Source organism: Protomyctophum parallelum, assembly GCF_964188405.1.
Source record: "Protomyctophum parallelum genome assembly, chromosome: 21".
Lineage (NCBI taxonomy): Eukaryota > Metazoa > Chordata > Actinopteri > Myctophiformes > Myctophidae > Protomyctophum > Protomyctophum parallelum.
The window spans coordinates 28,470,407-28,614,585 of record NC_139713.1 but is presented as its reverse complement, the minus strand read 5'-3'; the positions used below and the strand labels follow the sequence as shown (position 1 = coordinate 28,614,585).

The following is a 144,179-nucleotide window of genomic DNA, read 5'->3' as shown; positions in this document are numbered from 1 at the left end:
AACAGTTGAATCTAGATAAGTGCCCCTCGGGGCACAGGTCTCCACCACGGCAGGTCAGGTTGTGGCCTCCTGGTGGAGCTATAACAGGCCAATGTGAAAACGGTGCCATTACTTCTTACGCCTTGGATGGCAATTATATGATTTGAGGCATTTACTTCCAAAAATGTGTTTTGCAAAAATCCACCTCACACGGACGGAGTGCAAAACATACTCTCTCCCCATGCTTTTGGCCTGGTGGAGACAATAAAATTGTATAGTGTATTAGCCGGCAAAGGCTGTGATGATTCAGGAATATTTCCTTATGTATGAATACTTGAATATATGCATGGGCACTAGCCGGTCATAACCCAACCATAGACCAATTATGGTCAAATCATTTTCAAAAATGTATAGCAAGCCTTGGCATTTTATTAGTGAAAAACGTCTTCATTGTAGGCTGACCTTTAATTCTATTCACTCTTAATCAGTTTATCGTCCTTACTTACTTTTACCCCTCTTCACATGGTTTATTGGCTTTTCATCACAATTAACAATTTACGCTCTTAATCCAGAAAAGCATGGCAATACAGGCTATACATAAACAAGTAGTTATCATGAATCATACGTAAACTAAGAACGTAATAGTGGAATATCACTTGAAAGTTAACTATAAGCCAGAATGGAGAAGAGTTTGGGACGTGTGGAGCGTTGTCCCGGCGTTTATAGTGAAGGTACTTCCAGCTGCCACTGCGTTGGCTGATCTGAGTGCGTGGGAGGGTTTGTAGGGTTCAACCTTTGGATGCCTTGAATGCCAGCATCAGAGTTTTGTATTCTGTGCGGGCAGCGACCGGGAGCCAATGGAGGGAGCGGAGAAGGGGGGAGACATGTGAGAATTTTGGGTGGTTGAAGACCAAGCGAGCTGCGGCATTTTGGATCAGTTGGCTTACTGTAAGTGCACATGCCGGTAGGCCGGTATTGGAGGGAGTTATAAGTTAGGGGTTCCCAAACCCTTCCATCCATAGCCTCTAGCTGCAGCACACCTATTGTGAAATGGGTTTAAATTAAAACACGTAATTAACAACATTATAACGTGTCACATTGCGATGCAAATAACAAGCTTGTACATCTGCCATTTACCTATTTACCTTTTTTCCTCCGAATTGGCCAACGTGGGGGCTGTGAGGGAGCTGTGGCCCCCACTTTGAAAACCTGTGTCTTATGTCTGTCAGATAAACTCAGATCTCACTGTATGTGTTCTGCCTCTCAGGTGAAACAGATTATGGAGGAAGCTGTGACAAGGAAATTTGTACATGCAGACAGCAGTCATATCATATCCTTCTGTGGTGAGTATTTGTGCTCCTTTCTGAAATGGGCACATTATCACATTGAAAATATGAAATTCAATTTCTAATCATCTAATTGGCACCACACTGCATTGCTTAATTTAAAGCGGCAATCTGTAACTTTCATTTCCTTCCTGGGATTCGACCCCCCAGGAACCCCCCCCCCACACACACACACACACACATACACACAAACCAACACACCAACACAGCTTTAGAATTATACAATAATAAATCAGTGCCAGATGTTAATGTGACGTTGATTAGATGATTGAAGTACATAAAGTTAACTTAAGTAAATCAACAAAATAGTCAATCTATAAGCTTTGAGACTTTAGATTTTAGATGAGCTTTTTTATGAACATTTTGGAACATTTAGCGTGTTGTCGTGAGCTTGTAGATCTGCTATTTTCGACTAATGTTGTCCTCAGAATATAATTAAATAAAAAGTTCCCGTCACATAAAGATTTGGCGACACCCCAGTTATATTACATTTGCAGTTCAAAGTGACGTCTGACAACGTGATATCTCATCCTGCAGAGTTGTCAAATGTCAAGTCCCATCACCTCCATATACTGAGTGTGCAAATAAACGGTGCGTGTGTGTGTGTGTGTGTGTGTGTGTGTGCGCGCGTGTGCGTGTGCGTGTGCGTGCAGCGGTAGTGGAGGCCTGTGTGTTGCATGGACTGAAGCGGCGTGCTGCAGGACTGCTGTGCAGTAATAAGGTTGCAGCTCTCTTCATGAAGGTGGGGAAAAGCTTTCCGCCCGCCGAGGAGCTTTGCCACAAGGTCCAGGAGGTGGAGCAGCTTATTGAAAACAAGTGAGATATTAAATGTCCATAAAAATTAGGCTACGTATTTCGGCATATATCTATATAAATTTATTATTATACCATCTTGTCTCCACTGTTTTTGTATTTTATGCATTCATGAAATACACACGTGTCTGACTTCTCAGTGTGGTCACCTCATGGTACATTCCATAATATGCTACAAGCATAAATAAATAAATGTCAAGGAATTTTGAAAACCAGAGTACCGGTACTAATCTCTGAATCTACCTTTGTAGTCGGGGTGACACATTGGCTACAAAGGCTGATTAAAGGCAACCCAATTCACCCTTTGTCAAGTCCCGCCCGTGGTTGTGCCCATCCCCGCGCCCATTGGTTGCCGTTTCGTGGTTGGACAAAAATCCTTTCACTCCATCCACTACCATTGAAATATTGCACTTCAGTTGCTTCGTATTGATATTCTGTGTATTCAATTCTTATTTTAAACTTGGTGTCAGTAAAAAGGAATCTCACAGGTGCAGCATGTTGACTGGGCATATCATGTTTGTTTTTAGTTTCAATTTCTTTCTTAAATTTTTATCCCACGATTTTGCAACCCATTTTTTCACCCAGTGTCAATTATCTAATGTAATCCTGGGCACTACACTTCCTCTGCCAACCTGGGCGGGCAGCGGACTGACCTCATGCTTCCTTCTATGCATGAGGAGTCCAAGCTGCTTCTTTTCACCTGACAGGGGGGAGTTTCCCTGGCCGGACGTAGCATGTCAAAGGAACACGTTATTTCTGACCAGTTCCTTTCCTCTCCATCAGGCGCCCCGGCTGGCCAGGGGGAGGTAGTTTAGAGACCAGGATTACTGCATGTTTTTTTGAGGGTACCTACCCTAGAGGACACGGGGAGAACATGCAAACTACACACAGAAAGGCCCTTTCGCCAATCCCGCCTCGGGTATGGGCAGTTTGGGCACTGATGATGTGATGTTTTTAGTTTTTTAGTTTTTAGAACCAAGGCAACCAAGGAAGAAAGAGCCTGCTGGTTAGTCAGTCAGGGACCAATCAGAAGGCTGACAAATGGTGAATTGAATAATTCATCAATCAATCCATCTGAGCCCAGTCCAGATTAGTCCTGATCTGCCCTGTCCAATTCAATCAATTGGATCACATGGGATGCACACGCAGATTAGACACACCAACGGACCGACATGCGGAAACAACGGTCGGACATGCGGTCGGACATGTGCTGCTCCGTGCTTGCGGTTAGGCTTAGGTTAGGGTTTGAGGTAGGTTGTCGGTCTAATGACAGTCGGACCAATAGTATGTCTAAACTAAAGCCTGTAACCGATCACATGCCTTGTTTGTTTCTTCAGCAGGCAAAACAATTCTCCTATTAGTAACGACCACGGCCGGCAGTCCAAGTTTGGCAACCTCCCACGCCAGGCTTTGAGACATGTGTGGATCCGTACCGCTCTAATGGAGAAGCTTCTGGACAAGATTGTTGTGTACTTGGTGGAGAACTGTTGGTGAGACATATACAGTGATTCTCAACCTTTTATTTTAAGGACCCCCAGTTTAATATGCATTAGGCCACACACCCTTTTGATAACTATGCTGTAAAATCATCAATAATTTAGTGTACAAATGAGTTCCAGACCCATTTGGTACCTGACTATCAATTATTTAACTTAGACTGACTTGAACCCCATCAAGGATCCCTGACAGTCCACAAAACACCATGTTCATAATTAACCAGTGTTGTACTTAAAGTAACTAAATAACTATCTCTTCTTATTACTATACGTATCATTGGGAGACGGCCTCCTCCATTAGAAATCATGTCGTTTTTATTATTTTATGCCTGCAGTACATTCTATGAGAAGGAGGCCATGCTGATGGATCCTACGGATGGGCCGATCCTTGCATCTCTTTTAGGTACATATTGATTTGCCTCAGTAATGTATCTGTTTAACACTGTGTGACCACAATGATGCTGGACAAGAAAGCTAGATGTTGCATTAATCAGTGTCAGTGAATATGAGTGCATCTTATTCATAGCTGAAAACAGCTGATCTACAAGCTACTCTGCTACATCTTCTGAATGTTAGCCCCAGAATATGGATGCTAGGAATCTAGGATTAATTTCCAGTGACCATGTTTTGTTGAATTGTCATTATTCTACAGTTGGTCCTTGTGCTTTGGAGTACACTAAGGTTAAGACAGCAGACCATTTCTGGACAGACCCCTCTGCTGATGAGCTGGTTCAGCGACATCGCATCCACAGTGGCCACTGTCGCCAGGAATCCCCCTCAAGGCGGCCTGCCCTGGTTAGACCAGTGCTTCACAAACATTTTCATGTCAAGGACCCCCACATTGATATGTGTATTTGGCTGCGGATCCCCATTTGAAAAGATGTTGTTTCCGACCCACAAGGACGGTGTGCCTATTACAGAGTCATAGATGCAATGACAAATTCACTTTCATGTCATCCCGACTTGTTTCAGATCCAAAAGAGACAGTCCAGCGGCAGTATGGATGATCGGCCTGTGATGTGGGCAAGGGATTACGTTGAGTCCCTCCATCAAAACTCAAGAGCCACGCTGCTATTTGGCAAGAACAATGTCCTGGTACAGCCGGTATGTATGTGTTTTATTTATTATAGATTATTTGATTCCATTATGAAAATTATCTGTCTGTCTCAAGTGTGTTTGCATGATTCATAAACTGTTATTCTGAAGAGTACTGCAACAGGAAGCAGCATTAATGGAAAGCATTAATGGTAAGCTTTGTGTTTTGTCTTCAGAGAGATGACATAGAGGCTATGCCAGGCTACCTTTCTCTGCATCAAACTGCAGATCTCATGACTTTGAAATGGACACCAAATCAGCTGATGAATGGCAATGTAGGAGAGCTAGACTCAGAGAAAAGGTAACTAAAATAAAATTAGTTATACATAAAATAATTACCTCCATATTTGACATGTTCTTGAATCTTTACATAATTCACAGGAATAATTCAGATGATTTCTTTCGCAGTGTTTATTGGGACTTTGCCATGACTATTCGTCTCGAGGAGATCGTCTATCTTCACTGTCATCAGCAAGGTGAAGTAATCTGTTCTTTGGGCTGTTTTATTGGTACCTCTTGATTACAGAAATACACTGCAATCGTGAGAGAGAGAGAGAGAGAGAGAGAGAGAGAGAGAGAGAGAGAGAGATTCACTTCACCTCTTCTGGTGGTCTTTTAAGATTTTTTTATTTTACTTTTAAATAAACAAAAAACGACAAAACAAATGGAGGGGTTAAAAATACAAAAACCTCCATTGCATCCCAAGAAAGGTTCACTTCAATCAATAAATCAATCAATCACAACACGTGTTATTGTATGAATCTATGTGAGACCAGACCACAGTTAGAAGTTAATTATCTGTGTGTTGCTTCTGTACTAGTGGGCAGTGGTGGAACAGTTGTTCTGGTGAGCCAAGATGGGATCCAGAGGCCGCCTCTGCGTTTCCCCAAAGGAGGCCACTTGCTCCAGTTTCTCACCTGTCTTGAGACGGGGCTGCTGCCGCATGGGCAGTTGGACCCTCCGCTCTGGAGTCAGAGAGGAAAGGTCAGTGTTGGACACAAATTAATTTACTGACATTTATACTAGTGGTTCTGAAATTGGTGGTCCTTAAATGGTTTCCAGGGGGTGCCCACTGCCTAGCAAAATGAGGAGCTGTGAACTGCTTTATACTTTGGCTATTCGAAAATAGCCGATCCACGAGGTCACAACGCGCCACAGTGTGAGGTTGTCGATAGTTAGCTATAGTTTCTAAACATTTGGAATTGTTACATTTGGAATAATTTTCAACAATTTTGGAATATTGGGGTGGGGGTCTGCTGCCAAAGGTAATAGAGCATGCACCTCCACTCTGGCCCAGGTGCTGGACAAAGGGCAGTACAAGAGGAAGAAATAGAGTCCGCAACACTGGTATGAAAAACTCAGCTCCACTGGTTTATTGATTCAACGTTTCGGTTTTGAAGGGTGGATAATTGATTGCTGATTATCTTGTCTCACAGAACAATGAAACGATTGTGACCTGAGGGCTTAGGTGATATATGCAGCTCTTTGTGTGTAATAATTACTTCTATATATATTATATATATATATATATATATATATATAATATATATACACACACATGCCTTTTCTCTCAATTTACAGGGGAAGGTTTTTCCTAAACTTCGGAATAGGAGTCCACAGGGATCATGTGATTCTGTATCGTCAGATAAGGAGGACGACGAGGCCACAGATTATGTCTTTCGTATCCTCTTTCCGGGCAATCCGACAGAGTTTGGTATGTACTTTGAACTCCCAGCTGTTTTATCTGTGCCATTCTAATGAGTCAATTATTGATTCTCCTGAAACTCATTTCAGTAAAATGAGATTAATTGCGAGGTACAGATGTCGTTGTTGTTGTGTGACTTTAATGTTAAATTGTCACGATTCCTCATCCTTCTCTTGTCTATCCAGTCCCTGTGTGTCCATTTCACAATATACACCTGTCGACAATAAGGAGACCTTGCATGGATTTATTAAGTTGTCTACCACATCTCCATCCTCTGGCTTGGTTTGTTGTTTTCCATGTTTGTTTTATTTGGTGTTGATTTTGTACAAATGACACGTGCTCATCATTTACACACAGACTCCTTCTACTGTGTTGGGTCTTGTTTTTAGTTATGAATGATGATACTACTAGTGACAATGAAAGGTGACTAATGAAGGGTTGTCATGGCATGCAGTGGCTCCTGAACTGATGGACCAGGGAGTAAACATGTGGCACCCCACCCCTAGGAAGTCCTCCTGTTCTTCCTGCTCACAAAATGGATCATCTGATGGCTCTCTGCCTAATGGATGTAACCAAGACAGGCAAGTAATCCATATGGATATCTAGGTAATAGGTATATACCCAGTTGTTTCTAGTAGCTGAATGAACGTGTCTTTGTTTTGTCAAGCAGGGCTCCCTTGAAGCTCCTTTGTGACACCATGAAATACCAGATAATTTCCCGCGCTTTCTATGGATGTGAGTTAAAACAACGTTTGAATTATCTCTGATTTAATGAAAATTGAAAATGAATTAAATTAAATTGAAAAGTACCATGGATTTGAGATCAGGGGGTTCGAATCCTCTGTGGTGCTTTGCCAGGCTCTGTAACAAACACAATTGGCCGCGTTCATGGGTGTCACTGCACTAGCGACTCCTACAGGTTTAGCCAGGGCACCTGTTCAGCAGGGAGAAGAACTGCATGGTCCCATGTAAGGTTCCTCCGTACACATCACACAATGGTGAAGCTCCTCATGTGAAAAAACAAAGGCAGCTGTCAACTTCATGTGTACCGGTTCATGTGTACCAACTGTAGAGGTTAGCACTGCAGTGATGGCCTACACATGAGTGTGGGGAAACTACTAAATTGGGAGAAAAGGGGAAACGGTTTGAGGAACAAAAATGTGATTCATGAATGCAACCTGTAGTATGAAAACCCCTTTTTAATGCGTTCTCTAGGGCTTGCATACTGCCGTCATCTGTCCACAGTTCGTACTCACCTCTCAGCTCTGGTCAACCCAAGTATAGTTGATGCTGATGTCCCATGTGATGCCCGGGGAGGGCTCACTGTAGAGGTCTGGAGCACTTTCCTCCAGGACTGCTCTGTAAGTACATACAACAGCACTGGCAAGCTAAAACTGTACTATATTAGATTACACAGTCGATCTATCCCAGTATATATTTGTGACAGAGCTTATATTTTGTCACACAAAATATATACTTATTATAGATCATATAGCCTACTGTACTTATTGTCTCCACCAGCCGAAGGCATGGGGAGAGTATGTTTTGCACTCCGTCCGTCCGTCCGTCCGTGTGTCCGTGTGTCCGTGTGTCCGTGTGTCCGTCCGTGACCAGCTAATCTCAGCCACCGTTAACCCGGTCGATGCCAAATTTTGCACACACACTCCCTGGATGCCAGCCATGAACCTCTGCCCCAAACTTTCCAGAACGGCCTGTTATAGCGCCACCAGGAGGCCGCTTTGTGCAAAACAAGTTTTTGCACAGTACACCTACAGATTTTGTCCAAACATCACGCAAATTGGTACACAGTCTCTCTAGAGCCATTCAACCAAACCGCTCTTTCAGATTTCTCAGACTCCATCCTGATTGGTTAAGATTGGCTTCCAAAGTTCACAGGAGTGCTCAGTTTCAAACAAAATGCTGCAAATCATGAACACATCGCGTGATTTCCGTGAAATTGTGCACCCACATTCCCACTAGGCCGAGGACAAAATGCCACATGAACAATTTCAACTCAGCCTCAAGGTGGCGCTATAACTGGCCGAAAAGTGTTTTTACCTCTAACTGCACGGATCTGTGGATAACTTTCTATGCCAACTCCCTAGAGGCCAAGGAAAAACCTTTGCCTGGAATTCTTCACATCTGCTCATCCTGGTGGAGACCTGTGCCCAGTAGGGCACTTTTTCTAGTTGTAATTGTATTTATTGTAAAATACTTCAAATTTGTTTAATTCGTAACACTTTTTTTCTCATAAAAATGTCACATTGAGTAAACCATGTACGGTAATAAAGTGATGGGTCGCACACACCAAGATGGAATTTAATTTGTAATTTTTTACCACATCGAATGACAGTCGTTTCAGCTATCCAGCCTTCATCAGTGTGAGTGTAGCTGAAACGTCTGTCATTCAATGTGGTAAAAAATAAAAGCTATAATGCAGTTTTGGTGTGTGCGACCCATCCCCTTTTTACAATGTTGATTTTAACGGGTAACGCACCATAAATCAGAGCGAGATGGTCACAAGAACAATTACACATTGAATAAACCAACCTTTGGTACAAATGAGTACTTTAGTAATTTAGTAGATTAAGAACCATCAATGAAGAAGGCTGGGTTGTAATAAATAATACCTTTGGAAACATAAAACAAACCTTTAATTCAGAAGCTGAGCAGAAGAAATGTCACATGCCTTTCAGAACTATGAAGAACATGAACTACTGCGGCTGGTGTATTTTGGTGGCGTGGCTCCCTCACTACGCAAGGAAGTGTGGCCTTTCCTGCTAGGACACTACCACTTCTCTATGACCGAGAAATGCAGGATGGAGGTAGCGCATACTGATTCATCATTTTAATTCGTAGTTTTTGTAACTCTGAGAGTGTACAAAGGTAACCTAATGGGTCCACCGATGCCAAATTTTAGGGTTAGACAAATAAATGTCTAATCAATTTGATTAAAATTGAGAACATTTCACTTCACAAAATATATAAATATTTAGAAATGCTTCATTTAATCAATTAAGCCCTATTCATAAATGTCCTAAAGTGGCACAACTACAAGCTAAAAATGTATTGCAACATGTTGTGAGCTTGTTGAGCTATTTTTTAAAACATTTTCTCCTATAACTGCATGGCCAAAATAGGGATGAAAGTGGTTAAAGAATCTGGACACATAGGCTGAATAATTGCCGATGCCGGTGTCGTCCAGAAAGTGAAAATTATAGTTTGCATGTGATAAGATATGAGGATTGTGTGAATGACCGTAGATGTAAACTTTGTCTTTAGGTTGACAAGCAGGTGCAGACCATCTATAATCAAACTATGAGGGAGTGGCAGGGCTGTGAGGTCATTGTTCGTCAAAGGGAGACAGAGAAGCATGCCGAGGCCCTGGCCAGATGCTCCTCAGGGGCCAGTGTGGAGAAAGCAGTGCAACAAGACTCCACCATCAGCACCGACGTAAGGGAATTAGTCTGATTATCACAATAGCTGACATGGACATTTTTATTTCATTTCATTTCGCACATGTTGGTGTACAGTACAATTTATTTCAGAGGATAATAATTCCTTTACAATTTCATTTTTAATTAATTTATCAAATTTAAAATTAAACATCACTGAGTTAATATAGGTTATATCGTCACTGTTGGGTGGAAATCTTGCATTACCATATTTACTTTATTTATTTTAGATCAACGCTGTTTCATTTGTCATATTTTACATCTCTCTGTGGATATTACAGATATTTAGAAACTGGAGCCATAATATGTTGTACTTACAATAATAAGATGTATATAATAATAATAATAATAGATCCATTGGAAGTTGGAACAGTTTCTTTTATTTTTCTGGTGTTAGCACTATGTTGTGCTTTAGCTATTGAAAAATAGCAGATCTACAAGCTCATAGTGCGCCACCGAGTGGCGCGCTAAGAGCTTGTAGGTCTGCTATTTTTGAAAAATCGAAGAACGACTGACATAGAAACATAGCTTTTTCAGAAAACTGTCATTTTCAAACATACATTTTTAGAATCTGATCTCAGGTCAGAATGGGTTAATGTAAATGAACAGTTTTGGACATACCAGGTTCCCCCGACAGCAATGATAGCCTATCGTAAGTTAATATGGTAGGCCTTAGTTTCATGTCTCTGAATCAGTATCTTTCCTTTTTGTCATGTGACTTTTCCATCTCCAGTCCTCTCAGATCAGCACCTCTGAGCATCAGAACGTTTCCTCACAAAGTGATTCCAGCAGCAGCCCAAAGGTACTCCTCACAACTTTGGGATATTATTATACACGATTGATGTTTAACCAGTTGACCCCTAGAATCACTCTTCTGGTGGCAACATTTGCCAAAAACAGAAGAATTTGGTATAGAGGGGAATAAATACAGACCAATTACAGAGCCTATGTTGGTCAACTATCATTACCGGTAGGCTATACTTAAGTGTATAGAGGGTTTAAGTGGTTCATTCTGTGTCATATCAGTATTAAAGGGAAACTAAAATGTAATGATGTTTGGTTTTTAGGTGTTTGGCTCAGTTGAGGAAGTGGATCAAATTGAGTCAGAGCCCAGGTCTGAGGAAGGCAAGGTATTGCCCTGTAGCCCAGTTAAGGAAAGCCCAAATGGCACTCCACAACCCCCCTCTTGCAACCCATCAAGCCCAGGTCATTCAGACCAGCATCTGTGTACAGAAAACAGCTTTCATTTATCCAATTCAGCCACTGGATCTACAATCACTCAGGAGTCAGAGATCCCTGAACAAAGCTTTAATGAAGAACTTAAGGGGGTGCCACAGCCAGCAAGTGGCCATTTCACTCTCAGTCAATCAGGAAATGAAGATGTAAAACAGAAATTATCCCAGGACAATGTAAAGACAGAGGAGGAAGCCGTGGTCTCAGACAGTGGAATGACTACCAGATCGGAGGTTTCTGAAGTTCAAGAGAGATTGGAATCTGGTAATTCTGACAGAGAGGGTGAAACATCTCTGAGGACAGCTGAATTGGAAGTTTCTACAAAGGAGCCGGCCAGTGTATTAAATGAAGGTGACACAGACCTCCCCATGAAAGCAACACCAGATAACACTAATGTCCTGAGGCTAGAAACAGAGGTTCATAATGAATATTTCCAAGCGCCACTGCTTGGCCAAACATTAACTTTTAAAGCAGATGAGGACACAAATCTGGAATCGGAACCATTAAGTCTGACTACAACAAAGGAAGACAAACACCCTCAAACTGAGAAAGAGCCTCATATGTCAGAAAAAGTAAAGTCTGAAACAATTCCTCCACAAATAACTGATGTCTGTGTTACTGACACAGAAAGTAAGGAATCTGAAGCAAAAGCTTCTGAATTGGTTGAAACCTGGAAAGACAAACCCTCTGAAATTACATACGAGAAACCTGGTTCAAATTCACCTGTCAGACAAGTGCTGAATGCTCTCCAATCAGCATCAAGGGGAAGCATCTCCTTATCATCTCATTCTAAACTGTCCCCAGACACCGCAGACTCAGATGACTCGCCTTCTGCTTTGGAAATGGAGGACATTCCCACAGGCATTATGACCGAAGACAACAGAATGAGGCCTTTGGCAGGCCTCGCTTCCCCTTCTATAACCCTGGCCCTGAGACGGAAGGCTGGATCAGAGGAGTTTATCCTGGATCACCATCTGGACACAGGCTCCAATACCAGCCCTGAGGGTACAGACCTAGGTCTCTCTGAAGAAGAGCCAGAGATGGACAGTCTCCTCCCTCGACCAGAGTCTGTGGAGGTGGGAACAGAAGCTGAACCGGAAGAAGACTCTCATAATTCCTCTGGAGAGAGTACCTACTCTGTAAGCATTAAAAAAGGAATACATTAAACATATATCTGTCGTTCACTTATAAATAGATTGATGATTTGTCTTTTTTTGTGTTTTAAAGCAAGAACAGTTGGACCAATATTTACTCAACTTACATCGGATTGATAAGGATGTCAGACGATGTGACAGAACATATTGCTATTTTACCCCTGCTAACCTGGAGAAGCTGCGTAACATCATGTGCAGGTGAATATGTACCGGTATACGTTTACGATTTCATAGAAGGAAGCAGTTATTTGTGACTCGCCTGTAACACTATGATTCTTCCTTTTGTTTCAAGCCATTAGTGTAAAGAATTATCTTTAATGTCCACAGTTACGTGTGGCAGCATCTGGAAATCGGTTATGTCCAGGGCATGTGTGATCTGCTGGCTCCTCTACTTGTTATTCTGGATGATGGTCAGTGATCAGACTAACATATTTGACTTGTTGCATGGCAATATGTTATTCTGGATGATGGTCAGTGATCAGACTAAGATATTTGACTTGTTGCATGGCAATATGCAAATATTAACCTGGCCTCCTATTTTGGGAATGTCTTTATAGGTGAAGATTTAAAGCGACGCGTCACTACTTTTTTCAATGCTTTACAATTGGTGCAGTTGTATTGGGTCTCCCTGCTCTTCTTTTGAGACAATTGATACCTGTGTCTAGACATAACCTTTGACACCATCCTGTTTCTGGTTTGACAAACCACCATGTCAGCACTTCTGCATAAAATAATAGCCAATTAAAAAAAACAAAATAATCTTTATTAAATCTGCATAATTGCTTGTAGATCGGCTATTTTCTCTATGGCGAAGTATACCAGGATTAATGCTGTCTGTATGTTTTTTGTTGTGTATGTTTTCAGAGGTCATGGCATTTAGCTGTTTCACTGAGCTAATGAAGAGGATGAATCATAATTTTCCTCATGGAGGCGCTATGGACTCACACTTTGCCAATATGCGCTCCCTTATCCAGGTATGACAAACAGCCATGGGCTCCCAGGCATTAGTGGAAGAACATTTTATTACAAATAATGTCTTTGTATTCCTTGACAGATCCTGGATTCCGAGTTATTTGAACTGATGCAACAGAATGGAGACTATACCCACTTTTACTTCTGTTACCGCTGGTTTCTGCTGGATTTTAAAAGAGGTGATCATAAATGCAGAGAATATTTGTTGAATATGAATATTTCATTCAAGTTTATATCCTACCTACAAATTCCAATTCTGGGCATTTTATTGTTTCCCCTTAATTATGTTATCCACTGTAAAGAACACATGCTTGTAGCGTTGTCATAATTTGTGATATTCTTTTCTCTTGTTTTTTCCCAACAGAAATGGTCTATGATGATGTGTTTTCTGTGTGGGAGACCATTTGGGCAGCCAAACATACCTCCTCTGATCACTTTGTGCTCTTCATTGCTCTGGCACTGGTTGAGCTGTACAGAGACATCATCTTAGAGAACAACATGGACTTCACTGACATCATTAAGTTCTTCAATGGTAAGACTGTGGAGTAAGAAACAGCGAGACAGGAGACGTAGGTGCGTCAAGGTAGTTTACTTATTTCAATTATAACATTACAGTGCGATCAGCATCATAACAACAACGAACCACTTAACCCGGAAGCGGAAGTGCTACTCCTCCTATAACCCTCTAAGTCTAACCCTATTCTGCAAGGTGATTTTCATACCACACTGAAAGGAATGGAATCCAATTACTTCCTTGGCAATCAAACTAATGACATTGTGTTTTATAAAATGGTCAGCAGTTATGTCAAGTCTACCGTGAGACATAGTCAATGGACTAAATGTCCATTTATTTCCCAAGTAACATAATAGTGCTAACAAGCTATTTATGAAGTAATTATTTTTTTCCCTCCTCAGAAATGGCAGAACATCACAACGTCCCACAAGTTCTGATGATGGCTCGAGACTTGGTCCTGAAGGTGCAGACACTAATTGAAAACAAGTGATTCAAAATACAGCTTTTGCATTACCATTCATTCTGTATGGTAAAATTGACAAAGATACTGCTGACACAACCACATGATATTAATGTATTCTAGAAGAAACTCAAATGAAGTAACTTTTAAGTACTGAAGACTTTATTGACATTAAAACTAATCAACTTTACATTATACAATATTGTAGAACATTGTGTTTCTAAAAGCTCCCTCCTATTTTCAGGTAATACAATTGTCAGCGGTAAATTTAATTATAAGCATTATTGTTCACATATTGAATGTGCCCCTGTAAAACTGCTTCAGGATGTTATTTGTTTTGCCTTAAAGTTTGCTATTTTTTCAGGGATACAACAATAACCAAATTACTTTGTGTATTGTAGTTAACTGTACAAGCCTATTTTTGTTAGAATTATAAGTATCATGGTTTATGCATATATTATTGATGCCCTCAGACACATTGACAAAAATCTAAACATAAAAATAAATTAGTATGAGAATCACTGTAACACTGTCCTTGGCAGACACCTGGCCAACAAGTCCTCATGCCTGGCTTTTCTGATACTCCTGGAGAAAGGCCAGCTCAAGTATAATCACTGGTGCGATGCTTCAGACTGCAGCAGTCTGGTCACTGCAGCGATATATTGAAAATTCAGCTTCAGCTGTTAGGTTTGCACTTAATTATCCGGGGAGCAAACAGACTATACACTGCAGCAGCATGCAGCAATTGGTTATTGCACAAACATGCACCTCTGAGACACCTTTAGTGCTTTCAGGTAACCAATAGCGGAACGCTAGCCCTGCTTGGTGAGAACAGACTACAACACAATAAGTTAGGAAGTAGTTAGGCAAAAAAAACAGTTTGAAGCAGACTTGAGCCACGAGAGGCACCGCAGTGCCGAACGTGGCGAAGTCAGCTACAGCCGATTTAGCGCCTCTCGAGTCACGCCCCGTAGATCAAATGTTCAAAATATCGCTAGTCTTGCAGACCTTATTTAACCTGTCTGAGCTGAATTATCACTGTAAGAATTCCTTGTCAAATTAGGTAACATTACTGTCATCTTTCTTTGACACTGACCAGGAGATTATCGTGAAAACAGTGAATGCTTTTTTTAGTTATCTTTTTGGGGAATTTAAGCACAGTAGTTGGAGTAATTTTGTGGTCTATTGGTACAAAGGTTTGGGACATTTCTTGTATACTATAGAGCACTGTGGAGTACTTACTGACCGTTTGACAGCTGATGTCTTTTTTGGATTTGTGAGCCCGCCCTAGACCGTGCTTTGTTGTTGCTTCAAAACATCCTGATATATTCTAGTTGGACTGAAGCCTGTCTTTCTTTTTGCTGCACAGTGGCCTCTAAAATGTTATCATTTTGAAGCCAATGCCAAAATGACTTCCATAATCTGGTCACTCGTGGACATATCCCAGGCCTTCTTCAGTGACTCAGCAGGGAAGGCTCTATAGCATCCTATCACTTGCTCCCTCTCCAAGTAGTTTATCATGGTGTGGCTGGAATGGTCTTAAATACTTAATCCATATACTTCTTTGTACAAATCTTTGAAAATTTGGCCAAAATAGAGATGCCATGTTTACTGTAGTTAAATAACTTTTTAATTAAAGTTTTAAATTGTGATGTTATCAAACATATCAGATAGTCTCCATTTTTACTTAATTCAGTCTGACCAGAAGCAGGGATAAAAGGTGAAGGATCAGGGGGGTTTGGGGTGAGGATAGAGGAGCTAATTTAACCATGACATCCATGCAGGTCCTTGTACTCGTCTGCATCCCATTACGAATTACAATTAATTGTTTCCTGCATGGGTTGATTCCCCACACAACCTTGGAATTGTGTTATTGCCAGAAACAGAGCTTATACACCTTGATGGGACGTTTGGTTTATCTATCTGGCCATAGTATTACTCTCTCAAAGCTTTACAGACAGGCCTCTGATGCATGGGGGGCTTATTGGTGTTTTATGACCCAAGTCATTGCAGGCTTTGGGAGGTCAAAGGCTGAAGAGATGATATGGGCATTGCATTGAATCTTGAGGTGGATACTATTACGGCTTGGTCTTTTGAATACATTGTGGTAGAAACACCAGCCACTAGTAATCAGAGGCTTTGCTTTCAAAGCATCAACATTATCAAGTGGGTTCCTATACAGCAAGGTAGTCTTTGTAATATATGGGTAGAGACGAGGCCGGTGTTATGGAATTAGAAGGTCTGAGCAAGACACTTAACCCTAACTGCTCCCTGGGCACAGTAATAATAGTGTCCACTGATCCTAATAGTTCTGTAATTTCTGCAAATGTACAGTGGATACTAAATGATAATTATGTTTCAAAATATACCAAAATGTCCAAAAAAGCATTTAGAGGAACTATGTGTGTGAAGATATTGTCTTGGGTGGTCAGAATATAGCAAATATATATTTGGAAGACTTATATTTTGGTCAGTGGTTGTATATTTTGAAACATACATGTGAAATATATATATTTTAGTATGGGATTTCACAGACTGGGAAGGTCTGTATCAACCCTTCGTTTTGTTTAGATGGGACCATTTTACCGTAACAAAATATCCAGCATACATGTTAAGTTTGGTTCACCGTGGCATAAATTCCCGTGTTTTTGTATCAGTGCCTACATGTGTCTCTCTCCACATTATCTTCTGAAACCTGTTTGTGTATTGCTGATCGTGATGTATTTGTGGTCAACAGACGTAAGTATACACAATGTTAACACAAAAGAAAAACAAATTAATTGTAAAAATGAATAAGTTGTTACATATTTATGAATTGCAATAGGAAATGCACACAGGCTTTATTTGATTATAAGGGACAGAACAGGTGAAAATGAGCCAATTGAAATAAATCTATTTTTATTTTTTCAATGTCTTCTAACTGTTATTAATTTACTGTGTATTAAACAATATATTTTGTAGTCCATGTGTTGTGTGGTTTTATGCATGCATACAGTCACACATGCCGTTTTATCATTGCATTTCGTTTTGTAATGTTAAGGCCAAAAGCTAGAAGAAATGTGGGATTTAACATGGAAGCATTTAACAGCCCAAATAAATTCTACTCATTACCCCAAATAAATGTAATCTGTTTACATGCAGTGCCTACCACCTACCTGTACTGCATGGGAAAACATGCGACGAACAAGGCGGCAACAGCCATATACTGCATCTGCCTGTTCTTCCTTTTAAGAAACATGAGCAAAACAGTCTAAAACGGGGCAGCACACAATGCAGGAATGATGCAGAGAATACAGTGTCTACGCTGTACCTATGCATTACCTGTTTTGTATTATTTTTGGAAAAATATAGATACTCTTATGGAAAGGCTTTATCATTTACTCATATTGATTGACCCTATAAAGAATTTAGTATAATGTAAGGTTTTGCCTACTCAAATGGTACCTCGTCAGATAATCCCCACAGCCTACAACAATTTCCGTGAACTGACTTCACTGTAGTAGCCTTTTCATAAATTATATTTGTACTTAGGCTGTCTGCTGTCGTTAAAGTTTATATAGTTAGAGATATTGTACCTTACCATTGTATGACAGTAGCCTACTGAAGACAATTCTTTTTTTTTCCTATAATTTTTATCCCACGATTTTGCAACCCATTATTTTCACCCAGTGCCAATTAATGTAATCCTGGGTTTAAGGCCAAACCGTGGACAAAACGTTTAAAGTAAACCACACCAATGCAACTCATTGAGTTGCAAGGAGTTGTATTGGTGTGGTACTGTGGTTTACCTTAAAACCGTTTTGTCCCCCCTTTGTTGTAGTTTGGATTAAGATCCCAGGATGACCAGGAGAGGGCAGTATCTGTTAACAACTGAAATCTTCCAAATTTCATGATTTATATTTCCAAGCTAAGCCAGTTTCAGTGTTCACCTTTTAATTACCATGTAGCAGCTAGAAAAAGAAAATCGCAATGTCATGAGTTTTAAACACCAGCAATTAAATGAAATGATCCATGACCAGATCAGAATGTTTGTAAAGATTAGGTATGGCCTATGGGTAGATTAAGGTCTATGGACATTTACACAGTATGAATTAAAATGTCCTGTTCTTCCAGATATAAAGTTAATGAATAATACCGCTCCAGTCCAATGTCTACCCAGAAATACATGTTTTGGTTGTTGTGATGTCATGATAGTTATACACCAACTCATCAAACGCCTCTGTAAAACAGTAAAAGTTCTTAATCATTACTGGATTCTTGACATGGCTGCATGTCTGTAACAGATGATTTCTCTGGTCTGAGGTCTGATTGGATCAACCAGACACCAGAGAGAAAAGGTCCTCTGTGGAACAAGTCACGTCATGTTATGTCAGGAAGGGCAGTTTTCTTTTCCTCCTTTTATTTTATTTTATATATTCTCTTAAGGTCGTTTCTGGCACAAAATCATTTCAATTTGGGGGCCATTGACTTGAAAATAGTTCAGTAGCCATCCTGACATTATGGACAGTTCAATGTAGGTCTGCGCAGTTAGCAGGCTTCCTCTAACAACACTCCATCTTGCTTGGCCAAGTTATTTATATGATATGCAATTATGCATCCTTACTTTGTTCACTTCCTCTTTCAAGAGTTTTTCAGTTTGATAAAGCTCAAAGTGTCTTGAGCAGGTGCTTCCTCCTCACTCCTCGCTCAAGTGTTTCCTCAATTTTCTTCCATAATATAACTCTAATAACTTTAATATATTCTAGATTCATTGCACATAAAGTGAAATATTTAAAACCTCGTTTTAATTTTGACTCTGGACTTGATACAACACCAGCAGATGACATGGCACCCAAAATGTAGATTATATGGATTTGGCACCTGCCCACAGAGCCAAAAGGTGTACCAATTGATGCCTGGTGCTACCTATACGTTGTTCTACCCTTGATGCCGGCGCGCGCTGTCTCATCAGCTATTGCTATACATGTAGCAAAAAAAGAAAAAACTTTTTTTGAAGGTTTTCAGATACCTTAGGTCAGGCCCTAAGGTTTTCAGAAACCTAAGGTCAGCCCCTAAAACGAATCCCAGATTCGGCCTCAGGCATCAATGGGTTAACTGACCAGCCAACTGGCCTGACCTGAAACCCACAGAGAATCTAGGTTGTATTGTCAAGAGGAAGGTGTGAGACATAACTCAACAATACAATATGAGCTTATGGCTGTTAACAGGGAAAACCTGTGCTTCCATAACACCTCAACAGTGCCTAGGTTGATCACCTCCATGCCACACCCCATTGATGAAATAATTTGTTCAACAGTAGTCAAGACCAAGTATGGACTGTATATATTACTTTTCAGATGGCCAGGCCACCATTTCTGGATTCATATTTCTAATTTTGAGATTAGATAGATTTTCACTTTATGCACAATGAATCGAGAATATAATAAAGTTTAACTTTTTTAATTGGATGCCTGAAGGTCAGTAGACCGAAAGCTTGCAAAATAAATACTTTGAGCAGATCTGAGTGTGCGGAGCTTCCCTTTCTTTTTTTTAAATTATAAAGAAAATTAACCTTTGCACGATATTCAAAAATGTTAAGAGCTCTGTACACGCATATAAGAGTATTAAAAACGTATTCTGCAATGTTTACAGACAGTCTGCCACTAAACCACTTTGTGTGATATAGTGGCCACTTATATACTGTATAGAGTAACTGCTGTTAAATGCAAGTGGAATTTTATGTTTTCAATTTTTGCAACAGTCTATTTGCAGTCATTTTATTGTGGCTCTTTTGAGGTTATATTTACAGGTTACAGCCTGCAACGTTGTGCTGTATGTGCAAGACAAAAGCCATGAACCTTGAAAAAAAACATGCACGTCGTAACATTTTCCTGACATCTTTTCTACATAAATTACTGAGATTATTGAGAGCAGAGTGCAAGGCCATAGGGTTAATGAACTTAATTCATAACCACAGCAGCTGCTTTGACTCGACAAGTTGTGAACCACAACTAAGAATGTTTAACCTAAAAACCCAAACCTTGGAGATGTCACACAAAAGCTGGAGGGAAGTAAATAGATTATGCTAATATTTAGTTAACATGCATGATTTGTTCTTTTTCCTGTCTCTCCCTCACACACACGTTTGTTAAAGGTGGAGATTAGGCCGGATTAATCAAATTTCAGGTTGAGGGGAAATGGCCTTCGTTTCCATGGAAACATCACGTGCTTTGCGCATGAGCTGTCGCCATCACAGCGCGCAGCGATGCCATTTCCTCTGACAGCACCTGGTGACAGCAGCAATGTATGGACAGGTCTAAACTTGAGTTCAGCCTTATGACTGAGCCTTGTAGTAGGTCTGCTATTTTCAGCGTGCAACACCATCGTGCGACAGAGCATACATTAGTGCATGCTCAGTTAAAAAGTCTGAAAGACTTGCATCTCCAATTTTAGCACACCTCACTGGCACAAGAAATGGTGCATAATAATGAAACAATACATCAAATGTACATTGTTCCCCAAGAATCCAAATCCTCCCCCCACGAAAAATGTGAGGTTTCCTTATTGGTACTACGGTTTGAGAATTGGAACCAAAAAGTATGTATTAATTCCAGTTGAATAAATCTGAGCTACCTAGTTAAGCCAACATTCCTGACCACCACATTATTGTATTTAAACGTTTACTACAAATTTAACATTTTGCCATAACAGGCATGCAAATCTAAGTTTACACAGGGGATTCATAGGACCACAATGGAATAAAGTCTCCCGTTTTAATGGGTTAAATCAAAACATAACTAGGGCCAGATGAAGTAGAGTAAAATTTCGTTTCATTTATTTCAAAAAAGGCGAAGAAATGAAAAGAAAACATTTAATCATACAGTTTGATGAAATTAACATAAGCCAAATGATGACACTCAGTTATTGTGTCACTATTCTAACAGCAACACAGCCAGACATAAAAAAGGAAGTATTATTGTGTAGCTCCTTCTGGCTCAATTACAAAAAAGGCCTCACCATAATTTAAAATAGCACTTTGACACAAACTGAGGATTCTGTTACGCATTTAACATTTCAAGTTGCAGAATCACAATTACCGGTAGTTCAATGGCTGCAGAAGTGTATATTTTTACTCATTTCATAATAATAGAGGCCAATCGACGAGCAGTTATCATTTCTTTAAAGAAAATGAGAAAATGTTTTGACATTTGTCTTGATAAATGCATAATAGTGCATCTTGAACGTGCATCTTGAACTTACCATGGAAGTGACTCAAAAACCCTAACCTTTAAGGCGTAGAAATGATGGGTGGGAGGAAATCCTAATCATGGAATGTAAATCACAAGCAAAGGGCGGGAATTGGTGTAACATAGGGGAGGCCTGGGATGAAGTCAAATTAAAAAATAAAAGTAGAATATCATTACAAAAATTCAACTCCTTCACTGCCCATATATTGTTTCTACCGGTAGTGGCGTGGGGGTGGGCTATGCTGTCTCCTGGAGGGTGGACTATGGCGGGACATACGTGGTGGTGGTGATTGGTAGCGCTGAGGGGGGGACCCTCTGCTCTGGTAGGGCGGTGGAGATCTTTCATAACGCCCTCTAGATCTGGAACGGGAACGTGAACGATTAAAGCTGGGAGTAACTCTCTCTTCATAGACACGGATGTATGCCGTTTCACCCTGCAAGGAGTTGACAAGAGAAATCATCAATTGTTACTACTAGGACACTACATATTAAATGAATAAGAGTAAGAATGATGTGCAAGACGTGTACTCACTTGATGAGAACGGAACTCAGTCCGGTCCAGTCTACGCAGAGCATACTCCATGTCTTCCCTACGAAGGAATTCCACAACGCCTTCACCATCTCGCTGCACATCCGCAAAGCACACGTCACCAGCTTCACGCATGTGGTCCTTGAGATCTTGCCAGCTCCCAGTTGGAGGTAATCCTGGAAGTTAATGTGACAAGACAAAATGGCAGCCCGGTGAAAAAGACAAAACCTTGCATTGTGTGAAGACACGAATAAGGCTACGACTATAAATACAGCATATGTAAATAACATACTGGTATATAAAGAATCGTAGTACTCAGAGAATAGCCTTCAATAGACTATAAACTTAAAGGAATGGTATAAAGGGTCAAAATACAAAACTTTAATAATTTGCCTTATATAAGCAATGCTATTCTTAAATAAAATTCATAACTATGGGTGATGCAAGTCCTTAAAAACATTGACAAAAAACACACCTACCAGTCACTATGGCCGGTGTTTGATGTTATGAAGCCAACATGACCAGTGAGTTTAGCGATTGTTTTTTTTCTTTCATGACTTAAGCAGCTGACTCGACGTCATCCACTTAGTCCCCTTGACATCCAGTCCGCCATGAGAGAGAAAACAAAAAAAACGGTCTACAACTCATAACGTCCACCTACCAGTCACTATGACTCGGAATTCAGATCTTCGAGTTGGGGGTCCAAACCTTCCCCTAGGCCCTCCAGGCCCCCCTCCTCTTTCTCCTCCTCCTCCTCCTCCTCTTCCCCCTTCCATAGGTCCGCCAAATTTAGCACCAGAGGAGCGAGGGTATTCCACACGTAGCTTGGAATCCCCATATCCATATCCGTTCCTTCCATAGACGGCATCATCAGCATCCCTAAGAGAAGAGAGCACAGAACTCCTTACAGTACTCCTGTCTGACTAACTAAAGGACATACACGTCGAAAATCCTTCTCCATCCAATTCCCCGATGCCAGCTCACGGAGACGTTATTAAAGCCTAAGCGTAATCCCCATATCCATCCCTGTTCCTTCCTTCCATAGAGAGCACCGTCATCATCCCTAGGAGGACAGAACTCCTTACAGTACACCTGTCTGACTAAAGGAAAAGCGTTTTCCATCCAATCCCTGCTGCCAGCTCCTGGAGACGTTATTAAAGCCTAGGAGTTAGATGTATCCAACAAGAGGAATGCGATTTTTTTTAACGTTCCCAAGATTATCCCAGAAACTCACCGTGGGTCTTCAAAGCGGACGAAGGCAAACGGAATAGTGCCTCTATTGTTCTTCAATTCGATGTCCCGTATTTTTCCATATTTGAAGAAGAGGTCTTCTATGTCTCTCTCCGCGACATCCATTGGAAGATTCCCCACATAGATCCGTCCATCCGCCATGGTGGTGAAATAACAGGCTCTGCTAACACAGAATGGAGGTACTGCAGGCTTTAAGCTCACTTCTGGTTCACAAATAGATGTAGTGGTCCTTATCCTAATCCAATATTTTTGTCCATCCGGATCCAACTCCTTAATTTAGACAAAAACAAAAAGTTTTAACCAGGGTTGCAGCCGTAGTAAATTATGAGTTCAGACAATCAGCACAGAACACAGGACCTTGGATCCAAGCCTGAAATCTTTAAAAACACAGGGTAATGAATGCCGGACATCCTTAACAGTAGTTAAAGCATTCTGTTCGCCGAGCTTTAAAAAAAAAAAGGGGGCAAAGGGTGGAAAGGAACAGAGCAATTGTACACAAAATAAGCTTTGTTTTTTTGGAGGATAAGCATTTTTCTCCCACTTTAGACTTTATGCCAATTCTGCATGTATTTTCGTTCCTAGTTCCTGCCTGGGTGGGTATAGTCAAGCGAAGTCAAGCAACACCAAGGCCACTTCTTTTCACCAGATAGTGAGGACTGAAGAGTTTCCTAGTTCCACACCACACTGAATGGATGCCATGACAAAACCTATGAATTGCTGGTGCAGATGACATTTCCCGCTCAGCTTCTGTCCTAGCCTCGTTACCCAGGCTTTTATTTTCATTTGCATTCGTCTCAAAAAGAAAAGCCTGGGGAAACCCACCGGAAAATCTGGCATAGGAAGTGGGAGTCAACTTGTATTTCGCTAACCAATAACAGTGCAGATGGGCGTCGCTCCAAATTTGGTGTTGTGAGGTCAGAGTTTTCCGCTGTTTTCTACCGGGGAGGGGATTTCACTAACCAATAACAGTGCAGAGGGGCGTCGCTCCAAATTTGGTGTTGTGATGTCAGAGTTTTCCGCTGTTTTCTACCGGGGAGGGGATTTCACTAACCAATAACAGTGCAGAGGGGCGTCGCTCCAAATTTGGTGATGTGATGACAGTGTTGTCCGCCGTTTTCTACCGGGGAGGGGAGGGTGAGCACTCATATCGGTGAACCAATAGGATCCACCGGCTGTTTTTCCCAGCATACGCCCCTCTAGATCAGAAATCACACAGGCTGGGGTAGGCTACTTCTGTCCAGAACCCGGCCGAATGTATCCAGAGGCTTAGAACTCCTTAACTCCAGCATTGGGTTAGGAACTTGACCCCTGTGTTACCTGAGCACCCAACATTATTTGTTTTAAAATGACAATGCATGCATGAAATAGGCACACTGCATCATTCACTTGTCCCCTTTAACATATACACAAAGTACAGATTTAAAGCAGCTAAGCTATAAGTAATTCAAAGATTTTCTTAGCTTTGTCCAGCTTTTCTGGCAAATGACTAACCAATCAGGAAGTGGACAGTCAAATTCAATGCATTGTTCCTCATCTTTGAAGGCAGACTGCGGCCCCTAAAGGCTAGGGCAAGGCGAGAGCCTAGTATGGAGATTCAACACACTGCGTTATGTACTACAGCAAACAACCTTTACAATAGTTTCCTTAGGTTCAACATTCATAACTTGTAATATAAGCATTGAAATAGGCTATTGGCTGTTTGTATTCATTTTGGAAAAATATAAAAAGATACTCCTATGGAAAGGCTATCACTCCTATGGAAAGGCTATTTGTACTTGGGCTGTCTGCTGTCGTGAAAGTTTATAGTTAGAGAAATTCATTCGTTTAACCCATTGCTGGCTGTCTGAATACAAAAACACAGCACTAAAATGTTGATATATTACTTATAGCTGCTATAAAACCTGTTGCTATGGAATTGATCATGCCACCCAAGAGGGTGCCGAGAGGGGCTATAACAAGCTAAATGTCAGTAAGGTCGATCGGCAGGTTTGCGTCGTTGGTATCACCACTTCCTTATTGTGCACACTATGCCAACTATTAAGCTATATTAATTACACACCACTTGGTAGCATAATGTAGGAGGCCATGTAAAAAGCCAGACGTGCAAAGATGGCCGTAGTGGACATGCAATGCACCAGGAGACAAGTGTTTAATGAGGAAGTTACTTGATTATAAACAGTCTGGCCCATGCCATGGTACATGTCAAGTCAATGTCTACTTACAGGTTCACATCTCGTCGCAGGCTTGTGGATGTTGTGCAATCGGAATGTAACGTTAGTGTGTACGGGTCAAAGGTTTGAATTGATTTAGCTAACCCGGATTAGCTGTGTTAGCTACGAATCTAGAGCGTCTAGGCCTCGTAGCTAGCTGCAGATAACTGAAGACTCAGCTGCCCTAGCCAGCCAGCGCTTCATTTTATTTAACATACTTTAAGTCCAACAAATATTAAAACAAACGTTTCAACTAAATTAAACGTCGGCTCAAAAACACCGTTTTCTACCATTCTACAACGCCGACTCTCTAAATCCCTTTGTTGATAATGTATCGAGCTAACCCGGCTAACAAGCAAGCGGCACTTTACGTAACGCGCCATTATTAACTGAAATAACCGCACATGTATTAAATATATATTTGTACAGCGGGAGAAGAAAGCAATGAACAATAAGCACAAAAAAATGATACAACATATCGTAGGATTCAAGTTACCTTTTCACGTAAGTAGATAGTTTGTACGAGGCAGTGTCAGTACTTCACACGCCGTACCCGTGCCCCCTTCCGCGTTAGTAGTTATCGTTGTACCGTACAACTGTGTTGCGTGGTGGTGAACATAGTACTGATCTACAACTCGTACAAGCCCACAACACGTAACGGATGCGATGAGTTGTGTGGGCTTGTAGATCGGCTATTTTTATTTTCACCTCGCGACACCGTCGTACGACGAAGCATGCAATAAATCAGGCTCCTCCTCCCGTCTTCTCTGGTTCTTTTCATTTCCGTCCTACAGGCGAGGCGTTGCACTGAAAAGTCCAACACTGCCCTCCACAGGTGAGATCAAGAAATCAATGACTGACTGACTGACTGACTGACTGACTGACTGACTGACTGACTGACTGACTGACTGAATCAATCAATCAACCAATCAATCAATATAGCCTAAGATTTAGACTAGATGTATTTATCAATTTTGACATTTTCAATCTATGGTATCATGCCCCATGGTCCTGAGGCTGAGCGCAGAACCCGCTGCCTCCGTACTTATACTCTGAACATGTACAAATGCAAAATCTAAACTTTAGGCCAGTTCCGAATTGCAGCCACGGAGCAACCTGACCTGTAGGTGTTCTTTTAGAAATTCCTTATGGCTGTTGGTAGGGCATGGCATTCCACATTTTGGTATTATTACCAGGTGAACAAATTGAAACCCTTGTTCGTGCCAAATCATGGGTATGGTGTAGTAGTATATCTTGTAGACCAGGCCCATTGCAAGTCTTCTACCCTGAGCCATCCTACCTTAATAAGAATGAGTAGGGTTTAAGTGGGTTCTAGATGGAAGGCCAAGCAGTAGCCTGACTAGTTTGTTTTGGGATGTCTGAAGCCTAGTTTTTAAGGCCTTTGAAGTGGTGTGGTACCATGAGGTGTATGCATATACTATACAATATATGATACTGTATAGTCAGAGTGACATTGGATGATGGATGGATTGCAAGAGTCCTACTCAATGTATTCTTACTGACCAGTGAGGAGATCCTTAAAATAAAGTTGGCAACTTGGCAAGAACTTTACAGATTGCACAGATTGTATTATATAACCTGCCTCATTCATTCATTCATTCATTCATTCATTCATTCATTCATTCATTCATTCATTTATTTATTTATTACCAGTTTCTGCCTAACGACTAAGTATTTGGCAGCTCTCAATAAACACATGAAGTATACATTTCTGCCCCATTCCTTTTTTGCTTTTAAAATTATTCAACTTCTGTTTCAGATAGTCGCCATGGCAGTGGCATGTACACAGAATATTAAAGTCTCCAGACTTTTTGGTCTTTTTTTAAGTGTCCAGTTTGAAAGCATACATCTCCTTGAACAATATGGGTCAGCCATGCTAGACTGGCAGTGGAACTAGAAGGATGAACAAACATGTTTGAGTAGCAATATTTCTTGCTTCTCCTTCAGGTCAGTTCTCTCCTGAAAGGTGCTATGAAGCAGTAAAACCACTAAATATCCTCCAACAGAAGTCATGAAAGCATTCCTAGCAGTTGGGAAAGATTGTGCAATTGTAAGCAGACCCCCTGCATGGAGTGAAGTCATGGGTGAGTAGAGACTACAGTTTCACAGGCATTTCCAGTTTCACAGACATTTCCGGTTTCACAGGATCGTACACTTTTCCCATGGGTGAGAAATGAATCCACAGCCAATGTCTTGTCTTAATGTGGCAAATGAAAATAAAATGATTACCATTTACCACATGGAATATACTGCAGATTACATTGAGGTTAACCACTCTAGTACGCTTGAGTCGTTTTAGAACTCTGATGATCAAACAGGTCACCACAACGTAGAATTATTTTTAGTTATTTTGTAATAATATTTCAACAGTGATGTTTTCGAATGCATTGTATTTATTACTCAACTACAAATGAGTTTAACTTCTCAGTGTAAATTTGAGAATAAATACATCTTGAATTAATTAATTCATGCTCTGTACACACACACACACACACACACACACACACACACACACACACACACACACACACACACACACACACACACACACACACACACATCATCGAGATAAGTGCATTGTGCATTGTTTTATTACCTTTATAATAATGAGATTATCGCATTGGGTTTTGTGCACACCTGTGCATTTAGTTGAGGGGATCAACTCGTTGATGTGTTAGAGACCAAAAGGACACAAATGGCCTTTTTGTTTGTCAATTGGAATTTGTATCGAGCTTCTTCCAGTTTTCATCACAGCCAATGAGAGGTAACTTTGGTCAGTGTGTGTATAGTGTACCCAGGCTAGGGGTTGGTTTTCAGCCTGCATTGAAAACATACCTGCACTGTGATGCTCCTGATGCAGCTGTCTCTACCTCGCAACAGGTAAATCAAACAACTAACTTCTTTTGAACAACTGCTTTGAATATCTTTTCAGTTCGTTGAGTTCACAAAGATGTGACTGTGAATTGTGAAAACTAATTTCAGTTTCTTCTGAAACATTCTAATCAGATACCTCAAGATGATAATGAAGCAGTAATCATAAGATAATGCAGTGAAACAGAGTAGATCATTGCATATGAACTTGAAGACATCTGTTCAGAATCAGAGGCTTATTATTGAACAATTAATTGTTGATAAAAATGGGATGGAGAGCATAATAATATAGTCATAAATTATGAATCATGAGTAATTATGAATCATGGAGTAAAATCACTATCAGTCTTTATCAGAAGTTAATATTTAGCTTGAAGCCCCTATAGAGTACGTGCTTTCCTGTCATTTAAAATATTTAAAACAATTACCATGCACACATTGCAGCCTGTCTTTGTCAGACATGATCATTAATTAAGATCTGTTATAGTGCATTCAGTGTTTCTATGTCAAGTAATGGGAAAATATGTTCTGCATTGTTCACCTGCTTGTTTCATTGAATGAAAAATATATACTTTTTGGGCTGCTCATACATAAATCATGGGCAGTTTCTTCATTCATTGTTGATTGATTGGATACTTTATTAACCGTTTGCAAAAAGCACAGACAGAGAGAACGGTACAGTTTAACACAAATGGGTGGAATCACTGGATTGCCTTGACATCTGTTGAGTGCTCTTGCTTATGTGGTAGAATCAGACGATGGACCCTAACCATCATAGCGCTACCTAGTGGCGCGCTACGAGCTTGTAGGTCTGCTATTTAAAAAAAATCGAAGAGCGACTGACATAGAAGACATTTTTAGAATCTGATCTCAGGTAGAACCAAGGAGCAGCACTGCCTCTAGGGGCTGCTACCAGGCCGGAACTTTTCATAGTATTGTCTGTTGAAATTGAAGAACCATAAACATGTTTGCTATGTAAACATAGGGGCTCTTTGCTCTGAAAATACTGAGGCAGCATTTTCATGCTTATCAGTTATTTGCATTCTTTTCCATGACACTTTATAATACCTAGTGTTGTTTATCATAGCTTAATCCTTAACTTGCAACACTTTTAGTTGGAATAATTTTAACGGTCCAACTCCAAATACATTTGTAGCCCAATCAACAGAATAACAAACAGAAATTTGGATATTTCCATTCTTGTCACTGACTGCAGCTCTTGGTAAGGATTAACAATGAACTAAACAAGAAAGATGAGACAAAGATGAGTTTTAAGCTGTATTTTGCCTGGTGCCTGCAATACGATTGTTTAGTTACGTATACATTGGTAATAGTCTATCTGTCTATGTAAACATTTGCATACAATGTATCTGTGTGAGTATAACCATATATATATGATCCAAAACATTCCAAATTGGGACGTCAAATAATACTATGATAGACTTTCTCCTGCATTTTACGCCATTGTGTCAATGTTTCTCACTACAGTGAGTGCAACAGAGTTACATTATACAGTATAACAGTGGAATAATTTTAGCTATACGATTTTGTGTAAATGACCCATTGCATGTTATGTGTCAGCCTACTGGTCAAGTTAATTTGTCCTTTTCAGGTACCTTTTTATAACCATGTTTGGAATGAGTGGGAGGAAGCCCAAGTCACTGATCCGAGGGGTGGTTCTCTGGACTGTATTGACTGGCATCATGCTGGTACTGTACTGCCTATCTAGCCCAACCCAAGTCAACATGCAAGAGTAGGTACTTTAAGGAAGAAATAAAGATTTTGACAAGGCAAAATCAAGCAGATTTTTATTGACATGTATGTAATAGTATTTATCCTTTGAATTTATATACTTTGTTCACAGGGGCTCAATTGCTCCCTCGTGTGTGCTAAACATGACAAAAGCATTGCAGAAGAATTTGACCATCCCACTGCAGAGCGCAAACATCCAGTCAGAAGAGTGCCATCCCAAAGTGAACATCATGTTCATGAAGACGCATAAGACTGCTAGCAGCACATTACTCAATATCCTCCTCCGCTTTGGAGAGAGACACAAGTTAAAGTTTGCCTTCCCTGATGGTCGCAATGACTTCTTTTACCCATCTCCATTCCTCTGTTCTCAGGTCAAGGACTACCAGCCTGGGCAGTGTTTCAATATTGTTTGTAACCATATGCGCTTTGATGCTCACGAGGTGGCCAAGCTTCTGCCTGCGGATGCTGTGTACATTACCATCTTACGTGACCCAGCTGAACTCTTTGACTCATCATTCCATTACTATCGCAGAGCAATCCCCCTCACATGGAGGATCCGTGGAGATGACAAACTGGCAGAGTTTCTGCACAGCCCTTGGGCCTTCTACACCCCAGATGGCTACAATTCATTCTACCTGAGGAATCTGCTCCTTTTTGATTTGGGATTTGATAATAACATGGAGGAAGATGACCCTAATGTTCTGAGAGTTATTCATACTCTGTCCAAACGTTTTCATCTGGTCCTAATAGCAGAATATTTCGAGGAGTCTCTAATCCTGCTCAAGGACACTCTCTGCTGGACTATGGAGGACCTGTTGTTTTTCAAACTCAATGCCCGCAAGGCTTCATCTATGTCTCGATTGACCCCTGAGTTGAGAGCTAAAGCTTTGGAGTGGAATGGGGCTGATTGGAGACTCTATCAACATTTTAATATCACATTCTGGAACAGAGTGGAAGCATATGGCAAACAAAGAATGGAGAAGGAGGTTGATGAGCTGAAGAGATGGAATGCTAAGATGATGGCCATCTGTGTTGAGGGTGAGGGTGCAGTTGAAGCCTACATGATTCAGGATAAAAGTTTGCTGCCCTGGCAGCCATTTGGAGAATCTTCTATCTTGGGATACAATATGAGAAAAGATGTCGACCCCAATTATAGGACACTCTGTCGAAAAATGCTCACACCTGAAATACAGTACTTATCAGATCTAGGAGTCAACCTTTGGCTCACAACATTATGGGGCTGGCTAAAAAATGCCATTAGTTGAATACCTTACTGTCATTAAGAAATGTGGATCAGGATTATTTTATTGACAATATGAGGAAATATTTCAGAGTAATGTCTAGTGTGTGTGTGTGTGTGTGTGTGTGTGTGTGTGTGTGTGTGAGAGAGAGAGAGAGACTTGTGTAACACTGATTTACAGTTCCTTTTAGTGGCTTTCCCTACAGTATATTCTGAAATATTATTTATTAGATAAATACATGAATTTGATTATTTACATTCCTATGTGCTCCAAAAGAAGGCATCTTCTCTGCACCTCGATCGGAGATCCAGGTTCCAAACTAGCGTCCAGCCGTCCAAACCACAACCAAAGGAATATCCTGCGGATGGTCCAATAAAACTTTATCCCACGCGTTTATCTTGAAGAGAGACTGAGAGTAGGCTAACCCATATCCGGTCCATTTTACACAGTCTTTTGAGAGCTCAGCTACACAGAGGAAAACGCACAGTGAGATGCGTCGACTGTTATATCGGGATAACATTAATCCAAGGCATGCTAATTATATTATCGTTAAAAGTCTCCATGGACCAGTCCATACTGTCCATAGAATATCAGCTCCGTCTAGAGTTTGAATGGACAGGTATCAGTCAAAACGGAGACATCGAAGAGGGTGGGGTCAGCTCCATATACAGTATGGAGATCTAAGGGTTTGAGGTCAGATGTAGAGTTGCTGGCCGGCTTGCAGATCTAGGTGATGATCCAGTCTTCTCCGTATATGGCTATCCAGGGTTTGATGAGGTCAGTGTCGTGATCTTCATATATGGAGGCGGGATATATGGAGTGTGTCACGAGGCGTGTCACTTTTGTGAACAAATAATAGGCCTAAAGAAAAAATATGTACTGTAGAGGGGGGCGGTATTTAACACGCCGCCAAATATTATCTTCACAAACGGTTAGCACCACTGACATTTATTAAAGACTAGTTAAGACAATACACACAACAGCAGGTTTTTTTGCTTGCTGCCACATCTTTCTTTCTTTTTCTCAAATTCAGGACAGACAACACTTTTCCTCTTCAACCAGACAGTGGCCTTGTGGTTAGAGTCCGCCCTGAAACTGGGAGGTCGGGGGTTCCATCCCTGGCCGGGTCATACCAAAGACTGTAAAAATGGGACCCAATGCTTCCCTGCTTGGCACTCGGCATCAATGGGTTGGATTGGGGGTCAAATCAACTCAGGGTTTCGTGCACAATGTTGTTGTTGCGCCAAGCTTGAAATAAATCGCGCCATGCCAAGCTTCCAAAAAAAAAAGTTTTTTCTTTTTTTTTTGAGGGGGATAGTGAATCATAGTGTGTGTGATATGAAATGTCCAGTACCTCCCCAGTACCTCCCCCAGTGCCACCCCAGTGTCTGCCCAGTTTCCGCCAAGTGCCTCCCTTAGTGTCTTTTTGATTGATTGAAATATTTATTAACAGTTTGTAGAATTACAGTAATTTCAAGCACAAACTCAATACAAAGACTGTTAACTGTGAGTGGACGACCCAATTAAGCATTACACTTGTTTACAACAGGGTCCACATTGTTCAATTCATCAAAACATTTAGAGACATACAAATAGACACTTCTATGTAGTTAAAGAACAGAACAGGAATTCATCATATGTGGGTAGCCCAGTGGCTACCCAGTGTCCCCCTGAGTGCTTCCCCACTGCCTCCCCAATGTCTCCCCAGTGGCTGCAGTTTCTCCCCAGTGCCTCCCCATGTCTCCCCAGTGCCTCCCCAGTGTCTCCCCAGTGTCCCCCCAGTGCCTCCCCATGTCTCCCCAGTGCCTCCCCAGTGTCCCCCCAGTGCCCCCCCAGTGCCTCCCCAGTGTCTCCCCAGTGCCCCTGCAGTGCCTCCCCAGTGTCCCCCAGTGTGTCCCCCAGTGTCTCCAGTAGCAATACAAGAGCAATAATACAAATTAATCTTAATTTATTAATCAAATTGATTAATTAATTAATCAAAATTTTCGCCAGAAGGTCCCCCGCGCCCAGCACCATGCCAAGGCCTTTTCCTGCAGGAAACACTGAATCAACTAATGATTCCCAAGCGTGGCGCACGCTGTGTGACAACTAATGTATTATTAATATTTTATAGTTTGTATTAGCCTACATTAAACACAAAACAAACATGTTTAACAAGTGAAAGAAAACAGGGTTTTCAGTTGAAATAATATTTACTTTATTGAAAAACAGCTGACATGGATGTATAACATAACCCCCGCCTCCCCACAACCCACCCCATGTACCCCCATCCTGTGAAGGAGAATGTAAGTTTCACATTCTGTAGGCATTCTGCAAGTTTGCATACATTCTTTCAATAAACAAACAGTAGGCTCAGGTTACAACAGGCCATAGTTTCTCACTACTAAATGGTGTCCTGATAGCTGCAACTTGGAACTCAAGCTAGAACATTAACAGGCCTTAAAAAAAAGATTCATCCCACACAGCTGACATGGACATCCACTGGTTTTGTGGACATCCACAAATCCCTGTGTGACATCCACACTGGGCTCAGTGGGCTGATGTGTCCGGGTCTTAGAGTATATAAGGTCCGGGTTAGTGGAGCGGCGGACCCCCCCTGTGTGACATCCACTGGTTTTGACGCGGTCCAAAGAATACGCTGAACAGAACATTGTGCATTTTATTTTACATTGCGATGTGGATGGAAGGGAAGGGCCTTTCTGTGTGTGTGTGTGTGTGTGTGTGTGTGTGTGTGTGTGTGTGTGTGTGTGTGTGTGTGTGTGTGTGCGTGTGTGCGCGCTTCTCTGTCGTCAGCAGATCAGTCTTGGGATTCTCCAATTGGCTTAGGGTTATTACCTCCCATGTTAGCTGTTTTGGGGTCATCATCTTTATACAGATTATCTTCCTCGTCTTCCTCGTCAGTGTAGTCATGTTCAGGAAGATGAAACACAGGTTTTCATGTTATACAAGTGGTTTAATTACCCATTGTAGGGATGCAAATTATCAATTCATTAATTGAGCACAGATAAGTGAGATAACCTGTCACATTATGTGGCTCTGTGTTGCCATACTGTGGCTGTGTGTGGGCGTCGGCTTTCCTCCCAGCTTCCAGACTTGGCACACCTGTCTGTGGTCACCTCATCGCACTCAATTTACACACCTGCCGGCCATCAACTCTTCAGCCCTGACAGTATTTATACCCTGGTCTTCACTCCACTCATTGTCAGGTCATTGTTCAACCTTTCATGGTAGTACTATAGTATAGCTTGATTCTAGCCAGTGTTTATGTTCTAGTGAAGTTATAGTCTAGTTATATTTCCTAGTATTTGCTCCTGTGTTTCCTGCAAACTCAAGCTCTTCTCCTCTCCTCCAGAACCCAGCTCACCTATTCTACTGCCTGCTCGTCTGCCTGGACTGCTTTCCTCATCCTCCATGTTTGTTTGCCATGCAACCTTCCACAATCTGCAATTCACCATATTGTGAATAAATATCTGAATTTTGCTCCTGTGTTTGGCTCTGCATTTGGGTTCAACTTTCTGCTACCGTGACATAACCTTATCAATGGATTAACCAGTTGGTTGATAAGCAGCATTCTTTTGTATTATCTGAGAATCTTAATTTCCCTCAATAGTGTATAATAATTGCAATTTGCTGATATACAGAAAGAATACAAAGGGCACATTCCTTAATAGAATATAAATTTGACTATTTGAGATACAGGGCCAGGCAATGGTATATTTTATGAATAAAATTAAATGAAAAGTGCACTGTCTTGTCTGTCACATCACATGCAAAAGCAGACACTTTTCTGTAGCTACCAATGTGATCTACAAGCTCGTAGCGTGGCACTCAGTGACTTACCAGATGCTGTGAAAGTGTCAAGCGTTTATCAAGATAGCTGATGCCGGCGCAACGGTCAGTGAGGAGACTGTTCAGTATGTCATCTCCCTGACATTGTACATTCCCCGCGGAGTACACCTCATCTTGGTCGAATTTCAGCTAATTACGCAGGCCGAGCACTTGATAGTCGATAAGAGCACCCCTCACTTTAGCGGGGGGAGGAGGGGCACCCCCATGACGATTATAAGTCTCTGCTTTATACGGGTGTGATTTTTCATATCCTATTTGGCTAAGATTGCCTTCCAAAATTGCAAGAGTAGTTTTGAACAAAATGCCTCAAATCGTGAACTTCACTGTTCACAATTTGAGGCATCGTGCAAATTTTGCACGCACATTTGTTTATACACTGTTAATAGCACAGAATGTGCTGATTTGATTGGCTGATGTATGATAAGAGCGCCCCTCACTTTACAAAAGTGTGATTTTTGAGGGGCGCTAATCCCTCCTAAGTCCAGCTTTTGGTGTGTCCATAAACCTGGTCCTATACAAACATTAAATTCCCATTGACAATGAATGGAGGATTTTACATCATAGTGTAAATTTTACGTCAGTCAAATTGTAAACACAAACATTGATGACGGTGAGGATGCAAATTGTGATTGGCCTGAATCAGATTCAACAACTTCACACTTTGCCATTGACATCTCAATTTGCCATTGACAATGAAGGGGATATTTACGTCGTATGTAGACGAGCAAATGGGCTAACCAATCACATAAATTCAGTTCAATGAAAGGAGAAATTAGGTCATACAGTATGTGCCTTAAATATGACATACATTCTGTCCACACACGTGTCATATTTGCCATTGACAATGAAAGGAGAAATTAGGTAAAATGTCCGCCAAATATGACATACATTTGTCGCAACAGAAACATTACATGCCATTGACAATGAAGGGAATTTTTACGTCATAATTATGTAGATGAGCAAATGGGCTAACCAATCACATCAATTCAGTTCAATGAAAGGAGAAATTAGGTCATATGTGCCTCAAATATGACGTACATTTGTGGCAACACAAACATTAAATGCCATTGACAATGAAGGGAATATGTAGACGAGGAAATCGGCTAAGCAATCACATAAATTCAGTTGATGAGATGATGATGTACGATGATAAGAGCGTCCCTCACTTCACATTTTTTTTATATTACTACCGAGTTACACAGTAATCGGTATACAATATCTCTATAGTCAAGTGATCAAGATGGATCTGTTCGGATATGTCACCTGATGTCATACTTAGATGTGACCTCACCGATACGACACGAGTAAACTAGCCTGCAGGATAAAGGGCACTGCAGCCTCCGATAGTCCAGTTGAAATCCATTGTCTACCGCAGGCCCAGTTGTCAGAGGCTAAACTCTTAACCACAGATATCTTCAGGACTGTCCAGACTCTTTCGACTAAGGTTCTAGAATCTCAAGCTCAATTGGCTCTTCATTCTTCTACAAAGCAACCCATACAGGGCCAGGCAATGGTATATTTTATGAATAAAATTAAATGAAAAGTGCACTGTCTTGTCTGTCACATCACATGCAAAAGCAGACACTTTTCTGTAGCTACCAATGTGATCTACAAGCTCGTAGCGTGGCACTCAGTGACTTACCAGATGCTGTGAAAGTGTCAAGCGTTTATCAAGATAGCTGATGCCGGCGCAACGGTCAGTGAGGAGACTGTTCAGTATGTCATCTCCCTGACATTGTACATTCCCCGCGGAGTACACCTCATCTTGGTCGAATTTCAGCTAATTACGCAGGCCGAGCACTTGATAGTCGATAAGAGCACCCCTCACTTTAGCGGGGGGAGGAGGGGCACCCCCATGACGATTATAAGTCTCTGCTTTATACGGGTGTGATTTTTCATATCCTATTTGGCTAAGATTGCCTTCCAAAATTGCAAGAGTAGTTTTGAACAAAATGCCTCAAATCGTGAACTTCACTGTTCACAATTTGAGGCATCGTGCAAATTTTGCACGCACATTTGTTTATACACTGTTAATAGCACAGAATGTGCTGATTTGATTGGCTGATGTATGATAAGAGCGCCCCTCACTTTACAAAAGTGTGATTTTTGAGGGGCGCTAATCCCTCCTAAGTCCAGCTTTTGGTGTGTCCATAAACCTGGTCCTATACAAACATTAAATTCCCATTGACAATGAATGGAGGATTTTACATCATAGTGTAAATTTTACGTCAGTCAAATTGTAAACACAAACATTGATGACGGTGAGGATGCAAATTGTGATTGGCCTGAATCAGATTCAACAACTTCACACTTTGCCATTGACATCTCAATTTGCCATTGACAATGAAGGGGATATTTACGTCGTATGTAGACGAGCAAATGGGCTAACCAATCACATAAATTCAGTTCAATGAAAGGAGAAATTAGGTCATACAGTATGTGCCTTAAATATGACATACATTCTGTCCACACACGTGTCATATTTGCCATTGACAATGAAAGGAGAAATTAGGTAAAATGTCCGCCAAATATGACATACATTTGTCGCAACAGAAACATTACATGCCATTGACAATGAAGGGAATTTTTACGTCATAATTATGTAGATGAGCAAATGGGCTAACCAATCACATCAATTCAGTTCAATGAAAGGAGAAATTAGGTCATATGTGCCTCAAATATGACGTACATTTGTGGCAACACAAACATTAAATGCCATTGACAATGAAGGGAATATGTAGACGAGGAAATCGGCTAAGCAATCACATAAATTCAGTTGATGAGATGATGATGTACGATGATAAGAGCGTCCCTCACTTCACATTTTTTTTATATTACTACCGAGTTACACAGTAATCGGTATACAATATCTCTATAGTCAAGTGATCAAGATGGATCTGTTCGGATATGTCACCTGATGTCATACTTAGATGTGACCTCACCGATACGACACGAGTAAACTAGCCTGCAGGATAAAGGGCACTGCAGCCTCCGATAGTCCAGTTGAAATCCATTGTCTACCGCAGGCCCAGTTGTCAGAGGCTAAACTCTTAACCACAGATATCTTCAGGACTGTCCAGACTCTTTCGACTAAGGTTCTAGAATCTCAAGCTCAATTGGCTCTTCATTCTTCTACAAAGCAACCCATCCAACAGGTTTATTTCAATTCAACATTGTTGTGTTCAATGTTTTATTGGACGGTGCAACTGAACGGTCCACCAGAGGAACAGAACTGTATTGTAGCAGTGGGACAAGAGCTGTACTTCTTTGGAAAGAACACTGTCAAAATTCACGATGTTACAAAGATGGAGATTGACGTCCATGTTTTAAACACTGTGTCTTTGCGCTGGAAGAAATTATGTCCAGTGACATCTGGAAAAGGTGAACATCACCTTGAGATTCCCATCAGGCACTACGGCTACACGGCTGTGCTTATAGAATACATCGCCTACATCTGGGGAGGGTATCCTTACTGCAACGTGCTGTATGCATTTGATGTCGACACCCACAGATGGTTCAAACCACAGGTGTCTGGGACTGTTCCTGCCGGGAGGATCTGCCACTCAGCCTGTGTTTTGGGGAAGTTCATGTATATATACAGAGGATTCATCTCCGAATTTAACTTTAGTAAAATTCGGAGTGACTACCTGAATACTACGTACAGGTTGGACACCACGACAATGAACTGGGATTTGATTAAAGCGACTTGCAGGCCACTTGCATCCACCATCATCGGGGCAAAGATGGACAAGTTTTCTAGACACAGGTTTCTATCAAACGTCGCAAATAGTCATGCAGCTTTTACCTACAATGGAGAGCTGTACATGTTTGGTCCAATCCACAGACCAATCCACAAACGAAGGTTCAACGATCTGTGGAAATTCAGTCCAGACAGCTTCCCCTGGAAGAAGGTTGAGCCCAAGGGGAATGGCCCGTCTCTGAGGCATAGTAACTTTAGGAAGTGCTGTTGCATGGTTGGAGATCGTATCTTCTTCTATGGAGGAGTAGGCTCACAATCACATGGTCTGTATGTCTTAGACTTAAGTCCTAGTTTGAAGACGTTATGCAAGCTAGCAGTTATTCAGTATGGTCTGGATCAGTCTGAACTCCCACACAACATCAGGTGCGAACTGACAGCATTACCAGTAGCAAGGCTGTCCCGTGCACCGGTCTCCACCAGGATAGGAGTGTTTTTGAAAAAATGTCAAATGGCATTTCTTCCAGCAAAGTTTCACCGCAATGGAAGCTGTTAATTATTTGCCTGCAGTTTGTACCACTCCTGAGAACTATCAGGATGGAATATGATAAATCAAACAGACCCTTCTTGGTCACAACCGTCACATGACTATAGAGATGATGTGTACCAATTTGCGTGAGATTCGGATAAAATTGAATGAGTATAACGTAAAAAAAAGAATCACACCTGTCTAAAGTGAGGGGCACTCTTATCGTCTTACATAATCATGACGTAAAATAGACACTATGGGCCTGGGCCATGGCTCAGTGGTCCAGGCACCTTGGCTGGTAATCAGGTCTGGCAGTGTGCCGCAGGTTCGACTCCCGATCCCGACGGCCTTTACTGCATGTCTTCCCATCTCTCTCCCCATTTCCTGTCAGCCTACTGTCTGTCCCTCCATAAAAAAAATAAAAAATAAAGATGAAAGCCATAAAAAAACCATAAAAAAATAATAATATAGACACTATGATGTAAAGTTGTCCATTCATTGTCAATGGGAATTAAATATTTGTGTAGGACAAAGTTTGTGCACATACACCAAAAGCTGGACATAGGAGGCGATAATGTGTTTGACATTAGTGAGCCTCCTCGTTGCACTATAAAGAGCATTATCTTAACTAGAAAAAGTGCCCTTCTGGACACAGGTCTCCACCAGGAGGATAGGAGTGTGTGTGATGTTTGGCAAAATGTTTAATGAGTAATATAAACATGTTTTTTGCAACAATGTTCTTCATTTTGTTGAGGAAATGCAGAGCCAGATCACTCATAGCATCTCTGAGGATAGAATTCTGGATGAGCAGGACAGGCAATCTTAGCCAATCAGTGTAGAATCTGATAAATCCAACAGGCTCGTCTTCATCACGTGATTACAGAGATCACGTGTACGGATTTATGTGAGATTTGAAATCTGCGACTAACATAAACAATGTGTTTTGCAGAAATCGGCCTTGGTATAATTTCACGGAAATTGCACTGCACTGTGTTTGTGATTTGTGGCATTTTTTCGAAACGGACCAATCGTGTGAGCTTTGGAAGCCAATCTTAGCCAATCAGGATGGAAGATGGGAAATGGTGCCGCTTCGTGTTGATCACATGACTATAGAGATAGTGTATACCGAATTGCATGTGATGTATGGATAAATTGTGTTTTGCCTAAATCGGCTTCATGGTGGCGCCATAACAGGCCGTTGAGGAATATTTGGGGCAGAGGTTCGTCATTGGCATCCAGGGAGTGTGTGTGCAAAGTTTGGCATGAATCGGGCCAACGGTGCCGGAGATTAGCTAGTAACGGACGGACGGAAGGACGGACGGAAGGACACACAGACGGAGTGCAAAACATACTCTCCCCCCATGCCTGGTGGAGACAAACATACTCTCTCCCCACCCGTTCGGCCTGGTGGAGACAAAGATTGGGGGATTTGTTTCCACCGGGAAAAAATACTTTTGGTTACTCCAATGCGCCCTCTACCGATATTGCCCAGAGAACTGCCTCATAGAGAATATTTTTCCTCCGGTGAAAAGAAATCCCTTTCTGGCCAAAAAGTACCGTTTCTAAAGACACAACCCGCCTTTGTTTTGGTGAGTAGCAAAAACGTTATTTTTATTTACGCTAAAGACAGTAAAGTGGAGAGGCTGGTCTGATTTCGATTTGAGATTTAAAACCGAAAGTCCCATAGCCTTATACTGAAGCAGTAGAAGGCACAGAATGCACAGAATGTGATGATTTGATTGGCTGATGTATGATAAGAGCGCCCCTCACTTTACAAAAGTGTGATTTTTGAGGGGCGCTACTCCCTCCTATGTCCAGCTTTTGGTGTGTCCATAAACCTGGTCCTATACAAACATTAAATTCCCATTGACAATGAATGGAGGATTTTACATCATAGTGTAAAATTTACGTCAGTCAAATTGTAAACACAAACATTGATGACGGTGAGGACACAAATTGTGATTGGCCTGAATCAGATTCAACAACTTCACACTTTGCCATTGACATCTCAATTTGCCATTGACAATGAAGGGGATATTTACGTCGTATGTAGACAAGAAATGGGCTAACCAATCACATAAATTCAGTTCAATGAAAGGAGAAATTATTAAACATATGTGCCTCAAATATGACATACATTCTGTCCACACACGTGTCATATTTGCCATTGACAATGAAAGGAGAAATTAGGTCAAATGTCCGCCAAATATGACATACATTTGTCGCAACAGAAACATTACATGCCATTGACAATGAAGGGAATTTTGACGTCATAATTATGTAGATGAGCAAATGGGCTAACCAATCACATAAATTCAGTTCAATGAAAGGAGAAATTAGGTCATATGTGCCTCAAATATGACGTACATTTGTGGCAACACAAACATTAAATGCCGTTGACAATGAAGGGAATATGTAAGGAAATCGGCAATCACATAAATTCAGTTCATGAGATGATGATGTACGATGATAAGAGCGTCCCTCACTTCACACGGGTGTGATTTTTTTAATATTACTCCCGAGTTACACAGTAATCGGTATACAATATCTCTATAGTCAAGTGATCAAGATGGATCTGTTCGGATATGTCAGCTGATGTCATACTTAGATGTGACCTCACCGATACGACACGAGTAAACTAGCCTGCAGGATAAAGGGCACTGCAGCCTCCGAGAGTCCAGTTGAAATCCATTGTCTACCGCAGGCCCAGTTGTCAGAGGCTAAACTCTTAACCACAGATATCATCAGGACTGTCCAGACTCTTTCGACTAAGGTTCTAGAATCTCAAGCTCAATTGGGTCTTCATTCTTCTACAAAGCAACCCATCCAACAGGTTTATTTCAATTCAACATTGTTGTGTTCAATGTTTCATTGGACGGTGCAACTGAACGGTCCACCAGAGGAACAGAACTGCATTTTAGCAGTGGGACAAGAGCTGTACTTCTTTGGAAAGAACACTGTCAAAAGTCACGATGTTACAAAGATTGACGTCCATGTTTTAAACACTGTGTCTTTGCGCTGGAAGAAATTATGTCCAGTGACATCTGGAAAAGGTGAACATCACCTTGAGATTCCCATCAGGCACTACGGCTACACGGCTGTGCTTATAGAATACATCGCCTACATCTGGGGAGGGTATCCTTACTGCAACGTGCTGTATGCATTTGATGTCGACACCCACAGATGGTTCAAACCACAGGTGTCTGGGACTGTTCCTGCCGGGAGGATCTGCCACTCAGCCTGTGTTTTGGGGAAGTTCATGTATATATACGGAGGATTCATCTCCGAATTTTACTACGAATTTAACTTTAGTCAAATTCAGAGTGACTACCTGAATACTACGTACAGGTTGGACACCACCACAATGAACTGGGATTTGATTAAAGCGACTTGCAGGCCACTTGCATCCACCATCATCGGGGGAAAGATGGACAAGGTTTCTAGACAGATTCTATCAGAAGTTGCAGCTTGTCATGCAGCTTTTACCTACAATGGAGAGCTGTACATATTTGGTGGCTACGACTCCAGATACCCAATCCACAAACGAAGGTTCAACGATCTGTGGAAATACAGTCCAGACAGCTTCTCCTGGAAGAAGGTTGAGCCCAAGGGGAATGGCCCGTCTCCGAGGCATGAGATTAGGAAGTGCTGTTGCATGGTGGGAGATCGTATCTTCTTCTATGGAGGATTAGGCTTACAATCACATGAGCTGTATGTCTTAGACTTAAGTCCTAGTTTGAAGACGTTATGCAAGCTAGCAGTTATTCAGTATGGTCTGGATCAGTCTGAACTCCCACACAACATCAGGTGCGAACTGACAGCCTTACCAGTAGCAAGGCTGTCCCGTGCACCGGTCTCCACCAGGATAGGAGTGTTTTTGAAAAAATGTCAAATGGCATTTCTTCCAGCAAAGTTTCACCGCAATGGAAGCTGTTAATTATTTGCCTGCAGTTTGTACCACTTCTGAGAACAATCAGGATGGAATATGATGAATCAAACAGACCCGTCTTGGTCACAACCGTCACATGGCTATAGAGATGATGTGTACCGATTTGCGTGAGATTTGAGTATAATGTAAAAAAAGAATCACACCTGTGTAAAGTGAGGGGCACTCTTATCGTCTTACATAATCAGTAAAATAGACACTTTGGGCCTGGGCCATGGCTCAGTGGTCCAGGCACCTTGGCTGGTAATCCGGTCTGGCAGTGTGCCGCAGGTTTGACTTCCGATCCCGACGGCCTTTACTGCATGTCTTCCCATCTCTCTCCCCATTTCCTGTCAGCCTACTGTCTGTCCCTCCATAATTTTTTTTTAAATAAAGACGAAAGCCACAAAAAAACCCATAAAAAAACTAGAAAAAGTGCCCTTCTGGGCACAGGTCTCCACCAGGAGGATAGGAATGTTTAGGAGTAATATAAACATGTTTTTTGTTTGTTTGTTCCAATCTTTGCCAATCAGGATGGAATATGGGAAATGGTGCAGATCCGTGTTGATCGCACGCATGCACAATCCACCTGTTGGTGGCGCTATAACAGGCCAATGTGAAATTGGTGTGCTATATTCCTCAGCCTAGTAGGAAAGTGCGTGAAAGATTTCACGTCAAATTGCACGCTGCGTTCATGATTTGAGGCTTTTTGTTCAAAACAGGCCAATCCTGCAAAATTTGAAAGCCAATGTTAGCCAATAAGGATGGAATATGAAATATCAGACACATGCGTCTTGAGCACATGACTATGGAGATACTGTGTAACGATTTGCGGGATTTTTTGCGGGAGTAATATCCAAAAATGTGTTTTACAAAAGTCGGCCTCCTGGTGGTGCTCTAAAAGCCAGATGTGAACTAGAGAGACTGTGTACAAATTTGCGCGATGTTTGGACAAAATCTGTAGGTGTACTGTGCAAAAACTTGTTTTGCACAAAGCGGCCTCCTGGTGGCGCTATAACAGGCCGTTCTGGAAGTTTTGGGGCAGAGGTTCATCGTTGGCATCCAGGGAGTGTGTGTGCAAAATTTGGCATCGACCGGGTTAACGGTGCCGGAGATTAGCTGCTCACGGACACACACACGGACGGACACACGGACGGACGGACGGAGTGCAAAACATACTCTCCCCCCATGCCTTCGGCCTGGTGGAGACAATAATAATATATACACTATGATGTAAAGTTGTCCATTCATTGTCAATGGGAATTAAATATTTGTGTAGGACAAAGTTTGTGCACATACACCAAAAGCTGGACATAGGAGGCGATAATGTGTTTTACAATAGTGGGCCTCCTCGTTGCACTATAAAGAGCAGATGTGAACTAGAAAAAGTGCCCTTCTGGGCACAGGTCTCCACCAGGAGGATAGGAGTGTGTGTGATGTTTGGCAAAATGTTTAGGAGTAATATAAACATGTTTTTTGCAACAATGTTCTTCATTTTGTTGAGGAAATGCAGAGCCAGATCACTCATAGCATCTCTGAGGATAGAATTCTGGATGAGCAGGACAGGCAATCTTAGCCAATCAGTGTAGAATCTGAGAAATCCAACAGGCTCGTCTTCATCACATGATTACAGAGATCACGTGTACGGATTTACGTGAGATTTGAAATCTGCATGGAAATTGCACACTGTGTTTGTGATTTGTGGCATTTTTTCGAAACGGACCAATCGTGTGAGCTTTGGAAGCCAATCTTAGCCAATCAGGATGGAAGATGGGAAATGGTGCCGCTCCGTGTTGATCACATGACTATAGAGATAGTGTATACCGAATTGTGTGATATGGATAAAATGTGTTTTGCCTAAATCGGCTTCATGGTGGCGCTATAACAGGCCGTTGAGGAATATTTGGGGCAGAGGTTCGTCATTGGCATCCAGGGAGTGTGTGTGCAAAGTTTGGCATGAATCGGACCAACGGTGCCGGAGATTAGCTGGTAACGGACGGACGGAAGGACGGACGGAAGGACGGACGGAAGGACACACGGACGGAGTGCAAAACATACTCTCCCCCCATGCCTTCGGCCTGGTGGAGACAAACATACTCTCTCCCCACCCGTTCGGCCTGGTGGAGACAAAAAGTGCAGGTCAAAGGTTTTTCCTTATTGTGCATACAAAGTTTTACACAGATCGGTGCAGTTATAGGTAAAACACAATTGGTCCAATTATAGCGCCACCATGAGGCTGATGTGAAAAAGTTCAAGTGGAATTTCTTCCTCTGCCTAGTTTGAATGTGCCTGCAAAAGTTTCCTCAAATTGCACTCTGCGTTTGTCTATATATAGCTCTCAAGTAAAGAATCACACCCGTGTGAACTGAGTGGTGCAACTCCACCTCTCTCTCTCTCTCTCTCTCTCTCATTAGCAGGCAACAGTGCAGCACTATCCCTCTCTCTGTTTCTGGCACAACAGCGCCCTACTGGTACTCATAGTCATATGTGGCCAGGGCACTAAGGCCCGGACACAGAACACCAGACTACGCCACTCTGGGAATTTCACCCAGAGAATATATGTACAATACAGGTTGCAAGCCCACTGGGCAAAGATAAGAAGGGGAGCAGAGACGTGCAGTTCCAGTTGAAATATATATTGTTTTATTGAATTATGTTTAATACAATAATGCTACTTAAAAGTGACTTTAATCACAGGTCAATATCAAAAGGATCTAAAAAGGCAATAGCCTAATATCTTAAAACTACAAATACCAGTAGCCAAGGGGTGCCAAGGTGTCCTTACTGACAGGAGGAAGGCAGGGAGTGAGGGAGTGAGGGGAAAGAATCACCGCCACCAAGGACGCACACACTTCACATCAAACACTGCAAGAAAAGAGAATACAATTATACACACAGCACTGGTCTCACATTAAACAAATAGCATGCACTATAGCTAAACCCCAAGACAGCCTACAGGACCACGTGACCCACCACCTGTCTACTACAGCACCCTTAGTTACTGGCACTAATATAAACTGAGGCAGAGCCCAATATTACATTACACGTTGTGTTCAAGCATTATCAAAGGGGCATCAAGTCTGCGATACTATAGGTTTGCACCAAAACAAAGTAAACTTAAACAAAACAAAACAAAACAAAATCATCATAAACAAATTAACGAGGACAAAAACAGCAGAGGCAAGGCAGACTGGATTGGGTTCTCCTAATACAAACAAAAAGATACCATTAATACCTGGACATGATTAACTGATTTCAAACTATAGTCTAGTATAGCAGAACTGCCTTACCTCTGTTAAACGGTTCAAACACATATTGGGCAGACGTGCCCACAGCACAGGACAATGCTACGCTTGCGAGGCAAACGAGGGCAGATGAGATGACAGGGGGGACAGCTCTAAGCCTTGGTTGAACAGTACCAACCCACAGCAGCCTATCCCAGGGTGGGATTCCCACTGTCAGATGCCTGTAGAATAAGACATTCATAACTTTACAATTACACAAACCCAGGGAGACCTTACATACCGTCAATGACATTCTCTTGCACATGCGACCCCAACACACCACCAGGCAAACAACAAAGCCAGCCAGCTACTCTGATCGCTGGGTGTGGCTCCCTCTTATTCAGTGAGCAGCCAGGTCTATCAGCTGTCCTGAATATGGGTAATTAGGGTGTCACATGATTGGAAAAGCTCAACCCACTACACATATTTATCTCTGGTCCATAGCCTTCTACTGCTTCAGTATAAGGCTATGGGACTTTCGGTTTTGAATCTCAAATCGAAATCAGACCAGCCTCTCCTCTTTAGCATAAATAAAAAGAACGTTTTTGCTACTCACCAAAACAAAGGCGGGTTGTGTCATTAGAAAGCCTACTTTCCTTAGTGGACGCACTCTGAGCCCCCCACCACACGTATAAACGGTACTTTTTGGCCAAAAGGGGATTTTGTTTCCACCGGGAAAAAATACTTTTGGTTACTCCAATGCGCCCTCTACCGATATTGCCCAGAGAACTGCCTCATAGAGAATATTTTTCCTACGGTGAAAAGAAATCCCTTTCTGGCCAAAAAGTACCGTTTATACATGTGGTGGGGGGCTCAGAGTGCGTCCACTAAGGAAAGTAGGCTTTCTAATGACACAACCCGCCTTTGTTTTGGTGAGTAGCAAAAGACAGTAAAGAGGAGAGGCTGGTCTGATTTCGATTTGAGATTTGAAACCGAAAGTCCCATAGCCTTATACTGAAGCAGTAGAAGGCTATGGACCAGAGCTAAGTCATACTGGTGCTCATTAACCAACACATAGGCGGACACATAGGTACATAGGTGAACATGGACATTGCTGTTCCTTGGGAGTGGTTGCACCACTCAAAAAGTGTGGGCACCCCTGACCTACACAAACAAGATTAACTCAGTTGTTGTACTAAACTAATTTTAATTTATTTATTTTTGGTTAATTCGTCCCACTATCATCCTCCATGTTCCTGTTGTGTTTGACCTTTGCAGGTCTTTAGTCCAAATGCCACGCTGCACAAATATGGATTCCACCTACACAGGTGACTCTGTGACGGCCATCTAGCTGCCAAGACTTCTACAGAGGGGTGAGACCCCCCTACACACACACACACACACACACACACACACACACACACACACACACACACACACACACACACACACACACACACACACCCTCTGACTGGATCAGTATTTAAATAGGCTCTATATGCGCAGAATAACTCATCCTACTTCCAGGCGCGCCGCCTTCCCTATGAGGTGTTACTAATTATTAAGGCTCTGTTCCATTCTGGTCAAACAGGACCGTTTTTGCACAACCTGCGAGTCAATGGGCACTGATGGGACGCTTGTTTTCAACAAAGATGGCGAAAGCAAACATTCTTTGTTCTGTACTTATACAGAGTAATGGTGCTGCTACTGAGCATGTTGTCTCACTGGAAACGCTGCTACACCAGTGGGTAAGTGTCATTGAGGCCCTGTACAGGTGTGTAACTCTTGAGAGGGTACACATGGAACCAAGGGTCCATTTGATTAAGTTTCATTTGTACACTCTCAGGGGTACCACTGTGCACTGAATGGAACAGAGCCTTAACCCTAGAACACTAAATATATTTTTTGTTATTTATTTGTCCAACGTAAAATATTCCATAAAAGATATTTCTCCTCAAAATATATTGAAGTACAGAAATACATGGCAACTTGAGCTACTCTTCTTCAATATTTCATCATGACTTTTCACAAAAAAATAGATGTCATGGGGGTCCATGATCTTGGATGCAATACGGGTAATACTGAAAAGTTTGTTTCTGTTGGGCATGGGCAGTATGCTTTTGTTTAATAATAACAGAAGATAGGGGCAAAAGATAATGTTCTTAACTTACAAATTACCGGTGAAGTCTTTGCTGAAAATGTGACTGGATAGATGTAATGTGTTGATCAAACCTAAGTTTATTGGTTGGCAAAAGGGCCTTTCTGCGTGGAGTTTGCATGTTCTCCCGTGTCCCCTAGGGTAGGTACCCTCACAAAAACATGCAGTAATCCTGGTCTCTAAACTGCCTCCCCCTGGCCAGCCGGGGCGCCTGATGGAGGGGAAAGGAACTGGTTGGAATAACATGTTCCTTCCATGCTTCCATGCTTCCATGCTCTTCCATGCTTTACACCCTGTCGGGTGTAAAGGAGCAACTTGGACACTCATGCATGAAGGAAGCATGAGTTCAAGTCCGTTGCTCTCCCCAGGTTGGCGGAGGGTGTGTAGAGCCCAGGATCACATTAGATAATTGACACAGGGGTGAAAAATGGGTTACAAAATCGTGGGATAAAACGACCATTAATGAGGAGTGGGTTAAGTCCAGTGTCGGTTGTTTCAATGACCAGTTATTTTTTTTTGTCCGCATTCAACTCTAGATAGTTGTCCGTGCACCACTGTGTAAAATGAGAAATGGTGTTCTGTTATTGTCATGGAGCAGTCTGAGAATGGCAGTGTCATCAGAGTATTTAAAGTATGTGATGTTGGTGGGAGAAGGGCTAATACAGTCATTTGGGTACAGTATAGTGTGTAGACTAGAGGAATGGTGTTTCGAGTGTACCGGTATGATGGTGGATGTTTTCCAGAGCGTTGCTACGGTTGCTGTCCTGTAGGACTCCCAGAATATGGAGTGAAGAATGGGGGAGAGCTCCACGGCACAGAGCTTGAGCACCTTTGCCGCAGTGCCATCCGGCCCTGGCGCCTTGCCAGGCTTCCACCTGGCCAGCAGATGTTGGACATCCTCCTCTGTGAAGGGGGATGTGGCGGCTCTTGAAAGGGGCTCCTGAGCAGCTGCTCACCAGTGGTGGAAAAGGTGCTCACATTTATTTATTTAAGTAAAAGTCTGGAAAACAAAATTTACTTGAGTAAAAGTACAAAGGTATTGGTATCAAACTGTACTTAAAGTACCAAAAGTAGAAGTACTCCTTGTTCAGAATGTATACGGTTTTTGAGGGCTTTTCCCTCTACAGTAGGTAGACAGGAAACGGGGAGAGACACAAGAAAGTTCATCTGGATCTGGACTCGAACCCGCAACACACTGACATGCTGGATTACCAGCCCAGGCCAAAATATATAAGAATTTGAAAATAGCCGATCTACAAGCTTGTAGATCTGATTTTCAAATGGCCGAAATGTATATAGGGCTGAAGTGGTTAATGTGTTTTGTAATAATAATCAAAATCTACAAAGTAACTAAAGTTTTCATATAGGCCTAATTGTAGTGGAGTTCCACTGATATGTAGTTAAGTGGAGTAGAAGTAAAAGTATTGGAAATTGGAAATACTCAAGTACAAATACATAAAAAATACAATACAATTATTGTTGTAGCTACTATAGTTACTTTGTAGATTTGAAAATAGCGGATCTACAAACTTGAAACATTTGTACATTGTGAGTACTTTTTCCATCACTGATAGGTGGTTGAAGAGTCAAGTCTATTCAGCCCAAGTTTTGCTGGTGTATAAAGTGGAGTGCCCTCTACTGACAATAACATGTTATTGTCATAGGATCCTACCAAAGGCCAGCATCTGATGTTGATACATGCATTTTAACAACATAGATCAGGGACATAATTAATTAAATCCTTAAGCATTAGTTTTGTATTAATGCAGTTTCACCATTAAACCACTATAAAAAGTGTTTCTGTATGGTTTGGATTGTTTAATGCATTCATCAGGGTGGCTTTGATGCTTGAGGGTGAGGCATGTATTTGATTGATAAACTTGTCAGTACACAGGAGTGAATATACTGACACGAGTGGAGTGTTATGGTATCTAAACAGCTGATGCGAACCTGCCCCCAGACCAGTATGAGATTCCCAATAGAATCTTGGTCTAAATTACACAATGAGAATTGAAAGACTTCTTGCTCGAGTTCAAAAGCATCATTTTCAGGTCGGTTCTGCTGGGAGGCAAAATGCTAAGGCCTAGTTTTAATCCAGACTTTCTTTCTGCTTCCTATTAATCACAAGAGGATCTTCCCCTTTGTGCTGTCCATGGTGGGGAATGGCAGCATCAGTTATGACCACGAGCGTGATGGCCGGCCTACGGAGGCTGTAATGCCATGGTGCGGAACCTCAATCACGACACGTTCCTATTCATCAGATATGTCCGCCGTAGGCTAACGGTAAGAAACATGCACCTGGTTAGATTTTAAAGATGCAATCTGTAAGATTTATGTCCTCCCTGGGATTCGATCCCAGGTCTCCTGCACACAAGACAAGATTTTCAACACTGAGCTAAGACAAAACAACCAATGGACTGCGTTTTAGCTTCAGTCAATGCCACTTGTCAACCAGAACCAGTAGTGTTAGTAGAAGAGCAGGGAGAACACCTCCAACCACTGCGTTGGATGTGGGGACTGCCCTTAAGGCTTAAGTCTAGCTAGTGTGACTAGTGTATTGAGTTCAAATGAATGCAGAGTGAAAATACGAAGTTCATGTGTAACCAGGTAGACCTGTTACTATGGCAACATCAGCCAGGTGCTCCTTGTTTCAAATTAAGGGTGGGGTTTATTGGCAGACAGGTTTAAAAGGGCTGGGCTGCTTTCATTCAGGGGATCCCCTAGCTTGCTGTAAGGTTGGCGTATCTGAGGAGGACAAGAGTTTGAAGGCATGGTTTTTCCTAAATGTATCTGCATACTGGCTGCCTGGTGAATTAGTATAGAAATGCCCTTATTCCATGCTGCTGTGCTCCTCCTCCGGTACGCCAGCCAAGTGTATGGTACAGTATAGTATGTCTGTGTTTATATGATGACTTTTAATATGAGTATTTTAAACTGTGTACAAAACGAAAAGAGAATAAAATTCCTTGTTTGAAATAAATGTCTTATTTCCATGCTCAACCTTGGTCACACGAACCTGTGCTTTCTCTTGTTAAAGAGGACCTTCCCTCTAGAAAAAGGTAGCGTAGTTTAGTAGGCATTAAGTATATTTTATTATTATTCCCTCAAAAGTCCCCCCTGCTACATTTGGCGTAAGTCGGCAGGACCAAGGGCCTGAGCATGGAAATTGAGTGTGGAGAAAAAAAAGAAAAAAAAAAAAAAGTGTGTAGATATGATTGATGTATATTTGGATCTGATTACATTTATTTGATACTGTGAATGGAGTGGTTCTGTCCTAGAGTGATTGAGGAGCCAAGCATCTGGGACTGTGGGAGCTCTAGATTGCTGTTGCTGTCATGGCTGCATTCTTCACTACTGCTGCTGCTTCCCCTCAGAGGAACTGTATGAAGAGCATGTGTGGAGGTCCAGAGCTGAAGGTCAATCTATGGAGTGTGGGCATATCGGAGGCCGCACTCCTGTCAACCTCGATCAGCTGACCTCTTGTGTGAATTGCTGAGGAGCCGTGCCAAAGGTCCCCTCCTTTGGAAGTGGAGTGAGAGGCATCATAGCCACACTCCTTTGAGCCCGGATCGACTGGCTTGGGATGAATCGCTGAGGAGTCGAAGGTCCCTTCCTTGGGAAGCGGAGTGAGCGGCTTCATAGCCACACTCCTTTGGGCCTGGATCGACTGGCTTGGGATGAATCGCTGAGGAGTCGAAGGTTCCTTCCTTGGGAAGCGGAGTGAGCGGCATCATAGACTCCTTTGGGCCTGGATCGACTGGCTTGGGATGAATCGCTGAGGAGTCGAAGGTTCCTTCCTTGGGAAGCGGAGTGAGCGGCATCATAGACTCCTTTGGGCCTGGATCGACTGGCTTGGGATGAATCGCTGAGGAGTCGAAGGTTCCTTCCTTGGGAAGCGGAGTGAGTGGCATCATAGACTCCTTTGGGCCTGGATCGACTGGCTTGGGATGAATCGCTGAGGAGTCGAAGGTTCCTTCCTTGGGAAGCGGAGTGAGCGGCATCATAGACTCCTTTGGGCCTGGATCGACTGGCTTGGGATGAATCGCTGAGGAGTCGAAGGTTCCTTCCTTGGGAAGCGGAGTGAGCGGCGTCATAGCCACACTCCTTTGGGCCTGGATCGACGGGCCTCAGTAATGTGCTGTGTAACGTGTCAAGTTGGATGGTGTCACAGCCGACGGAATGACTGACTACTGTGTGTGTGTGTATACTCCTGAGGTGGACTGTCTAGCATGATTCCCAAATGGTGATGTCCCATGATGTGTCTGCACCCACCAGATTGATGAGTGAGCCCTGACTGGAGGGGGGCCAGGATGACAGACCTATGGACTGGAGATGACCCCCACATGTTTTAGTGTGGTTTATTTGCTTCACTGAATTGAAGGGTTTTTTTGTGTTTCATTGAGTTTAATAGCTTTGTGTGGGTTTTTTTGTTTTGCAAAATGTGAGTACACATTTTAAAACTTTGTGGGGAGATATGTAACCAGGTAGGTGCTCCTTGTTTCAAATTAAGGGTGGGGTTTATTGGCAGACAGGTTTAAAAGGGCTGGGCTGCTTTCATTCAGGGGATCCCCTAGCTTGCTGTAAGGTTGGCGTATCTGAGGAGGACAAGAGTTTGAAGGCATGGCTTTTCCTAAATGTATCTGCATACTGGCTGCCTGGTGAATTAGTATAGAAATGCCCTTATTCCATGCTGCTGTGCTCCTCCTCCGGTACGCCAGCCAAGTGTATGGTACAGTATAGTATGTCTGTGTTTATATGATGACTTTTAATATGAGTATTTTAAACTGTGTACAAAACGAAAAGAGAATAAAATTCCTTGTTTGAAATAAATGTCTTATTTCCATGCTCAACCTTGGTCACACGAACCTGTGCTTTCTCTTGTTAAAGAGGACCTTCCCTCTAGAAAAAGGTGGCGTAGTTTAGTAGGCATTAAGTATATTTTATTATTATTCATTCAGGTCATGATAGACATCGACGGCCAGCATGAATGTCATTCTAGGCCAGCACCTAGAATGACATGACCTGAAATAGGGATGCCAGGCTGAAGGTGATTAAAGATCAGAGTGCAACAAATCTTCAAACATCTGCGCATGGCTTATTGAGGTGTAGTGTACCCAAAGTAATCCTGACAATTTAATATTCTAAATGGCCCAATGAAATACAAGCTGACTATGTTCCATACACAGGTGTTTTGATTCTCATGTATTTTTAATTTTTTTTTTTTTTTAGTTTGATCTATCCATAAATCAGAACAATTAACTAGCAGATTAGAATGCCTGCTAACTGTATTCATACCTACTATGCCACTGTCAGGATTAAACAATATACAAAAGAATAAATGAATAAATGAACTTGAATTACCTCTGAATGCAAGTGCCTCTCTGACACCTACCATTTACTGAGAGGTAAAAAAAAACAATACATCGGAAAACATACGCAACACTTCATAGTTTTCCTTTGAAAAACATTTTCTTAAACAAATACCGGTACATATTATGCAGATCAATCGAGATGGTTACAGTACAGCCAGTACTGAGAATAATATTGCTTGTACTAATGACCAGACAAATGACAGAAAGTGAGAAAGAGATTGCAGCATATATCAGTGGGTTTATGTTTTTGCATAGCATATTTGGGTACAGTACAATATATTACAGAAGTGCGTGATGAAGAAAAGAAAGAAAAGATGGGAAACAACACAATGTTGAGAACAAGGATATATAATGTTTATATAACAACCCCACAGGCACATATATAACAACCCACCCCATGTACCCCCATCCTGTGTGTGTGTGTCTCTCTCTGTCGGGTTCAGCAGATCATTAGTTGAAATGGTCTGGTCTTAAACCAACTTGACACTGATAAGATTGGAACTGGATCATCCTCTACCCAAGGCTGGCAACTATTAAAATCATTCCACGGTATAATGATACACGGGAACACACAGGTGTCAGAGAGGTTGTCTGTCCTGGAGAATTCTGAAGTTCTTATCTCTTACCACTCGATATATCAAACTAGCGTCTTCACACAGGTGTGATTTGTTTTAAATCTCCAGGACCCCAACACTGTAAAATCCAATTATTAGGGTACATTCCATTAGTGTAGCAGTGTATTTCCAGCATGCCAACAAGCCCAACATCCATACGTAATAACATCAGCACCTTGGCGGTTTGCTTTAATTGACACATCACCCTTTTTGCAGAAAATATACTTCTGACGTTTAGAAGATTGGACTACATGTTGTCTCAGTAAGACAGCCCTCCCCATATCCACAAGGAGCAGTGCACTAAAGCATTATGGGAATTGTAGTCCAGAAAGGAAGCAGCCCAGTGTCTGACATCATGGACACTGCTAAAATCTAAGTGAACCTTTAAGCCCATCATTGGTGCTTCCTATATACTATAATATTTGTACCCTACTATTTCAAAATGGCTGCTCTATTTATACAAGGATTGAATGATTGATTTATTGAGTGATCGGTCACTTTGACTAAATTCCCAAATGACTGAAGTCTGACTATAACAGGGTGCATGTAGGCTATACGTAGTCCATAATTGATTTTTTTAATGGTAGGGTGTAGACAGTAGAGCAACAGATTTGCTATTTGTGGTTTATTCTAACACCAGGCAGACACCATTATTTTGATTAATATTAAATTCAAGGCTCAGTACATATGCATGAGGTTTCTTTAGGTTTAACTCTTTTATTTGAATTCAGAAGAAAATGTTATTCCCCCATGAAAAAACAAACAAACTACATTGCACTGAATGTAAACAGTATCAGTATGTGTATATTATTTTAAACACTGAAATTGTACTGACAAGATAAAGGAATATTGACAGACGAGCTCAGAGATTGTATTTATGAATGCTATGTCAGGGTAAAATTATGGAAATTCAGATAACCTAAAAACATCATGAAATACAGCAATCATTAAAAAAGCAAAACATGAATGTGTATATTTTGTCTCTGGATCCATATGTAATTACTTTTTCAAACATGCAAGTTATGTCACATGGGAACCGATTTGAGCCATGACACTATATATTATAAAATAAACAGAACATCGCTTCTTGTTCTTCCCATCAGTGTGGAAAACTAACCTAGAATGTGTAACAATGCCTATCAGAGAGCCCAAAACACCTCAAGCGCAAATAATAGCCCAGGATAAATAGAAACCTACCAACAGACTCCTGCAGAGACAGTGCAGATAGAGGGGATATACCTTCATACATACGCTTCCAATACCGGTATATTCATTGATATTACTGTACTTTGATGATGCAATTAATTAACCAGTGGTTCGCAAACATTGTCATTTCAAGGACCCCTATAACTCTGAGTGTACAACAGGGTCCATTTGGTTCCTTTTGTACACTCATTACAGACTCATAAGGGTCCGTTTAGAACCCCTTCAAGGAACGCTGAGGATCCCCGGATGCCACTTGGAGACCCACTGATGTAACCAACACTCCGGTGAGGCGGTGACATTAAGGCTGAAAAGGTCAATTCAAACTATACCAAGATGACTAAAATAATATAGAGCTTACAGCAGACCCCAAAACCCAATGTCTCAATAGACAGTCCAGGGAGATCCATGCCTCTGCTTTTTATATTCTCTCTCCCCCTCCCTGGCAGATTTGACAATATTTGTCACAAAATGTAAAGATTTTTCCAAATCTTTAAGAAGAAAAAACTAAACAGTATAATATAGAATTTTTAAAAAAATAGCACAAATGACACAGTACAAGTTTGTTAATTGGCTATTCTTTGTACAGGGCTGTGTTAAATGTCTCCCTCGTGTGTTTCCTTTACTAATCAAAACCTGGAAAACAAGGAATTAAACAGAATAGTTTCCTTTATGATAAAATGTAGGGCTGCGAATCTTTAGGTGTCCCAAAAAATCTTGTATAATTGTAAAGGTTTTATCAACTGAATGATTTAAACACACAAAGGTTAAATCCAAGAGTAAGAACATTTATTTAAGCTTGCACACATTTGAACCAGTACAAATATCTTCTCACTCAATAACAGAATACATTAGTATTAAAACAGGCCTAATAAAATGAGAAAAGAATATAAACTGATGGACAGATTGTTGTTTTGACGCCCTATAGGACAATCTTTAGTGCTGAGGGCAGGTTAGCTTACAGCAGACCCCAAAACCCAATGTCTCAATACAGGGAGATCCATGCCTCTTCCATACCCCCCCCCCCCATTCTCTGGTCATTCATTTTACCGCCAGTGTTGGATATGCTTTATCCCTGCTGCTGGTCAAACTGAATGAACTACACACATTTCCTTTTGGGAAATGAAGATTGTCAGATATGTTTGATAATTATGTTTGATGATATCACAATTTAAGTATTTAATACAAAAATGAAGGTCAACCACATTAGCCCTGGCAGATTTGACAATATTTGTCACAAAATGTAAAGATTTGTCCAAATCTTTAAGAAGAAAAAACAAAAAAGTATAATATAGAAATAGCACAAATGACAGTACAAGTTTGTTAATTGGCTATTCTTTGTACAGGGCTAAGTGTTAAGAAAATGTCTCCCTCATGCGTTTCCTTTACTAATCAAACCGTGGAAAACAAGGAATTAAACCAGAATAGTTTCCTTTATGATAAAATGACAAAAAATATAAACTGATGCACAAAAACATGTGTTGCAAATGGGGGAAAAAAACCCTAAACTACTCCATTTCAGTCCTGGTTGGCCTGTAGGAAGATGAAACAAAGATTTTCATGTTATACAAGTGGTTTAATTACCCATATAGGGGTGCAAATTATCAATTAATTAATTGATCACTGATAACCTTATCAATGAATTAACCAGTTGGTTGATAAGCAGCATTCTTTTGTATTATCTGAGAATCTTAATTTCCCTCAATAGTGTATAATAATTGCAATTTGCTGATATACAGAAAGAATACAAAAGGCATATTCCTTAATAAAATATTAATTTGACTTTGAGATACAGGGCCAGGCAATGGTATATTTTATGAATAGAATTAAAAATGCACTGTCTTGTCTGTCACATCACATGCAAAAGCAGAGACGTTTCTGTAGCTACCAATGTGATCTACAAGCTCATAGCGCGGCACTCTGTGACTTACCAGTTTCTGTTCAAGCCTCAAGTGGCTGCCAGAGTTGATGCCGCATTTCGCAGTGAGGAGAAGGTTTGCGTCCCCTGTGAATTCCACATTCCCCCCTTTGTACAACACAGTCGCATCATCTGAGAATAGCTGATTTTGCAGGAAGGGCACTCTATAGCCGGCAGGGACAGCTTTCGCCTGCAGCTGCTGGAAGATATGAAAATATCATAGGTTATCCTGGCAATAATGGTGCTAAACCTTGTTAGATATTTATCATAGGACATATTTTTGTGATTATTTTCAGCTTTGTTAACGGATCACACAGAGGACAGCTGCTTGAATTTAAGTCCAACTGGCATTGTTGTAGTCTTTGAACCTGATTGTTAATAATAAATAAATGTGAAGTGCTCTTATCATTTATCACATTCCATGCTCAACCAATCAAATCACAACGTCATTCCGGCCAATCACAATAGAGTATGTGCATGCATAAAGTGAATGGCAAAGTGAATTTAATGTAATTTAATGCAATCAGATAGGACTTTTGTTAGGATGTATGGGCTGTCAAGGCCACAAAATAGTTTTTTGCCACTTAGTAGGCGTTGCAATATAACTTTGGGTATGATGATGTCAGGCGCATACACTCCATTTGCGTCCTCACTTGTCTTCAATGGTTGTTTACACAAACACATGAAGAAAAAAAGCAAAGCACACTGTACACACAAACAAGAGCCAACAACACTGTTGTCTGTCTAACTCTATAGGAGGGGGGGCGGGGCACAGTGACGTGTTCGGTATGATTTTAGCTTATTTGGGTGCCATCTTCCAGCCTATTTAGTAGGCTGCTAGGCTAGCTGCCAGTCTGTAGTTTGTAAGTTTGCTTGTCAGTGATGCTGGTGTGTACACGGTCACTACAGTACAGTGTACACTAGCCCTAGAACGGCTCTTGTTGTTACATACAGTATGTACAGTATTTCACATACAGAGCCATAGAACACGCTCCTTGATTTGTGGTAGAACTTTAACAATGTGATAAATTCTCCGTTTGTACTCACCCATTAAATTATTCCAAAGACGTGGAGTGAAAAATGGTCCTCTAGTTTTATATCCATGTGAAAGTTCTGGCACAAAACGCGTATTTAGTGAATTATCTCCACTTTTTCAAGAGATGCACACGGACGCCTTTCTCTCCGGCGAGGGGGGGCACGGGAATATCGATGAACCGATTTTAGATACTTCCTGTTGCTTACCAAAGACGTCATCACTAATTGACCAATGAAACACAAAAGTTTGGGTCACACAATTGGCAGGTGGTGTGATTAATTACCCAGCACCTATCGCAAAGCACCTGCCAATTGTGTGACCCAAACTTTTGTGTTTCCTTGGTCAATTTGTGATGACGTCTTTGGTAAACAACAGGAAGTATCTAAAATCGGTTCATCGATATTCCCGTGCCCCCCCTCGCCGGAGAGAAAGGCGTCCGTGTGCATCTCTTGAAAAAGTGGAGATAATTCGCTAAATACGCGTTTTGTGCCAGAACTTTCACATGGATATAAAACTAGAGAACCATTTTTCACTCCACGTCTTTGGAATAATTTAATGGGCGAGTACAAACGGAGAATTTATCACATTTATGCCGCACATGTTAAAGTTCTACCACAAATCAAGGAGCGTGTTCTATGGCTCTGTATGTGAAATACTGTACATACTGTATGTAACAACAAGAGCCGTTCTAGGGCTAAGTGTACACCATCTTCCATCTCTCTACTATCTTTGACTTTGACGACTCGGCTCTATGGCTCTGGCAAAATTACAGGAATCGATTATTTATTTGTTAAAATAAGTTTAATATCTGACCTTTTGATTGATTGATTGAAATATGTATTAACAGTTTGCAGAATTACAGTACATTTCAAGCACAAACTCAATACAAAGACTGTTAACTGTGAGTGGACAACCCAATTAAGCATTACACTTGTTTACAAGAGGGTCCACCCTCGGCTCTATAGCACTATACACTACACTATAGCAATTGATAGAATTTGTGTTAACAAAAAAATATCACTTACTCTTTCTACCGCCCAAATGAGTCCGCCAACAGTTGTACTCGGGTCCACCGTCACAGGAATTTTGCGTGTCCTGTGTCCCAGATGTGCACCAGTAGCAACGACTTCTACAGCGACGGTATGCCTGCGGTCGCGGTCGCAGCAACACAGCCAGTCCCAGAAGACAGGAAATTCAGGACAGCAATTCCACTGAAACACAGTTTAGAGATTAATTAAATCCAGAAACTCTCTAATCAACAATTTCTCATCTCTTGTCAACAAAGAACCATCCAACTCGCCGTGCATGTTCATAAAGCTTAAAGTAACACATAGCCCCTACATTAACTACTTCAGCCATATTTCACTTCACTTCTGCGAGCTCACGTGTAGGGCGGCCATTTTAATTTCATTAACTTTATATTATGTAGATTCTAGACTATAGTGGGGCCTACTTTTCTACTGCTGGTATGAATTAACACTTTTGAACAAATATATAGGCCTACAGAAAAAAATATCGAGGGGGCGGTGGTCGCTGGCGCCATTGTCACTAACAAAAGACTATAGTTTTAAGAACACATATACACTCACCAGATAAAGCTGCACACTGTTAACCCTAGTCTGCAACCAATTTATGTTGCGTGCTTCTAAAGCCTCATCATTAAGCAATGCATGTGCATCTGCAAGGTCTTTTTCAGCCTTTTCCTTTGCCATATCCTCGGGAGTCTTCGCGGCCGGCCCACTCATCGTCAAACTAAACTAGTAAAGTAGCACGTAGCAAGTAGCACTAGCAACCTAGCTAGTAGTAGCGACTCAGCGAGGTAACGAGGTTGAGGCTTAAGGGACGGGTGGAGACTAGTGGAGTGGAGAGGTGGTTCGCGTCTGAGGCGATTCCCTATGCAGGTTCGGCCATGAAGCCCCGCCCTCCGTCGCAGCCGCGCTCTGATTGGTGTGTGGAAAACTCATGACGGCCGCCAGCCTATAACCATGTACCTATTCTGCATACTGTCAATCAATCAATCACTCAATCAATCTCTATTTATTTTTTAATTGAGATTGTTGGATAGAGATGCAGTAACTCGTTTCAAGAAAACAATCAAAACAGAACAAAACAATCATCCACAACAATACTACATCATATCATATTTACATTTTATTTTTCATCTCGGTTGACCTATGGCAGTGATACCCACACTTTTTCATGTCAAGGACCCCCAAATTCACGCTAATTAGCCCGCGGACCCCCATTTGAAAATATATGGCAGGGACCCCCATAAGAGAATTGATTTGTAAAGCTCTAGCAGTGATTCTCAACCTGTTTAATTTTAAGGACCCCCGTTTGACATGCATTAGTCTACGGACCCCCATTTTATGGCATTTCTATCTCTGAGACCCCAATTTATATTGTCAATATTGACCCATTAACACTCTCAGAGTTACAGACCCATAAGGGTCCATTTGGTTCCGAACTATCATTTATCATGTCCCCGGACCCCCTTTGGGAACCACTGCTCTACGGTACCAAGTACCTTACCCCTGCACCTCTCTTTTGTCCTTATTTTTGGTGAGAGGAATTCATTGCTACAGAGTCTGCAAGTTGGTGATGCCCAAACCTTGCATGTCTCTTTTTATTCTCCTTGTCAGAGCAGTATGGGTGTTCAGGACTAAACTAAGTATGCACCCCACCAGTAAGACGCCCTGAGGGCGAGTAGTGACCTCGACCCTTGCGTGCACGCATCTGCAAGGGTGATGGCAGACTGCTGGACGAGCGCTGCCGCTATAGGGGGGGTCAGATCAACATATGGAATGAATTCTGTACTGGCCATATGGAGCGTGTATTGAGTGTACAGGGTTTGATTTGGAATGTCAGAACAGGTCAGCTCCATATAGAGATCTAACGGTGGCAGCGGGGGAAGTGTCTTGAGTGTACAGGGTTGATGAGGTCAGATGAACATATGGAATTCATTCTGTATTGGTCATATATGGAGCGTGTCACGAGGCGTGATGGACTGACTGACAGGTTTGGCATGACAGACTGACTGACTGACTTTTTCAGATTTATTATCACCAGCCCAGTTACTGAGTTACGGCCAAGTTTGGGCCCAGGTAGGGCCTTCGTCCTGTTGAGAACTCTTGCTGGCTCACTTTCGCCGGCTGCCAGGCCAGCTAATAACATTGAGGCGTGCCCGTCTGGAGATTGAATGGACACGTATCAGTCAAAACGGAGACATCGAAGAGGGTGGGGTCAGCTCTATATATGGAGATCTAAGGGTTTGAGGTCAGATGTAGAGTTGCTGGCCGGCTTGCAGATCTAGGTGATGATCTCGTCTTCTCCATATATGGCTATCTAGGGTTCGATGAGGTCAGTGTCGTAATCTTCATATATGGATATATTGCTCTTATTCTGTTAAGTGTTTACGTAACGTTACCTACTGTACCACGAGTGCTATCCATGGCGCTGAATTCTACCTTTACCAATGCAACCAGTGTTTCTCAAACATTTTCGTCAATTGGACCCCCAAATTTACATCGATTTGACCCCGGACCGCCATCTGAAAACCCATAAAAGATTTGTTTTTCTTCTTCCAAAAATGGCCTTGTTTTGATTGATTTAATTGATTATTTTCTCATTTCTACATTTGCATAAATAAAAGAAAAAGTAAGAAAAAATAAATAGCATAAAAAACGTTTTATTTTACAGGAGTAAACACTTCCCCCCCGGTGTTACTGTTTATATATTTCCCTATAGTCATGTTGCTAAACTATTAAAACCATATCAGGGATGGCTATGACTTCATTGCCATCATGTGGCTGAATTTGATCAAACTTTGTTTCATGCGCCAGTTGGACAGGTCACAGGTGTAGTGATAGCAAATGTGTATAATATTTTCTTTAAATCAATAACAGAATAGGTTAATGTATTTACATCTCTATACGTTTCCTTGCTTTTCACGGATTGTATCAATTCCTAACACACTGCCCTGCACTTTGGCTTTGTTGGGCAGCACAGTATGCTTGCCGATCTAGCCAACAAGCAATCTGCAAGTATAACCCAGAAATATTTTTGTCAGTAATAGTTTTTGTAGATCACAGCAATATATATATATATACAATAGCCATCCTTATTGCAATGAACTAAAATCAGTGTGCTATAATACTACCGTGTATTGCAAATGTCAAACAAAAACATAAATAGCAAGAAAAGGATAAATTGCAATGAAATATGTTAGGTATTTATTGTAGTTGCACTGAACTCTGTAATGCATCTTACTGTTACTGAGTCCCCCAGGGGCCAGGGCTCTATACTTGGTCTGGTCAAAAATTGTCATAATCTACAAGCTCACAATGTGTGATGTATTGTAAGTTTGTATCTGCTTGTTTCTCAGAATCATCCAAGCTTTTGAAGCTGTTGTAATATAATACAAAAGCGTTTGAAATTTGAGCCTTTAATTAAAAGGAAATGGACTGGAAGGTTCAGAGGAGCTGTGAGCCCGTGAGAATGAACTAATGGCCCATCATCACTTTGGACTCCAGGTGCAGCTTGTGTAACAGTGCAGGAGGGAGTTAGCAAAACACAGTAGTTTAAACAAGGCTGACGTGCCAAGGATAAATTTGTAACTCGAGCATGGAACATGTTTGTGTGTATAGCCTGTACTACTGTACCATCTGCTGCTAAGACACAGCTTGACTGTTCATTGTTGCAATGGGGAATATGAAATGTCTGACAAACACAAGATTGTGAGACACACTCATGTGGTGGCCAACTCCACCTACAACATTTTGTTCTTAGGCATGTCAGTTCGCTATATCCATATCCATTCACAAATCTAATACAACAAATAAACGTATGACGCCACAAAATAGGGATGGCAGGTTGAACATGGTTAAAACCTACTGAAATAATAGACATCATTTTTATGTCCCTGTCTACTATTACATGGATGACACCAGTATGCATTTCTTGAATACAGTTGGTTTCCGTTTAAGACACAATGTCCTCAAGTACTACATAGTTAGTATACTGATTTAGACAATGCTGCTTAATGTTTTATAATACAGTGTGAGGTTGGATAATGTATCACTCATTCACACTGGCACTGAATATGTGCTGGTATGATAGCACAATAAGTTGTAGTCTACATGACTGATATAAGAATAGTCATATTTTGTTGAGTCAATGATAGCTGCCAATAATTGGTACACATACTTTTGTTAAAAAGGCCATTTGTGTAGTATGTAAGTGTATATTGATTGTAATAGACTTCTTTCAAAAGGCTGGATGATTCTTCTAGCATCAATTAAAGATTCACCATATGATAACTTTAATAATAATAATGATGATAACTGTTTCTGAGAATTCAACACATAAAGTTAGCTTTTTAACCCGCCCATTACATAACTATCTCTACCAACTGTGAGTGAGGCCTTGAATTATTATTATTATTATTAACTGTGAGTGAGGCCTTGCAAGCCAAAAACACACATTCCATAACTAGGGGCTAGACAGGCAGAGGCTTTGGATATAAGCTGAGCCGTTGTTTACATTTCCTTTACATACTGTACTTGGATATAAGCTGAGCCGTTGTTTACATTTCCTTTACATACTGTACTTGGATATAAGCTGAGCCGTTGTTTACATTTCCTTTACATACTGTACTTGGCCTAGAGTGAAACTCCATCTGCCCTCAGGAGGATTCTAGTGTGTAAAGTGCATTAAGCTGAGAGACATTTCACAGTCTAAGAGGCCTTATGTGCAGCATGACTGTGATAAAACCTTGCTGTCCTCTGTAACTCACAATAAGATAAGAAGCTTTCATTTACATAAAAAAAGGTTTATATTTGTCACACAATATATACAGTACATTCCTTGATGACAAAGTACATAATTTACAACTAGAAAAAGTGACCTTCTGGGCACAGGTCTCCACCAGGATAGGAGTGTGTGTGATGTTCGGCAAAATGTTTAGGAGTAATATACATGACTACAGAGATCATGTGTATGGATTTGCGAAACAATGTGTTTTGCAGCAATCTGCATCATGGTGGTACGGAGCCTCTAGGGATTGCGCATACAAGTTGTATACAAATCGATGCAGTTATAGGTAAAAACAGGAATTGCCCTGTTATAGCGCCACCGTGAGGCTGATTTGGAAACAGGACGGACACACGCACACACACGGACACGGACACACGGACGGAGTGCAAAACATACTCTCTCCCCATGCCTTCGGCCTGGTGGATACAATAAAACTTATTCTACACAATAACACAAATGTAAAATATTTTACAGAAGCTTTTAAATAAGCTGACAAAACTGAGACACTGACACAATAATGATTGAACAATCTAAATGTACAGTACAACATTCTGTTAAGTGTGTAACAAAATTGTTCCAAGTTTAAACTAATAATAATAAAGCAAAGTAATTACAAGGCACTTTCAGTTTGCATTGCTTAAGTTAGCAGCTCCATTACAGCAATTCCATTTTAGACATAAACATGTAATAAATGCAATTTCTTCAAGAAATGTCACACTTTCGTTGCACAAGGTTATTCTGTTATCTGTTTTTCAAGAGACCCAAAAGACAAAACTTAAACTAAAAGCACTGTACACAGCAAAATGAAATGTGGTGGAATGTTTTACATGAAGTAGACAGAGTATGGACATGTAGACAGAGTATGGACATGGTAGCCAATCAGTAGACATAGTATGGACATGTAGACAGAGTATGGACACGGTAGCCAATCAGTAGACAGAGTATGGACATGTAGACAGAGTATGGACATGGTAGCCAATCAGTAGACAGAGTATGGACATGGTAGCCAATCAGTAGACAGGGTTATAAACAACCTGACCGGAGAGTAGCCTGCGTTTCAGTTCCTTCCACAACAAGCGGCGCTCTCTCTGGGAGCCTTTCATGAAGCCACGGTTTTCTTGAGCACGGCGAGAAAGGTATGGAATAACCTCGTTGACTGGGCCGTATGGAACATACTTATACACAGGGAAGCCTGCCTGACCTGTTCTCACATCATGGAGAAAAGAAGACAAACATGGAGAAGACCACGGTTAGCCCACAGGCTGTAATAACAAAATGAATTCCTGCACACACCAATTGACTCTGCCTTGAATTTATTCAAAACAGATGGACGTTTCGCACTGAAACTTTCAATCTGTTTTTAATTCATTGCAGAGGCAATCGTGCAGGAAGTTATTGTATCTTTTACATTTCTGATCACAGAAGTGTAAGTGTACGTGTTGATTTCAAATATTTAAACAATAAATATTTGAAAACATCGAAACAGTATATCTGTAAACCTTTGTAAACATCAGCTTGATATTTCTGATGAGCTAACCGCTTAACCCATTCTGACCGGGCACCCATTTTGGTGTTAGCATCATGTTATGCTTTAGCTATTTAAAAATAGCAGATCTACAAGCTCATATCGCGCCACCGAGTGGCGCGATACGAGCTTGTAGGTCTGCTATTTTTGAAAAAAATCGAAGAGCGACTGACATTTTTAGAATCTGATCTCAGGTCAAAATGGGTTCATCAGACCAGTGTGTGTCCGGCGGAAACCTCGTATGAATCTGATCTCAGGTCAGAATGGGTTAATGTACAAAGAATCAATGTAATATACATATCACAGGGTGATAAGTACTAAGATATTCCAGTATACATTGTGTAAAAGACTGCTAAAGACTAAAGTCTGAAACCCCGAGGTTACAATGACAATGCTGAATATAGATTGGTAAGTGCATATCTGGGAATAATAAAGACAGCATGACCTTTGTAAACTAGCTGACTCTGTCTGCAGGGTCTGCATTTTCGTTGGCCAAAATGTCACACGACTAAGTGATGTACTGTACAGTACAGACGTAAACATCTGATTACATAACACTATATTTAACGTCACTATTTGAGCAGTGAGCAACAACATACCTAGTGGGAAACTGATCTGGTCACACATGCCAAGCAGCTGTCCAAAGTAAACCTTATTCTCAGTGGGTAGCAGCCCCATCTCATTCATCCTGATGGGACAGAAGAACATGCATAATTCAAACAAAATATACACAGAAATATCTGTGTTGAACTAACTAACATCTGTTCATTTTAACATGTTACTGTACACGTGTACACACTCGCACACATAGATACATTAACACTGAGAATTTTAACCCATTTAGGACGTGTGGAGCCGTCCTAGCTAATCTATCCGATGGATTGCGAGGACGTGTACACACATCCTAGCACATTTTCAATGATATCAAACGAGAGAAAGATATTCAGATTTATTTTTTATTTTTTTGGGGGGTTGGCCTCTCCTTCTGCACCATACTCCTTGCTGTTCGTGCATGCGCGCTGCCGTTCACTTCCCTGTTTACCGCTCAGAAAGAAAGGCTTGTATCTCCTAATCTAGGGAGCTCTCCGTGGTTTTGACCAGATGGATATATACTAAGCTCTTCATTTCTGACTTCAACATGCCTCTCGTTTAAAATATGAACGCGAGGGATTATCGAGCGACTTTATCGTAATCATAGCGAGGTAAGCAAGCAACATTATTTTTCCCGTTTTTTGTACGGAACGGAAGGGGGGGCTTTTAGAGTAAAAGCTGCCATATCTGCCGGCACCCCGAGCTGCTATTTTCAAAGAAATCCCGGCGCTGATTGTGTTAATAGAACCTTTTAATCATAACAGGAACAAAAAGAAAAATGTCAGAGGACAGGCTTACTTCTCCAGGGTAAACTTCACTGTGTCTTCATTGTGGGACGCTACCATGATATTGGCCTTTCTGTGGATGTCGATCTCCTCCAGCACATACTCCAAACACCTTAACAAGAAAATCAGATGAGATAATTGGATACTGAACCACACTGCATTAATCACATAACAATGCTCAAAACTTTATAAAAAAGACATTCCAAAACTGTTTAAAATAGCAGATCTACAAGCTCACAATGCTTTGTGATTAGCTTGTAGATTGGCTATTTTCACCAATTTTGCTTCATCGTACGATGATATATTTAAAGTTCAAGAACCAAGATTCAAGATTGTTATTGTTACATCTTGTATGAACACAAGAGCAAAATGATTTGGTTTTGGTTCGTCAGCAGCAATAACAACAGTAACAACAAAGAGAAAATAAATAATTGCTTACTTGTGGTACATTCTGTTAGTAGCCTCATAGTCTGGGTTAATTGGGTCTTCATAGCCAATTTGTTTGGCACGGTCCCTCTCTTGGTACATGTAGGCTCCACGGACCAGTTTGGCACCAAAGTACCAGTTCTCCCGTCTTGACAGCTCAACATCCACAGTTACATTGTCATATGCATCCTAAAGAGATCATAGAAAATGACACAATAACCACAAAAGTGTTGTTACTAATATGAATAAGTTGTAACATGACATAATAAACCATTAAAACCGGGAAAGAACCTGTGTCATTTTCGCGTTGGCTATTCAAAATTTGCAGATATACAAGCTTGTAGCATGCCACTTCACGCCACCGAGCTTGTACATCTGGTATTAATTAATTATTTTTGAAAGATCTTGAAATTGTGAGATCTACTGATTTAGAAGGCATTTGTAGCATCGGTCTCAGGTCTTAATTTACAGTGGTATATACAACCATGGACAAACCTGAAAGTAATGTATATGTAATGTAAGACAAGAAAGAAGAAAATAAACGAATACAAATTAACCACTTAAGCACTATATACTTTGTTGTACAACGAATAGAAGAAATATCAAAAACATATTCTAAAAGCTCAGATTTTCATGATGCCAAGATGAAAATTGTTAATGCTAACGCTTATATGAATATTTGTGAACATTCATTGTCATTGGCAAATCTTGAGACGTGTGGGTACAAAAGCTGGAGGGGCTAGCGTCCCTCAAAAATAAGCTAAATAGCAGATCTACAATTTTCACACCGCATCACATCAAGAGTCTTTTTCTTTTGTTACATTGTGATGCATTGTGAACTTGTAGATGGTCTTTTTCACTATTTGTCATACAACATATAGGGCTTACTTTTAAGTGGTCAACGTCGCCTCACCTCCTAATCTTTCAAATGTTACAAGAAGTAAATAATCAACAATTCCATTCTGTAAAATGCCAGGTGATTACATGGCAAAATGTACCCCCCTCACCTTGAGATAACACTGGTATGTGTTGAAAATAACAGACTTCTCTCTGTTGAATCTCCTTTGCATTTCCAGGGTCAGTCTGCTTATAGCAGGCTGGAAATATGTCTGCTCAGCATCCACCATCAGCCTTACTCCATTTTCCAAAGCATGCTGGAACATACACATGGTGTATTTAACGTCATGTTGTTATCAGTAAATCCATTTCATTCTAGTTTGCTTTGCTTCTTTTGCTGTAAGTGGTTGAAAGACTTTGTTATGCATTGAAGAAAGGTCTTGAAAGTAAACCCCTTTGGATGCACTATAAGGTACATTTTTAAGGTAAGGCATTTTAGGAAAAGCAAATAAATTGAAATTCTTTGTGTGTGTGTGTGTTTGTGTGTGTGTGAGTGTGTGTGTGTGTGTGTGTGTGTGCGTGTGCGCGTGTGCGTGTGTGTGTGTGTGTGTGTGTGTGTGTGTGTGTGTGTGTGTGTGTGTGTGTGTGTGTGTGCGCGCGCGCGTGAAATCTTTCAATTGTAGAAATAAAACACAAGTGAGCAGAGGATATTACATTCTAATGTACTATACTAGCATTTAACTCCCTTTTGGAAGTAGCTGGAGAAATGGATGTTGTAGCCTAAGTAGGTCCTAATGAGCTGTGGGCTAACAGCAGTAATGGACTGGTACTGTAACATATTTTACAATGACCATGATAATCCATAGCCAGTGACAAAACTAATGCACAGGACCCAGCGGTTGGAACCCATGCTAGAAAATCCACAGCGTATTGCTAGGACACTATGTTAAGTAGTTTGCTTATTTTGGGCCACAATATAACCTTGGTAACTAAAATTGGCATCCTTATCCACTGTATTCATCATATGACACAATAACACACAACTGAAAACAACCGGCAGAACTGCCCTGGTTGTTGTTTTTTTCCCCACACAAACTCATCTGTTTACATACCAGTGCACAAATAGCCGTGAGCAGTGCAGATCAGACAGGTGAACATTCCACCCAATAAATAAATAATAAATCGTCCAAAATTCAATAAACAGATATTGATAAATCGGTAATACACCGATTTTTCGACAGTAACGATATATCGGTCGAGGGTTAGGGTCTAATTGTTTGTGTCATGTGTACATCCACTCAGAACACGGATATTATGTGCAGATGAAGTGACATATTATCTATGTATTTACTGTACCTTGGCAAGAACATCAACTCTTTGTAGCATTCTCTTCATCTGCCTTTCCTCCTCAGCTGTAAACGTTTTCAGCAGCGGTTCCAGTTGGCCAGTCTACCCACCCAACACAGAAAACAAATCAATCGTCAAATTAGATTAGATTTACACTTTGTTGATATCAAGGGTGTATTTAAATATTGTAACAATTAATGAACATGATGTATACCAAAAAAAATGAAGTAACCCATTCAATACCCTGAATGACTGTCTGCTTGTGTGAATGTACATATTCATGTTTAGAAACCTCACCTCTAGGTTTGGGACCATCAGCAAACTGGATATGTTTGTTGTGTCATTAATTAAGCTGTTCCAGTCAAGTAGATCAATTGTCCTAGGGTGAAAAGTGTACAGAATGACAGAAATGTAATATACTAGACTCTTAAAAACTTTTCAAACCTAATGACACAACAATAATCTGTAGAAGAATTACATTATGCATTTGGTATAATTTATTACAAGTGGAAGGCATAAAACTAATTAGCAAAATGTAAAGATTCAAAATCACTTATATGGTAAAATTAACTGAATATCTTACCCTGAAGATCCCAGTTTTTCTCCAGTAAACCAATTATCAATGGCATCCTTTTTTCCAACACCCAATTTAGCCAAACTTTCCTGAATGGAAATATTACAGTGATATTACTTTTTAATACTAGACCTATATTAGGTGGCAAATAATGGTGTGGGTTTTTTTTCTTCTCTTTAATTACATTTGTTTTCAGCTTAATGTTGTATCAAGGGGATAAGTCTGTCATGCATGTCTGTGTAAGGAATTGGTGTATGCATCGGTTTCATGACCATAATGAACATTATCTTTGCTTCAGGAAAAAATGTACCTTCAGTTGCTCAAGTTCAAGTTTTTGTTCCAAAGCAGTCATTCCAGATTTTCCCTGTTGTTCTGCAAGAAGGTTGAAGAACTGTCTCCATTTCACCAATACTTCTGAGAACTCAAGCTGTTCAGGAGCAACAAATCAGTAGATAAGTTAAAGTGCTGTCTTTGTGGCTGTAAAGCTCTCTGTGTTGAAACTTTCAAGGTTAAATCCAAGTCACTGATTTATTTGAAGAACTTCAAGAATGAGAATAATGTAAACATACCAGGAACTGTGGTCGGCCAAGAGCAGTCATCTTAATAGCAGAAAATCCATCTACAGAGCTTCCTCCTGAAACGTGAAAAGAAGTATATTAAACGGGTATATATTGTCCAGAACCACTATACACACAAAAGACAGAATCATAAAACATTGCATCAGACTAACCATAAAACCATATATACCTAGGCTCTATACTAGGTCCGCTCATTTTCCCCTCGACATCAAATCTCTTTGCCAAAAATAGTTGATCTACAAGCTTACAATGGGTTGCGTTGTACTGCGTGAGTAAGTAGATAAGCGATGTTTGGCAAATGTTTGCCCCAGAATAGACGCATTTCCAGACAACGTCACACTGATAAGAACCTGTATGGGCGCGCAGGTCGGAGGAAAAAGAAACCGATCGCTCATTAGGTTCAATGTTATTATGTAAAAGTGGTCACAGCACTGACGTGTAAAAATGCATTTCATCAAACTTTCAGATGCTGTTTTCCTCCCAGTGTGGAAGAAGAAGGTTTAGGGTGGATGGATGTTTACTGATCTCCACTCTTGAAATATGAGATCTGTTTGGAATTGATTACATGAAACCGGCACCTGCGCATGCAGTCTCAATGTTTGTACACAAGAAACCCATCTATAGGGACCGATATGGTTAATGGGAGTCATATGGTGTATGATGAATGGAAATTAGTAAATGGTCAGTGTACAAAGTACAAACTGTACATGGACAAACCTGAAGCTTTAATGCAGTTTATGAAGGTCTCCATTTGGTTGTCACACTTGGCCTCATCTGCATAGAAGTAGGTGCGAGCACTGGTCACACCGCTACGTCTGTCCCCAAACTGACGATGAGCCTTGTACTTCTTCTCACGATGTCCTACGTCTACAGTCAAAGGATAACAATATTAGCTGTCTATCTGAGCAGCAATCTTCTCAAGCACCCAAGCCACTAATAGGAAAGATCTAAAGAACCCATATAAAAGGAACGAAAAATTGTTTAGATTGTTAAAATGTCACTACAGGTCATCTGAGGAACCTTCAAAACATTACTTGTAATAAATGCGTTCTAATGGGAACCTTTCTTCAAAAGTACTACCACCACCACCATCAACACCACCACCACCACCAGTAGATATTACTACTACTACTACTATACTACTACTACTATAATTACTACTAACATCTATTACTACAGTACTAATACAAGAATAATGTATCAAAGAATCAAATGTAACCCAATTTAACTGATATTTAATACATACAGTATCTACAAGGAACAAGGACACACCAGGTTAGATCACAATGAAGAGACATATATTAATAACCCAACGTGCAAGTGAACTTAGAAGCCATGTGGTTAATGTCCCGTAACCACATGTACCCCAGCCTATTTAGATCCAGAAATAACCAGCCAAGTCAACTTGCACGCACATGACTGTGCAAAGTGTGCATATCAATGTGGAGAGTTGGAAATGTGACAGGTTGCTATTTAGGCCTTGCTGGAGTAACCCAACCATATTAGTAACCCTGCAGTGCTGTTCTCCCATGCATATTAGGTAATCACCAAAATTGATTTTGCTCCCACTTCCAAATAATTACAAATCACGTATGATTTACTGTCATCAAGCTCCATTTCAATGAAGCATTCAGTGTCAGTGGCTGCAACAAATTAAACAAATTATTTTGTTGAAAATGAGTCAGACTGATTTTAAAAGAAGTCAACTAAGCAGCAATTAATAATATAAATATTAGTTTCTCCTGATGAACACATACCTGGACCCTCTTTCTCTGCTTGGGACACGCATGAACTGAAAGAGAGGGAATGCTTCATATGAGATTATTTTAATTTATTTTATTACCACTGTGAAAAAATATATATATATATAAAAAAAAGTTATCCAACTACATCACAAGAACAAATAATAGGATATTAGACGTCAAGTTGCGTCTATGCAAACATCCTGTAACTTTTAACTTGCTAAAGTGATGCAAATTCTATTCAGTAGACCTAATTTCTATAAACATGTTGTTGAAACACAAACACTGACTGTAGAGAAAAGGTGTATAACTGGTTGGTAGCCTACAGCAATAGTAGACAGTGTTCTTTTTTCCAAATAGCGTGCACGCTAAATCGCTCATGCATGTGTCGTGACTTGTGGGAGTCGTGCACACGAACGCGCGCACGCACACACGCACACACACACACACACACACACACACACACACACACACACACACACACACACACACACACACACACACACACACACACACACACACACACACACACACACACACACACACACATCACACACATCACACTAATGCACCAAGGGACCACAGTGGGAATAATCCTTCTGGCTTTGATTTATGTGCATGTACAGTATATGTATCATTATTGCATTTAAATATTATACCTGCATGATTCAATAAGGTTTTTAATCTCAGTCAGGAATCAGATGAATCACCTTGAATGTGTGAATAAGATGTGATAAGATCTTGGCAAATGTAATGCTGTGTTTATTCAGTGTGCGTCACTTTGCTCAAAAGAACTATTGCATGCACCGGCACATGTGACTCTAGTTCTTGTTGAATAACCAGCTCCTATTTCGTAGCAAATCAGAAGAGGGGGTCTATCCAAGCAGACCAATGGAAAGCAGTCACTACTTTGCCCCTGCATGCCAGGGTGTAAAAGTGAGCTTGTGTTTACAATTATGTCAGAGCAAATGAAAGAGAATGATATCATAAAATCAACAACAACCAATTATTCTTAAAGGCCAAATTGTTCTCTCTAATGTTTGTCCTGAAGGGCTTGCCCTGTACAGGGAAACAATATGATCTAGCTCATTGTTATAACAGGATTATAAGCTTGCATACAGTATCACGTGTATATTATGCAATGTTTTGGTTAAACTTTGCGTAGTATTGCAATTCTGGAAATAACTTATGCATGTCTAATGTTTTTTTAGGTAATCACTTGAAAGTGAGTCTAAGTAGTTGTTAATGCTTGTAGGCACCTAATATTATTAGGTGCTACTCGCTGCTGACGGTTGAGGATGAAGTTTAGATGTGTGCTTGAAACTGAAAGAACTGATGTCCAGAATGGACATCAGTTAAATTATATTTTAAATTTATATTTATTTACTGTCCAGAATCCTATACTTTGAATGCAAATGACATAAATAACAAACAGTCAAACATGGTGAATGCAACAGTCCCTGTCTGCAGTCGGAAAACTGTTTGCTTCATATCAGCAACACCTGCAATTCATTAGGGACAGGGTTAAATGCCCTCCCTGTAACTATGGCAACCTAGGCCTTGATTGATAAATATACATTGCCCTGTAGTGACATCATAGAGACAATAAGGAGGCTCAAATGGCTCTTGTATTATTAATGTGTTCTATATGGACATATTTAAAAGCCTATATTTTAGATGTGACTCTTTATAAAGTACTAGAGTGGTGGCCGTTGGGCACTGTCCTACTGGGAACGAAGCAAGTTGGAAATGAATGCCCCACCTACCACCCAGTTATTGTCTGTGTCTCTTTTATCTCCATATACAGTAGAGTTATTTGTCAGGCAAGGCCAAATATGGAGTCTATATGCTGATGTCAGAACAACATTTGTGATGTCAGAACAGGCTAGCTCGATATGGAGATCTGTCCAGACTCAGAGCCTATAGGCAGGACAGTGAGGGCCCCAGAGTCCAGAGTCGAAGTCGGTGGGGCGAATGGTTCTGGAGTTATGTGGATTTAACGTATACGCACACACGTGTAAGAGACTTGGTGCATTTATAGATAGATTTGCCTATTGTAAATGTCAGGTGATCACTTTCAGCAGACTTATATTAGACTATAGCCTATCCACACTTTTCATGGGCTGTGTGTGCTCCAGTTCCTGTTGATTTCATTGGATATCATTGGTCATCTGACCAGTTTCATTGGCTTTCATTGGATCAAATCGACAGGAACTGGAGCACACACAGCCCAGGAAAAGTGTGGATACTCAAATATGGAATGATGGAAAAAAAGACTCACTCCATCTCCTTGTTCGCTGCCTCCTCATGTGTGAGGTCCTCTTCTACGCTGTAGTCCAACACCGCTCCGACTCCAAAGGCCTGGTTCTTGTGGATCAGGGGTTTGATGGAGTTATGGTCTTCCCCTGCCACGAATTGTCCATAGAAAGTCATCTTCATCATCTTCTCAAACAGCCACTTTCCAAAGACCTTCCTGCTGAGGTCTATTAACTGGTAATAAAATAAAATAAAAATATTATTATATCATTCATTTTTGTCAGTTGCTTACTTGTTATTCAACAATATGAAGGTATATAGGCCTACTCATTTATCTGCATTGTTTTCGTTTGTGTGTTGTTTTCTTTTGTTGTTTCCTTTGTAACACAGTTTTGAAAGGTGCTATATACAAAGTTTTAGTTATTATCATATTAGGCTATTATTATTATTATTATTATTAATAATAATAATAATTATTATTATTATTACATACATATGAATATGATGGTATTATATTACCAAATAATGTGTAACCTATCCTTGGCGAAGCATATAAGCCATATAGGCTACATCAGCAAGCAAATAGTAGCCTACGCCTACCTCCTTGTTCTTGTCTACTAGCACGTCGATTGTACAAAGCTTGAACACCAGGAGACTTCTCAACAGCTCCAAGTTATTCTTGCTTCTGTACGCTTCTTCAGTGTTGTCGAAGTCAATTTCAACCTTCTTAGCCGCGTCGACGTCTTTAACATGTTTGCTTGGACTGATAAGTTCAACCTGGACAGCTTTCACCAGCGTGCACCCATCCACCACGGCATGCTCTTTCTCTCCAACTTCTTGGCTCTTGGTGGATGCGGCTGTTGAACGAAACCTTGTAGGCAAAATCCAAATTCTCCTAATATTGCCCGAGGTCGCCCTAAAAAGGGCTGGTGCTAATTTAGTGTACGACATTAGCTTATATAGAGAGAGTTTTTAAATTAATATGGCCTATTGCGTTAATGCGTTGAGAGTTGTACACAGCCTGGAGGAAACCGAGGATGTGAATGGTGAATGTTGACTCGTAGCCTATTTATAAGGTTGGTGGTAGCGACCCACCCACAAGTTTCTTTTTCCCTTTTTTTGTAATGGCTGCAGGCTGTGACAGCCCAAAACTCTGACGCAGCACAACAAAACACCAATGAATGATAGATAGGCTGCCCAGAAGACCCATTCATATAGACAGAGAGAGGAAATTAACTTGGATGCAAAGCTGTTATGATTATGCCACTGACAATGTCTAAAATAAAAAAATAAAAAAAATATGTTTTTTTCTTCTTCTCTTCTTGGTTTTATGTCCAAAAATATTAATTTGCACATAATTGTGTTTATAAAAGAGGTAGTATACATTTGATTTCATCATGACGTAAAATAGACACTATAAGTCGATTTGCTCAGACACTATGACGTAAAATTGTCCATTCATTGTCAATAGGAATTTAAGTTTATGTAGACAAAAATCACACCTGTGTGAAGTGAGGGGCGCTAATATATTAAGGTCTAACTCATGTTGATTAGGTGATGTGATGGTGATGTAAAACAAACGGTGCCAACACAAACATTAAATGCCATTAACAATAAAGAGACAATATGACAAACATTGAACTAAAAACAAACATGAAACCTGTAGCCTATATAGGCGCCCCAAAAATGAACACTAAGTCGATTTGCTCTAGACACTAGGTATTGAAATATTTTGATTGATTGATTGAAATATTTATTAACAGTTTGCAGAATTACAGTAGCCTACATTTCAAGCACAAACTCAATACAAAGACTGTTAACTATGTGAGTGGACGACGTAAAATTGTCCATTCATGGTCAATGGGAAGTTAATGTCTGTGTAGGACAAAAAAATTGACTTAAGCCGATTTGTTCATATTTAGGCCTACCGGTATATGACATAAATTCTTCATTCATTGTCAATGGGAATTACATTTTCGACCCACTTTGTGTGGGTCGAAAATAGCCGATTTGCTCATCCACATTATGCCTATGACGTAAATTCTCCATTCATTGTCAATGGGAATTTAATGTTTGTGTAAGACTGGATATCTTATGTGCCGTGTTCTTCTAATGTGGCAGTGATATACTATTTTTAACACTGTAATTTTAGGGATTTCAAGGAATGTCTTAGCATTGGTCAATAAATGTGACCAAACTCTTGGTTGGGGTTCGTTTTATGCAATTGTAATATTGTACAGGCTATTGTATTTTACAATCTCCTCTTTGTCGCTCCTCTCTCTATTTTTCTCTCTATTTCTCTCCCCCGACCTTTTACAGTCGCATCATGCCCCCGACACGTTCGAGGCAGATGGCCGCCATGCAGAGTAACGTTCTGCTTGACGTTTCTTAAAGGGGGAGTTGTAACACTCCAGTAACAGTAGGTGGCGGCAACGGCTTTTACATTAGATTCCAACCGTCTAAGCACACGTAGAAATAGGTGTTGCGACTGGCGAGGTGTATGCCGGGAAATAATCATGGCGGGGAACAATAAACAAATGGGAAGCAGTAAGTTATTTTTATATTATTTAGTGTTTCGGTGTATGTAACTTTTTATGTTACATACCACCGATGTTGGCCATTAAAGACGGCATTTGCTTAGCTCTGGTCCATAGCTCTAACCTCTAATGCCGTCTCAACGGCAGCTGGGCTATGGACCAGAGCTAGCATTTGCTATGCTAACGGCCGGAAACTGAATAAATGCAAAATGCATACATCGCTGCTAGCTAGTTCATTACAATATTAGCCTACTAATAGCAATGCCCTGACTCCCTCAAAAAAGGCAAATCCCTGGTGTCCTTTAAAACAGGCCTGGAAATCCACCTTCCAGCATGCCAAAGGGAGAGGAAATGACCCCCCTAACTTAAGTCTAGTGACTACCCCCACCTCCTTATAACTCCCTTCTTTGTTCCCCAACCTGTATCTTTGTTATTATTATTATTATTTTTTTTACCATTTATGATGATTTGAATTTTGTTGTTATTTTTCATGTCATGATTATGAATTGAATACCCAGACTGAATGGAAACAAGACAGCAAGGACTTTTTTCGGTGATCCCATTGGACGTGTTTAACTGTACGCTCTACTGATTACATTGCTGTTTGACTGTATCCTGTACTGATACATTTCTGAGTTCTGACAAAGTATTCAATCAATCAAGCAATCAACCAACTAAGAGTGTGCTAACAGTTTCTGCCTTGTGGCTACTTTGCTTCCAAATAATTGAGACATGATAATGTACAATTAGGTTCCTTTATTCTAGAATAGTCAATGTAGACCCTTTTCACAGCGTACACTTTGTTTAAACATATCTGAAGGCAATGCTGTAACTATACATACATAATACATGTATTGCATGTGTTACTGTGCCAGGCTGCCAGCATGGACAGCTTCTGTAGGATTTCATCCTGTGATTCCTTTCCTGTTAATTAACTTTCAAAGCTTAATTTATTAGACTAGATTGTATCTATCTAACAGTTAGATAGATACAGTCTATGGTCAGTTAGATTCTAACTGACCATTATGAATGATGCACCATGACCTGTTGAAACCACAGCCTTTGTATTGCTTCCTCCCTCTCAGACAATCGGGTCACACAATTCACATCTCTGTCTTGGATCTAGGGCTGCAACTAACGAATATTTTCATAATCTATTAATCTGGCGATTATTTAAATGATGAATCGATTAATCGGATTATGACACTTATTTAGCTATCACCTTAAAATATGTTAGGTTATAACTTTATGTTCTAACTAAAATATAATTCATAAAATTAAAGCAACTCATGGTGTCTTTAGGCTTATTCTGACTGCATACATGCATACATATGATGATTAAAGAATAGCTGTGTCAGTCTAGAAGGAACAGTACTCTTCTGAACTCAAATAGGTAATTTAAAAATAAATATTCAAGCCATATGTTTTCTTCTTGATACTATAATCGTTGTCATATTTTGCTTTGCAGTTGCTACTGTACAACTATCATCAGATTGTAAGGGAAGAGAGATGGATCACTCATCTTTAGTTTAGTTACACTTAACACTGGGAAAACTATGGTTAAGTGGGAAATCACCTATGATAAATTGCAAAGAATTCTAGTGATTAGTTGCCGATTTGATTACTAAATCATATAATGAAAAAACAAAACTATAAAAAAAATGTTCTCGATTATTCAGTTATAAGTTGTTTATCCCATTTTGGGAGGGAACCCCTTTTGGTGTTAGCATTATGTTATGCTTTAGCTATTGAAAAATAGCAGATCTACAAGCTCATTCCGCGCGCTACGAGCTTGTAGGTCTGCTATTTTTGAAAAATCGAAGAACGACTGACATAGAAACATAGCTTTTTCAGAACTGTCAGGATTTAGAAGACATTTTTAGAATCTGATCTCAGGCCAAAATGGGTTATTGGTTCTAAATATTGTTTTGGTATAGTTTTGGTTAATAGCCCAGCCAGCCCTATTTTGAGAATTCCTTAAAACTGTTCCTTTTTTCTTTTTGCAGTGTCCGATGCCAGTGATGCGGACATGGCCTCTTTGATGGGCTTCTCTGGATTTGGTATGAACAGGCCACCATTTACACAGCAAGAACTGAACACCTTGACATGCTCATTTAATTTAATCTTCAAAGATTACTCAGTTTCATCTAAGAAAGTGCTGTCTCACGCTACTTTTTTTCCTTTTTCAGGGAAGAAGGCCCGTACATTTGACGTGGATGCTATATTTGAACAAACAAGGAGAACAGCCATTGAGAGGAGTAGTCGTGTATTAGGTTTGTTCAACACAGCTGGGAGGACGGGGGGGGGATACAACCATAATATACGGTAATGCAGTTTGAGCCATGCCAATCAGCCAATGGCTCTAATGCCAAATGTTTCCTTCCCCAGAAGAGAGGCAGAAGGAAGATGATGGTATGGACTCACCCGCCAGGCCTTCAGTTGTGCCGAGAAAAAAAACACCAGCTACTGTGTCCAGGTAGTTTCAGTGACAGTGGCTCCTGATTTGAGCCATCTATTTGAATGGAGTTCCTGTTTAATTTTGGCTTGACTTTAGGGGTCACTGTATGTTATTTCCTGACTTGTGTTTTCCTACAGAAATCCAGAAAGTAGGAGTAAGAGCAGTAGCAGCAGAGACAGTGATTCAGACTCAGACTCGGAGCTTATTGGACCCCCAGTGCCCCCCCAACTCGCACTTGAAGACGATGATGATGAGCTAGTTGGTCCACCTCTACCACCAGGTTACATGAGCCGCACAGCTCAGGATGATGATGATGATGATGATGATGACGATGGTGATACAGAGCAGGATGAAGATGATGTAAGTCTTTAACTCACTGGAAATTGATCCCCATGATCATGCATGAGTCAGTCCCAGCTTGGATCATTATAACTGTGCCCCCTATTATTTCTTCTCTTAGGATCCTATAAAAAAGATTCCCAACACCCATGAAATCACCCTACAGCACGGCAACAAAACGGTAAGAATATAACCATATACTTCTTCACTGTAAACTACTGTAATGTTTCATCTTTTCAATAGGACAATTATTTATTAGCTTTTTTAGGAAACCGTAATAATAGATCATTACTTTTTGAAAAAGTTTGCCAGTCTTTTTGTCTTCTTTCGAGCTGTTATAGGGCCACTATGATAAACCTGATCCCACAAACAGACCTGTCTCTGCTTAGTGAATGAAGTCATTGCCTCCCTAGGTATCGGCCCTAGCCTTGGATCCCTCAGGAGCTCGTTTGGTGAGTGGAGGATTTGATTACAGTGTCCGGCTCTGGGACTTTGCTGGGATGGACCAATCCCTTCAGGCCTTTAGATCCCTAACACCGTGTGAATGGTGAGTTCCTACTGAATTCAGTGTGTTATTTGTCAAATTAATGCATTACTACTGTACTTAAAGGAAATGTATATTCAGTTACAAATACAATTTGTTTTAGGTGAGAATGAAAAGTCAGAGCAATTATTCTGACAGCTGGAACCAAGTAATAATACATATTCATTATCATGATTATGATTATTATGGTGAATATAAAAAAAGTAAAAAATTGACCCCTGCATAATCTGCACCATTTGGCTGATAATGCATTGAGTTATGCGATCGCATAATCGCGTTTGTCTGGAGGAAGTAATTCTACTGCTCACAAAAAAACGATTTGAATAATAGAACAATGCTGTGCTACTTCCACACAGGCAGCACACTGTTTTGTTTTAACTTGTAACTGTATGTGTGTTATATATGTCCTATCAGCCATCAGATCAGGTCTCTAGAGTACAGCATCACTGGTGATGTCATCTTAGTGGTGTCCGGCAATGCCCAGGCCAAAGTTCTGGACCGTGATGGATTTAATGTCATGGAGTGTGTGAAGGGAGACCAGTACATTGTCGATATGGTCAACACAAAGGTACGTCAAATTAGTACTACTGACTGGAGATGTCTGTCATGCTTGCATCTCGTGGAATTTCAGATGCTGTCTATACGAGGATGTATTCTGTGTTACCCGCAAGTAACCGATCTGCCCTTTCTGCCACACGGGGACTTAACCGGTTCTCTTTGAAACCGGCTCCCAGAGTGGCAAACTTCGGAGACGCTACTTTGTCGTGTGTACAGCAAATGCCACCTATTTGCTGAAACTGTGACACCATAGTCCCCTCGCCCCATACAAACTAACCTCACATCACCAGGCTTTCCACCTCCAGTATGATATGATATATGATATGATATAGTACTTTATTGTCAGTTCACACTGAAATTTGTCTTGCGAGTATCACAACTATTTTATATTTACACATAATGTCTATAAATCTCTTCTCCGGAAATGCAGCATGATCTACATTATTGTTACTATAATGGTGTAGTGTAGAATAGATTAGTATATAGGCTATATATCTAAGATGGGCAGCACGCAGCCACCGCTGTCTGTCCGTCCCTCTCACAGGCAGGTCTCTCCTGCGCAGTGCACATCACGCATGGACCTCGTCAAAGTGCTTCGTCTTCTTGGGTGGAAGTTAAACATTCTGAAGGTGCTATCCATGCTTCAACTTGCTCTCTAACCTATATTCTTTGCAAGCAAGCAGCCAAAATGTCACAGAAAAGCCTTTGTGTAACTCATATACCTCTATAAACGGCCTGTTTTCACTGTTTCTAATTCTTCTTTTTTATACTTTTGTAATTTGTATTTGTATAGTAGCCTATGTGCAATTTCTCTTGTCTAGCTGCAGATTAGGCAAAATGTTTAGAGCTGCTTTCATGCACAAGGCACTGGCAGCAGTTGGAATCAATCTATTAACTATTAATGAGCAATTATCAGACGTTCAGCAGTGTTGCGCACCAAATATATTCAATCTCCAAAGTCAAACTCATAAGTTCACAATGCATCGTGCCGCCCCTCGTTGTGAGCTTTAAGATCTGCAAACTATGAAGAGGGTAGTTATGAGAATATTAGTAGGCCTATGTAAAATCATTACAATTGTAATGAAAAAGAAAAACATCAGCTACAGTTGATTATGCCCAGTAGTCTACGGAAAGATCATAACACACATGCATTTTACAGGCCGTGCATACTATACTACTACAGCTTTCTCTGGGTGTCCGGAGCGCCCCGCCGCTCTCGTCTGGACGACATGCATAATTAACATAACCGCAATGTGGAAGCTCGAAACTTCGATGCCGGCTACAAACTTGTGTGGGTAACAGCCCAAGCCGTTCTCGTGTAGAAAGGGTCTAATAGGACTGCAACAATTTTCATTGCCTTCCCTGAAAGTTCCATTCTATAACATCAGTAGAGTTAGCAGGAGATCCGATGGGCTGACAGCCAGGGGCCAATCTGCGAACCAATCTGCGAACAAAAAAAATAAAATCATTAATGAGCTCAATATAATATAATATAATAAAGTAATCTTCGGTATCGGCAGATATGACCCTACAAATAATCGGAGATCGGTCATAATTTCAATATTCTCTTACACCAATTTATATCCCTGTCTAGGACGGGGTCGACCAATGCAAGGTTGAGGTTTCCCCTTTCACAACGTTTTTTTTGGGCATGGTCTGAAAATTGTATATATATATTTTTTTAAATTCCCGATGGCACATTCTACACAGCATTACATTAATGATGAAAAACACAATGGAAATCAGCTTGATTGGACACTCTTCCTTCTATTAATGATTTAAAGGTCTTAGGCCTCTTTTAGACAGCAACTATCTCCAGATAAAACGGCAAAGTCCCGTTGCGTGTTTCCTATGAACACCGTTCTCGTGTAAAGACCACCTTAGTCTGGGCTGTGTTTTGTTTTAAACATATTCAACTTGATTCTCAAATTGTCTTACAGGCTTTTCCTATTTATTTTTTACTTCAATTCTCTATTTTTGTTCAGGGTCACGTGGCTATGCTCAATGATGGCTCCTGGCACCCAAAAATTAAAGAAGAATTTATGACCTGTTCTAATGATGGGTGAGTATTATTTATGTAGCAGAAGAAGGGACGTTTTTGACATTATGTACTATTCTGTGTGATAGGCAATGCATCTTTATTTATACAGCACATTTCATACACCGTGGCAATCCAAAGTGCTTCAAAGAATACAAATACACATCAAATGTTCCCACCTTTTGAGGCATAACGTCAATGAAAAAAGAATATACATTAATAACATTGAAAGGAAAGCACTAAAATAGGATGAGGATCCATAACCTGCAACATATAGCTCCATCATATGCAAATTCCTTGGACATATTGCATGCAATTCTCTGTCTGTGATAACTGTAGTAGTTCTTGTTTATTCATGAATCATGATACTGAAGACTTAATAAATGTTCCTCTCTGTCCATAGCACTGTTCGCACATGGGACCTCAGCTCAGAAAAGCACCACAAGTCGGTGTTTAAACCCCGCTCTTTCCAGGGAAAGAAGGTCGTCCCCACATGTTGTACTTACAGCCGTGACGGCAAGCTCATTGCTGCAGGCTGCCAAGATGGAAGCATCCAGATATGGGATAGAAACCTGACCGTGAGTATGTTTGTCTTATGGGCCTATGATGCAGAATCAGCAGCTTTAGGTCAGTTTGTCTGTGCTCCTCTCTGATACTGTGGAATGCAAGAAAGTAACATTATGCAGGTCTATAGATGATGAAATGGAAGGATTTATGAAGGGGTACATTGCAAATTTTATGTCAAATATTTTGAAGATTATAGTAAAATCAAATTTGCTCAAATTCAGTGGTAAAGTGTAATCTGGTCATCTGCTTGCTTTCTCAGTCTAGACCTTTTGTATTTTTGACTTCATTATGTAAATCTTTGTGTCTTCAGGTCCACTCTAAGTTTCATTGTCGTCAGGCTCATGCTCCGGGAACAGATACAACATGCCTCGCCTTCTCATATGATGGTACCATTCTGGCCTCACGTGGAGGTAAGAAAAACCTTATCCCTACAAAGCGTATAAGAATAAATTGTCTGCGGTGTCTCTGTTCGCCGAAGTAAATGTTCACCTCCAAGTGGTGAAATGACTCATGTTTGACCCAAAGAGAAAATATAGAGGTGGCAGCATGTCAGTACAATGTTTTATTTATTTATGTTTGAAAATGTTTCCCATGTGTCACATCGCGATGCGTCGTGAGCTTGTAGATAGACAATTTTCGGTATAAATAAAGGTGTTCCATGAGATTTTGACTTGCCCATTGCTATTGGTGTTTTTGAAAAGTTTGAAAACCGCTGCTATAGATATTGAGCAAAATCATTGAGTTTAACTAACTTTCACTCAATGTCTTTAATAAAATTAAGTCTCCAATTGATCTAAATGTGTGGAAATGTTTTCATTATGTGTCATTTTATACATTATTCACTGCAGTAGGTCAGGTCTCAGTATTCTCTTTGTCCCAATGAATCTATTATCTACTGTGTGTGTGTGTGTGTGTGTGTGTGTGTGCGCCAGGTGACGACACACTGAAGATCTGGGACATACGCAAGTTCAAGTCACCTCTGAATGTAGCTACTGGGCTGACTAACTACTTCCCTATGTAAGTGAAACATTCAGTCAGTTTCCTTTCTTTTTTGCTGTTGTGCATCTACTTTATATGCTGTGCTGCAATGCAGTGTGGAATATCAATAAGTAACTAAGTGTATATTATATGTCACCATCAGGACTGACTGTTGCTTTAGCCCAGATGACAAGCTGATAGTAACAGGAACCTCTGTAAAAAAGGATGATGGCAGTGGGAAACTGGTTTTCTTTGACCGTGTCTCCTTCAAAAATGTCTACGAAATGGAAGTCACCAATGCTGTGAGTAGTCCCTCAACATCCTTTTCACAAACTGGCACATAACAAAATGGGTCCAAACATGTAGAGGAGGCACACTGTGGCCTGGAAAAACCATATAATAAAACAAAATAATCCAATCTGTAAGTGTAACATCTCTACAGCAAAGTGAGTTAAAACAACTACAAAAAAAGAAAAAGAAAACCTGTTTTAAATGTTTGGAGCAATATTTATTTTTTATAAATCTACTAGCGTATCTTCTTAGCAGGCTACTGAGCTGCTGTCGGGCTACAAAATCCTTGATACAGCACGTTAATTACAATAACCAACTTTGTTTTAGTTCAAAATAACTGAATGATTTTATCATTTAATTGGGAAAGATTAAAAGATCATACAAAGTCACCACTAATCAATTCATATTAGTCTTTCATAATTATGCCATACCACTCCTGTTACTTGATTGCTGGTTCTGTAATTATATAAGTTACAACTAGAACCTCTAAAAGGGTGCTTACTGTCTTACTACCCAGTAGTATTGTAAGTAAGTAATCTTACTTCACCTTTTTTGTTGTTCAAGCTTTCCTGGATGCCTTCTGTAGTTTTAGCCTAGGTTTACCAAATTCTTAAGTATGTGATGATTTTGTGGATTCAGACTAGTTAAGGGCTACTACACACTGCAAGATATTTGCTCCGATTTGTTTATTTGAAAAGGATCCCCATTAGCTGATACCATGGCAGTCAGCTAGTCTTCCTGGGGTCCAGACATTATGCTGTCAATCATAGAATAATACACTTCGTTCATTAGTTCCTCCAGGGGGAACTATAGGTTTTTCTAATGTCCGCCCAGAGCAACAGTTACCATATTAACACAACTGTAACTCATGGTTAGCTGTCTCATTGTGTGTATTCCAGAGTGTTGTCCGCTGTTTGTGGCATCCAAAGCTGAACCAGATCATGGTAGGCACTGGGAATGGACTGGCTAAAGTTTACTATGACAAGGACAAAAGCCACAGGTAAATACATTTACACGGCATAATACAGTATATTATCTTTAGTGTCTTGGATAACTGTCTGAAATAGGAAATAGCAGCATTTTAAACGGACCTTTTCCTTTGCAGAGGGGCAAAGTTGTGTGTTGTGAAGAGCAAGAGGAAGGAGAGACAAGCAGAGACATTGACACAAGATTACATTATCACACGTAAGTTATTAAGGGTGTGTGTGTGTGTGTGTATAATATTTTGAAAATAGCAGATCTACAGGCTCACAATGCGACACGTGAGCCTATAGATCAGCTATTTTTGCTATTTGCTCTACAAAGTAAAGACTATGGATTCAATGGTTAATGTGTCTCTGTATTTCATGTGTCCAGCACATGCTCTGCCTATGTTCAGAGAGGCCCGTCAGCGCAGCACCAGAAAACAACTTGAGAAGGATAGACTTGACCCCATGAAGTCTCACAAGCCTGAACCCCCTGTGTCTGGACCCGGTAATGTATAAAACAATCACTACAGACACTGCCTGAGCTTTCTGTCTCTCACTAATGTTACAGTTGTACTCAGCTGGAGTATGGTAATCATTTTATATTACCGGTATGTATTACTGCTGCAGTTGAAGACTAACTGTAGAAACTACAGACATGCAAACTTGTCACCTTTCGATGAAATTCACAGTTTTGAATCAGAAATAGAGGGGAGCTACTCGAAGCGAAAGATTTATTATGCTCACTCGAGGTGAAAGAGTGATGCATGCTTACTAAAGGAGAAAGAATGATGCATGCTTACTTAAAGTGACTTTGTCTTTTAATCTAATCCAGTGTTCTTGTGCCCCAACAGGTCGGGGTGGTCGAGTGGCAGCTCATGGTGGCACTCTGTCTTCACACATTGTAAAGAGTATTGCTCTTGATAAAACGGATGACAGCAATCCTAGGGAAGCCATCCTACGCCACGCCAAAGAGGCAGAGGAGAACCCTTACTGGGTTGCACCAGCATACACAAAGTAGGACCTGATTACTGTACTCTTAGTGATAGAAGTATCCAATTTACCGTGTCCGGTAAATTAAATGCATCCAATTTTGTTTCACTGTCGTTCACATGATACTCCATCTACTGTATGTTTACAACATGCATTTCATTCTTTGATAATCCCAACAGGATTCAATCAGAACTCTTATTTGTGCTGCACAACAACTACATTTAGATGGGTAGACCTTAGCCTGAGCTAACGCTAGACTAGACCTTTCTGGCCTAGATGGGAGGGCCTTTCTGGCTCAGATTTGCGCACACCCTGATTGGTTCACCAATCTGTCCGTCAGCCCCGGTCTCCCCCCCCCCCCCCCCCCCAGTGCAGCACTGTCGTGTCGACCAGAAGCAGAAACCACTGGTTGCTGGAGTATACCATTCTAACGGACTGTCAAAGTTATTTCCACAGAGTCGGCACACGTTGGTTTTTTTCTTAGACGGTGTAGTGGGTTCTTCAGCCATTCTCCTCATTTTCCTCGCATAGCCTCGTTTGAAGTTCCATTGGTAATGATTTCCTCACGGTGTTATTTTGAGGGGTGCACACCACTCAGAGCCCTGACGTCACTACGCAGAAGGTTTGACTCCCACTTTTCCCACCATGCGTAAATCCAGGCTTTCATTTTTTGCGCAGACGAAATGAAAGCCTGGGTATCGAGGCTAGGTAGACCTTTATTGATCCTGAGGGAAATTAGTTGTCATGGTGGTGCATAGCAGCACCTCAATAAGCATGAAACACAGCAGAGAGATTCAACAGTAGTAAGAAACAAATCACACCTGTCAGTGTAAAGTGAGGGGTGCTCTTATCATCATACAAGAACATCTTATTGTGGCCAATCACAATCTGCGTCCTCACTTTTGTCTTCAATGTTTGTGTTTAAACAGTCAAAGCTGGGCATTGTGTTTACACAAACCCTCAAAGCTCGACATAGAGGGGCTAGTGCCACTCAAAAAGAAAAGTGAGCTGGGCTCAGTGGGCTGGCCCAGTTTGCATATGGCCATTAGTAAATATACAATAAGAGCAGGCACAAGTATCACACACGAATCATGAGTAAAATGGGCATATACCATAAAAAGACTTTAGCCTGGCTGGCTGCACTTATTAATTTATAGGCATAAGTTAAGTATCATGTATTTTTATTTTTTATATAAATAAATGAATCTTGATTAAATATACACATATTTCTGTATCTCCCATCAGGACACAGCCAGTGTCTATTTTTGAGGAAGAACCTAAGGAAGAGGAGGAAGATGACAAGGGACCAGAGTGGAAGAAACGCAAGATCTAAAATACACATTTTTGTTTTGAACTTTTATCCTAAATCACGTTTTAATCATTTGTCAAGTTTTCTCCCATGGATCCTGAAATGGTTGATGCCTCAAATAATATCCCAGATGCAGTCATTTACCACAGGCCCGTGGCATTGTACATTGTTATTTTTTAGATTACTATGTACAGTTTTTTAATGTGTACAGTTTTGCATCTTTGACTCACCTTTGATTGGATTTGCAGTGAATTTGACTGAGTTTTGATGTTTTCTCTTGCATACTATTACTGTATAGTCCCCTAACATGTAAATAAAGACACATGAGTCTGATGCATTGAATCTGGCTGTGCAGTTTTTATTTTTTGACAAGGTTTTGTGTAAAGGGAAATGAGTGTCCCAAGTAGTGAATATCTGGTTGCGTGGGGTTATCATTGTCTGTGCTGTATTTATTAAGTTTGTAGGTAAAGGTTCACCCTGAATCCTACTTCCTTCCAATTAAAAATCACAATCACCCCAGTTTGTTAAGCCTAGTAATTTGTACTGCGTGGGACCATAAACAGTCATGTGTGGGACAAGCATCAAGCAATGGCTTGCCTTGTCGTATACTATATAAATTAGGCTTTAGTGTCACCTACTGGATAAAAGAGGCAACAGCAAGCGGCCCTACCCGTAATCTCTAGTCTACTCTAAACTAAAGAGACTTTAGAGTTTAGACAAAGACGAGCCTACTGATAATATTGCTTTCTTCGTTTGTGATTTGTATTATTATATACAATAGCTATTAATATTATTCAGGAAAATGTGGTCATTTCAACTCAATTAAACAAGCTGCAGAGGAAAGCAAAAAAAAGGAAAGCACAGTCGGAGTATAATTACATGCATATGCATATGCCTAATACAAACCAAAAATGTTTATTTTATAGTAAATTACTGGTCTATACTTCACCTAACTCGATGGTCGACGGTGTCGCGCCTCGCGCGGCGAACCCGTAGAAACATTTATTTGGGATACCATATCTTTGGAACGGGCTCTCTTTGACACGCAGTCTAGCCTACAGCGGGGCGTGAAGTTCGAGGGGTTCTTCAGTGTTCGGTCTGAAAGTTTTCAAGTAGTTTTGGAATTGATTTGACGAATGTATGTCTGTTGGACTTCATTTGATTAGATTTTTTTACGCCAATAATGCTGTTTCTGATATCATGAAAAGGTGGAATATAAACTTTGCTGTGTATTTACTGAGTATCCTAATCTGTTGCATCCATTGCCAAGGAGGACTCAATCCCAGGGGTAGGAATGTTTGCAAATATGGGTAAGTAAGTAAGTAGGCTATTTATAATTATATTTGAATTTTCAAATATATGGATGTGTTTTATGCAAATGCTTTTATCTGTAGGCTACTGTAGCACTTTACAAAGGGCAATATACAATGCATTATTATTATGCCTATTATTAGTATTATTATTATTATTATTATTAGTAGTAGTAGGCCTAGTAGATACTAGATAGTAGTATTACTAGTAGTATTTGCAATGTTTTCCCATTATGCCTACATTCATAATAATCTGTTAATAATGTCTATTTGCTGTTAAAGTAGCCTATGGTCTGTGTCTGAGTAGCCTATGAGATTGTGATGGATATCCAGAGTTAATTGATTCTGCTCATATTGCATTATTCTGTATGTATACTGTATATGTTATTGCCTATATATGCACTTTTATGTAGCATTTAGTACCTGCATAGGCCTACAGCTGTCTTTGTTTCTTCACAGATCTGTGCACTTTCAGTGTTGCAATGGTTGGGGAGAACAAGGAGATGAATGCTTAATAGGTACCTCAAATTCCAAGGTTTCTACATTCCACAAGACTTTCATTCTTGTAGGCCTACCAATATATTAGCCAATATAGAAATTATCATTACACCAAGTTTTTCATTTACTTTCTTCTAGCAATATGTGAAGGAAATTTCACCTGCAATGTGAATGAAGTCTGTGTACGTCCGAATGAGTGTCGATGCCGACATGGTTATTTTGGAGCCACTTGTGATACGAGTAAGAGGATGCCTTGATATTTAATTATTTGTTTATAAATTATATTTCAGTATATATTTGTAATGATTTTCCAACAATATCCTGGATCATTCTAGTATGGTCTTCATGGTCACCTAAGATCTTATATAATGTCTTCAATGTTCAAAAGTTTGAGATTTGTTTGATACCACTTAAACTCTGTATACTTTGTTGACTGGGGTCCACTGACTAGGCGGCTATACTTGGTCCCCTCTGGTAAAAATAGCAGATTTAGATTAGCTGTTTTTATCAAATGTTTACAAATTTTTGCAGAATGTCCGCCTATTATTAATGTGCCCAGAATATGGTTCATGTGGTTAACCCATTTAGGCCTGACCTCAAATTAAAAAGAAATCTAAATCCCAAGTTTTCTGAAATAAATACTTTCACGATTTTTCTATATTTATGCTTGCAGAATGTCCACCACAGTTTTGGGCCCCTGACTGTAAGGGACACTGCTCCTGCCATCCAAACGGACAGTGTGATGACGTTTCAGGAGCCTGTACTTGTAACCACAATCGCTGGGGGTCAAATTGTGAGCTAGCCTGTGGCTGCCAGAAGGGCATCTGCAGCCAGGACACTGGCGTGTGTACATGCTATGCAGGCTTCTGGGGTAAACAGTGTGCAAAAAAGTGCTACTGCAGTGTCAATTCTGTGTGCGATGTGGTTTTGGGCCAGTGTCAGTGCAATCCTGGATGGTACGGACGTACCTGTAATTCCCAGTGTATATGCAATGGCTCTCCCTGTGAGCAGCTCACTGGCCGCTGCAAGTGCCGAGACAGTCTTTGGGGCATTCAATGTGAAAGCATGTGCCGGTGTATCCACGGACGCTGCAATCAGGCTGACGGCTCCTGCACTTGCAGACCAGGGTTTCGGGGAAAGTTCTGCAGAGAGCCATGTCCAGCTGGGTTCTATGGGCAGAACTGTCGCAACAGGTGTGTACTGTAGTAGTATGTCAAGACAAAGGTATATTTTAAATCATTCCATTCTCAACATAGACAGACACAAAGAGTCTCCATAGGGAACCATTGCACCAAATTAGTAATAGGCTTAGGAATGCGACAATATCCATCAATTCAAGTGTTCATGGGGTGAGTAATTGATAGAAAAGGAAAAACATAATTGGGGTCTAAACTATCCCTATAATTACATCATGTTTCTGTAAAGACTGTGGCCATTATGTATGTAACGTAGTTAGGGACTTTAATTGGTCTGTGGTTCTAATGACAGAACTAAGGTCCTCAGTCAGACTGTAATTTGTGTAATGCTTTTGTTGTATTACTGAGAATATATTTTGATGTATAATATAGAACATAACCTTTTATCCAGGTGTGGGCACTGCAAAGGTCAGCAACCCTGTAAAGTGACAGAGGGACGGTGCATCACATGTGAACGTGGTTGGAATGGCACCAGGTGTGATCAAATGTGTGCAAATGGATTCTTTGGGGAGAACTGCCACGATGTGTGCCCACCGTGCAAAGATGGACACGTCTGCAACCGCATCGATGGAAAATGCCCTCACTGCAACCCTGGCTGGATGGGTGACCGGTATGAAAATGTTTTGGTTAACTTATATCATAAAGTCGTGTTAAGTTTCAATGTTGAATTTGAACAAATTGAAATAGTTTCATGGTGAATATAAACACACACACACACACACACACACACACACACACACACACACACACACACACACACACTTATTCTGGCAGGTAATCATTTTGAGTGCTTATTGTGCTGAATATAGGAACTATGGTTATATTGTAGGTTTGAAGTCAATAATGTTCATACTTCGTAGTATATTCAGACTTATACTGTACCTTACATCTCAATAGGTGTGAGATCAAGTGCCCCAATGGCATTTATGGAGATAACTGTGCCACTAAGTGCAAGGACTGCTTCAATGGGACATGCCATTTCGTAACAGGGGAATGTCTATGTGATCCAGGCTTCCATGGAATCTTGTAAGTTATTTGGTGAAAGAGATACATACATTGAATCAATGGGAGAGATTACTGTTTTCGAGTAAATGTATTTTTTTCCTCATTTTCCTTTATATGCAGTTGCAATTTGACCTGTTCAGCTGGTAAATATGGGATTAAGTGTGCTCAACCCTGTCCATGTCATGAGAATAACTGCAATCCTGTGTCTGGAGCATGCTATCTACGTAAGATAGCATATACTTATTTATAAAGAAACTCTTTCAATATTGCTGATGACAATAGCTCTACACATTATAGTTCTAAAAGGACCTCAATAATAAATATATTGTTGTATGGAATTAATGGTATGGCGCTAATTATGACCTTCCAGAGCCAAACCAGAGGATGGGAGTAATGGCAGCGGGTGTGCTGGTCACTACTCTTTTAATATTGCTCCTGTCACTTCTCTGCTGCTGTTGTGTTTGCAGACAAAACACTCTCAATGGGTGAGCACAAACGATGAATCGATTTATGCATGCATGTTTTGCATGCATAAATCTAAATAATAATTTCCATTACAAAATAAGTCTAAAAGGTGTATGAGGTTGAATGTTACAGTATGTATGCTTAGAGAATTAAATTTATTTTATGTTGTTCTTAGACATAACCTACTAAGCTCAGAGCAAAAAGCAAAGCGAAGACTTTGTGGAGGATTCACATGGATAAGCTCTAAATTGCCTTGTGTCTCAACACTGAGAAGGCAGACGCTGCCCAAAGTTCTCGGTATGTGTTGCTTTGTTGAGATTACTTGCTCATGAATAATTTTTCTATCATTTATCTTCTGTTCCATGCCAACCACTGTCTAGATCTAGAACTCTCCCCATCCCCAATATCCCAAACCACCCAATCCCATGAGCATCCCATTACACACACACACACACACACACACACACACACACACACACACACACACACACACACACACACACACACACACACACACACACACACACACACACACACACAAAATGCAAACACATTCCAACAAGGGCCCCAGTGGACCACTAACAGGAAGTGGTAAAATTATCCCAACCTGCAATTTGTGTCCTCTCGAAGAGGGGGACGGGGTTCGGGGATGGTAAGTGGTAAATGGACAGTTTTGTTTCTGAATTTGATCGTGTGTCAAATCAATCAAATATACAATCTATAAAGGAGAACAAGCTTATCAAACAAATTCTCAACCTTTTCCGGATCAGGACCCACTTGAAAGTCTCAAAAGTTTATTTTAATGGGCAATCAATAGATTGTGTTGCGACTTGGATCAATGGAACTAACTTTGTATTTGTTTGTTTGTTTTTGTAAATTAATGGCTTACTTCATATTATACAAGAGCGTCATCCAAAAGTTGTGAAAATAGCAGATCTACAAGCTCACAACATTTTCTAAGAAAATAAATACCATGAAAATATTTATAAACTTTATTATTTTATATAACTGTTACTATCAATAAAAGCAAATATTTGGCTAGTTATTTTGGGACCAACTTGCCTCATGCGGCCCACTTAACCTTGTGGCTCACCAGTGGTCCCCAGCAGACAGGTTGAGAATCTGCTGTATTATATGAAAGTGCTAAGCCTATGTTAACATATATCTATACTGGTTATTTTCCTGCAGTGTCACACCGTGACCCTGAAAACACATTTGACTGCAGTTTCATTGAGCCCCCATCTGTGGTGGAAACCTCTCCATCTTCATCTCGAAGAGGTTCATGCTCTTCTTTAGCAGAGACTACAGAGGCCTGCCCTGATGGTGAGTGTTGGAGGATTAAGTACTTACTGTAAGCTGTATCTATACAGTAGTATATCCGCTATTGTTATTTTAAATATATTTTTAAATTTAAATCACAATTATTATTTTTTATATTTAATTTTTTGTTTGAAAATGTTTTAAATCTTTTGAAGCTTAGGGAAAATAGGGATGCCAGGTTGAAAGTGGCTAGCCCATGCTCTCATGTTTCTTTTTGTTGCATCCAAGAAACTGCAGTTGCAGTTTTATTTATAGAGAGTAAGCAGTAAGGAAAGAATGGCATAATCAAAAAATCTAAAATTCAAAAGGAATAATGGTGTTGACTTTTACAACCTTACTCTGGTAACTAGAACAGATACATGGTTTCTGAAACTAGGTTTGTTTGAGATATTCCAAAAGATAATTTTGACTTTTTTACCTAATTAAATTGTGGTCTAAACAAATGCAGAACTAGTCATGTCCTGTCATCAAAGTAACGGAAAGAATTCATGAACTGAAAACTATCTCTGGATCTCTGGAATTGGACAGGATGTTAGTGCTTACAAGCAATGATCTTTGTTTCATCTGGTACCATCTTATCTAAGATGCTACAGCACTTGAAGTTCTTACAAAATAAATGATATAGTTATAATATTTATATATTTTGTTACGCAAATAAACTTCAACTTTCAACTTAAATGTTCAACTTGATATGGTTTTGAACTAACTAAACTCTGTTGTAGAGGTCTAGTCTTGGCATGACCTAATCTGTATGGGGCAAAGTTACACCCTTCAAAATAAAGACATTAGCAATAGAAGAAATGCATTAGTAGGAGGAAGTGGTAAGATGTGCCAAATCAGTTTATTGGGCGCACAGCGACAGTTGAAATAGTAAAGCAATTGAAAACAGAGAGGAAGTAGTCCTTCCACGGTCACCAGCCCAAAACCTCAAACAGGCAAGTTGATAGGCCCACATATTGTCTCTGCATTTTGAAAAATGTGTGATTATATGATTATATAAGATTAAGAATAAACACAAAATTTCCTATGTAACAGTATATCCTGTGAGTGACACTGGTTGTTCCTTTGGATTACTGACTTTTACTTGACACTTTCTTGTGAGTGTGGTGCTGAAATTGGATGTTGAAATCGAACCTCTGGAGAAGGCAAAGGCCTAATTTAACAAAATATGTAACAAGGTCTACCAACCAGGTCTACCAACCAGGTCTATAACCACAAGGACACACCTAAACCAGGTGGTTTATATGCAGGTTATTTTATAGCTTGAGAACATTTTAAAGCATATTTTGTCAAATTATAGATTTAGAAAAGGCGAGGTCATGGCTATTTAATTCAATCAGAATGGTATCATATTAGAATTGATGTAAAAGCTTTATATTTGTAGAATTTATTGTAAAATGTCTGACAAACAAATTGTACTACTAACCTTTTCGTCCTTAGAAAATGAAAAGAATAAACAAGATAGGCTCAACACAACAGAGACCACAGTGTTAGAGGATGGTGGTGGAATCTCTGAAGTGGAAACCTTGCCTGATGATCTAGAAACAGTTGACCCAACCTTCGTCAACCCCAATGAGCTTTCCTGTCAGAAATCATCTGAGAGTGAAGCATCCTGCAGTGGATCAGAGTCCACCAGCAGCAGGTCACAGCCCTCTGTTCCTCAACAGTTTAGTAATGATCAAGACACGGAGAGCAATGATAAAGAAAAGGGGAAATCTAAACATGCAGCAAGGGTCAAACCACAGCCACCAGACCCATCCACAAAGCCCAAGGTGTCTTGGATCCATAGATCCAGGGAATCCAATCCGGATAAGCCAGCTCAGATAGAGACAATTATACATGAAACAAAGAGCTCCAGAAAGAAAACCAACAAACAACAATCTGTAAGTCCTCGGGAGACAACTGGTACAGATGATGCTTCCCCAACCGCAGCGACTATAACCTCTAGACACATACTGCCACTGGAACACATTAACGGGGCAGTGCAAAATGTTCTCAGACATATAAGCAACTTTCGTTCTGACAGGAAAGCCACCAATAGCAATGATTCTGTACCAAAGAGCACTTGCTCTTTGAATAGGGACGCGATCCAACCAAACATTAACTCAGAGGCAGTATCCCTGCTGACTGCTCAGCTGAAAGAAAAGACTCAGTGTCTAAACAAAAGCGAAAGCGACATCTGGGAGGAAAGCAGTCGATCTCTCCTTCACACTGAGGAAAAGAAGCCAATTTCACCAGAGAACACAAATCAGTCTGTCACAAGTCCCCAGCATGGAGCTGGCAGCTTACCAACAGCAGATGTGCCAAACAAAGAAGCCAGACATTTTGAGGAAGAGGACTCAGGAGGATCCAAAAAGGGAGATGTCACCCCCCAAAAAACTGTCATTAAAAAACCTCCAAGGACAAAATGTCAGGAAGGACATATAGACCCCAAAATGAGGAAAGGGAAGAAAATTGCAATAATGCCCCCTCTGTCTGACAAGAATTAAGTTATTCTTCATTTTAAATTGACCTTTTAAATATTGTGTATTGAAAGACAAGCGAATCAGTGAATCCATTTAGAGGAGTATAATATGCATTATATTACTTTAGTAATTAACTTAGTAAATGGAAAGGTGATGCTTTTGCGTGCAATTTTATTTTTTTAATTCATTGTTTTTGTTGGATCTCATAGGAAAGAAATCTGTATTAAATATAGGTACATATATTGACAGTAGAACATTATGTTATGACTGAAATCATAGATCACTGGTATCAGAGACTGGCCACATTAAGTCTACACCACTTTTATCCAAAGAAATATTTGTAAATGTGTCAAATGGTATTGTTTATTGCATCAAATGTCAAGAAATCTACCACCTTCTCATGTAGACTCGCGTGGCCAGACTATATCAGGCTTTTTCCCATGTTCGCCATTATGCATACATACATACATACAGTATAACTCTGTTACAGCCACTGCACTATGGAGTCACTACAGGGAGGGAATCAAGCAGACAAGAGGTCTTTTCATGGTAGAACAGCCTGGGAACTGTGCTGAGGACTCTGTGGCTGACATGTGTGCTGCAGTTGTGTCAGGGTTTTATGTGTTTGGGGGTCAGTGGAAAAACCTAAAGATCATATTGTGCTTAATTGAATCCAGACTTCTTCTGCAGCTTGCTGGCTGCCTGGCTGTGCTGCATCCACTCCACACACTTGCATCTCTCATTCAGCTCTCAAAGCTGCAGTCTAGAACTTATTTTAATGAAGAAAAGCTTATTTTAACCTGTATGGTAGGCCTACATAATTAGCACATCTACGGTGGTTCTTTTAGTGAGAAATGTAGACCCTGTTGAGTAATAGACACCGGGTTGACAATTGTAGCCCTGCCTGAAGCTTATAAGCCTAATATGTCCCCTGGGCAAGGAGGATTCCCTATTGACTTGAGCAGTACATGTTTGGTCTCCAATGTGGGAGTCCTGATTCGAATCTTTGTGAGTTGCAAATTACCTTTCCTTTTGGGAGAGGAGTGGACATACAATTTATGTTATAGAATCTAGCTTTAAATATGATAGAGGGAAATAAAGGTCACAGGAATCTATTATTATTTTAACATTTCAGAACTTACTGAAAGATGAGCAAATACCTCAAAGATCAAAATGAGATTCCATTATACCACAAGCCATAATGCACTGATGGTTCAAGAACGTTTCAGCTTGTTTCAGGGTTGTTGCAATAGCCGCTACTGTGTACACTAGGGACGTACTAAGATAGATAAGTGCTGTCCTTCACACTGACACTTTACAAGTTTTTCCTACCTTGTTCACGACTAATTGCCATCCGTCACTGAATAACTGCCAGTTCAATCTTGTCCCTGAAAACTCATGGGAGGTTTCCATAGTGATTTTCAAAAGCATCTACATCTGGTTGCCATTATATTGTGTGCCTGTGTGTGGAGAAAGGAGGTTAAGACAAGTAGGGGGGGAAAGCATGTTTTCTGCAGATGGAAGCAGAAAAAAATGTGGGTTGCGTGTAAACATAATCTCAATTACCCAATTTATGTAATGTAAACAAACACAGAAGTTATTAATGTAGTTCTACATTGCATGTTACCTGTTCTAAGCTATTGTATGTTTCACCCACAATTTTCTTAACCCTAAACTAAACAAATAAAATGCCTGCCATTTAATGGGATTTTAAAGTTTACAGCTATTGTGAGAAAGCCATTTTGTTCATTATACTGGATAGGAATGGAAAATGATAACAGCATGATTTAGTAATTAGAAACATGTCTTCAGCCATAAGGAACATATCATTTAGTTAGACACGAAAGCCAAATAAAAGGTAACAATCTAACTTTGATTGTACATTGTACAATGTGTTTGTTATGCCACGTCATAACCAGAAAGAAAACATTTAAGAATTCACAACACAAGGACTAGGAAGCCGACCACTCATTTTGTGAACATAGCCAAACATTCAACCATATAACTGATTGAAACATATTTGTATTAATTAATTTACAGCCTGTTGCGGCAGTGTTGCCTGTAGCTACATCATTTCTATTTGGAGAATGATTATTTGAACCCCTTTTATTCTGGTTTGTTTACATTACATCATGCTGTAAGCTTGTGTGAATCACCAGCTGCTGGTTAAGCAGATCAGTAAGGCCTTAAAACAATTACAATCTTGTTTTGACTGCACAAAATGCAGTGTTTTCAGAGAAGTGACTAGCTTAGATGAATCTAATAATACAAGTGGGTGGCCAAAATGGGTTTGTTGTTGTCACTTTCTTAACATTCTAATAGAGTACCGGTATGTCTACTTCAATTGAATGACTTGTGTGCCAGGATTGATTACTTCGGCAGAACCAACGTAAAAAACACTTTTGGCTGACTACAGATTTAATATCCGAAGGATTTTAGTTTCCTTTCAACAAATAACCAGACAGTCAATACTTTGATCAATGTGGTGTGAAAATGATTGACACCATGGTGGCTGTATATTATTGATGCCTTTCTGTGGTCACTTTTGCTGAATAGGAGAGGAAGTTATCTACAGTCTCTGAACCATGTGTTCCACAAATAAACTAGTTGGTATCATCGCTGTTGAGCAGAAACCTTGTATGTTTTAATAAACATTTTAAACTAGTGAAAATAGCATTGTGAGCTTATAGATGTTTTTTACTATTTTCGTTACACTCTTGTATGAAGCATTAAAAAAAAAAGACAGTAATGTCGATGGCTAATGTTAATACAGAATTTGAAGTGGCCCCACTCCTTCAGACTTCACCCCAAGACAATTTAACATGTTTCTCTGGTGTCATGTGAACTACAAAGTGTAAAGGTCCCTGCGCACTGCTGCGTTTTTCTGTATTTTTTGTTGCGTAAGGAGCTTTACTTCATGTCATATTTGCAAATGTGTCATAACAGCAATCGGCATTATCTGTTGATAGAGTAACCTGGTATTTCACATATTGGGGATGCATTTACTGCCCGCTCCAAATTTTATCTGGTTAAAGAAGCAAATGTGAACACGATTAGTCACATTAACCCAGTTATAAAAGAGGGAGAATGTGACCATTACATTTTGTGTTTTTGCTATATTTTGTATAACAATCCTTTATTAACTTGAGTGATCAAAGTGGATTTAAAAAGAACTGTCCTGTTGAGACAACTCCATCTACTGGTAGGTTTCTAAAACTGCATGTTGGCCATCATTCAAGTCCTGTTGACACCCAGGTCAGTTAAGGTAACTGCTTGAATCAAAGCCATTACAAAAAATATATAACATTGTTATGAGCCATCATACTGGAACACACATTTTACTGTCTAGGCAAGCAGCTGCAGAAAGCATTAGATGCCGTGCTAAATGTAGCAGTAAGAAACGATGTAAAACAAACAGGAAACTAATCAAAACCTTGAGATCTGTGACATTTACACATCGTTTAATTTAAACAGTACATTTACAAGGTATGGGGAGAGTTGTGCATGATAAACATGGAGCATGGGCACGGAGAAAAACAGGAATCATCACTCCATGTCCATGATATTCTGACCAGTCTCTAACTCCCATGGGACGTCTGGCAGCATGTTTTTATATTAGAACATTGTCCATGTGTTCCCCAAACGATTCTGGTGTGGAATCCAGGAAAAACTGGACATCTCCAGGTGACAACCTGCTCCATCTCTGCCGAAAAACGAGGCCACGTCCCATTATTCGTCGTCGTCACCACCGTCCTCCTTCTGCTCATAATTGTGTTTGATGTGTTTCCAGAGTTTCTGCAGACAAATGGGACAGCAGAGTCAATGTCAATGGGACAACAATTTGATAGAACTTACATGGTCCCCGTTTCCCCCTCACTGACAGTCACTGTATGTTTTCTTTCCCCCCATGATTTCCTGTTTTGACTATATAGTTGTTTATATTCGTAATTTCGTACGTCTCTTAATGTTTTGATGCATTGAAAATAGTGGGCCCTATTGTAAACAAGTGTACTGCTTTATGGTGTCGTCCACTCAGTTAACAGTTTTTTGTATTGAGTTGTACTTGAAATGTACTGTAATTCTTAAAACTGTTAATAAATCAATCAATGATACGCAGCGGCCAGCATCAGCCGCCAATGCAAGCTAGCCTAGCGTGCTAACGGTTAGCTCGTCCTCTACTAGAAGGTCAGGAGATGGTGAGATGTGTTCTTCTTAATCTTACCCCCCGGTTCATTTGCTCAAAGATTGCGTCTCCTCCTTGGTCAAACACCCGCTCGAAGAAGATAGCGCCGACCATGATGGTCACAGCGAAGGTCGACGTTCTCCTGAAGAGCAGATTGTAGACAGACCTGGCCAGCGTCATGTTGGATAGTGGGCTGTGGAAGTGAGGGAGAGAAACTGACGTGACTACTTCCCTGAGAGTTCCGATGTTGCCATGTCCGCTTATTATAAGCCACTTTGGACTTGTTTTTCTGTTAATATTGTCGTTATTAATATATATTATATTATATACAATTATTATACATACATATTAATATGTATTTTAGCCTCGGTCGGTACCAGGCTTTCATTCCCTAAACCCCTAACCTCGTCACCAGGCTTTCCACATCGAAGGAAAGCCTACACGGCAGAATAAGAAGTACTGATTCCGCCCCCTCTACTAAACCTAACCACCCCATCTGAAAATGAGAATGTTTCAAGAGGTTGCTTATGTCTCTCACACAATCTGGCAACACTGCTGAGTCGACAATCTTAACTTCTACACACAATATATATCTCTGTCTTGCCCACATTCGGAATAAATCGCTCTGTAATATCTGATGCTTAAACATAATTCTAAGCAACCTTCCAAAATAAGCTGGTCTAGTACTCCACCCGCCTCCAGTCCAGTTGGTGGCGGCAGTGCAACTCCAAGCTGGTTTGCCTACCGGAAATAATCCCCAAAAGAATTTAAGAAGAAGGAGGAGGAAATAAACAACAAGGAGCACACACTTGCCATTGAGGTTTGTATAGAGTAACATCCATAACGTCTTTAATTCGTTCTAATTAAGTAAAAATCTGGTGTGGATGGCAGAACATGGACGTTTGTTGGTAATTTATCTAATGTTATTACTTTACGATAACTACTTTTAGACCATTGCACCATTGATTGAGGATGTATTAATTTTGGTGTAGTATTCCAGCTAGCCCCTTTCGGGACCCTACATCGAACAAAATGTCAGAAACTTCAGTACCATTGGGTTCTTCTTGGAGGGCTATATTCCAGCAGGCTGTTAAAATTGATGAGATAACTATCCATACAAGCAGGACAGGACACGACAAGTATAGTAAACATATAGCTCTGATCCATAGCTCTAATGCGTTGCATTTAGAGCTATGGAACAGAGCTAAGTAAACATATACCCGCTCGGAACAAACTGTACGTAGGGTTCCGAGGGGGGCAATGTAAACATAAAAAATATTGAGAAATGACGCCAGTGCCAAAATAGAGCTGAATCTGATGGTTTAAGGCAAGCCATCTCTTTAAGTTTGAGGAGGGCATTGGAGGCTCTAACAGAGAAGACTGTTTTACCAAACACGTACACTACGTCTGTCGTCTGAATGGTACCTCGCAGTCCCCTCTAGCCCCTTTCGGCAACCTCGGTTAGCTTTTCTGAAGTCTGGACGTCTTCTAGGCCCTTTTTTAAACCAGTCCCTTGACTTGAAGTGTTCTCGGGAGGTTCCCTCGTCAGGAAGTGCCCCTCCAGCTGAATCAAGTTCCCTTGATTAGGGTGCTGGGTATAAAAAACGGAAATGCACTCGCCCTCGTGCAGAAACGGAAAACAGCCACCATTCGTTGCCATGGTTACCCCATGCCATTGTGTTACCTGTTATTTTGTTTGTATATTGCATTGCATCGTGTATGATTGTGTGACATGTGGATTTCATTAATATGGACATTTAAAAGGAAATACAGCGTGACTGTCAAAAAGGATGTCATATTCATCCATGGTGTGTGTTTATGAATAATTGTGTTGTTTGTGTGGTTTAATTTATAGTTTTCACGGTGGGGTAAATGAAAAGCCCTTGTGAACATCAGTTGGAGCGTTGTCTATTCTGCATCAGATGAAGATTGTTTAGGAGCAGTTTATTTATCATTTATTTGTGGTGGTACTTACATTTGTAGGTCGCGGTTTCCATGCGGACAGAGAGCAGGGCTGCACAAGGCAATCGAGTCTAGATCGGCACAGGCTCACTCTTGAGGGCTTTATAGCCACTTCCACTCAAGGCTGCTTGGTTTCGGACGACACTTAATATGGTGCAGCCTCGCGTGAACACGCGTATTGAGGGCAAGTGTGTAGGGCGAGTGGCGAGGAGGCGGTTTCAAAAAGAGGGTCCCTAATCGGTTATTCCACTCTCCATGGGATGCAGATGTACATACCTCCGTTCACGGAGAGCGGCGTGCCGCTTGAGTGTTGGTGAGATGTTTCAAAGATGCATAACGCGGCTATAGGAGACAACGGAAACATGGGCGAAATCGCATTAACCGCCGATGCCGTTAAGTATTTTTAACCTTGACTTCCTTATTGACTTCCCATTGTACCGCCTCCCGAGCAGCGACTGGCTAGCTGCACGTCCTAGTTACTACCTCTGATTGGCCGACCGTGTGCATGCAGGATGTTTATAATGTGTCGTGGGAGGCGGGACATGGGAAGTGAGGAAGAGAGAATTTCAGAGAAGCCAAAACCTATTTTTTTTTATTAAAAATACTTAACGGCATTGGCGGTTAATGCGATTTCACCCACATTTCCGTTGTCTCCTATAGCCGCGTTATGCATCTTTGAAACATCTCACCAACACTCAAGCGGCACGCCGCTCTCCGTGAACGGAGGGTATGTACATATGCATCCCATGGAGAGTGGAATAACCGATTAGGGACCCTAGCCCTCTTTTTTAAACAGCCTCCTCGCCACTCGCCCTACACACTTGCCCTCGATATGCACGTTCATGCGAGGCTGCGCCATATTAAGTGTCGTCCAAAACCAAGCAGCCTTGAGTGGAATTGGCTTATAAAGCCCTCAAGAGCGAGTCTGTGCCGATCTAGACTCGATTGCCTTGTGCAGCCCTGCTCTCTGTCTGCATGGAAACTGCGACTTACAAATGTAAGTACCACCACAAATAAATGATAAATAAACTGCTCCTAAACAATCTTCATCTGATGCAGAATAGACAACGCTCCAACTGATGTTCACAAGGGCTCTTTATTTACCCCCACTGTGAAAAACTATAAATGAAACCACACAAACAAAACAACTTTTAACACAATTATTTATAAACACCATGGATGCATATGACATGTCCTTTTTGACAGTCACACTGTATTTCCTTTTAAATGTCCATATTAATGAAATCCACATATCACACAAACATACACGATGCAATGCAATATACAAACAAAATAACAGGTAACACAATGGCATGATGGTAACCATGGCAACGAATGGTGTCTGTTTCCTGTTTCTGCACAAGGAGGGCGAGTGATTTTTATACCCAGGCCAGCACCCTAAACAAGGGAACTTGATTCAGCTGGACGAGGGAACCTCCCGAGAGCACTTCAAGTCAAGGGACTGGTTTAAAAAAGGACTTCAGACTTCAGTAAAGAGTGTGCCGAAAGGGGCTAAGTCCCCTCTGCCACCACTTTCCCCTTATAACTGTTTCAGTGAAGGAGGTGAAAGAAGGCATTGTTCCTCCAAAATTACCAATGCTCATCTCACTTACAATTTTAATAGATTTAAATCGCAGAATGTTCAACTTAAAGGTTTGTTTGTTTCCTCTGAGCTCAGCATATGCTTATGTCCTTATGACTTCATTAACTAATAACTTAACTACTGTCCAGGTCTGGGTCATCTCATCTATTGTTTGTTGTGTTTCAGGGAAGTGAAAGCTGAGAACTGTGTGGCCTAAACACGAAACTTGAGAGCGATGGGGAGGCGCTATTACTGTGACTACTGTGACCGCTCTTTTCAGGACAACATGCACAATAGGAAAAAACATCTCAATGGTGTTCAGCACCACAGAGCTAAAAAGGCTTGGTTTGACCATTTTAGAGGTAAGGCTTGCTGTTGCCTTGAGACTGCTACAGTTCAGCATCTTAACATCTCTGGATGTGGTTGCAGACTTAATTCATTTAGATGACATATCTCTGCTGTTGGGCAGAAGCCAGCTATGTCCAAAATATTAACTTTTCAGGAAATTAAAAATAACGTTATAGATTGTATTTTACAATACATACATGCCCTGATGAAGACCAGTGGGTTGAAACATGTTGGCTTTTTAACCATTTTGTAATTAATAAATACCGTGATTTTACACCCGCCCTCTCCTCTTTTACTTTTTTCAGTGCTCGGATCGCTCCTCTTCTTTCAAGTTTTAGTCCCGTTGATCCTAGAATCAACAACCCTATGTTTTACTTAGCACCTGGCTGTTCTCTCTTTTTGCTGTGTGTGTGTGTGTGTGTGTGTGTGTGTGTGTTAGCCCCATACGTGCCTTCTCCCAGTCCCTACGCTCATTCTGTAGCTCCGAGATGAGGTCACACCCTGGGCCCCTCCCACCGCGGTTCAGAAACGGCGCATGTTTCCACAAGGAACGCTTCTTACCCTTTTCTGCACAATGAATCCAAAAAGTGAAGGGCCAAAAAAGTTTTACACAAATTCAAACTTAGGATCGGCCAAGAAAATCCAAGTTTAAACGGTTACACGAGCGTTTACAGCGGTTCTTTAGCATGTCTTTCAAGGAAGTTGAAAAGCTTTAGCGCCTCCCCGGCGCCTCCCCTGGTCGAATGTGGAATTATATTTCCAACTGACTTCAGTTCACTCGACATGCACGCGCACGACTTCCTTGATAAACATGGAAGCGGCTGACTAAACAACCGCTGTAAACGCTTGTGTAACCGTTTAAACTTTCTTGGCCAATCCTAAATTTTAATTAGTGTAAAACCAGGTTGTGACCTCATCTCGGAGCTACAGAATGAGCGTAGTGCTGAGAGAACATACTGGGGCTGTGTGTGTACGAATTTTTTGTATTTAATTGTTGGAATTTATTAAACCTAATTTTTCACTTTATCTTGTGTAGACTATACAGCCATTCTGGACGATGAAAAAGCCAAGAAACCCTGCAGGAAGTTTCTTCAGACAGGTATACCAATTTATTACTGCGTTGCATTCCATCAAGAGATGGAAAAGTGTGTAATGTTGTACATTTTCTTTGTGTTTGCTTTAGGAAATTGTGGTTTTGGCCCCAACTGCAGATTTTCTCATATGTCAGAAGATGATATGGAAAACCTAGAAAGGCAAATTGAAGGTGAGCTTTGGCCACAAGATGGTGCTGCCTGTCTACTACATTCCTCATTACATCCTAAAATCCTGACAGTATATCACATCATAGTTTAATGGATTATTACATTTTCATTCATTTTCAATTGTTGGAAAAAAAAAATTTTTTAAATGCCTAATGACACATATCTTATACAGTACCAGTGTCACATTTCCTGAGTTCTACAGTAGTGTATAACTATAGCATTTTGATCTCTTCATTAATAGACTGTACTCCTCAACATGTTCAAGATAACAGTGTTAATTAGCCGTAAGAAAGCAGTGATTTTGTTATTTTCAGTTGAAAGGCAACATAATGAGGACCCTGCAGACAAAAAGTCCCCTGGGTGGAGTGTAGAGAACTGGCTCATCAGGAGAGCGAAGAGAAGACCTGCCTCCAACGACAGTGGAAGGTGTGAATGTGTTCATTATGCACTAAGCACTTTATCATGCATGGGTATATTTTCTCCAGAACTATGGCTGCACAATTAATCAGGAATAATCGTATATCACGATGGTATGCTCCACAAATATAACCAGAGCATTACACAACCCATCTCCCTATGCACCAGGCTCATAGAGGAACAATTAAATTGAATTAAAGGTTTTTATTTGTGCAGCAACAAATAATGTAAAAAAAATATTAAAGAAAAAGAAAATCCCCCATAAACAATTATTACAATAATCATGATCTGGATGGCAATGTTTATTCATTCAAACCCTATGTACTTAACTAATAGCAAAAATGATGTGACATTCTGTGAGCCTTCGCTATGTTTGAAAATCTTGTTTGTTTTGGACATTGCTGAAATCTGAAAAATTGTTAAGTTTTCACCAATACTCAATACTGACATGCCCAAAATAGGGACACGATGTTGAAAGTGGTTAGGAATAGGATTGTCATTTTAGCTATAATCGTGCAGCCCTAGCTGCCCTAGGTATAAACCCTTCCATTTTTATTATTTGTATCTCTACAGACTTGTAAAAGATGAGGATGGTAATGAAGAACACCAAACTGAATGTGATATTCCACCACAGCTCCTCTCCATTCCTGACCTCCCACCTTCACTGATGCCTCCTCCTCCAGGTGGATGGAAAGTTAAACTAGACACTGAATGGGGTTAAAAGAAGATGCATTACCCTATATATAGGATAGGTAGTTGTAAGTATCATTCAGAGAGTCAGTCACAGTGTCTATCTGGGAACAAGAAGAAAATGATATACTCTGTCTTCTATCCACACGCACTCTTACACTTGAATCATTTATGTCAACATTAATACTAGAAATTAAGTACAAGTGCAGTGAGTTAATGTGGCTGTCACTTACAATCTATATCTGAGACTATTGTCTTATCAACAACTCTGAGTTGTCTATAGACCGATTCCGTAGTGGGTCTCATGGTCGCAGCCTACGTATTTCCTGTAGGCGGACTCGACGTAGCTGCGGGGGTAAAACCCTCACCAGGTGCACCTCTTCCACTACAGTGAACGGCAGAGTGACTGATGTTAGTTTGCCTCAAACTTTACTCCTTTACCTGCTTTTTTTACTAACACTAACATTACAAAGATGCCCAGAACATCGAGATGAACCTGTGTAGTTTATGGCTGCTCCAACAGTAGTGGCAACATAAAAATAAAATAAAAACGGAATGTCTAATATCCACCGCGGTGGCGGAGACCAGAGCCATTGAGCAATGGTTGAGACAAAGCAGTGAAAGATACATAACGCCAGTCTTACCCAATACCAAATATTTCTGTTTTATTAACACAAGGCTGCTGTACTTTAAATGCTTAGTATGAGGTATAAAATACAGCAGCCTTGTGTTCATAAAACAGAAAGATTGGGTATTGGGTAAGACTGAAATTATGTATCTTGCAGGATTCTTCACTGCTTTGTCTCAACCATTACTCAATGGCTCTGGTCTCAGCCATCGCGGTGGATATTAGACATTCCGTTTTATTTTATTTGTTATGTTGCCACTACTGTTGGAGCAGCCATAAACTACACAGGTTCATCTCGATGTTCTGGGCATCTTTGTAATGTTAGTGTTAGTAAAAAAGCAGGTAAAGGAGTAAAGTTTGAGGCAAACTAACATCAGTCACTCTGCCGTTCACTGTAGTGGAAGAGGTGCGCCTGGTGAGGGTTTTACCCCCGCAGCTACGTCGAGTCCGCCTACAGGAAATACGTAGGCTGCGACCATGAAACCGGTACGGAATCGGTCTATACACAGGCTACACATGCTCTGCTTTACAATCAAGTGCTTAGAATGCCTATTGGAAGACCTCGAAGTGGACAAGATATCTTTTTATATCAGATCCCCTATTCTGTCATGCTTGTACAGTATATGTAAAGCCCCCTGTATACATGGGAACTGTCAGGAAGCCAGATGAAAAGATTAGGATTAGTTGGTAGAACATGAAATCTTCCTTTTATTGTGAAGGTAACAATGCTCTCATCTACAGTATTAGCCATACTTTAAACACTGTATGGGAGACAGGGAGGTATGCCAGCTTCCCTTGTATTTCAACTCTGCCCAGTGACGTTTTTGCCACTGTTGTACCCTCAAGAGGTGCAGTCTGGCATTTGTTATATTAGTTCTATTTATCCGGCATTAAATGTTGCTCATGGAGATATTGGGCTCAGTTATAACCTTTACAGTTAATATTGACTAGATGGGAAGTCCTTGTGGAAATAAACCTCAAGACCATCCTCCTTTACTGTGGAATTTGGTGTCACGTGTAGTGTGCGTATTTAGTCCAGTCCACCTTACCAAATGCACACAAAAAAAAGTGCTTTACTTGACCAGTGCAATTTGTTTGATTGCCTCCATTTAACAGACAGACGCCTATGTACACATCATGAAATATGTTTTTATTTTGTCTTACAATATGTTTGATTTTTGTTGTATTATTTCCAGTATGTTTCATAATGATGCCATTTACTTGACACAACAGCTGCATAGTTCCTAAACTCCTTGTCAACATAACCATCTCCTTGTGAATCTGTCCCCTTACATTCTACAGATATCAAGTGTGTGTTGCATTGAGTTTGTTTTTAAGGTTGAATTAGTTGTGAACACCTCATTCAATTATAATGCAGTATTTTTAGATTTTTGTTGTTGCGTTATTCCAAGGTTTTGCAATGATTTAATTAACTTGACAAGCGGCTATTCTCGTGATCACTTGGCATCCAATGAGATGTGCAGAAAAGCAAATATTTTTCATGATATTCCTCACTCTGAGAAACAATTATTCACCAATTTGTGACTTAACTCAGTGGACCATGCTCTCCCCCGATGGATGGATATGCATCTTCCAGTAAACAATGCAGGACTTTACAAACAAATCATAGTTTGTGAATAATATGCGTGTGTGGTTAAATGATTCTCTTTAGAGAGATGGGGCATCTGCAGAGATTGCCAGCTTGGATATTCTGGGATTACTTCAATTGAATAACGGTATCCAATGTACACGTATAAAATAATTGTTAACATTTTGGAGCAATTACAAGTTTTTAAGGGTTCTGTTGCACATGACAAAGCTGCTAGTGGTGGAAAGTAACTAAATACATTTACTCAAGTACCGTACTGTACAAATACTGAGGAACCTTTACTGGAATTTCCAATACTTTTACTTCTACTCCACTACATATCTGAAGCATTTTTTTTTACTTTTTACATTTCGGCAACAAGTTGCCTTCTTGTATTGATAGATTTAACTTAAAGGACCACTTCACCACTTTTCAACCTATCTACATATAATTCATGATATATATACCACTATTCTTTTCTACTCATTCTGTGTCATCTGTGGGCAGTTCAGAAAGATTAAAAAAAAATATATTTAGATTTTTATTATCGTGATAATTATTATCGATGGCTTCCATTTTCGCATTACAACTCTTCAGGATAGAAAGCCTGCAATTTCTATTAGCTTGGATTCCCCATCGATGAAAAGTGGTCCGTAAAGTAAAGTACATTGTCCACCACTGGAAGCTGCTTCCATGACCCTGGCCATTAGTATGCTGCTCACATTCTGTTTTCATAATTGGTAGTATAGTCACTGTCCTTCATCACTGCTCTTAAGACCTTCACCTCAACCAGTAACAAGTGGCTGTGCTGAGAGACAATTGTGTTGAATTTACAGCCAACTTAACACCCCTTAACAACCCTTTAACTGTTTTAACACCTGAGGCTGATTAAAAAAAAAGTTTTCTGAAGAACGTTTGTCTCTATACCAGCTGTGCTCAAACAATTTCATGTCAAGAACGCCGAAAAATATTTTGTTCCAGGGACCCCCAGAAGCAAAGATTTGAGTTAAAAATTATCGCTTTAGGCCCGGGCTGGCTAGGTTCGAGTCCCCATCCTAGCGAACTTTGCTGCATGTCACTCCCCGTCTCTCCTTGTTTCCTGTCTGTCTCTGCTTACTCTATCAATAAAGGCAAAAAGCCCCAAAAATATATTTTACCAGAAGAAAATAATTAAAGATTTATACAAATATATGCTATTTTCGAATACCGGTAGCCAGAATATAAAATGACACCGATGCTTTTCCGGTTTTAATGGTTTAAACCCTATAGGCTTCTTTAAAAAATATAATCAAACATTTTAAGAAATAAATAACAAATATCGGTATTCATTAAACAAGTTTCAAAATCAAAGAAAGGTCATGAAAAAGTGGTGAAAAGCTGTCCCATCACAACACAGCGCAGCACTAACTTGTGTCCCGGCTCCCGGGGAGTCATCACATAATCACATGACATTTCTCTTTTGGGTCCCAAGCTAAAATGTTTGGGAACCACTATATATAGGCTAAGCTTCATTGTACGCTTTATTGATTGATTGAATATTTTATGAACAGCTTACAAATAGTAGTAATAGTATGATTATACAATGATGTTAAAAGGATAACACAAAGGCCCTAAGGGCTTGTTTATGTCAAATAGTGAAAAAAGCCGATCTACAAGCTCACAACCTGTTTTCACAGAATATTTGCCTCTTATGATATGCTGGGAATAGGGATGCTAGGGATCATGTTAAGTGTGAGTGACTTTCATGCCATAAACACCAGCATTGCCCATGAGAACCTTTGTTGTTGTAATGTGTAGAATGAATCATACTCATTATGACTATTAGACTATAGTGTAATAATGTATAGAATGAATCATTTATTATGACTATTAGTGATAATCTGTAATCGTGTTGATGTCATAATGCAGCTATATCTTTATTACAAACCTAGTAGTAGCATCAACAATCTGTATGAGAAATGAATTGATTTAAGGCAACTCTTATTTACAAATTATGAGATGTTTATCTCGTGCTTTGTTTTCAAAATATAAGGTTGTCTTCATTTCCTGAAAAAAATATATTTAAAATTTCCTGAAAATGAACATTCTTCCCGACGGCATATATTAAGTTGAAAGCTGGCTAACCGTGAACTATAATCAGCTGGATAGAGTACAACAAGTGCCGGGCAATTTATCTTTAATGGATATACCCATTATCCTTATTTATTCGCAAAGACAATAATATGATAGCCTTTGATCAACACTTACTTTATAAAAAGATGAATAACTCAGAAAGACACTGGAAAATGCTCCATGCATTTGTCCTACGTTACATTACAAGTCCTCTTTTCTGGATTACCTCAAATAACTTTTGGAAGGCAGCCAGATTGCTCACCAGGACAAAATCACATTACTCCTGTGCTCGGCTCATTTAATTGGCCCCCCTTATAAGACAGAATTGAATAAATCCGTATTACTATTTATAAGGCTCTGATTGGTCTACCTCCCAAATCCATCTCTGACCTGCTCATTGCTCATAGACAATGAAGCCTCTCAGATAAAATCTAGGTCTGGTAAGGGTGCATTTGGTCACAGTGGACCTACTCTTTGGAACAAATTACAATATGACCTGAGATTTGCAACAAGCACTGTGTCCACTTCTGTGTACAGACTTAAGGCCTTTCTGTTTCCCCTGAGCTTTGATGGTTAGAGTGGGGTTTATTAATAATCAAAATGAAAAGTTATTAATACAGCCATTTCTCGTTTTGACACTGGAACTTTCAAAAAGTACTGTTATCCATAATTTGTTAATATTACGATTATTAATTATTATTTATTACGTAACCTCAGTGATCACATTTGATTATGTTCAAAAATGTAAATGTGAAGAATCTTTTACTTAAAGATCTTAAAGATAACATAACAGATTGTCATGTTTTGACAAGAACATATAAGGCAGTTGTGTCATACATATTATCTCAGGTTGGATATACAGTAACAGGAGGCTATAGCTTACATTACAGTTACTTACCTTGAAATCTTTTTTCTTCCTGCCTTTGCTCTTCCCTTTGACTGCAAGCAGTGATGGAAGAAGTACTTATAATTTTTGATTATGTAAAAGTATCGATACCACAATGTAGAAATAGAAAATCTGGTGTTAAAAAGTCTGGTGTTAAAAAAATGAGTAAAAGTACTAAAGTATTGGCATCAACATATACTTACCAAAAGTAAAAGTAGCCTACTTATGCATTTCAAGTTTTCAAAATTAATGAAAATCTTTTTTTCCAAAATTGCCAAAGTATATAGGGCTGAAAGTGGTTAATGTATCTTTTGTAATAATAATAATAACCAAACTCTAGAAGCTAACTGTAGCTAAAGTTGTCAAATAATTGTAGTGGGTGACCCAGTCTTTGGGAAACAATTCCCTATAGACTCTTGTCTTGACACTACAGGTAAGTCAAGCAACTAGTAGTGTGTGTATGAGTGTCCTCAGGGGAGCACCAGAGAGTGTGTCGTCTCTAGCTGTGAGATGGAAGAGCTCAGGGAACAGTGGGAGTGTTGTCCTCTGCTGAGTCATGGACCTGTCAGTCTAATGAAGACTTGCTCTACTTGAAAATAAACTCAGATATTGGAGTTTGTATATATCCAAGAGCCTTTCATCACTTAAACATGTCAAACCACATTATCATCAAGGGCAAGACAAACATGTACCTTTTGTCAGATTTCTATTAGTCACCGTAAAAATATGTAGTACTTTGGACACTTGAGAATGTTAATACAAACATTGCTTCAAACTGGTTGTAGCGGCTCATAGGAATATGAACTACTGTAGAAAGGTGCACTCAGTGGAGTGCAAATCTCCATCAGGAGGCATGCCCTATAAATAATAATAAATGTAGCAAGCAGAAATAACGGGGCCAGGCAATATGCCATATTATGCTAAATAAAATATGCAATATGCTTATATGGCAGATGTTCTAGAATAATCCTGAAGAATCCACGGAGAGGTGGCCTGTAGGCCAGATGTGAAATCAATGCAAGACACTTTAGACACTTTAAGCATTTTTCATTCATAATAATGGTGCTGCTCACAAAGGTGATGTTTCGATGTGAACTACTATACACCTTATTCAGAGGGTTGAGCTTTAAGATATGAATCCTCTTAAAGCTGCTACCTCTCTAGGTTGTCCTCATACAAGCCCTCCATCGTTGCTTCCAGTCATCCTGGTTCTCCATACATCTGGCTTCGCACTCCTTTTTTACATGATATATCATGTAAAAATCACTCCTGTGTGAAGTGAGGGACGCTAATATATTAAAGTCTAACTTGATTAGGTGATGTAATTGTGATGTAAAACAAACAGTGCCAACACAAACATTAAATGCCATTAACAATGCCATTAACAATAAAGAGACAATATGACGCAATGAGTTACAAAATGACATAAGTTTTCTCTTCATTGTCAATGGCGTTTATTAAACAAACATTGAACTAAAGACAAACATTAAACCTGTATAGGAGGGGCTAGCAGCCTTCAAAAATGTGAAATACCCACCCATACATGCCTCATTAGTAGGGCAACAAATCGACCGGCTTCATCGGGAATGGAGCGCTTGTATTTTGCTAAGAGATATGTCGTATAGTTTCATTGGCGCAATAACGGCCCACTTTACGTTTTGTCTTATAACTCTTGAACCGTAGGTCGTAAAATCTAAATGTCCCTTTCCCTGGATTCCTTGGGTCATGACGCATCTTCCCATATAGGCCACCATTTTGTATTTTCTCCAAAACACAATTTTTGCTCCTCCTCCTGGTGCACATGATCTCCGCACCTATCCGAATATAAGACCATAGGCAGAATCTTGGTAGTCCGTATCGTTCGGCCGTAATCCGTATCGTTTGGCCGTAATCCGTATCGTTCGGCCGTAATCCGTATCGTTCGGCCGTAATCCGTATCGTTTGGCCGTAATCCCAAATTTGAATCACATGTCATGGTGACAGAGCCAAAAACAATTCCATTTTCATCCATAGCGGGCACCGCAAATGCCAAAAATGTTTGTTGCAAAACATTTTGGGGGATAAATCCCCCAAAACTTACTAACACATGATCACATTGTAATTAGTGGGAGGGGCCTATATAAGCGATAGCGGCAACCACACTTTCCAATTTTTCCAAAATTGCGACTTTTCTAGTTGCCCACAAAAATGTAGATTTAACCACTGCAATCTTGATTTTAGGTCATGGAGGCACGATATTGAGGAATTCGTTTTTGAAAGTAGCCATTTTTTAAGATCCAAGATCCCTAGCTATACCAACCTCGAAAAAATCTTCGTCTTCCTACAAACTGATATGGCTGAACATAGTGAACTGGAGGCCACTGCAGAATTATGAGTGAGAACTGAGAACAGGTGAGATTGGTGATTGAGAGAGTGAGTGAGAGCAGGTGAGAGGGGTGGAGCCAATCCATGGGAATAGGAAGAGAGTTGCAGACTCGCCCTCAGTCTCACAGACTACATCCACTTCTAATAACAACAACAGTCAATGCCACCTTAAAGTGAGAAAATAACTTGAATGGAGGGCGCTGAGGTGAACCTCCCCCACCATATCAGCCCGTATATGGCTGATCTATACTGGCTGATATCCGTATATCAAGCTAAATGTCTTCTTAGCAACTACATGTATATCATCTGTTAATATGGCTGTGAGGTGGCAGCCATGAGAATGAGGTGGGTCACTGCCAATGACACTGGGAGCTGAGCTGAGGATGGAGTAAGTGACTGGAGACTCTGCTGGAGGGCTATTCCGAGGACGAACTGAGTTCCAAAGTTTGACTCTGGCCATCACTTACTCAACTGATGAAGTCAAGTAGAAGACTATAGCTGTTTAAGGTATGGACCTTCCCTCCCCTTTTTTGCTGCTGTTCTGTCATTTTTGGACCCAATGATGATTGGGTGGCAATTAATCATCTTCAGTGACAGATGTGAATACACAGTGTGATGTTGTGTTGTTTCTGCTGTATGTGAATGTGGCCCTTATTGGTCACTTAGGCCTACATTTATTTAAGTGACTTTAGGTTCAAGAGGTTTTGCGTGGTGGCAAATGTTGGCACCAAGCCCAAAACCTGGCAAATTCCTCATGGCCTTCATTCATTCATTCATTCACTGTCTTTCTCTCTCTCTCTCAAGCTGCTGCTTGTGTTGTATGCTGTGTATATAAATGTAAAGCTGTTGCTCTATTGTGATTTTGTGTTTTGCTAGCTAATGTAATTCAAGCTGTTGCGCTATTTATATTGTGTACCGTGTAGGCTACTAATGTGATTCAAGCTGCTGCTTTATTGTTGTCATAATACATTGCTATTAGGCCCCAGTGACTGGGTGGCAATGTATCATGTTCAGTGACTCTTTCTGGTTCTTGAATGAAGACTGATGTGAAAGATATAGTCTACTCTACTCTATACTGCTTCTGTTGTTGAAGGTAGTGAGTTGTGACAGGGTACAGTATACATGTACGTGTATTTGGCTGGATTTTGATCATGTGCGAGTTTGCTATTTCCTTTAAAGTTCAAGATAGAGGTTTGGGCTCTGATGTGGTTGATGTTGAAGGTTGTGATTTGTGACAGCCTCAGGGACTGTGTTAGTTGATACTAGACTAGCCGCAATTTGCAACTCTAGATCTTTTAAATAATAACATTGCAGCTCTAGGCCAAGCTTGAATTATCCTCTTTCAATCTGCCAAGCGTTTGTTTCACAAAAATCCACCGTAGACATGTTATGAGCTACTTTCTGTCAAGATCTTCTCTGCAGGTGATTCTTTTTCTAATTGCTGGAGTTTGGAAGCGCTCATCGTAAGTCACTGAACGACCCTGCGTACCACCTGTTTTGAATTTGCACCTAATGCAGGAGGAAGCAGCGCGACTCATTAAAAAAAAGACAGTGCTTGCAAACTGCAACACTTAGATCACATTAAATCACATTAAAGATAGCCTCAGACACCCAGGGGCAAAAACATAATCTCCCCCTGCCTTCAGGCTGTCGGAGATAAGTTAAGACCACAAATTGATCCTCTTGCTGCTGATTTTGGTGACAGCTAGAATCATTTTAGATCTAAATGTTTGATCCATTCAACCACAAAGTACTAAAATGGTATGTAGGAAAATTGGTTTGCCTCTGGGAATCCAACTGTTGACTCGTTCTGCTGTTATCAAACAGGCAGAATGTTCTTAATAGAGCTCTTTCATCTCAGGTACCCTTCACATGTAGGTGTTCCATAGGGGATTCCTACTTGTTCCCATTCTATTTTATATTTACATAATCCATGGATACAGCATCCACTTTCATTGTTATGAACGTATGTGGACAGCCAGTTCTATAGTACATCCCTCTAAAAACCCAAGGTTGCCATGTGCTGCATAATTCCTAGCATGTCTGTCCGACAGTAAGTGTTGGATGTCACAGACGGCCACCTCCAGCTGTAGGCGTACAACAAAGCAATCTGAGATCATTTTATTTGGCCCTTCAGACCTAACCAGCATTATTCAGGGTAATCTTGGCAGGTTGTCCTATATGGTGGTTAAGGGCATGGTGCCCTTAACGTAGGTGTGATTTTCGACTTGAGCTTATTGGTTTAGAAGCCTTGTGAGATTCAATCATGTTTCCTCATTGCTCAAATTAATGTGTACCTTTATCCTTTCCTGACTTATACAAGGTCAACTATGCTTTTATTTTATCTCGGATAGATTATAGCAATTCCTGTACTCTCGTCTCAAGGAGTGTGTGTGTGTGTGTGTGTGTGTGTGTGTGTGTGTGTGTGTGTGTGTGTGTGTGTGTGTGTGTGTGTGTGTGTGTGTGTGTGTGTGTGTGTGTGTGTGTGTGTGTGTGTGTGTGTGTGTGTGTGTGTGTGTGTGTGTGTGTGTGTGTGTGTGTGTGTGTGTGTGTGTGACTGTGTGCATGCGTGTTATTGTTATATGACTGAGATGCACATGGTGTGATGCACAACTTCACCTTGTCAAGTCTCCATCACTGGCAGCATCAGTGTCCTTTCCTATGCTTCGGCTGTAGGGCAGCCGTAGCTTGTAGAGACTGAGACTAGAGAGGCAATCACCGTCTAGCAATCACCCTTTCTGATTCTCCCCAGCGTGTGTCGAATTGTCCCCGAATGGTCATTATCTAATGGTCAGCCATCACAGTAAAGCCTGACTCACACCTTCACAACAGATTGATGTATAGCTGATGCATGAGACTTATTGACTGATGCAAGCTCGCAAATTAATTTCCAATGGGAGTCACATGGTTTGACACAACATTTGTGTTGTATGAGGAGGGGGAGGGGGGCAGTCGAAACACAGCCAAAAGCCATACAACAAAAATGTTGTGTCAAACCATGTGACTTCCATTGGAAATGCATGCATCAATGTTGTATGCTAGATCGAAAGGTGTGAGTCAGGCCTTATAGCCAATGTTGATGAAATGGTTCCTGAATTCACGGCAACTGCCTAGAGCTCCAGATTGTCCCTGTGCAACATTTTTCTAATTTGTTATTTCTTTAGTTCCAGTAACTCATTCAGAATGCTGCGGCACGTCTAGGTGGGATGGGGGACTCATGACTGATTTAAGCAGTCACACCTGGCCACTCATTTGAGCTACAGTATATGACATAGGCCTACTTATTAAGTTATTGTGCATCAAGTTTATCGATGCATGCAGGATAATCAGTCATCCCCACACAGTTTCCTTTTTTTCTTCTTCCCCTGAAGTAGAGTAGGACTAGAGAGAAAGCAGATTGGTGCAAGGGTTAGGTTACTTTGACTATACAAATGAAACCAGAACAGTTGAAAGGATGGATCTCCTTTCCTGTTTATTGGACTACATGCATCCAGAAACCACATATGAGTGCATATTTGATGCAGTGACCAGTATGTGCAGTTACAGTACACACAATTTGACTCACCATGACATTCTCAATGTAGATATGAAGAATAATGCCACACTGTAGTATAGTACAACAAATAACAATAGAAAATCAAAGCTTTCATGGTTCACAGAATAGACATTTTCCATTCCTATTTAGTAAATCGATATTGCATTAATATTTATTAGGTGTTACAATATGATGACAGTCATTTCCAACTCCAACACATCCAGAGGCAGGTCATTATTTTTCCAAATGGGTTTCTCCCTGGTTTCTAATTTTGAAATGGGTACTTATTATAGACGTATCAGAGCTGCACAGTGTTTGACTTTGTAATTTACAAAAGCACACGATTGAAGACAACAAAATTAAATAACGTACCTGGGGAAACCGTAAACATCAGAGAATCTTTAAACATACAGTAGCCTACTCTGTATAACCTGCTCTTTAAACAGTAACTTAACATAGATAATAGGATACACAATAGTTATTTAAAGATCTATTTTGCATCGATCATTTATTATTTCATACAACAGCTAGATTTTACATTCACAATACCCTAAATGTTGTGTTAACATGAGGTACCATTACAAGCAGTTCTCACATAAAGTGTTAGATACTAAAGATAAAATATCAAGTATTGTTCTTCCACGCTGTTTAAACATTTGTCTTTTACCGAGTAGTTTACTTTAACCTAACTTTAAGATAAAAAGAGCAAGAGAAAATATATAGCATTTCATAAAAGTAATTTTGAAACTTTGTAAAGAAATCTGAAAAGAATAAATATTTGACAGGGGAAAAGCTAATGTAACTGCATGGCCTTAAAGCACAATAGTCATGTATTTAGTGTCCATCCAGCTTCAGTTTACTTTTTCCCTATTTTTGTTTTCATTATTTTCTATATATTTCTTTTACAAAATATGTTTACATTCATAATAATCACTTGGATTTAATGACTTTTCCAAATAAGAAAATATAATAACCATATGTAAAAGGTGATAGGATCATGGTCCATGTCAAAACATTGTTCATGATATGTTAGTATCCTTCACAGTATACAGCAGAATGTGTAGAGCTTTTTTAAATGGTCTCCACATCTACGAAAAATGTGACATTTACAGAAACATTTAAAATACTATATATATAGCCTATTGTTTTATAATGATCACTATATAATTTGCATAATCATTTCAATAGATACAACTGTTTGATATCACACAAAAAACACATTATTTTTTATTCATTGTACATGCATGTGGATTATGCGTGTTTAGATGGAGATGAGTTGTCTTTGAATACCCTCATTTTATTACGACAATGTCATGTAAATACATTAGGTCTCAGTTTCTTATTGGTGCTTACATTCAGAGTAGTCAACTCACATCATCACCTCCTGACCTACACAGTAAAACTGCAGGTGCATATCGTATACAGATACTCCACGCACACGCACAGACAGACAGACAGACAGACAGACAGACAGACCGCCCAATTGACATCTTTTGAAGTGGGCTATGCTGGTGCTCTCAGGATCAATAGACCAGACTGTGCAGTTTTGTAGTTGGAGTATGATGGATTTGGTTCTGTCACTTGGCCTGTGTAATACAGTATATTTCCAATCTCTCTCTTTCATCTTTCTTGTCAATTCTTTACTTCCTCTACTTTGATCACACCTCTTTAAACTGCATGGGCCACTTGATTTTTTTAAAATAAATAAATAAACAAACAAACAATACTTCCCATAGTTCTATGGAAATGGATATGCTTGACATGATTTGAAAACTCATAAGGATCCTGATATGATGATCAATGAATGCACCAACTGGCTGAGCTACCAGGCACTCCACAGTCCACAACCTTGTCTATGAAACAAATGTTTAATAAAAAACTATAATAATAATATATTATTATTTTATTATTCATATTATTACTGCTGCTGTCTATGTGCAAATTGATGTAACTGTGCCTAATTATCTGAAATGTTAAAACATAAAATGTTAAATTGTTTGAATATCAAAGGATGTCAGTCTCCCAGATAGCAGATTGTTAATATTAAACCATATTGAATACTTAAATAATGCTAAAATAATGATAATTACAATAATTACATGCACTGCTAACATTTTCTCTTATACAGCCTTAAGGTCCTATCTAATTTCTGAGAAAGATATGTTAATTCTGCTATTACAGTAAACATTTTAACTTTAGGTACTTTACAGCCCTTGAATCAAACCATTTTTCCTTCTTAGTTTTATAATATTCACCATGCATGTTGGTCCATGTAGATTCGTGTAGACTACATGTGTCCATTTCAGAGAACAACTCATAGTGATTGGTCGTTGTCATGAACTAGCTGAATCTCGGGTCAGACAGGTTGGTAAATCATCCAAAAGCCAAAAAAAACGTGATATTTTGGTTCAGGGTTGCTTTTGAAACTTCCTGCTGTCCTTTTTGTTACAAGGCTGAAAGTGAACTGAGGCCCTCTTCTTTACTTCATACCTCTGCGCAGCATCTGATTGGCTGCGATGAGCATTACGCTGATGATGAATGCAATGGCGAAGGCACAAATCAGGCTTTTCCGGACACATGTGTGTTTCACTTGGTTTGTTGGGCTTGCTGTGGAGAGATTTAAGAAAATATATCAGCATTCATTGACAGGGCAAAATAACCAATAACCACACAATTATTCTAATCTAAAAATTGCTCATCTAGAAGCTCATAACATGATGCCTTCTCTCTCACTCGCTCACTCGCTCACTCACTCACTCACTCACTCACTCACTCACTCACTCAGTATACTTTATTATATTAATTTAAATATATATATAAAAGCAGAAAGTGTATATTTAAGCCATACTATCAATATCCACATGGCAATCTGGACTGTTCAGGTGGCTCTCTTCTGTCATAATGATGTTCTCAATATCTTTCATAGTGAGGTGGTCACAGAAGGTGTCATAAAGCAGCCTCTTCAGCTCATCCACTGTTAATTTCTGCATGTCACACTGAAGAGAACGGAACACAGAAATAGACCATATCAACCAAGTAGGCCTACAAAATCACTGGTATTGCATGTTTGGCCAATTAACTCACACTAAAAATCAACCACTCTCTGCATTGTTGGCAATTTTCCAAAGCAGTTGAAAGTGTCGATTGGTGGAAAAGTCGAGCCGAAAATGGTCATTATTAAATGTTAAAAATATATTAATAACATATGAACTATTGATCATACATAATTACAATATATAAGTAAATATATTTTACGGTGAGTTTATCACCTTACAAATTGTAGGCAGTAATGTACTCATATGGGGTAAAAATCCAATACCACCAGAATGGTTCTATGCATTTGAACACAGCATGTAAGTAAGCTCTGTGGTTGTACTGAGCATCTCCCATGCCAATTCATGTCAGCAACCACACTATGCAGCAACCAGCAGGTCATGACTCATGTCATGTCCACATCTTATTTTTCAACAAACCCACTTGTTGAAATGCTTTACATTTTGTGAAATCTGTCTGGTACAATTTTGTGTGGAAAGTGAAAATTTCACTCCGACATGCGGTTGTTAAATTGTGTCAATTAATTATTACAATGCTATTGCAGTCTCCCATTGCTATGCAGAAGAACTTTATTCTCTTAGGCCATTTAGTATATGAATTACACCCTTGCTTGAATGACTGGTTTGCTTCTGTCATCTCCGCATAATAATTTTAATTAGAATGGCTGGGTCATTATCACAAAACAGCATAAAGGCCCTCAAGGAAAATCATCTTACTCAGAAGAAGAAACAGAAAGGCCTAATTAACTGATAATGGAAAGAGCTACAGAGTGAGTTTGTATAACTCTGATAGTGTAAAAATGGACCCAAGAAAGTCCCACCAGCTTTGGTAAAGGTCAGTTTTTGCACTTGCTGGGTTAAACTGCCACTCAGGATTTTACTGTGTAGACTTGATTGAAATGAATGTGCTGATAAGGATGTAATTATACCTTCCAAAACACAGAATCAAAGTCTGCTCCATGGAATTTATCAGGCATTCCAGCAGAAGAGAGTTTGGGCCCAAGCAATGCAACAAATTCTTCAAAGTCAACCTGGCCATCACCTAAACATGCAGTCAGAGATATACACACATTATTGTGTGTTTTACTTCACAGCACACAGATACAGTACACAGGGTTCACACATTATTTGCGTTTGGAGGGAGGGAAACATTTATTTATATATATTTATACAGTATGTGGTTATGATCATGTTTTAATAAATTGTTAAATTGTGTTATCAAAAATAAACAATCAAACATAATACAGCTTACATTTCCCTAAAGGAAATGCATGTATTTAATTCACTCTCACCAGAAGCAGGGATAAAGAAATATATCCCCACCGGTGATAAAGGGGGATTGCCCCATCCCCTCTGTGAACCATGTACAACATCACAAGTTAATACTTTTTATTACCACTTGAGCTCGCTCGCACTTTTAGATCTGTTATTTTCAAAAATAAATGATCAATCTTTGTATTTATTTACACAGGATTTATCTATGTATTATTTATTTCTAAATGTTTGATTATCATGACATGCCCAAAATAGTGATGCCAGGGTGAAAGTGGTTAAAGTAATTAACTATGTGCTTGTGTGCATGTGTGAGTGTATTAAACATGCGATTGCTGAGTCATTGAAAACCTGTGAGAAAAGGCAGCCTCACCATCCATGTCAAGTCTTTGGATAATGACCTCCAGCTCCACCTCATTGGGCATGTAGCCTAGAGACCGCATGGCCACCCCCAACTCCTGCTTTGAGATGAAGCCGTTCCCATCCCGATCAAACACTTTGAATGCCTCACGGATCTCTGTGGAAAGATGCAATGACTCTGGTAGGAGAGCAGTAGAAGGAGACGGTCTGATAACCTTTGGGAAATGCACTGTAAACATATTGTCATTAGGTCACCTAGACTATCTCCGCTTGCAATCAGGAATTCTGTTTGAAATGTTAAAAGGTGCAGTTGCACATCAAAGGTAGAGAACCTCAGTTTGATGTAGATAGAGTTATTCAAAAACACAAAGTTCTTCTATGTCAACTTCAGCACTATCTTGTTTTTCATATTATGCTATTTCTTATTAGATCTGACAGATTATTCTAGCTTTTGGTGTGTCCACAAACTTTGTCCTACACAAACATTAAATTCCCATTGACAATGAATGGATAATTTTACGTCAGTGTCTGAGCAAATATGTCAATTTTACGTCATGATGATGTACGATGATAAGAGCGCCCCTCACTTCACACTGGTGTGATTTTTCTGTTATAATCTAATAAAGCCTTGCTTACACTCTAGAATAGTTTTAATTGATAATTTGTACGATACTGGACATTTAAACTCACATGATTTAACGATTATAATGTTAAAATGCCAGACGTCAAATGATGTACACTACAGTATTGTGTATCAGTAAGGGATACTGTCAGTTTCCACACGTTTTATCTCACTGTGTAGCAGCTCTACGGCATCACTTAAGGCCATCATGGATACTAATATTTTGGGATGTCTTACTTTAAATAATGTACATGTTTAGGTCAGTTCAGTTTTATCCTACGGTAGTTCCAATCTTGTCCTGACTGATGGCACTGATCTGCACCGACATAAGAGGGGAAAAAAACTCTCCTTAATTACTATAATGAATTAAGGATTATTATAACTCTTGTTATTAGACCTCTTCCCCACCAGAAACCTATACCTGTATATGCTAGTTTTATTAACATGGGGAAACCTGCAAAATATTAAAATGGCGATTGACTCCTTACACACTGCCAGTAGATATGTCTAGATTATTATGAGGCACATTGACTACAGGAGTCTATGGAGTGACATCTACCATTAATATAAGTGGGTTTGTGAGGTGCCTGTGAGTCTCTCAGTCTCTCTCGCACGCACACACGCAGGCACGCACTCTCTCACACCCCACTCTACTTTTCTCCCCCGAGCTCTCTGTATGCTCCTGCCCAAATCATTTTCCCCATTCACAAAGATAATTTACGGCCAAATCCGAGTGAAATGGTCTCCTTTATCTGATGATGATTGAGCCGCCAATTCAACATGGTGAATTGGTTGATCAGGCCCCACCACCAATCAGACACAGAACGTCCTAAACTCTCCAGCTCAATTTAAACTGATGATAAAGGCCTGTTCTTATACGCTTTTAATCACAGTCTACCTCCCTAATTATCTCTGGTCTCATCATGTGCTTCCCACCTGTCACCAAATGTCACCTTGTCACTTCCCAACCTGTCCCCCAGATGTTGTTCCCTATTCAGTGTAATCATCCCCCACCTGTGCTAATTGTTCATTCAACATGTACCAGTATATGTTACAGTGAATTTAAGAAATCTGTAGTTTTGCTAAATCACTGTTGGGACAGTGAATTTGAGAAAAAGGGGAGGAGGAGTGCTCATTTTGTTGGTTGTACAAAGCAGGCATGCCCTGTATCAGTGCTGTAATCTCATAACCTACTTTGCAGGTGGTTTCTCTGTGACATTTACTATTGCATCCGTCTTGTCTTTTTCTTATTTATTTTTTGCAGTTACACCTCCAGAAACCTTGTGTGTTCCTATCTGACAGGACAGTCGCAGCCTGACACATATAAAACCTCATTGTGTGCAGGCACCTCAGCAGTATTTACAAAGGACTCGACACAGGAGTCAAACTGTGTTGAGTTACGGACTTATGCCTTTTGTGCCTAAGCTGCAGCATCCATCTTTGGATATCTCGAGCACAACAGCTTCTTAAGACATTGCAATGATTGTTCCTCCCACAGTCCAGCTCGGTAACTGCATGGGACCCTGTCGCGCTAGTAGGAGTGGATCTGGCCGTGTATATGACGTTTATAAGCATAGAAGGCAGTGTAGAGGGAAACAGTCCAGGATGTCTTGGGCTCAATTAAGTCTCCCCATAGTCTCCCCTCTCTTATGGACCTCCAGGCCTAGGAGCACTTCATCCATGTTCAACCTATCTTCATATAATTTGTCCTTAATGGTCATTATTGCACCATTTCTGTCTACTTCTGTCTCAGAGGAGGGCTGTGGACAGTTCAGAAATCCGCCTACCTAGTCTTATCGTACATAATGTTTTCCCATTCTATCATTCTTTGCCCAGAATGCTATCACAAGAAAGTTATTCATTCATATTGTTTACAGTCAAAACAAAATAAGCATGCCGATTTTATGAATTTTGCCATGATTCAATGTCAAATATTGTCCCACAATTCCATGACAGGTTATCTATAGTGTTCAATAGAATAATGGTACCAAATGTTTTCTGAAAGGAAGCTTATTGATGTTTGTTTATTCTTCATTATTGATGTGTATTTATTCTTCAGCACACTCGTACAGAGCTGTTTGCTTTGGAGTGTTTGATCTGCTGTCAGGTTTGCGCCTTTGTCTTACATTCATCATCTCAAGGCAACATCGCAGTGAATCCTCCCTCTCCTCCCTTACGTCTCACATGTCCATGTTTTATTTGTATGTCAGTCAGACATCCAACCGTCCCATTAGGTTTAACAGAGATGAGATCACACTGACCTGGCAATTTCTAAGCTCTGCTTACAGATTGGAAAACAAAGAGAAATTTTTTCCCTAGATTGAACATTCTCTTGTTCCATGATTGTACATGTTGCATCAACTACTACTTTCTTACTTATGATTATGTTCTTTGGTTGACTGTGGATAAGCTTCTCTTGGTGTTGTGGCTAATGGAATAGACTCCAGTGTTATTTGCAATGTATCATGATCTCATCCCTTTACTTCATTGTTTCCACCAGGCCGAAAGGCATGGGGAGAGAGTATGTTTTGCACTCCGTCCGTGTGTGTGTGAGTCTGTCCATCCGTCTGTTACCAGCTAATCTCCGGCACCGTTAACCTGGTCGGTGCCACATTTTGCACACACTCCCTGGATCATGCCAACGATGAACCTCTGCCCCAAAATATCCAGAACGGCCTGTTATAGCGTCACCAGGAGGCCGACTTTTGAAAAACTGATATTCAAAAGGATATTACTCCTCCAGATTCTGTCCCAAAATCCCGCAAATCGTTACACACTATCTCTATAGTCATGTGTTCAAGACGGATCTGTCCGATATTTCATATTCCATCCTAATTGGCGTTAGCGTAAGAAGAAATGGCACCCTTGCCACCAAGAGGCCACAACCTGACCTGCCCTGGTGGAGACCTGTGCCCCGAGGTGCACTTTATCTAGTTGGTCATGGTTTAATGAGTGTTCTTTTGAGCCTCACTAACATTATGCCACAATCGGGATCGTTGTAGGTGGTGAGCAGACCGCAAGTCGCATTTACTATGAAAACATGCATTTCCCGTCAGTCCGTCCGTCTGTCACCCCACGCCTCCATATATGGTCATGCCTCGTGACATCACATGACATCATCAGGGATGGATCTCCCTGATATCATCAATATTAAGCCCATATGGGAATGCACATACTGTATTTGGAGATCCCTGATGTCATCAATATTGGCCAGCAACTTTACATCTGACCTCAAACCCTTAGATCTCCATACATGGAGCCTGTTCTGACATCCCATATGTTGATCCTTCCCCATCCGTCCTTCCTCTTTGATGTCTGTTTCCCTTTTGACTGATACCTGTCCATTCAAACTCTAGAGGCCAAAGTTATTAGTGCAGCTGCGCCCGGCAGCTGGCAAAAACTACAGGCCCGAAAATGAAGGCCCGGCCCTATCTGGGCCCTCATCAAATCCAGTAAACTCAAGACACTGCCCACGCTGCCACCCTATGGAGCTGACCTGTTCTGACATTTCATATGTTGATCTGACCTCATCAAACCCTGTACACTCAAGACCCATGCCAAAGCGCCAGTGCTCACCTCTGCCATCACCCAGGCGGATGGGTAAACGCAACCTCGGGGGGTCTTACTGGTACTGTAGTTTTGATTTTGTTTGTTTTTTTGCGACCAAAGGTCGCATTTACTATGAAACCCTGCATCTTGTGTCCGTCACACCACCATGTATGGTTGCCAATCCATCATGCCTTGTGACATCACGTGACATCATGGAGACCATTAGATCTCCATATATGGATCTGACCTCGTGACATCACATGACATCATGGAGACCATTAGATCTCCATATATGGATCTGACCTAGTGACATCACGTGACATCATGGAGACCATTAGATCTCCATTTATGGATCTGACCTCGTGACATCACGTGACATCATGGAGACCATTAGATCTCCATATATGGATCTGACCTCGTGACATCACGTGACATCATGGAGACCTCCATGGTCACGCCTCATGACATCACATCTTGTGACATGTCACGCCACCATATATGGCCATCTCCATATATGAAGATCACGACACTGAAGATTATGACACTTCATAACTTGTAATATGCTATTATTGGCTGTTTGTATTCTTTTTGGAAAAATATAAAAAGATACTCATGGAAAGTCTATATTATTTTACTTATATTGACCCTATTGACCCAACAATTTAGTATAAAATATATAAGGTTTTGCCCACTCAAATGGTACCTTGTCAGATAATGCCCACATAGCCTACAACAACTTCCATGAACGAACCGACTTCACTGTAGTAGCCTTTTCATAAATTATATTTATACTTTCAAAGTTCAACACAGTAGTAGTTGTTGTGAATTATAGCCAACTGGACAGAAGTTCTTTATCCCGTTGTCCTTCAAGTTCCACAGGCGTCTGCCGTCCAGACAGCCCCCAGACCCTCCCACCCCTCACTGGTGCGAAATCGGGTTGGAAAAAATGGGGATGCGTCTAGGACTTATAAAAAACTTGATTTACAAACGAGGTTGTACACCTTCATCATACAGGACATGAAGGTCTAAGAGGACAGAAACGTTATCATGTTTCTCTTTTGAGACTAAAAGGCTCATTCTTCTAAGATGGTTCAACTATTGTCCTAAGGTGAGATCATACAGTACAGCGTACAGTAGATACAGTACCTTCTTCAAACCACTGCATATAATGGGAATGTATATGATTATGCAACCTTTGTTGTTGCTCTATTCATTTATTTCATTAAGGAAAGACAATGTGATGAATTGTCTTTGTCTAATGTATGCAGTTTTTTAAAGCAGGCAGCTGATAACTGTCTGCAAAGAAAAATGCTGCAATTTCCATTTTTTTACTCCTTTATCTGTCTGACATCATCTACACTGCAAAATCTTGAGTGTGAATTTAACTCAAAGTGTACAAATGTAACTCAATAGATCACAAATGGATAAATTAACACTTGAGGATTTTTACAGTGTAGGCCATTTTCAATCTCACAACTTTGTTCTTGAGGCAAATGTTATAAATTCCCTGGAATAAGACTGGAGCTGGAGAAAACAATTATTCTTACAGCCAGTCAAAATGGAGGGTAGGCTACTGCAGTGCACACCACGTGCACACAGAGATTCCACTTTGAATTGTTCAGCTTCTCTTAGCTCAAAAATATTGCAAACTCTGTCTGTTCATCAATCACCCTATGTCTCTTGACTGGCAATTCGGCCTTCCTTTGAAAGCCAGTGTGGTGCTGTTATTTTATATATTAAATTACAGGATAAATGTCATCACCAAGTATCAACTCGCATGTTATCCACTGCCTAAAAAGGAAACGGTGGATTGTGTGCAAAAAACAACAACACACATGTGAAGTAAGTGGTGCAACTCCGTGTGGCGGGTCCCCGGGGGGTCCCAGGAACTTCCAGACCCACAGGAATGCACCCAGGGTTCCGGCCCAGTTCCGGCGAGCCGCCCTGCGTCCGAAACACTAAGTAATGTTTGTATCGAATATGATACAGCAGGTCTATGAGTAACGTATCTGTGAACGTTAACATCGACTGTCATTATAATTTAGTTCATAATTATATGAATATAATTGTAATTTTGTTATTTGCCAAATGAAACCTGATGTTTTTGATAATCAGTACTGGCCTAGAAGTGGCTAAGTGAAAACTAAAGGCCTATATGGCATAGCGAGGCATAACGATTTTCTGGTTTCATCGTTCCAGACCTCATTCAATTTTCCCATTTAGAGATTTCCTAAAATATTTATATAAATTATTTTAAGCCTAGAATCAAGCCATCCTGGATCCTGGTGAATCATGACCAACATAAAACATTTGATTCTGTGAAGGAAAAACAAACAAAAACTACTATTATTTATTTATTTCACAGAATTAAAAGATTTTTGGTAGCCTAATGGTTCACCAGCATCCTGTATAGCTTGATTCTAGGCTTAAATTAATTGAAATAAATATTTTGGGAATAATGAATGGGGTCAGTAACGATTGAATGGGGTCAGGAACGATGGAACCAGAAAAATAATGTCACTGCTATGCACTATCTGGGGGGCAGGGAGGGGGGCGGGGATTCTGTAAAGTCCAGGAAAATAATATGGTGGAGACAATCAGACCATTTGAAAAGCCCTAAATGTTCCGAAATGATATGAAATGGGTGTGATTTTGTTTAAACACCCATGTGAAGTGAGGGGCGCTCTTATCATCATACATCATCTCATTCCGGCCAATCACAATTTGCGTCCTCAGACTCCTCACCTCAATGTTTGTGTTTACACAAACACTCAAAGCTGGCCATTCATTGTCAATGTCATTCAATGTTTGTGTTTGCACAAACCCTCAACAATATACTGTATATATAAATGTTGTGATCAATATTGCTGCTAATACCCAATGTGTGTGTGTGTGTGTGTGTGTGTGTGTGATAGATATATATATATATATATATATATATATATATATAAAAATAAAAACAATTTGACCAATGTTTGTTTTTACATGTTAATAAGCTATTTCAAAGTATTTTACATTTCTGTCTATTATTTCTTAGGGTGCACTTTACAGTGTTACACAGCTCTATTCTAAAGGTCATGAATATTATGATCTTACCAAAGTCAATGACCAAGTTTTTGAACCAAAGATAGTAAAGTTAAAAGATAAGTTGTACCAAATCTCCTTCCATGTGTTTCTTTTGTACAGTACATTGCTACAGGCAAACCCACTATTTGAAACCATGCATGAAGCAAGCTTTGCATACAAAGTGGTGGATGATCTACATGCCACTACAATGCCTGATGACTGGGGAATTCTCCAGCATGCTGTGATCTATAAATACTGTTCACAGCCTCTGTCAGTGATGTACTGAGAAATGGGGACAAAAATTAGATGGATGTCACTGCCAGGAAGTCAATGTTGTGTGCTATAGTCTTATCTATTTCAACACATGTACAATGACAACATCTGTCTGTTTACAATTCCTGGCATTGCTTTATCAGTTGTTTGCTTGAAGAAATCATATAGGGTTTTCAGGTGTACTACATAACTGTGTGTGTGTGTGTGTGTGTGTGTGTGTGTGTGTGTGTGTGTGTGTGTGTGTGTGTGTGTGTGTGTGTGTGTGTGTGTGTGTGTGTGTGTGTGTGTGTGTGTGTGTGTGTGTGTGTGTGTGTGTGTGTGTGTGTGTGTGTGTGTGTGTGTCGGACCAATTAGTCTAGGGGTAAAGATCCGCATAACATAAAATGGACAGCAAACCTCACTGCAAATTAAATTACAGAGTTACAAAAGAGTTGTTTTCAGTACAAATGGCTCAATAGATACATGATGGAAGTTAATCGACTTTCAAGTACATTGGCAATCATTTATAATAGAGATAACTAGTAAGCAGTATTAGTTATAGAGTAAGATATGAAAGCAGAATGGTCCATGACTTACAGTGGTAAGCAAAAGTTAACTAACAAGATAGTAACGAACAGCTGGAGTTAGGTAAGCAATGTTGTCTCGTCGGAATCATCGTCTTCTTCTTCTTCTTCTTCTTCTTCTTTGAATTTCATGGGAGGTTGCAACCATTGACTTTAAGCCACCTACTGTACCGGAGTATGTAGTCTGACTCCCTACACTACCTTATTTACTTGCAACGTGCTATGTTATATTACTAGGATGGGTATTACACCCTAGATCGTCTCGTCGGAATCCAGGCAAAGACTGTCCTTTATAGTAGACGCTCTGAGGCCTTCAGAGCGTCACATGACTGGCTGGGCCAATGAGGGTGATCAGGACCTCACGCAGCTTCTACCGGTTCTCGCGAGAGAACCAGGACAGCACACAATCACTGCAACTGGGAGAAGCACAGTAACACAACAGCAACACTGGCCGATATGATATGATATGATATAGTACTTTGTCAGTTCACGCTGACATTTGTCTTGCGACCCAGCAGCCAAGTATGCAGAACACATATATGTACATACATTTGACATAACGCAAAGAACAAGACAATTCACATACATAAAGATATGAAGACAAGCAATGTCCACTGCCTAGATTACCCCGTGGCTACTACAACTCCTGATTAAGCCTCAAAGTCAACTGGTGGACAAAGGACCTCTTTAGTCTGACCTTATTGTATGCTGGTACACCATATCTCCTTCCTGAAGGTAGCAACCTATATTCGCCATACAACACATGCTTAGTATTAGAGGTGACATTCCTTGCTAACCTTAGGATGCTGTTATCATACTATATGTTCTCCCGCTATTACAACCCATCCCACGGTTACTTAGATCAGCTGGAACACAGGAATTCTGTCTGAGCCTTCCGTAAAAAAGCCCATGGGAAATGCTCCAAATGTCCTAGACTATTCTCCCTATTGGCTCCCAAACTGAAATAAACTCCCCATGGTTGCAGTCAGAAGTGCACACTCACTCCCCTGTAGTCTGAATACTCCTGAGACCCACCTCACCCCCTAGCACTTCTCTTGCCTTGTATCCCTTGTTGTTTGTACCCTATTGTTTCTATGAGGCACTACATTGTTCTCTATGCAACTCTATGATTTACAGTACGTTGTCGTTTACTGACTAGAGTTCATGTTAATTCTGCTTATTCCGATCTCACACTTTGCTCTGGATAAGTGTCTGCTAAATGCATACATTGTAATTGTCTGTATACAGTATAATAATCATGGCTAATGAGGGTGATGATAATGGTTATGGTCATAGCTTTTGCTAGCTTTATGATTTTGTTAGCTGAATATAGTCACCCAGTGTAATTAAAATCTATGACACCATATGGAATAAACGGCATCTGCTTTCTAATATCAATATCTAATTGATATAGATTTGGTGTTCATAGAATGGGGCTTTCTTTGAAAAATGTCATAGCTCTTTATCAATTTCTTGCAATTAATATAAACAATAATTAAAATAAATCAATCACTGAGATGTTATATATTCCATATAGTTCTCTTGAAATCAAATGTCCCAATTCTGCAGTTTAAAAAAATAAAAAAATAAAAACACTGCTCCAGTGCTCACTTAGTTTGAGGCTAAACTGAGTTGCTGCAACTTCGGCACTCATAATTATGTTAATTACAATTTACAATTTAGGCATTTAGCAGACGCTCTTAATCCAGAGCGATTTACATTAAGCAAGAACAAAAAAGCATGGGAATACATCACATAAAAAGCATTTATCATGAAACATATGCGTAAGCTAAGAAAGTAACAGTGGAATATCTATATAATGAAACTATACAAAACTATACATATATACTATACTATGCTATACATATGTACTATGACGTGCTATGACTACATACAATGTAGTTATAGCACGGTGCCATTGGGCACCGGTTATGTGCCCAATGGCAACACATTAGAACACTTTCACTCCTTTGTCAAAGATCCATTTTCCCCGGGCCCTTAGGGTATTCTGGCCATGTAGGCATCGGCATCCAGATGGTGTAAGCATAAATTAAAACTGTCTAAACGTATCGGCACAGAGGGAGACCCCAGAGTCAGCTGAAGAGCTAACAAGGCAAAATTATTCATTTTGTTAAGACAGAAGTATCTCAAAAGTGCTTTTAGTGTTGCCAAGCAAAACTACTGGATTAACTTCACAAATTAACTCTCGTACTCACTCTATTCCCAAACCTTGTATGACCTCATTAGGTAGTGAACACAGTGTAGACACTGTGTCCTCAACCCCAAACTCTGGCTATAAGCAGGAATCTTATAGGCAATTCACACTGAGACGGACTGAATCCGTTTCATTGGAAGCATTTCCGAATACGGTTGCCTGGTCCCCGATGGCCAATTGGCCATGATTCACATTGCCAGAGATTCAACAGCGTACCCAGGTACACTTGCATAACACACTTTAATCCTCCAGATGGTGGTGTGCTTGATGGCTGGCGCGCCCGGACACTGACCATCAACTCTGCGACATTGTCTCAAATAAATCCAGACACACATTGCATTGCCTCTTTGGCTCTTTGCCGTTATACTACTTCACTTTCAGCCTGCCTGCTATTCACTGTGTCAGTCAGTTCTGTGCTCCAGTGTTGTGTTTGATATTAGTTTGCTATGGATTCTACTTTAGCATTATTATTATTATTTTGTTTTACTTTGGAAACTATGCCAAGCAAAGCCCAAGAGCCACGTGTAGTCCGCAGAATAAGAGTGCGCACCCGGGACCATAGTGTGAATCGCCCCTTAAAAACTCTTCCGATACTTCTGAGACCACAGAGTTTGCCAGACATTAGTCATGTGTAGCCAGACAATCAGAGATAACCACATCTAAATTTAATGTAGTGGCTAAAACTGGGTGGAAACTTTCAGAGATAAAACAAATAACTGCTCTAGAGAATCAATGCAAAACTTTACATTGGTATTTCATGTTGCGACAGTGATATTAATATTATATTATCATCCTATTTGTTCGTTTTGAACAAAATGCCGCAAATCATGAATGCATGCAGGCTGAGGAAGAAATGCTACTGATTTTTCAAATCAGCCTCATGGTGGCCAAATCGTGTCTTTCCCTATAACTGCACTGATCTGCGTCAACTTTGTATATGCTTGGAGACACTTTTTCTAGTTTAGGCCACCTATACAGGTTTAATGTTGTTTTGTCTCAATGTTTGTTTTACATCATCATGTTGTAACTTCACACGGGTGTGATTTTTATTATTATTATATTATTACCAGTAAGACGCCTGAGGGTGAGAACAAGCGAAGGGCGAGGTCACGTGCACACATCCGCCTGGGTGAGTGCTGGCGCTTTGGAATGGGGGGTCAGATCAACATATGGAATGAATTCTGTACTGGCCATATATGGAGTGTCTTGAGTGTCAGAACAGGTCAGCTCCATATATGGAGATATAAGGGCGGCAGCGGGGGCAGTGTCTTGAGTGTACAGGGTTTGATGAGGGCCCAGGTAGGGCCGGGCCTTAATTTTCGGGTCTGTTGAGAACTCTAGTTTTATACTAATAACTAATACCTGTCCTAATAATGGACAGGTATCAGTCAAAAGGGAGACATCGAAGAGGAAGAATCGACATATGGAATGTCAGAACAAGGTCAGCTCCATATTTTATATGGCGATCTAAGGGTTTGAGGTGAGATGTAGAGTTGCTGGACAATATTGATGACATCAGGGATTTCTATATATGGGCTTAATATTGATGACATCACGTGATGTCACGAGGCATGACCATATATGGGGCATTCCCTTATATGGACTTAATATTGATGACATCAGGGATAGTAAGTTGACTGCCGGGAAATGCGACCTGTGGTCGCAATTATTACTGTCCACTATCACTGTGGCTACAGTTTAATGGTATAATCTCTCAAAGTCATATGGTGCCACAAGATATTCTGCTGTTGTATCGTATTTATAGCTTATATGTGCTTAAACTGTCAATTCAAGCTTTAACCGTTTCTAATGCATAATCCAAAATTGTAGGTAGACCTACATAATGGGGAAATGAATGGTGATTTAATAATGTTTTAACGTTGTTGCATATTGTTATTGTACGTTACTACCTTATAGTGGGGCTTTCTGTAATCGTGTTTGCAGTCGTACTATTTAGGTGGGAAGAGGAGGGCGGGCTTAAGGCCTATTCATAGTCTGGATTTTCGGTGGTGAGGTGACCACCGCTCCGGTGGTGAGCTGACCACTGGAGCTGAAATAACGTTGAGCGGTGGTGAGTAAAAACAGAGAGAAGGGCTGGAGCGGTGGCGGTGGTTTGCTCTTCACCGCGGCTCGTGACGTCATGTTGTAGTTCGGTGGTCACCCCACCACCGTAAATCCAGACTATGTATGAGCCTTAAGGCACGATTCATACTCCTATTTAAGAGCCGAATAAAAGTCGGTTCGGCTCTGTAGAGCCTACAATGTGACGTCATTTGAGGTTCGGGGGGGGCGAGTACCGTCCTAAAGTCGGCTCTTCGGTGCTACTGAAAGTTTCTGACGAGCTGAAATCATTTCGGCACTACAGCGGTAAAATGGGAGTATGAATCGGCCCTTAGTATCCCATTGGCCATATAGGGCTAGTCTCCCATTGGTTTAGAGGCCAGCCAATCATGAAAATCTCGCCACATCATCATTATAGACCACGTGACTAGAAACTAACTAAAAACTAGAAAGTCCAATCATTGATCAGCTTTGCAAGTTGATCAAAACAATAACAGAACGAGTATGACAATGATAACATCCTTAATTATTCAGAAAACCCTAGAAAAGTAGGCTACTCTATGTTCTTTCTGCAGCACTGATGAGGCTCGCTATTTCATAACTAATCCCATAGGACTCTATCAAGTTGGTCAATGACTGAAAGCATTATTATACCTGCATTCATTATACTGACAGATACTGACTGAGCATAAGTGTGTTTACTATATTATACAGGGTCTCAATACAATAACTAAAATATTGTATGATTAATGTTTAAAACTAAGATTAATACTGTGTACAAAGAGGCTCTACGCACGCCAAAGTCCTTGTGGCAGTGCCGGCACACGGGAGAAAACTGTAGAGGAGATCTTGAATAAACAAGAAGGTGGCTGCACACACCAATAGCTAGAGTACCAATATTTATTAGGACAGCAGGTAAGACAGGAATATCCAACGTTTCGGCGGTTAAGCCTTCATCAGGGAAAAAACGAAAGATTAAAACATATTGGCATCCGGCCGTCAGTCTCGAGAGACTATAGAGTCGCGCTCTGGATAGTATAATAATAATAATAATAGGGGTTCTTCTGCTTTTGGTGCAGTGTTCAGTGTGTCTGAGTAGACCAATGCAGGATTCGCACTCCCTTCCACACACAGGGAAAGACTGATGCTGGTCTGTCTGGTTGGTTTTGGGCCTTATTCTTTCGCCTCAGTCTCTTTGTCACGGACTGCTGAGCGAGTGTTTCTTCAAACCTGGAGACACCTAATAATAATACTAAATCAATGTTGGTCTAAATATAATAATTTACATGAAAAACATTAAGTGTAGAACATAGGTAGGAGTTATTTCCCCGTTTGGACGCAGCGTGTGGAAGGAACACGTTATTCCATGGTTTAATGTTTGTTTTTAGTTCAATGTTTGTTTTAAATACACCATTGACAATGAAGGGGAAATGTACGTCATCCTGTCCCTAACACAAACATGAAATGCTATTAACAATAAAGAGAATTTAATGTTTGTTTTGACACCGTTTGTTTTACATCACCATTACATCACCTAATCAATAAGTTAGGCTTTAATATATTAGCGCCCCTCACTTCACACAGGTGTGATTTTTCTAATATTTTTAAGCTGACAGGAAATGGGGAGAGAGATGGGGGATAGTGACATGCAGTAAAGGCCGCGGGATTGGGAGTCGAACCTGCGGCACACTGCCAGACTGTATTACCAGCCTGGCACGGCACAGGCCATCCCAGAGGTGTTTTAAAGTGTAATACCACTTTACAGTATAGCCCAGTAATGGTATGTGTGTGTGACACTCAGCCATTGAAAAGGGCAAGACACTGCTCACCCAGAAAACCATTTGTTTAACTTTAAACTATTCCTGGGAGACGACATTGGCCCATTAAGTCCACCGATTACCAACTCCACTGGACTACCTCATCATCTGATGGACATGTTTGTTGTCTCCACCAGGTCGAAGGCATGGGGAGAGAGTATGTTTTGCACTGTGTGTGTGTGTGTGTGTGTGTGTGTGTGCAACGGCCTGTCATATAGCGCCACCAGGAGGCCGACTTTTGTAAAACACATTTTTTTATATTACTCCTCCATATTTTGTCCAAAAATCCTGCAAATCGTTACACAGTATCTCTATAGTCATGTGCTCAACACAGATCTGTCCGATATTTCATATTCCATCCTGATTGGCTAACATTGGCTTTAAAAGTTTACAGGATTGGCCCGTTTTGAACAAAAGCCTCAAATCATGAACGCAGCGTGCAATTGACGTGAAATCTTTCACAGGTGTTCCTACTAGGCTGAGGAATATATCCCACCCTTTTCACATTGGCCTGTTATAGCGCCACCAACAGGTGGAGTTTTGCAAAACCCATTTTTGGAACAAAATGCCTCAAATCATCCAATTGCCATCTAAGGCGTAAGAAGAAATGGCACCCTTTTCACATTGGCTTATTATAGCTCCATCAGGAGGCCACAACCTGACCTGCCCTGGTGGAGACCTGTGCCCCGAGGGGCACTTTATCTAGTTAATTCTGCTATACGGTCACTGTTTATTATTAGGCGATATATTGTACAAATGTGCACTTTCCTGCTGCACAACTCAGTTTACTACAGATGCGTTATGTTACAGATGCGTTATTTTAACTAAGAGCAAAATGTTAGATTATACTGTAAATAAGATACCAGCTTCTGGTCCAGTCCAGAGTGCAAGTTATATGTATAAGTGATACTGCAAACTGCAAAAAAAAGAAGAAGAAAGCTCAAGACTCAAAGCTAAGACTCAAGTAGGGCCGCCTATGACATCTGAACAGGGTCAGTGACATAAATGTTACTGAGGTGGCCTTATCTGTATAATGTATTCTCACTGATTCAAATGTCAAAACTGGAAGGCTTCAGAAAAGTAAACAGTTTAAGTAGGCCTACTCTAGTAGCAGACTCAAATGCAGCCAGTATAGGACTTGTTGCTGTGTGAATTCCAAATAAAGTATAGTGTGCAGAGAAGCACTGATCAAAAGGCGCTCGTTCAGAAACACTTCCCTGGGTAAAAAAAAAAAAAAAAAAAACAATTTAGCCTATAGGCGTTATGATTTAAGAAAGGTTATCATGCAAAGAGTATAGGCTATAGCCTATGGCTGCCTGTCCAATTCTCAATGTTACCTCAATGATTTTCAATGTCAATGAACAGAATATAAATTATAGGCCTATAGGCCGATTGTCTGTTCTCTCCCAAAGGTGTTTAAATAACATTTCACTTCCGTGGCTGCCTGTTGTAGTTATATAATGAAAGAACAATGCTCAATGCTCCAATTAAGGTCCGACTCCGGGCCGCTTAATTGTCTATACTCTTGACTAACATAGGTGCGCAACCACAAGGCTATACCGGCGGTAATCGTTTGATTCGATTCCCTACAAAAACGTCTAATCTGATAATCATGTTTCGGTACAGTAGGCCTATACTCACCTTCTACCTCATCTTCTGGTAGGACAACTGGGGGCCGGTATGCGAGGACATCTGGAATAGTGCCAAGTCCCTTGTACATGAACCTGGTGGCATTTCTGCCACGCACTGGCACTGGCATTTCTGCGAGGGAATCCCAACGGTCTTCATATAGCTCCCGAGTTCAGTGATCGCCTTTAGCCAATATAGCCTACAAGTCCTTCTTGTTGAAAATCTCTCGAAACGATCGCAAAGGGTACCCTATTTTCCCAACTTTAAATTGTTTACTGACTTGTATTTTGGTTCGCTTCAATAGGTATTTAAAATATTGGTGAAACCATTGTGAACCTGACAACTATAACTGTGGCAAGTGCAGGCAACTAAACGAATTGCTTAAATCTTGGCTGCTGCATGGCTCAATATCTGATTAATTGTTTGATTGAACTCAAACTTTTTAACTTTGTGATCCCTAAAAAGTGACACTTGCACAGCTGTATTAAACCTGTTAGGCTACTCATCTAATCATGATACAGATGCTCCTACTTCGCCATGCGCAGCACTTTAAAGCTTTCTAAAAAATAAACAAAAAAATATGAATATAGAGAAAAATCCTTGCACCTTTGAGAGTGATATTTCCCCCTTTTATCCTAATTGGATCCTACAGGGCGTAATTAAATCATCTAGCTAATTCCGACACACTCTCCTGTCTCACTTTTCTTTCCCGTTTCTACATCTTCTCTTATCAGAATGTGCCAGAAAAACCGAACGGATAATTCTACTCTGAAGAAATAGAGGTCTGCGGACTGATATAGCCTATCTTCGTTTTATCAATACCGGTATCGTTTTGGATTTCTTCAATGGAATCTTCGTTTCCCCTCTCATGAAATCTCCGCGTGCTGTCAGTGTATTACTCCAGCCGTCTGCTGTACCGTCTCCTTTTTGGCACTGCCTGCGCGCTTCCAAAGCAACAGCTCTCCTCCAATATGCACTCCTCCACCCCCTAGCGCGCGCACGCGCGCGCGCGCGCACACACACCACTATACTGTCTGCCAGCCCAGAGCTGCCATTAATAGGGGTAGCCTATTTCCTAAGTGAAACCTAATGTTTGATTCTTTTTTTCCTTTACTAAAGCCTACAATTTACTTGTAATTCACGTTTGAATTATAATCATTGTCAATCATTGTCAATCATATTCTAGTCAATGGAAAGCCTGGTGAAGGTTATCTATAGTGTTGGACGATGGTTATAAAACATTATATGAATAAAATAATGGTCATGTCGATAATCAGTAAATAAACATTAATACTGTATCAGCCAAATAAATGGTTTTTGCTTTATGTTTGAGGGGCACTAGCCCCTCCTATATGCCCAGCTTTGTGTGTTCTGCTTTGGCAATGTAAACGTATGCTTTCGCATGCCAATAAAGCCCTTTGAATTGAATTGTGTTTGTGTGTACCAAATTTGAGATGATTTGATTGGCTGAGATGATGTATGATGATTAGGGTTGTCCCGATCGTATCGGGTGATAGGAAATCGGCTCCGATCACATGATATTCAAAAGATCGGGTTTTATTTGTGTGTGTGTGTGTGTGTGTGTGTGTGTGTGTGTGTGTGTGTGTGTGTGTGTGTGTGTGTGTGTGTGTGTGTGTGTGTGTGTGTGTGTGTGTGTGTGTGTGTGTGTGTGTGTGTGTGTGTGTGTGTGTGTGTGTGTGTGTGTGTGTGTGTGTGTGTGTGTGTGTGTGTGTGTCTTGGAGAGCAGGCAGGGTGGACTGACAGGTCTATTCCCCTCGGATTGTGAGGGGATTGTCTCTCTCTGCTGCACCTGAGCCTCCCTGCCGACTTTATGGGCTGACAGCAAACTTCCTCAGACCTGAATAACAGGATTTTCTCCCCCAAATCCTCCTCAATACGACAGATCTGTGATGGCTTAGCTCCTGGGTCCTCCGAATAAAGCAAGGAGGAAATGCTAAACTATTCACACAAAAGCATGGAATATGCAATTGTCATATTCTACATCTGTGCTCTATCTCAGAGTTTCCCAACCACTGGTACTAGTGGTACTTGAGCCTTTCTGTGGCGGTACTATAAAAAGGTTGAAAACCCCTGCTCTATCAAACAAGCATGTGTTGTTTAGCCAATTAATAAATATGCGTGTTAGTAAGTTAATAAGTGTTAGTCCCACTAGGATAAATACTCAACTCAGAGGACCTTAATGTGAGAGATTTAACATCACAAGGGTGTTGTTTTTTTTGTAAAATTATGTTTAGCCCTTGAAGCTGTCAGAAACTCCTACTTCTACTATTGGGCTTTAATAGGATGTGTTTAACCTTCATATTTGAAGTGAAAGTATTATTTAAACATTATAGAAATCACATTGAGATTTACAAAACAAGAACAAAATAGAACTGCACTCTGTCGAGTGGCTACTTGCTTGTTGCACACAAGTAGGCCATGTCGACCGCTGCAAACTGTCAAATCTCAGCTTCTCCGTGAAAGAACGTTTGAAATATTGAATTATTAGGTTTAGCTATTTGCTACGTACCTAGGTAAAAAAGTAGTATTGTTAAGTATGGTAAGAGACGGCTTTCGATGGTGACGTATATGTCGATCAGTGTCGGGTGGATTAAAGGAAATGCCTCTATGTATATGTATATTTAATTTGTAAGTTGATTAGCGGTATACTGTGGTTACTTTGCGTATGCCCCATTTGATGCGTCGTAGCAGCATATGACGTCAGGGTATAACTGGTATAACTAGCTCTCAATGATGACGTAATAAAGATGTGGATTAAAGGACCCAATGCCAGGGTGTAATTGGTTTACGATGGTGACATAATGACGACATGTTTTAGTGTCGGGAGGAATAAAGTTAATGCCCCGGCCTATGTATACATGTACGTATACATTTATGTAATCTGACACCGCCATATCAAGCACAAGTAGTCATTACGTCATACGCTGGCAAGGCGCATACGCATCAAACGGCGACATGGACGAAAGCTATTACTTGCGCGCTCTGCTTGCGCAAGTAATTACTCTGACGTCAAGCTCATGTGATCATGACTCGCAGATATCTCCAAATATGGAGCGTGTTGTCTAATGTTATTGTGTCGACTCGTCAATAGCATCAAATCAGTCAGCTGACAACGGATTCGTGTGAAAATCAACCTATAATCAGCAGTAGGTTGCTTATCATTCAAAATCTTGAATACAATCGAGCCAGCAGGCTCGCCTGGAGCTGACTGGCTCCGATTAGGAAACACAGAGACGTCCGACGTGATGTTGTCCGACTATTACTAACCCTAATCCTGGCTAATTTAACCGGCCACGTCAGTCCCCTAACCTCATTCTGACGTCATTTCTCCGTCCATTGTCAATGGCAAATCTTGAGACGTGTTTATAGAAGGGCTAGCACCCCTTAAAAATAGCTTGTTGTGATCTGCTATTTTTGCTGCTTTTTGTGCACCACTGTGGAATGACAAAATAGGGAACTAAAGGGATATTTAAAATAAAATAAATATTAAAAGATATATAAAAGAATCACACCTGTGTGAAGTGAGGGGCGCTCGTATCATCGTACATCATCATACATCATCTCATGCCGGCCAACCACAATTTGCGTTCTCACCTTCGTCACGTCATCAATGTTTTACGCGATGTTTGTGTTTACACAAACCCTCAAAATTGTCCATTCATTGTCAATGCCATGGCATTTTAATGTTTGTGTTGGACAAAGTTTGTGCGCGCACACACCAAAAGCTGGACATATGAGGGGCTAGCGCCCCCCAATAATATTTACTGGGAAATATCCGCTAGCTGCAGTATGAGGAAATCTGTTATGGAGTGAAAGTGAAAAGAAAATGTCAATAGTCAATAATCAAACTCTAGTTATAGCAATTTGATTGTGTGAGTCAGTGAATGAAGCTCTCCTTCAAAAAACTAGGACACAATATTGGTCATGTGGCAGAGAGTGCTTAAATTCAGTAGCTACACGACATGAAATTCAGGAATCAAAGGTCATTTTTTAAAACAAATAAACTAGAACCTTACTTACCCTGCATAGAAAATTCAATCTGTTAAACTAACAGTGCAGAAAGAACTTCCAAAAATCTCATCAATATACCTACACGAAAACAACTGACCATGACAGATTCCACTGGGAATATTGATTGGCTTTATAATTGATTAAAGAATCCTCAATTTTAGGAGACTATAGAGCATTATGTGACCAGAATGGAAAATGCTCCCCAAGGTGTACTCACGGTCACGTTCAAGTTATTAGTAGTCTTATCTCTTCAACCTCTGATCATTTCGAGGATTGCTTGACATGGCGATGATGATGATATCGCCACGATGATGATGATATTTGTTATTATTACACAGCTTATTGAATACTTAATATTGATTGGTCAATCACTGAATTCAGCAGTGTTATTTCTTGATAATGACCGCTTGGCTCAATGACAGACCACTGTCTAATCAAAGGCTTGAACTCGGAGCACCTGCTCATATCAATTTGCTCTGCTTGAAGCGTTTGGGGCAGCGAAACATCGCTCAAATAGAGACTGTAAGCTTCCTGAGAGACAGGGAGAAGGTTTGGCTGCCCCTTGTCCATTACTTAAGTAGAATCAATTAATAGACAGGATACCACTGATATGGTTGACTGTAGGCCATTTTCTTTTCAGATGTTTTCCATGAGCATCATCTTACTATTTTATTCTATGTGAATATAGGAGGTGTGAACGACGTCGCTGCTGTCCGTCGCGGTACGTCAGGACAGTTTATTGTCCCTTGCATAGTTACTTGACAATTGCAGTGATCTTTTTACTAATGGCACTAATTTGAGCACTTCCAATATATTTGGGACCATGATATTTCATCAATGGAGCCACAGAAAATGCCCTATAAGAATGTTGACCTGTTAACCTGTCAAAAGCCTTAATGAACCTAACGAGGTTTGATGTGCATGGGATAGACATTCTAGTTAATGTAGTTA

At 40.4% G+C, this 144,179-nt stretch overlaps 9 protein-coding genes and 1 long non-coding RNA gene across 16 annotated transcripts in view; 5 read left to right on the top strand and 5 right to left on the bottom strand.

The window, feature by feature from the left end:
- The window catches only part of sgsm1b (small G protein signaling modulator 1b), a gene marked incomplete at its 5' end in the record, with an annotated part of 18,464 nt that extends 1,370 nt beyond the window's left edge, over positions 1-17,094 (top strand). Inside the window, 23 exons of the mRNA XM_083793659.1 lie at positions 1,247-1,322; positions 1,979-2,141; positions 3,476-3,628; positions 3,970-4,037; positions 4,287-4,429; positions 4,607-4,738; positions 4,906-5,030; positions 5,138-5,205; positions 5,550-5,713; positions 6,311-6,443; positions 6,889-7,015; positions 7,105-7,169; positions 7,650-7,795; positions 9,131-9,259; positions 9,717-9,887; positions 10,623-10,691; positions 10,957-12,261; positions 12,350-12,474; positions 12,604-12,686; positions 13,141-13,250; positions 13,331-13,427; positions 13,613-13,780; positions 14,164-17,094. Of these exons, the coding sequence (XP_083649785.1) occupies positions 1,247-1,322; positions 1,979-2,141; positions 3,476-3,628; positions 3,970-4,037; positions 4,287-4,429; positions 4,607-4,738; positions 4,906-5,030; positions 5,138-5,205; positions 5,550-5,713; positions 6,311-6,443; positions 6,889-7,015; positions 7,105-7,169; positions 7,650-7,795; positions 9,131-9,259; positions 9,717-9,887; positions 10,623-10,691; positions 10,957-12,261; positions 12,350-12,474; positions 12,604-12,686; positions 13,141-13,250; positions 13,331-13,427; positions 13,613-13,780; positions 14,164-14,252 (3,909 nt within the window). The 3' untranslated portion in view covers positions 14,253-17,094. The remainder of the gene's footprint in view (positions 1-1,246; positions 1,323-1,978; positions 2,142-3,475; positions 3,629-3,969; positions 4,038-4,286; positions 4,430-4,606; positions 4,739-4,905; positions 5,031-5,137; positions 5,206-5,549; positions 5,714-6,310; positions 6,444-6,888; positions 7,016-7,104; positions 7,170-7,649; positions 7,796-9,130; positions 9,260-9,716; positions 9,888-10,622; positions 10,692-10,956; positions 12,262-12,349; positions 12,475-12,603; positions 12,687-13,140; positions 13,251-13,330; positions 13,428-13,612; positions 13,781-14,163) is intronic.
- Positions 17,095-21,014: 3,920 nt separating this feature from the next.
- Positions 21,015-26,118, bottom strand: srsf9 (serine and arginine rich splicing factor 9). Its single transcript, XM_083793090.1, has 5 exons — positions 25,935-26,118; positions 23,212-23,498; positions 22,639-22,856; positions 21,981-22,153; positions 21,015-21,882 (listed from the first exon to the last, which is right to left on the bottom strand). The coding sequence occupies exons 2-5, from the start codon at positions 23,367-23,369 to the stop codon at positions 21,661-21,663; spliced, it is 771 nt and encodes a 256-aa protein (XP_083649216.1). The 5' UTR covers positions 23,370-23,498; positions 25,935-26,118; the 3' UTR covers positions 21,015-21,660.
- A 2,193-nt stretch (positions 26,119-28,311) lies between these two features.
- gal3st1b (galactose-3-O-sulfotransferase 1b) lies at positions 28,312-31,347 on the top strand (the record flags this gene model as incomplete). The annotated part of the gene is made up of 3 exons (XM_083793553.1): positions 28,312-28,339; positions 29,943-30,083; positions 30,195-31,347. The coding sequence occupies exons 1-3, from the start codon at positions 28,314-28,316 to the stop codon at positions 31,345-31,347; spliced, it is 1,320 nt and encodes a 439-aa protein (XP_083649679.1). The 5' UTR covers positions 28,312-28,313.
- Positions 31,348-56,661: 25,314 nt separating this feature from the next.
- On the bottom strand, positions 56,662-62,690 carry LOC310878765. The gene is made up of 3 exons (XR_014570920.1): positions 59,874-62,690; positions 57,826-58,011; positions 56,662-57,427 (listed from the first exon to the last, which is right to left on the bottom strand). It is a non-coding gene; the product is annotated as an uncharacterized lncRNA (long non-coding RNA).
- Positions 62,691-65,423: 2,733 nt separating this feature from the next.
- prodha (proline dehydrogenase (oxidase) 1a) lies at positions 65,424-76,353 on the bottom strand. 3 transcript variants are annotated; one of them, XR_014570998.1, is made up of 16 exons: positions 75,924-76,353; positions 75,349-75,557; positions 73,083-73,117; positions 72,927-72,968; positions 72,043-72,192; positions 71,317-71,381; positions 71,058-71,174; positions 70,757-70,836; positions 70,471-70,552; positions 70,183-70,275; positions 68,997-69,143; positions 68,003-68,178; positions 67,577-67,675; positions 66,787-66,875; positions 65,621-65,863; positions 65,424-65,551 (listed from the first exon to the last, which is right to left on the bottom strand). XR_014570998.1 is itself a non-coding variant. In XM_083793960.1 (15 exons), exons 1-15 carry the CDS (start codon positions 76,272-76,274, stop codon positions 65,673-65,675), a joined length of 1,926 nt encoding a protein of 641 aa, XP_083650086.1. In that variant the 5' UTR covers positions 76,275-76,353; the 3' UTR covers positions 65,527-65,672. The 3 variants fall into 3 exon arrangements, 2 of the variants coding, with proteins under 2 accessions (XP_083650086.1, XP_083650087.1); XM_083793960.1 differs by having other exon boundaries at positions 65,527-65,863; XM_083793961.1 differs by lacking the exon at positions 72,927-72,968 and having other exon boundaries at positions 65,527-65,863.
- Positions 76,354-77,808: 1,455 nt separating this feature from the next.
- On the top strand, positions 77,809-89,242 carry wdr70 (WD repeat domain 70). Of its 2 annotated transcripts, none has more exons than XM_083794301.1 (18): positions 77,809-77,870; positions 79,867-79,920; positions 80,050-80,133; positions 80,252-80,336; positions 80,456-80,678; positions 80,779-80,838; positions 81,071-81,204; positions 81,616-81,769; positions 83,745-83,821; positions 84,201-84,375; positions 84,675-84,774; positions 85,297-85,381; positions 85,506-85,644; positions 86,533-86,633; positions 86,739-86,818; positions 86,990-87,106; positions 87,453-87,615; positions 88,837-89,242. In XM_083794301.1, the coding sequence occupies exons 1-18, from the start codon at positions 77,840-77,842 to the stop codon at positions 88,922-88,924; spliced, it is 1,950 nt and encodes a 649-aa protein (XP_083650427.1). In that variant the 5' UTR covers positions 77,809-77,839; the 3' UTR covers positions 88,925-89,242. The 2 variants fall into 2 exon arrangements, with proteins under 2 accessions (XP_083650427.1, XP_083650426.1); XM_083794300.1 differs by having other exon boundaries at positions 80,249-80,336.
- A 729-nt stretch (positions 89,243-89,971) lies between these two features.
- On the top strand, positions 89,972-97,268 carry LOC310879138 (scavenger receptor class F member 2-like). The gene is made up of 11 exons (XM_083793577.1): positions 89,972-90,210; positions 90,670-90,728; positions 90,847-90,948; positions 91,382-91,901; positions 92,296-92,514; positions 92,802-92,930; positions 93,030-93,133; positions 93,280-93,394; positions 93,550-93,671; positions 94,563-94,697; positions 96,135-97,268. Exons 1-11 carry the CDS (start codon positions 90,041-90,043, stop codon positions 97,181-97,183), a joined length of 2,724 nt encoding a protein of 907 aa, XP_083649703.1. The 5' UTR covers positions 89,972-90,040; the 3' UTR covers positions 97,184-97,268.
- Positions 97,269-100,593: 3,325 nt separating this feature from the next.
- Positions 100,594-101,566, bottom strand: uqcr10 (ubiquinol-cytochrome c reductase, complex III subunit X). Its single transcript, XM_083793059.1, has 2 exons — positions 101,382-101,566; positions 100,594-100,954 (listed from the first exon to the last, which is right to left on the bottom strand). The coding sequence occupies exons 1-2, from the start codon at positions 101,520-101,522 to the stop codon at positions 100,889-100,891; spliced, it is 207 nt and encodes a 68-aa protein (XP_083649185.1). The 5' UTR covers positions 101,523-101,566; the 3' UTR covers positions 100,594-100,888.
- A 553-nt stretch (positions 101,567-102,119) lies between these two features.
- Positions 102,120-107,634, top strand: zmat5 (zinc finger, matrin-type 5; the record flags this gene model as incomplete). Of its 4 annotated transcripts, none has more annotated exons than XM_083794169.1 (6): positions 102,120-102,162; positions 105,073-105,248; positions 106,271-106,333; positions 106,418-106,498; positions 106,811-106,922; positions 107,487-107,634. In XM_083794169.1, exons 2-6 carry the CDS (start codon positions 105,122-105,124, stop codon positions 107,632-107,634), a joined length of 531 nt encoding a protein of 176 aa, XP_083650295.1. In that variant the 5' UTR covers positions 102,120-102,162; positions 105,073-105,121. The 4 variants fall into 4 exon arrangements, with proteins under 4 accessions (XP_083650295.1, XP_083650294.1, XP_083650297.1 ...); XM_083794168.1 differs by having other exon boundaries at positions 102,125-102,250; XM_083794171.1 differs by lacking the exon at positions 102,120-102,162 and adding an exon at positions 102,459-102,481.
- Positions 107,635-121,195: 13,561 nt separating this feature from the next.
- cabp7b (calcium binding protein 7b) lies at positions 121,196-139,326 on the bottom strand (the record flags this gene model as incomplete). Its single annotated transcript, XM_083793563.1, has 5 exons — positions 121,196-121,323; positions 121,565-121,712; positions 122,699-122,811; positions 123,415-123,558; positions 139,209-139,326. 5 exons carry the CDS (start codon positions 139,324-139,326, stop codon positions 121,196-121,198), a joined length of 651 nt encoding a protein of 216 aa, XP_083649689.1.
- Between the last annotated feature and the right edge of the window lie 4,853 nt (positions 139,327-144,179).

Bases quoted from the DNA above. Each gene is read 5' to 3' on its own strand.
- srsf9 (XM_083793090.1), bottom strand. From the start codon at position 23,369: ATGGCGGATGGACGGATCTATGTGGGGAATCTTCCAATGGATGTCGCG. The intron at 22,857-23,211 runs GTGAGTTTCTGG...CTCTTCTCTTAG, and splicing joins GTCCGCTTTGAAGACCCACG to GGATGCTGATGATGCCGTCT. The intron at 22,154-22,638 runs GTAGGTGGACGT...ATTAACTTCCAG, and splicing joins ATTCCGAGTCATAGTGACTG to GATTACCTCCAACTGGGAGC.
- prodha (XM_083793960.1), bottom strand. From the start codon at position 76,274: ATGTCGTACACTAAATTAGCACCAGCCCTTTTTAGGGCGACCTCGGGC. The intron at 71,382-72,042 runs GTTTGTCCATGT...TTCACGTTTCAG, and splicing joins AAACTGCATTAAAGCTTCAG to GAGGAAGCTCTGTAGATGGA. The intron at 68,179-68,996 runs GTGAGGGGGGTA...TGATCTCTTTAG, and splicing joins CATACCAGTGTTATCTCAAG to GATGCATATGACAATGTAAC.
- wdr70 (XM_083794300.1), top strand. From the start codon at position 77,840: ATGGCGGGGAACAATAAACAAATGGGAAGCA. The intron at 84,376-84,674 runs GTGAGTATGTTT...TTGTGTCTTCAG, and splicing joins TATGGGATAGAAACCTGACC to GTCCACTCTAAGTTTCATTG. The intron at 87,616-88,836 runs GTAGGACCTGAT...ATCTCCCATCAG, and splicing joins GTTGCACCAGCATACACAAA to GACACAGCCAGTGTCTATTT.
- LOC310879138 (XM_083793577.1), top strand. From the start codon at position 90,041: ATGTCTGTTGGACTTCATTTGATTAGATTTTTTTACGCCAATAATGCT. The intron at 90,949-91,381 runs GTAAGAGGATGC...TTATGCTTGCAG, and splicing joins TGGAGCCACTTGTGATACGA to AATGTCCACCACAGTTTTGG. The intron at 92,515-92,801 runs GTATGAAAATGT...ACATCTCAATAG, and splicing joins CCTGGCTGGATGGGTGACCG to GTGTGAGATCAAGTGCCCCA.
- uqcr10 (XM_083793059.1), bottom strand. From the start codon at position 101,522: ATGACGCTGGCCAGGTCTGTCTACAATCTGCTCTTCAGGAGAACGTCG. The intron at 100,955-101,381 runs GTAAGATTAAGA...ATTTGTCTGCAG, and splicing joins TTGAGCAAATGAACCGGGGG to AAACTCTGGAAACACATCAA.